The sequence below is a fragment of the Symphalangus syndactylus genome, chromosome 9, assembly GCF_028878055.3.
Source record: "Symphalangus syndactylus isolate Jambi chromosome 9, NHGRI_mSymSyn1-v2.1_pri, whole genome shotgun sequence".
Lineage (NCBI taxonomy): Eukaryota > Metazoa > Chordata > Mammalia > Primates > Hylobatidae > Symphalangus > Symphalangus syndactylus.
Window position 1 is genome coordinate 76,974,544 of NC_072431.2, and position 144,179 is coordinate 77,118,722.

The following is a 144,179-nucleotide window of genomic DNA, read 5'->3' on the forward strand; positions in this document are numbered from 1 at the left end:
TGAATGATGCTGGAGGCAGTGGAGAAGGATGTAATCAGAACTGTCGGTATCATTAAGTGCCTTTGGTACCCTGGGTAAAGTGCGTTCACTGAGTAGCCTATGTCCTCATGTCAGCCTTGGCGCTGAGGTGGCAAACGTGTCCCCAGATCACAGTCTTATCAGACCCTCCTCAGATTCCTCTAGCAGAGGTGTGAGTGAGAGGCAGAGCCTCTAAGAGAACTGAGACCCACCCAGGGACTGGAAAACCTCACATCCTTTTTTCTAACCAGCCAGAATAGTCCCTGACCACTGTCGTTGTATGTGTGAAGAAATATTTTAGTACACTACACATAAAAAGTTGAAAAGGTTCCTGAACGCACTGTACCAATGTTCTTGTTTCTCACCCTGTGCTTTCGGGACAAATGAGAGGAAGGGTCGGTAGGGTTACAAGGAAGCCTCTTCGCTTCTTGCTACGATGCCTGGACACACAAATCTCCCCAGTTTCCAAACCAGCCCCCAAATAATCTAGATTTTAAATCAAAATATTAAGTCTGCTCTGTAGCTGTCTGACCTAGGTAAAATTTCTCCAGGGTGATTGAAGAGCTCCTCTATCATTCCCTGAGCCTCTGCCCTGACAGCGCCTTTTGTGACAATGGCACATCTCTGCCTCAAGTTTTCAGGTGAATCATGTGTGATCTTTATCTGAGCCAGAAGACCTAGTACCTGGGCTGACTCTGGAATGGTTGTAGAGTCGCACACCCAGTGCAGGACTCCCGAGCCTCAGGCCTGTATCAGACTTTCTTTTTTTGTTGTTGTTTTTTTTTTTGTTTTTTTTTTTTTTTTTTACTTTTTTTTTTTTTTATTATACTTTAGGGTTTTAGGGTACATGTGCACAATGTGCAGGTTTGTTACATATGTATCCATGTGCCATGTTGATTTCCTGCACCCATTAACTCGTCATTTAGCATTAGGTGTATCTCCTAATGCTGTCCCTCCCCCCTCCCCCCACCCCACAACAGTCCCCAGAGCGTGATGTTCCCCTTCCTGTGTCCATGAGTTCTCATTGTTCAATTCCCACCTATGAGTGAGAACATGCGGTGTTTGGTTTTTTGTCCTTGCGATAGTTTACTGAGAATGATGTTTTCCAGTTTCATCCATGTCCCTACAAAGGACACGAACTCATCATTTTTTATGGCTGCATAGTATTCCATGTGTATATGTGCCACATTTTCTTAATCCAGTCTATCGTTGTTGGACATTTGGGTTGGTTCCAACTCTTTGCTATTGTGAATAGTGCCGCAATAAATATACGCGTGCATGTGTCTTTATAGCAGCATGATTTATAGACCTTTGGGTATATACCCAGTAATGGGATGGCTGGGTCAAATGGTATTTCTAGTTCTAGATCCCTGAGGAATCGCCACACTGACTTCCACAATGGTTGAACTAGTTTACAGTCCCACCAACAGTGTAAAAGTGTTCCTATTTCTCCACATCCTCTCCAGCACCTGTTGTTTCCTGATTTTTTAATGATGGCCATTCTAACTGGTGTGAGATGGTATCTCACTGTGGTTTTGATTTGCATTTCTCTGATGGCCAATGATGAGGACTTTCATCTCTTGTCCTGGCCCCAGCCCGGCAGGAGTCCATATGCCCTGTACTGCTTGTACTGTAGGGATCATTTTGAGCCTAATTTCTGCAAGCTGCCTTCCTCGCATGAGGATGTGAGGCTTCCTTCCTTTTGCCTCCCTTCCTTCCCCCAATCTAAGACTGGAATCCCTACCCTGAATCCTGGTGACACCCCCAGCTTCTTGAAGGAGAGATGTTATTGATGGAGATTTCATCCGTGGATCATGAAAAGCTGTCCTTTGGACCCTCCTCTCTGGGGGTGGGGACTCTGGCTGCCTCTTACTCACCCTGTTCAGTGTCCTGTATTCTGCCTGCTTAACTGAACTCCCCTGGCTCTCTGAACCTGATCTAGTCCCTTTTCCTGAACACTACCTCCTGTTGAAAATAACAAGAAAATACTAATTATAAGACAAATTCAAGGCATAATTGTTAAATAGTTGGATGAATGTAAATTAATTGTGAAATTTAATCAGTTTCAAAAAAAATAATAACACAGAAAACTAAGACCGTGTTTCTAGAAGTAAAAAGCTCTCAGAGTAGGAATGAATAAAGAAATGAGATTTTTCTAATCAGTTGTTTCATACCAGTAGGAATAAATACTCATATCGGCCCCATCAAAAGCTACCTGGCTTTCTCCAAAACACACTCTGCTGTCCTTGTTATATTTCATAGCCATGTCCCTGGACCAGCAGTCCGAATTCTCTGTCTGGCAGTAATCCTGGCATTCTGCTAGTGGAGGCAGGTGCAATTTAGAACATTGTCATCATGATAAATACTAAACGTACTACTTAAGCAGGAGATTTTTTATAATTCTTTCTTTTTGTGACCTTTTAGTTACAGCAAGAGGCAAGTTACAAGTTATGTCCGGGTGTGGTGGTGTGTGCCTGTAGTCCCAGCTACTCCAGAGGCTGAGGCAGGAGGATCGCTTGAGCAGGGGAGGTCGAGGTTGAAGTAAGCCATGATCACACCACTGCACTCAGCCTGGGTGGCAAGTCCGGAGACCTTGTCTAGGAAACAAAAGAAAAGGAGTCAAATTAGATGAAATGTCTGATGCATTTAATACACCCTAGCTTACTTTTGTAGGTTCTTACTTTTATAGGTCCTTTAACTGCCACTGTGAATTATTGTAAGATGTACATCTATTTTCCTATAGAATAGATGGAATTAGTGCCTACAAAAGAATGATGTAGAGATGACATTTTTGTCTTTCCTAACAAATAATTGTCCAATTGGAACTTAGACTTTGACCAACCAAATAATAAAAGGGACAATTGCCTAATTCACCTGCATAGATATTATGGAATTATTGTGGAACAGACATTGCCTGTCTGTGTGAAGCCTCCCACTCACTAGTTGAAGTACTTCTATAAAAGTGATATGTGGCTGGGCATGGTGGCTCATGCCTGTAATCCCAGGACTTTGGGAGGCTGAGGCAGGCAGATAATGAGTTCAGGAGATTGAGACCATCCTGGCTAACATGATGAAATCCCATCTCTACTAAAAATACAAAAATTAGCCAGGCGTAGTGGCATGTGCCTGTAGTCCCAGCTACTCAGGAGGCTGAGACAGGAGAAGCGCTTGAACCCAGGAGGCAGAGGCTGCAGTGAGTTGAGATCTGGCCACTGCACTCCAGCCTAGGTGACAGAGCGAGACTGTCTCAAAAAACAAACAAACAAACAGACAAAAAAGATATGCTCAGGAAATCTGACAAAGACCAACACTCTTCGTAACAGTCCCTGCTCCTGGATTTCCCTCAGCCTGCTGCTGTCACTGCTTCCTGTTCTCATAACTGGAATTCAGCACTGGGAATGCTAACACCACTTGCAGGAAAAACTGTGTCCTTTTTCCCTCAGCTTCTGCACTGACAAGTTGGTTCACATTAGATAAGGAACTGGAACTTCTCAGTGCTTTGTATCTTTATTTTTCAGATGAAAGTATTCATCTTTGCCATTTGCATTACAAGGTATGACATATAAATGAAATTTTAATATTGGCACTTTAAGATTTTCCCCATGGGACTAAAGTCTCTGCTAGCAATTCTTTGTCACCTTTTCTTACTTCTAAAACTGAATATTAAGTACTTCAAAAATGGCTATAAAATTGTTAGAACTCCTTAAATAATGCAATATATATGTACTACTATATCTTTATAATCCATTTCATGAATAGAATTATTAAATATTCCCAGCACTCTAATAGTCAGATCACAGAAAATATTCAATTTGAGTTTGATATTCCATTGCTACTCCCCTGATATGTGTGTGCTCTGGATTTTTAAGTTCTTTTTTTTTTTTTTTTTTTGAGACAGAGTCTCGCTCTGTCACCCAGGCTGGAGCGGAATGGTGCGATCTCGGCTTGCTGCAACCTCCACCTCCAGGTTCAAGTGATACTCCTGTCTCAGCCTCCTCAGTAGCTGGGATTACAGGTGCCCACCACCATGCCTGGCTAATTTTTTGTATTTTTAGTTGAGACGGGATTTCACTATGTTGGCCAGGCTGGTCTCGAACTCCTGACCTCTTGATCCACTCGCCTCGGCTTCTCAAAGTGCTGGGATTACAGGCATGAGCCACCACACCCGGACTTAAATTCATTTTCACGTTTGTCAAAGGAATCAGTGTTCAGGGCCAGACTATGTGAAAGCACATACAAGCACACAGAGCACACGGAGCGTTCTTTGAGTCCAGGCCCACAGGTTTAGCTTTACCCTTGTTCTCATTCACCGAGTCTGTTTCGCTTGGCCTCGTTTCCAGAATTAAGCCAGTGCATTGCTCTTCCAGTGAGTTGTTGGACTGTGAACAACGTTTGGTGAACTCTAAACAGCCTCCGAGGCTGGTTCATTTCACTGTGAACCAGTGAATACTGAAACGAACACGAAAGTGTTCAGTGAACACTGAAACGAACATGAAACACCAGTGAACACAAAAGAAAGTGAACACTGGCACAATGTTCACTTTCTTTCAGCCAAAATAGGACTCTTGTCTTTCCCATCTCAAGGAACGGAAGCTTCTCTCCACAGCTTTTACAGTCTGAGTAAAAGCCTTGGTTCCCTACTTGAAACTCAAAATCAGCCAATTTCTGAACATGGTAATTGAATTAGTCAAGGATTAGCTTCTAGAGAAACAGAACGAATATAATAATAATTATGTATATAATCGATTCACATAATATAACTAGCTATATACACATGTATAATATATATTCTACAAAATACAGATATGGAGTATGTATATTATTTTAAGGAAATGGCTCATGCATTGACTTGTGCGATTTTGTGGCCTGGCAAGTAAACAAATATATTTATAATTTAATTGTGCTAATTGCTACGGGGAAAAATATCAGACTGTTAGGAGAAAGAGTAATGATGTTAGAGGAAAAAAGATGAATGAGCTTTTCCCTTGGTAGACTAAAATACCTCTTTAAAAATACTTCCTGAGTTTTAAAAATGAGAACAACTCAACTGTGCAGAGAATGGGAAAAAAAATACTTCCAGGGATACTTTTGTACCTGAAAATCCTAAGGTAATAAAGAGCTTGGAGTGTTCAAGGAATGAAAAGAAGGTAATGAGTTCCGATGAAAAAGGAGAGGGAATCCACAGGATGTGGTGACGTGAGGGTGAGAGATAGGAAAGGAATGGCAAGAGGCATCCGGAACTAGCACTAGTTGGATGTCCACGGTGTCTGCTGAAATTAGGAAAAAAAGAATAGGTTTGTAGGGCTTTGGCAGGACAAGATTGGAATATCAGGTCTCATCTTGCTTTAGCTGCTATATATTCAAGTACAATGATCAGGGAGGCAATTAGACACAGGGCTTTGGATCTCAGAAGAGAAGTCTACACTGGAGACACTCTGGCAGTAGCATGGATACCACGATGACAGGAGGAACTCAGTCCCTCAACTGGAGACAGTATGAGCATGGGCTCCGTCTGCGGGGCCTATCAGTACTATGGGGAAATTGCAGCTACTATCAATCACTTCTCGTTAAAGACTTTGAAACATAATTTTAATATCCTAAAATCATTCCAGTTGTAGCTCTATTGATTTCATTTTGAAAATGAGACGATTAGAGGTCGGCAAGGTCTGGGGTCAAATAAATAAATTTGGGAAAATTATATCAAGTCGTGAAGACACTCTATTTATATTTAGAAACCAATAATATTTAAAACTTGAGTGAATTATGGAGTGCTATGTGCCAAAAGAGCTGTAGATCTCCGTTTCACTGAGCCCCATACTTTTCTTCAAAATACATCAAAATTTATCATTTACAAAATAACTTTTAAAGAACACTTTCCAACATTTGTGGATTTTTTAAAACCTTTAAATTGAAGTTTAATGTAAATACAGAAAAGTCACATATCATTATACATCTCAACATACCAGTAGTATTCTTGATGAATTTTTTCAAACTGAATTTATATAACCAGCAGCAAGTCAAGAAACAAGACATGCCTAGCAACCTGGGAGCTTTCTTGTTTATGCCCCCAGTCACCACAGCTCACCAAAAGCACCCATTAACCTGCTATCTGAGAACAGAGATTAGTTTTGTCTCAAACATTTGTTTTTGGTGTATGTATAAAAACAGACTTATTTTAGTAAACATAAGCATTCACAGTTAAACACTAAGAAAATTATTAATAGCCCTAGCAAGTAGAATAAATATTACTCATCCAACCCTATTTGGTTATAATTTTCATCTATGGGAAGCTTGCTAGACTAAGACTAAAAAAAACACAAAAATCTTAATAATTCATTAAAAAACAAAAACAAAAATCTTGTTCCTGTGACAAACCTTGTCATATGAATTACAGTGGTGAATATTAACTGTAAGAACTACTGATGTGAAAATTTTTGGAAATTATTACATTATTTATGTTTATCTTTATAATTGTTTTTAAATGAAAAATAGTACAGTGGTCATTTTTTTCAATAATAGAATATACATTATGAAATTCTCTCTGGGATATACATAATTCATATGAAGCTGGCATTCCTCAAAGAGCTAAAATGAGAACTACCATTCAATCCAGCTATCGCATTACTGGGTATATGCCCAGAGGAATATTAATCATTCTACCATAAAGATACATGGGTGCGAACATTTATTGCAGCACTATTCACAAAAGCAAAGTGTGGAATCAACCTAAATGCCCACCAACGACAGACTAGATAAAGAGAATGTGGTGCATGGAGTGCTATGCAGCCATATAAAAAGGAGATCATGTCTTTTGCAGGAACATGGATGGAGCTGGAGGCTATTAGCAAGCCAACACAGGAACAGAAGACCAAATACCATATACTCTCACTTATAGAGCTAAATAATAAGAACTTATAAACACAAAGAAGGAAACAAGAGACACTGAGGTCTACTTGTGGAGGGTGGGAGGAGGGAGAGGAGCCGGAAAGATAACCATTGGGTACTGGACTTAATACCTGGGTGATGAAATAATCTGTACAACAAACACCTGTGACACATGTTTACTTATGTAACAAATCTCTACACGTACTCCCAAAACTAAAATAAAAGTTAAAAAAAATGAAAGAAAGAAAAAATAAAATTTATTTTTATTTTATTTATTTATTTTTTTGAGAGAGAGTCTTGCTCTGTCACCCAGGCTGGAGTGCAGTGTTGTGCTCATAGCTCACTGCAGCCTCAAACTCCAAGGCTCAAGAAATCCTCCCATCTTAGCCTCCCCAGTAGCTGGGACTATAGGCGCCCCACCTGTAGTAGAAACAGGATCTCAGTATGTTGCCTAGGTTGGTCTCAAACTCTTAGGCTCAAGCCATCCTCAGACCTTGGCCTCCCAAAGTAGTGGGCTTGCAGGCGTGATCTACAGCCCAACCCCATTTTTACTTTTATAAAGATGTTCCTAGAATGCCTTGGCTCTGCTTGGCTTTATCTACATTAAAACAAATTCAATTCTAGTACAAATATTTGTCTCAGAGTTTCTGGAATAGTTATCACCTTCCCTGCTCCTATAATTGTGTGAACTTAGACATGGTATTTCGTCTCTCTAAGCCCTGTTTCTTCCTCTATAAAAGGAGTGATAGCACTTGTCTTCAAAAGGCTCTGACAACACTGAAAAATATATTACAGCATGTAGTGCAATATAGAAGCTTAAAAAAGATTTTACCAAAAATATATTTTTTTATATTTATATAATGTTGTATATATTTTTTACTTAGAGCCAGGATCTAATCAGAGCCAAACTAGGCATGATTATATAATGTACACCAGTGGCAATTGTCTAGTTCATAAATTACCAGAAACACTGTGCTTGTTTTTTTCTACCCTTATATTTTATATGCATATATGTATATATACGTGAGTGTGTTTGTGTGTATGTGTATGTGTGTATGTGTGTGTACCAAAAAACAGCCTCAAGAAAGAAACTAACTTCACAAAGACCAAATGTTGGATTTAGCTATTCAAGTGGCTGTTGGAATTCAATCCATTACTATAATTATAGGTTTGTTCACTTAGTGAACTTAGACAAAGAGATGTTTTTAATGTGATGTAAAGACACAAGGACTACTTAATGATGGATGGAATGGAAGGATTCTAAAGCACTCTTAGTGAAAACTATGCCCATCTTCAGGGAGGCATAGGCAGTGGCCTATAGTCTTAATCAGGTTCCCCTTGCTTTGCTGGCCATGGAACAGTTTATTCCTTAGAAAACATGGAATTCACATTTTTTCAAATTCCCCTTCCTAGTTCCTGGATTTCCTTTACCGTATTATTTCCCATACTTTGAAGGTTTTTTTTTTAACCAAGAATCTCCTTCCCGAAGGACCCCATTTTTCATTGACTTGCTTCTGACCCAGAAAGCCTTGAGGTTAATTCTAGTCATTCTCCATCACTCTTATATAACCTCTGGTAAGTCTTTTAGGATTTCTTAACATCTTTCAGCTTAATGGTCATCTGTATGAAAGGGAAAATAAAACCCCCTAGGCTTTGGTGAGAATTAAAGTGAGTTAATATAAAAGGCGTCTTGCCCTGTTGCTGTGCACAGGAAGAACCTGGTTTAGATTAATTTCCTACTACTCATGTTTCTTCCGCTCTTCTCAAATGAAAACAAGTATCAATTTAGAAACTTCTTCTGGTGTACCTCTTAATTTGTGTTATTTGTATATATAATTTTAAAATGTGGTTTGGGTAAGACATTAATGGGTGATGTACAAGCAATTTCATAGTCAGGGATTAGAAGCTCAGCTGTGTCTTTTATGCTTCGGGGCAGATTCACCATGAAGTCAATAAAGCATGACCTTCATCAGCCTTTCCCTGTGGGCCCGTCAGAGGCGTTGGAACCAAAGCAACTCCATCTTAAATAGAGACTGGGTAAAATAAGCCTGAAATCTAATGGGCTGCATTCCCAGATGGTTAGGCATTCTAAGTCATAGGATGAGATAGGAGGTTGGCACAAGATACAGGTCATAAAGACCCTGCTGATAAAACAGGTAGCAGTAAAGAAGCCAGCAAAAACCCACCAAAACCAAGATGACTATGAGAGTGACCTCTAGTCATCCACACTACTACACTCCCACCAGCGCCATCACAGTTTACAAATGCCATGGCAACGTTCGGAAGTTACCTTATGTGGTCTGAAAGGGGAGGCATAAATAACCCACCTCTTATTTAGCATATAATCAAGAAGTAACCATAGAAATGGGTAACCAGCAGCCCTCTGGGCTGCTCTGCCTATGGAGTAGCCATTCTTTGATTCGTTTACTTTCTTAACAAGCTTGCTTTCACTTTACTGCATGGACTCGCCCTGAATTCTTTCCTCTGCGAGATTCAAGAACCCTGTCTTGGGGTCTGGATCTGGACCCCTTTCTGGTAACAGGCAGGAGCCCCTTTCCCATCTCTGCACACAATTCCATGTTCATAGTTCATCTTCTACTTAAGAGGACCTCCAAAATAGCAGACTTTGTGGGCCTCGCTAGAACTAGGCTCCCCTGTGACTGGCTTGCTTGCCAAGACGCCCTTCACTGCTCTGATTAGGATGCCCACTTCTTCCCTGCTCCAGCCCTGTGGTCTGACTGGGCCATGAATCAGACCCAGACTGGGGCTGACCTTTCTGCCCCAACCCAAAATACGCACTTCTCAAAATGTACATAGAATATACAAGTCCCTCCCTGTCTGACTGGGGTCCCAGTGAGGAAAGGGACAGGTCTCTGGTGGAGCAGTGAAGGCACAATGGAGCCATTGGGTCTGATAAAAGAAAAACTTCCACCGAATTAAATTTAAAGGAGTTTAATTGAGCAATGAACCATTTTTGAATCAGTCAGCCCCCAGAATCACAGCAGATTCACAGACTCCAGGGGTGCCTCGTGACCGGAACAAATTTATAGACAAAAAGGTAAAGTGGCATACAGGAATCGGAAATGAGGTACAGAAACAGTGAGACTGGTTACAGCTCTGCAGTGGCCTTATTTGAAGGCAGTTTGAACATTCAGCAGTCTATGAGTGGGACTGGCCAACACTCAGCCAATTGTTACAGGTGCATATACTACTAAATTAGGTTTTCAACTTTGTCTGACTATTAAGTTAGGTTACAGTTCATCCACAAGAACTCAAATATAGAAGTACGGAGTCCTTCTCAGGCCATATTTAGTTTGCTTTAACAGGTCCTACTGACTGGTTCCATTCAACTTCTAACATTTCGTCATCCCCAAGACCAGCTTTTCTTTGTCCTTTCCATCAATGTTATTGTCCAAGTTCCAATGCCCAGTGGCACCATTTGTCATCATAACAAGGATTGGAATCAGAATCGTATGGCTGATAGGAAGCCATCAGCAGAAACCCTTTAATATTCAACTCCTATTTCTTCTGAATTTAAGATATCGATATGTATAGCAGCATTGTTTTTCCCCTGGCTGAGTGAGGCCAAATTGCCCACATTTCTATTTCTACATTTTCCCCTTAATAAACCTGCAGAACATTTAAAGTTCATTCAAATATTCTAAGTGAACATATGGATACAGAGAGTCCTTCCTTTTCCATGTTTCACTGGCTTAATATTCACAACTGGAGGGAATGAAATCATAGCACATTAATAGAAAACATAAAAACAGTTGTGTACAGTGTTACTCAGAAGATCTTAGTGAGTAGTCAAATCGACACCGAGAGCTTTCTGCAAAACCGCCACCACCTGCAGAGCCTGGCTCCTGGCTGGAAACCTATGCATGGTGTCTGGGCCTGCCCTTGGTCAACGGAAGCCTCACCTGCTGGCCTCACCTGCTGGCCTCATCTGCATGGCCTCACCTGCGTGGCCTCCACTGCCGGCCTCGCCTGAGGCACCTGGGCACCTGGCTCAGAGCAGGCCAGCATCACTGTCTGAAGGAAGCTGCAGTTAAGGCCTCCGGACCAGGCTGGCTGTGCTCTTTGCACATTTACATTCCCAGCCCTTCATTTCTAAGTCTTTTTAGCTGAGGTTTTGGGCAAAAGTCTTCTTCAAGTTCCTCTGCTGAGACCTCCTTTTGCCACAAGGAAGGAGAAAAACTGGAGACGCTTTTCCCACTCTGAGCCCTCACCCAGCATTTTCCGTTCTTAACCCTCCTCCCTCACCCTTCTCCTGTATTCCAGGGCCCAGAAAACTGCAAGAACCTTTTGTTTGGTGCTCCCTCGATGGTGAGAAGACCCCCACATCTGTGCAGAGCTGCCTGACCCTGGACTAGAACTCCACTCCATGAGAAGCGGGGAGCAAGGAGTCACTGCTTCCTCGGCTCCGGCTCTGGCTTCCTGGGCCCATCGATGGAGGAAAGGTGTGCCTATGTTTGTCCTGTTGCTGTAACTGACCACCTGCTCCTGCGGGCTCAGCCCTCTCCAGCTCAGCGAATCCTAACACCGCCAAGCTGTCCTTTCTCTTCTGATAACTTGGCTATTCCAAAGACATCGTTTATCAAAATTATGGACTTGCCCAGGTGTAAATTAGTAGGAAAGCAAGAGTCTAGGTTTACTTCTAATCTATTTGTTTTATAAAACTCGTAGCCTTTTTTTAAGTTCAAAGTACCCTAAATTATTTTTTCCTGGTAAATATAATCTCTTGAACATCTAAATTTCCTCCCAGAAGGGAAACCTAAGTGAAGTCATTAAATGGAAATAAGAAAACAAAAAAGAGAGTTCCAGGGAATATAAATAAATTAATTAAAAATGATTATTCTGGGTTTAAAGGAATGATTCCTCTGACAAAGTTCATTTAAATTAATACTATTGTTATTAATGAGGTCATTTATTCATAAAATAAATATGCTGAAAATAAAAACATAACATTTTATGTAGTCAAATTTGAACAATACAAATAAAACAATGAAATTTGAAGTATTACTTTCATTTGTGGCCAAGGAAAGGATTGACAATTTATTGGGAATATAATGCTTCAGTTAATTTTATGCAAACGGCATAGCCTGGAGATTAAAAGCTCTACAAAACCGAGCAATTTCCTCTGTATCTGTGGCAGCTAGAATTACTCTATTTTCATCCTAAGCTATATTTGCTCTTTAGGAACCCACCAACTCTTTTAGCTACATTCTTCCTACCTGCATGGAGCTGTCATCCTTGCCTTCTTTCTGTGCTCTGCCACAGGTCATCCAGTGTTTGCAGCCCATCTCTGTTATTGCAGGAGGCACCTCTCTTTCCTTCATTTCAAACTATTTAATTGCCCTACAATTCAGCTCTCTGATGGGTTCAGAAAGTCATGACCCTGAATATCACTCGTTTTTAAATGTAATTTTAATAAAGACACATTTTCTAGATGTCTACACCATCAGCAGAAGCTGGAAGTCCTGTCTGTAATTTTTTGACCTTATAACTCAGTATATTTTAAAAGTTAAATATATGACACATCTAGCTCCCTGCATTTGTGGTTTTGACCTTCATTCCTTAGTGTCCTGATGTAGTTTCTCCAACCTCCTCACATAAGATTAAACATTACACTAAAACATGACTCAAATCTGGAGACGACATTTCCCGAGGTAATTGATGTTTTCAGCAGACTTTGCTAGTAAGTGTCTTTGAAACACAGTCTCATTATAGAAATAAGTATATTAATGTACAAATGAAAAAGTAGTTAATATATTTCTTTTTACTATTCCTGGAAAAATTATATTGGGAACACATTTTTTAAAATTATACTTTAAGTTCTAGGGTACATGTGCACAATCTGCAGGTTTGTTACATATGTATACATGTGCCATGTTGGTGTGCTGCACCCATTAACTCGTCATTTACATTAGGTATATCTCCTAATGCTATCCCTCCCCTCTCCCCCTATCCCACGACAGGCCTCAGTGTGTGATGTTCCCCATCCTGTGTCCAAGTGTTCTCATTGTTCAATTCCCACCTATGAGTGAGAACATGCAGTGTTTGGTTTTTTGTCCTTGCAATAGTTTGCTGAGAATAATGGTTTCCAGCTTCATTCATATCCCTAAAAAGGACATGAACTCATCCTTTTTTATGGCTGCATAGTATTCCATGGTGTATATGTGCCACATTTTCTTAATCCAGTCTATCACTGATGGACATTTGGGTTGGCTCCAAGTCTTTGCTATTGTGAATAGTGCCACAATAAACATACATGTGCGTGTGTCTTTATAGCAGTATGATTTATAATCCTTTGGGTATATACCCAGTAATGGGATGGCTGGGTAATGGTATTTCTAGTTCTAGACCCTTGAGGAATCGTCACACTGTCTTCCACAATGGTTGAACTAGTTTACACTCCCACCAACAGTGTAAAAGGGGAATAAATCTTTTAAAATTTCAATTTATGCTTTATTTTATTGAGTGTCTTTTAAAAATTTAGTTTGACCTTATTTCTTGAATATGGCTAAACTGTTAAGTATGTACAGTATATCCTTCCAAGGATGTAGCTGCCTCAGAATCATAGTGATGCAGTAACTGTAAGACTATCTAGCATACCTTAAAACTGAGAGTGATGAGAAAACAGTCTACAAAATATGCAATAACATTTGGTGAAATACCATTTACAAAGAAAAAATCGATGAGAGTAGGATGAATAATAAATGTATGTCAGTTTATTGAACACACTAAGAAAATATGACTTTTGTGAATTGGCAATTTTTGTAACCAGCATGCACTCTTACCTCACTGTCTTGAAAAGGGAATACTATCTTTTAAGTTGTCCCTTGATAAGTATTTAGTAATACGAACAAAATATGAAGAACTTGAAAAAGGTGAAAAGGTGAAAACCTGTTACGTGCTGGAAAAGGTGATCTATATTTCAGTGACTTGGATGCTTGGAAGTGGGTGGAGACAACTGTGCTCCCAAGCTTTTATTTATTTATTTATTTATTCATTTATTTTTATTTTTGTGACAGAATCTCTCTCTGTCGCCCAGGCTAGACTGCAGTGGCATGATCTTTGGTCACTGCAACCTCCACCTCCTGAGTTCAATTGATTCTCGTGCCTCAAGCCTCCCGAGTAGCTGGGACTACAGGCCCACACCACCACACCTGGCTAATTTTTTAAATTTTTTAGTAGAGACGAGGTTTCACCATGTTGGTCAGGCTAATCTCAAACTCCTGACCTCAGGGCATCCAGCCGCCTTGGCCTCCCAATGTGCTGGGATTACAGGCATGAGCCACCGTGCCTGGCCCTCCCCAGCTTTTAGCTCCTGAAGCATCTGGGTGTAAGACTTCCTAGTCATCCACATCACGTTCTCCCATTCTACCACTTGGTTCAGACTAGTAGCTCTGAGAGTTCTTGTTTTCTTTCCTGTTTCTAGTGCACTTCTGGATAAGGATACACTCTATCATTTGGTTCAGTGTCAGGATTGTTGTTGAGGCTTCCTCCTTCCTCTTTATAACCTGCAGCTACTAGCACAAATGAGGGGTGCTGGCATGGGCACAGAGGTGTATACTAATGTACTAGTCCATTTCACACTGCTGATAAAGACATACTGGAGACTGTGTAATTTATAAAGAAAAAGAGGTTTAATGCACTCACAGTTCCACGTGGCTGAGGAGGCCTCACGATCGTGGCAGAAGGCAAAAGGTACATCTTACATGGCAGCAGACAAGAGAGAATAACAGAATTTCTGCTGGGACACTCCCCTTTGAAACCATCAGATTTCCTGAGGCTTAGTCACTATCATGAGAACAGCATAGAAAAGATCCGCCCCCATGATTCAATTACCTTCCACCAAGTCCCTCTCATGAGACGTAGGAATTGTGGAAACTGTGATTCAACATGAGATTTGGGTGTTTGCTACAACAGCTTTCTGTAATTTGGTAGAATTCCAGTAAATATTGTTCATTGCTTAGTATCACTCATCTCATCCATAGGTCGTAGTGTCTTGGTTGTTTCAAACTAAAATAACACTACAACAAGCATTTAGGTCCATTTATAAAACATTGTCTAGGATCATTTAGAAAATCATCTAGGGCCGCTTAGAAGTCTATTTATCCCCAGTGAATATGTCATAGTCACATATTACCCTACATGTCAGACTCCATTGTAGTTCCTATGCATTTTCTAGGCATCTAAGATCTTTCTCCAAATTGGTGGTTACAGGCAAAGGGTCTTCCTGTGACTGTGCATAGGACTTATCCCGTAACTGGAGTTCCACAGTGTCCTATGAAAATTTTATTTAGGTGAAATATCTTAGGTCCTTTATTTATTTGTTAGATCAATAAAAACTTACAAAATAAATGCTCTGCTATATAAGCATTTTAGTTTTGATTGAGAAACACACGAAATATCCATGATTGACAGAATTCATTTAAAAACATACATTCAACCAATATTTAGAAGTCTTCCATTGTAATGTGTAATTTTTTTTTTCTTTTTCTTTTTTTTTTTTTTTGAGACAGAGTCTTGCACTATCGCCCAGGCTGGAGTGAAGTGGTGCGATCTCAGCTCATGGCAAGCTCCGCCTCCTGGGTTCACGCCATTCTCCTGCCTCAGCCTCCCGAGTAGTTGGGACTACAGGCACCCACCACCACACCCAGCTAATTTTTTGTATTTTTAGTAGAGACAGGGTTTCACCATGTTAGCCAGGATGGTTTCCATCTCCTGACCTCATTATCCGTCTGCCTCAGCCTCTCAAAGTGCTGGGATTACAGGCATGAGCCACCGTGCCCCGCCTGTACTGTGTAATTCTTAGAATGCTCTTTATGACATGTACAAAGTTTAAATTTTGCAACAATACTCTGAGCATTGTGCTAGATATGTTGAGATAGTTTGAAAATGGAAGAGAGTTAGACTAAAAATTCATATACATTTAAAGGAAAATACAACTAGGAATATCTTGGATTCAGGAATCCAATAAAGTTTTGGAAGTAATATTCACACTCCCCTCTCTCATTTGTTTTAAATAAAACCTGCTAGAAACTGTTAGTAGAAGAATACTTTTTTTTCAAAAGGAATTGAATTATAATTGGGCAACCCTTTCAAATGTACAAAAATTTACTGATATGAAGCCCAAAACATTCATAAACGATAGTCTTATCTGAGTTTAAGAGCTCCTGTCTCAACTAGATAGACCTGGAATGCATAAGGGATAAACAATATTCACCCATTAGGACCTTGAAGTTCAATGCATTGACTCTACAGGTTGCCAATCCATGTTCATGTATTCTTAAGTGTTCCGTAGAGACTCAGAGGGCAACAATCTAAGTCTGTACGCTTTCCTCAGGGACAAACAAAAACACTAGCAGCAAGAATAAAAGTACTTGGGAAACCATCTTATCTTTCAACCTGAGCCATGGCCTCTATTTTCTTACCTTCTAAGTTAATCTTATCACCAACACTGACATCTTTCAAGGGAGCTTTATTTTTTATTTTTTGAGATAGCAATGGTTTTAATATAGGATTATTTCACTGTTTTATAAATGTGTATCCATTTTGAATATGAGTTTCTGTAAAAATATCATTTTTTAATTTTATCAATGGTTCTTAATTTCAATGTCCTCAATAATCTATCTTCTCAATACTATTATTTTATGAAACTCGTAATGGAAGTATAAGAATGAATAAAATCTGATGTGAATTCCTCATTTAAGAAGATAATTAAGACAATGTTAGTGTATTTCTGGACTGTGTAATAGTAACCTGCTACATATATAGATACAAATTTAAAGGCAATACTGCTGTCTCTGTGAGAGTGCACATGGAGCAAGTCTGCTGCCTTGGAAATTGAAGCAAAGGAAAAGCATTAAATCCATATTCTTACCTGTCGTGGAAAGCATGACAGGTATCAGCAGGTAAGCCTGGTGTGTTCAGATTTGACTTGTAGGAAGGCTCGCCCATAAATGGGTTGACATGAAAAACGGCTACATAAAAATTCCTAAATGAGGAAATTAAATGTATATATTTTTGATCAATAATGATAAGGACACATCAAAGTGATGCTTAGTGGCAATAAATTATGCCCATAAATGTAAACCATTTTGATTTTAGGTAAATTTAGTTTCTCAAAACAAATTTATCTCTGACTTGCTATGTAATATGTACAAATGTGTACTTCATATATGAAAATGAAATAGCTACAGGACAATCTTTTCTACAAAATGAATATTGGGAAAATCTTTTCTGCCTTTATTTTTATATTTACTTTAGTAAGTATTTTGCCATTGGAAGTAACATGATATCTTTTTATTTCAGAGCATAAACATACAAAGAAATGGTTAGAATTTTAGACGAAAATGTATTCTAATGATACTATCCTACCTGCTTACTACTAATGGTTTTCTAAGATTTTAGAGTCCTGAATGGTAGGTAGTTTCCATCACACGTACATGGGTTCTGATGACAGGCTTGGTTTGAATTCTGGCTACCTAGTTTACTGAGGCTTGTCCAACTTTAGAAAGCTACTTATTTCAATAAGCCTGAGATGAGTTGTTGTCAGCTGAACTGTGTCAACCAAATTCTTACGTGGAAGTTCTAATGCCCAGTACCTTATAATATGACCGTATTTGGAGATGGAGTACTTAAAGAAGTGATTACTTTAAAATGAAGTCTTTGGGCAGGCCCTAATTCAATACAACTAGTGTCCATATAAGAAGAGATAAGGACACAGACACACACAGAGGGAAGACCATGTGAGTGAACAGAAAGAAGCTGGCCATCTGCAAGTTCAGAAGAGAGGTCTCCAAGAACCAACCCAGCCAACGCGTTGACCTCAAACTTCCAGCCGCCGGGACTGTGAGAAGGTATAATTCTGTTATCTAAGACACCTAGGTAGTATTTTGTGATGGTAGCCCATGCAGACTAGGGCCTGGGCGTCCTTGGAAAAAATGGGAAAAAAATATATATATATTATATATAGGTGGGCTGTTTTGATGATTAAGTAAGTTCTTGCTAATCAGTGATACTCTATTTGCACATCACTCACATTTCATAGTAAAGGGCTATAACTCTTGCCTCTCTAATTATCATTTATATAATAGTTTGCCTGGGCTTCTGCCCTGTTTCTTACTAAATGAGACAATATGTGGCTCCCAATGGAACACTCTGGGCACAGTTGGTTTAAAGAGACTTGGTCAATTGGTATCATTATTTTCGGCAGAATATAATCAAAATATTATTGTTGAGGAACAAGCCTGTGTGTATAGTATTTCTTGTCACATCATGATCAACACAATTCAGACATATAAAATCTGAATCCCAAAAGCATACAATTTAATAAAATCTTTGAATAAAAAACAATATCAATAAGGCCTTATTTGGCTAGTATAAAACATGATAAAAATTAAAGTTTGAACAATAATAACTTATAAGATTAGAAATGAGAAAGTATTTATTGTATAAGGGATTAAAAAAGAGAAAATTAGGAATTCAATAACTTGTTATGTTAAAAAGGCATGCAAAAATTCTAAAGCAACCCTTCACTGGCCATATATAAGATGGATAGCTTCTAATCTTAAGGAAGAAAAGCATTTTGAGAAATAGAACAATATATTTTAAAGTCACTAATAAATAAAAAGATGTAAAGATAAGAAAAAATGAAGATAAAATAAGAACATTTGAAAATCGCAACATAAGATGAAATAGAGACTTCCAAATACATCACCAATGAGTATCAGCATACATTTACTTTTCCAATATCAAACTTAGATTGATAAATTCCACTCTCATACTGAAAATTCTGGTTCACAACATAATTATCTATCCTATATCTAAGAATATTAAAACAACTATATGAAAAGTGCCACCACCAATATGATCACTGAAAGGAGGTAATTTTAGATTTTCTCGTAGTTCTTTTATTTTCAGCTTGCATATTGTTTGAGTTGTTGTTTCGTGTGTTGCATTTTGTTTTTTTTATTTTTTCTTTTTTTATTTTTTTATTTTTTATTTTATTTATTTATTTTGAGACGGAGTCTCGCTCTGTCGCCCAGGCTGGAGTGCAGTGGCGCAATCTCGGCTCACTGCAAGCTCCGCCTCCCGGGTTCACGCCATTCTCCTGCCTCAGCCTCTCTGAGTAGCTGGGAATACAGGTGCCCGCCACCACGCCTGGCTAATTTTTTTTTGTATTTTTAGTAGAGACGGGGTTTCACCGTGGTCTCGATCTCCTGACCTCGTGATCCGCCCGCCTTGGCCTCCCAAAGTGCTGGGATTACAAGCGTGAGACACCGCGCCCAGCCATGTGTTGCATTTTAAAAGTACTTGGAATAGTTCCACTCTGCAAGGTTTTGTCACCAATAGATATACTTTAGTTCATTTTTAGTTCATTTTTTACTTGTTTTTAATAGCTTGATTTTAAAATATGTTATTTTTTTTATATTTCAATAAGGTATGTTAGAAAAGGATGAACTTCTGTTCCTTACTGCTCAATACTGTTCCCTTCCTCTTTTCATAACTATTCAAAATATTTTGGTTGATTCTTCCATGTTTAAATATGAACGTGTATGTATATGCATATATTCTTTACTTTTTCGATGAAAAGTAACATAACCTATACATTTCTGTCCAATTTGTTTTTATTTGTTGAGTTCAATCCAAAACAGTGTATAGTTTCTTCTTAGCATTTCAGAGCTGTTTAATAGGCCCAGTTGGGGGCTTATTCAACAAATCTGCTGTCTATGAACATTTTAGTTATGTCCGAACCTATATACTATATGTAGTGCTGCACAAATTAGAAAAGAAGCCTACTCATTTTTGTAGATTTAATAAAATTTGAGTAGTTTTAATTTTCATTTTATCTTCTTCAAAACATATTAGCTGAACTCCTTCTTGTTTACTTAGTAATTGATATAGTCCAAATATGTTCCCTAAAATTCATTTGTTGAAATTTAATTGCCATTGTGATTGTATTAAGAAGTAAGGCCTTTGGGAGGTGATTAGATTATGAGGGCAAAGGCTTCATGAATGGGATTAGCAGTCTTATGAAAGGGCTGGAGGGAAGAAGCATTTGCCCTTTCTGCCCATCCCTCCTTTCTGCCATGTTATGACACAGTGCTCCCCTTGTCCGGAGGGTACAACAGTAATGCAGTATCTTAAAACCAGAAGGCAGCCCTCACAGGACACTGAACCAGTAGGCAGCTTGACCATGGACTTCCAAGCTCCAGAACTGTGAGAAATGAATTTCTACCACTTATAAATCACCCACTCTGGAATGTCTTTATAGTGGCACAGATGGCCTAAGACAGTGATTATCTTATGATTTATAATATACAGCTTTAGTCTACAACAATCAACCTTCAAGTAATATTATGACACCTGCCCATGTTCCATTTCTGGGGTTCATTATTCTTTTTGTAGATCTAGGTTTATGTCTATTACATTTTTCCTTCCCCCAAAAGACTTCCTTTAGTTTCTTATAGTGTGGGTTTGCTGTTGATGATGTCTTTCAGCTTCTGTGAAGCTAAAATAGTCCTTATTTTTGCCTGTTTCTGAAAGATATTCAACAAAGTATTATACTTTATTGTATGCAATTCTAGGGTGCTTTTGGTCCTTCTTTCACTTTGTTAAAGATTTTACTTTTCTTAGTTTACCTATAATATACCTAAACCACTATCTATAATCTTTCTGGTTTACGTTTTTTTTTCTGATGAGAAACATGTTTGCTAATACACAATGAATTTGTCTTTTCTTCTCTCAAATATGACTGATTTTTAGTTTTCTTTTTGTCAATAGTTTTAAGAATTTTGAGTACAGTATCACATGGTGTAGTTTCTTTTGCCTGATGTTCATGGAACTTCTGGAATCTGGAATCTGTGGGTTCATAATTTTCAAAAGTTTTTTGTTTGTTTTTTAAGAGACAAGATTTCACTCTGTCACCTGGGCTGTGGTGCGGTGGCATGATAAGAGCTCACTCTTACCTCAAACTCCAGGGCTCAAATAATCCTCCAGCTTCAGCCTCCTGAGTAACTGGTACTACAGGCATGAATGTAGCTAATTTAAAAAAAATTTTTTTTGTAAGTATGGGGTCTCTCTGTGTTGCTCAGGCTGGTCTCAAACTCGACTTCAAGTGATCCTCCCGCCTCAGTCTCCCAAAGCACTGGGATTACAGATGTGAGCCACTGCACCTGACCTCAATTCCTTTTTGAATGGTAATTATTCTTCAAATTTTTTTCTATCTCTGACTCTTCTTTAAGGACTCCAGTGACACATGTATTAGGCCACTTGAAGTTTTCGCACAGCTCACTGATGTGAGGACTTCATATTTATACATATTTTTCTTCTGCAGTTTATTTTTGACCTCGGCTGCTGTATTTGTTTACTTCTAAAATCTCCATATAGGGTCTTTTAAAATATTTTCCATGTCTTTACTTAAGATGCCCAATCTCTATCTTCTTGAAGATATGGATTAAATTATACAAAATATTTAAAGTCATTTTCTATTATTTCTATTATTTGTGTCATTCTGCATCTGCTTCTGTTGATTGACTTTTCTTCTTATTCTGAGTCATATTTTATGCCATTATTGAGTGACTTTATTTTTTAATCAGTTTCCAGATCTTCTGGATTTTAGTTGTTGGGAGCTATTTAGGCAGAACAAGGGATACCTTTCATCTAGGGATAATTTTTCACCAATCTCAAGGCCATACACTTCTGAGTATCTATCTGAGTGTGCTTTATTTACAAAGCTTTTCATGCTGCTGAGGGAGTACCAATAACATTTGTATGAGCTCCCAGATGTGTTCCTTCTGCCTCCTTGTGAGTGGTTCCTTCCCTGGTCTCAGGAAGCCAGCACATGGATTGATCTGTCCCATGGTTAGATGCTTATGGGGCCCCTCCAGAGCTCTGAAGCTTGATCACTGTGCAGTTCACCCCTCTCTGGTATTAACCCTGTGAATTGTAGCTGCCTTGACTTTCCTGGCCTCCTGGCTCCATTCTTTCAATTCTGGGAGACTACCAGCCTCTACGTGAGTGTGTCCTTAATGGTCAGTGACCTGAAACTCTCCCAGAAGTTAGCTGGGAAAATCTTAGCTCAGTCTCTTCCCTTTACCTCAAGGATCACTGTCTAGAGTTGCCGAATGTCCAATATCTGAAAAATATTTTTATTTTTATAATATGTGTTTTTAGTTAGTTCCAGGGGGAGGTGTTTTTACTGGACATTGACTCTAAATTAACAGTTTATTTATCTCCATTAAAGATATTATTCAATGTATTCTTTTTTACAACATTCTATTTTTGAGAAGTGAGCTGTTGATACTATTGTCATTTCACTTAGAATTTTTGTCCTTGTCAAGATTTTTCTCATTTTATATTTTTCAACAGCTTGAATATGTGTTCCTAATGATATTTTCCGCATTGTTATCTTACCTCGGTATCACTTGCTTCCTTAAATTTTTTTTTAACCAGTTTTTGAACTTTCTTAAGAAATCCCTTTTGTTTGTTTTTCTATTTGTGTGATTTTTGAAGTTTATTGACATAAAGTAGTTCATTGTACTTTTATAATTTACAGAATATCTACATGGTCTGTAATTATGTCCCCATTATTATTTTTATTATTGTTTCGCTATTTTTTCTATTTGTTTAGTTATTTGTCTAATTTCACCATAAGTTTTCCCATTTCCCTATTCTTATTCCAAAAGACAAACCCAGGACATAGTGACTTTCTATATTATGCTTGTTTAATCTCACTTTTTGCTCTTACATTTATTATTTGTTTTTAGTTTATTTTTTTACCTTTTGAGATGGATAAGTAGGTAATCAAGATTTTAATAAACTTTATTTTGAGAATAGTTTTAGATTCATAGAATATTTGCAAAGAACGTATAGTTTCCCTATAACTTGCACCCAGTTCCCCCTATTATGAAAAGAGTACATTAGTATTGGACATTCATTTATTTTTTTAATTGATACATTAGTAACTAAAATTCATTCTGTATTGGGATTTCCTTCCTTTTCATCCCTCTTTTTTTCTATTTCGGGATACCACATTCCATTTAGTCATGTGTTTTGGGAGGAAGATAACAGATTAAGTACAATTTTGATCACATGATATCAAAGATACACAAATTATCAATGTGACTTCCATGGTTGATATTGACCTTGATCACATGGCGAAGGTAATGTTTGCCCTATTTTCCACCAAAATCCACTTGCTTTTGCATGGTATACTCCTTGGAAGGAAGTCAGTCTGCACAGCCTGAACTTAAGGAGTGGAGAGTTATGCTTCACCTTCTTGAGATGAAGTATCCAAACAAATTACTTAAAATTATTCTGCATGGGAGATTCTTTGTTTTTTCCCCATATTCAAAATTTAGTCAATGTTCTATTTCTGCCAGTGTGAATTCATGAATATTTATTTCAAACTTTAGTAATAACCCATTAGCACTTTTTTCATGTTATTGCTTGGGTTGCTTCAGCTTTGACCATTAGGACTTTTAGTGGGCTCTTGTGTCCATTTGACATATTCTGTTATTGTGTATGCATGTCTGTGTGCACCCAGCACTTCTTTACTTCCTGCCAGAATAGGCTGCTCCAGGCTTATCTTGTATATTTCTTATTCAGCCCTAGAATCTCCGAGGACACTGATTTCTATTTATTGGAGAATGGTTTTAGATCTGAGACCTAGATGCATAAGCTCATCATTGCTGGGGTTTCATAACTTCTAAGCCCTCTCAGGTGACAGAGCAAAAAAAATGTTTGAGTGTACACTAACCTGCACATTTACATGTACCTATACATATGTTTGTATGTAAATACCTGTATCTATATTTGATTAAGTATAAATTCATACTGATGTCTTCAGTTCTAACTAATTGATTATCATTAGGGTCATTCTAATCTCCATTGTCTTCTTCTCTATGAAATCCCTCTCCAACAATGAGAAACCACACCATTATTTGCCATCTATTAACTTCATTGTGAAATTCCAGGATATATGTATTGGAATAATAAAATTGCTAATCATAGACCTGGAAATAACTTTATCATTGGAAATACAATGCCTATGTAGTGTCTTTTGCCTTACTTTCATATTCCATTTATTTCCAAATTTAATCAATCAGGTTTCCTTTCCTATTTTGTTCAAGGACAGCATACTTGTCATGGTGAACCTAGTTGAACATTGTGATTTGCATTTTTATTATCAAAATAATATATACATACTCTTCTGAATTTTTTCTTTGCAATGTATCATTGTCAAAATCCAATGTATTCTTTATAACTGTTTAAAAAAATTACTTTATTTATTTCTATTTTAGAGATAGGGTCTCACTGTGTTGCTCAGGCTGGAATACAGTAGCTTTTCACTTTGTGATCATAGTGTGCTATAGCTTTAAACTTCTGGGCTCAAGCAATTCTCCTGCCTCAGCCTCTTGAGCACCTGGGGCTACAGGCATGTACCACCATGCCAGACACATAATTCTTTTTAAATGTATGCCTAGAAATCTGTTTTTGATGCACATATACATGTATGTATGTGCATATGTGTGTGCATATATTGAATACGTATATATAATTTCTCTTTGTAATTTTATGTTAAATGGATACAGCAGGATAGGTGAGTACACGTGCACTTTTATCTCAGTCATAAAAATGAGAATGGCCACAAGTGTCAGTAAAATGCATTTAGATAAAAATTGTAGTGATATTTGAGTGATCATACACACATTTTTCAAGACCATTTTTAATTTTACAACTTTTCTATATTGAGTATATATTAGATTTAAATATGAAACAAAAAATTATGAAATAAATAAAGTATATGAAATATAGACATTTCTCTCTATGTATTTCTCTGTGTTTATTTCCCTTGATGTGTTTTTTCAGTTTCCTCAACTTTACTTACTTTTTAGTGTTCCAATATTTACTTATAGTAAATACTATATTATTGTTTTCTAAATGAAAATTTGCTTTGTTGCATAGTGAGTGAGATAACAATACCCATGCACCAGCTGAAAGCTGCGTAAGATCCTGTCTCTAAAACGTTTTGCCAATTTGATAATAATATTATTAATATTAAACTTAGATCTAGGCTGGTTCTGTACTTTTACAATTGCAAATTGTGCTGCTATAAACATGCGTCTGCAAGTGTCTTTTTCATATAATGACTTATTTTTCTCTGGGTAGATGTCCAATAGTGGCATGGCTGGATCAAATGGTAGTTCCACTTTTAATTCTTTAAGGAATTGCCATACTATTTTTCATAGTGGTTGTACTAGCTTACATTCCCACCAGCAGTGTGAAAGTGTTCCCTTTTTACCACATCCATACCAACATCTATTATTTTTTGACTTTTTAATTGTGGGAATTCATGCAGTAATAAGGTAGTATCTCATTGTGGTTTTAATTTGCATTTCCCTGATAATTAGTGATAACTTTTTCATATGTTTGTTGGCCATCCGTATATCTTCTCTTAAGAATTGTCTATTCATGTCCTTTACCCACTTCCTTTTTTTTTTTTTTTTTTTTTTTTGAGACGGAGTCTTGCTCTGTCTCCCGGACTGGAGTGCAGTGGCGCGATCTCGGCTCACTGCAAGCTCCGCCTCCCGGGTTCACGCCATTCTCCTGCCTCAGCCTCTCGAGTAGCTGGGACTACAGGCGCCCGCCACCACGCCCGGCTAATTTTTTGTATTTTTTTTAGTAGAGACGGGGTTTCACCGTGGTCTCGATCTCCTGACCTCGTGATCCGCCCGCCTCGGCCTCCCAAAGTGCTGGGATTACAAGCGTGAGCCACTTTTTTTTTTTTTGAGATGGAGTCTCGCTCTCACCCAGGCTGGAGTGCAGTGGCACAATCTCAGCTCACTGCAAGCTCCACCTCCCAGGTTCAAGCCATTCTTCTGCCTCAGCCTCTCAAATAGCTGGGACTACAGGCACCCGCTACCATGCCCGGCTAATTTCTTGTAGTTTTAATAGAGACGGGGTTTCACCATGCTAGCCGGGATGGTCTCGATCTCTTGACCTTGTGATCTGCCCGCCTTGGCCTCCCAAAGTGCTGGGATTACAGGCATGAGCCACGGCACCCTTGATGGAATTATTTGCTTTTATCATGCTGATTTGTTTGAGTTTCTTGTAGATTCTGGATATTAGTCCTTTGTCAGATGCATAGTTTGTGAATATTTCCTCCCATTCTGTGGTTTGACTATTTACTCTGCTGATTATTTCTTGTGTTGTGCAGAGTTTTTTAGTTTAATTAGGTCCTATCTATTTATTTTTGTTTTTGTTGCATTTGCTTTTGGCTTCGTGGTCATGAACTCTTTGCCAAGGCCAATGTCTAGAAAAATTTTTCTGATGTTATCATATGGAATTTATATGGTTTCAGGTCTTAGATTTAAGCCTTTGATCCATCTTGAGTTGACTTTCGTATAAGGTGAGATATGAAAATCCAGTTTCATTCTCCTACATGTGGCTTGATATACCATGGAATATTACTCAGTCATAAAAATAAATGAAATAACAGCATTCACAGCAACCTGGATGGAGTTGGACACCATTATTCCAAATGAAGTAACTCAGGAATGGAAAACCAAACACTGTATGTTCTCACTTGTAAGTGAGAGCTAAGCTATGAGTATGCAAAGACATAAGAATGATAATAATGGACTATGGGGACTTCAGGGTTGAGGGACAAAAGACTACAAATTGGGTACAGTGTACACTGCTTGTGTGATGGGTGCACCAAAATCTCAGAAATCACACCTAAAGAACTTATGCATATAACCAAACACAACCTGTTCCTACAAAACTGTTGAAAGAATAATAATATTAAAAGGAAATAAATACAAATAGAATAAATTTAAATCTCTTTATTTATAATCGTGTTAATTTTTGGACATTATTGTTTTCTATTTTTCATACCTTTTTTCAATTATATTTCTAAGTTTTTGTTTGACACAACCAACTTTTATAGAATAAAAATCAGTCTTTGTATTATTATTTTTGACATAATAATTATACATAATAAGGTACAGTATTATATTTCTATACACATATGCAATCAATAGTGATCAATTCAGGGCAATTGGCATATCCATCACCTCAAACACTTATCGCTTCTTTCCTTTGACATACATTTTCATAATATTTTCAGATAGGAAACTAGTTTTCTGAATTCTATATTTCCAATATTTTTGTAATCTGTGATAGCTCTGAATTATCATATTTAAGTCGATGTGTTGGTTACTTTTAGCTTTAAATTAGAAATCTTGAAACACACCTCCTATTAAGTAGAACTTGGGTCAAGCTTTTACATCCTTATTGAGTGTTTGGGTCAGGAGTTCTTTCATTCCAGGTGTTTATGTTTTACTGATGAAATAAAATGCATGTAGTATTTGATGCTAATTTGAAGCTGACCTCTAGAAACTTAGTTTGCATTGGCAATAATTCATTTAATGGATTTCTCAACTAATCACACACAATTAATTTACAGTCTTTGGTGCAGAAAGAAATTCCAAGCAACATGAGCAGCCAGTCTCTTTATAATCGTGCACTTTCAGTGCACAGCAGTAACTCACAATCAATAGGTAGTCACATCTGATTAGCATCTCAAATTTAGAGAGTGCACTGTCTCAATCTCAGAGTTCTCAGTAAATGAGAATGCATCTTAGAGTTGGAAATTGTGTGATTTGGGCCTGTATTAACCAACATACCCCATTCTAAATCAAATTGTCAATCCAGCAAATATGTAATTTCTAAGAACTGGATACCTTACTCAAAGTTCCACAGCTTTCAAATGAACATAGAGAAGAGTTTTCCCCTTCTGGCTCACTCTTATTCTCTTTAAAATCATGCCAGTCACAGTTCTCAGCTGATCATCTATGTATCTATACAGATGGATTATTTTGAGGTCTAGCCTACCAGGTTCTTCAGCTCATCTCCAAGGAACTTGTCTTCCTCCCTGCTTTAGCCACCCATTCCAGCAGTTACACCCTGAGACTTTATCATTACCTACTCAAGTCCCCCTCCCCGAATACTATTTCTAAAATTTCACGGTCTTCCTAGTGAATCCTGCCTTTTCATATCACCTTCTCATGTACTGAAAATCTATCAAAAGTTTGGCTCCAAATACATAGTCCTTGATGTACTAATCTTGCCACAATTTACCAACAACAACCCCATTTATTTTGTACATTCCACTTAGTTTATCCAGTTTAAATTAGCTGGTCATTCCTTATACCCTTTCCCTTGCCCGTGATCAAGACTACCTTTACCTCTTCAAAGGGCAGTAAAAACGCTGGTTAAATTCCTACCTTGACAACCTTATTTCCTGTGCCCTGGAAGCTACTGTGACTAAAGAAAAATGTGTAACCATGCTGAAAGGTACTCTTTTCAGTTCCCAGTCCCTGTGTTGAATGGAGTCATTCATTGTCTCCAGCAATTGTTCTACCTTTCTCTACCCCTTTCTCAAAACTTTATATCTTTTCTATTTTTCTCTAACCTACAAGACTGCTTTGCCCATTTACACTCAGTTGAAACCCTTACTTTCTGTTTCACTGGGAAATTGCTGTTTCTTATATTTTCCTAGATGGGTTCCCACATATTCCAGCTTCTCTCTTGTTATTGGTGGTTCAACATTTCTTACTCCAGTTAAGACCGAGCCCTCAGGGGGAGGATTTGTCTATCTGTTCACCTCTTTCAATCTATCCTCAGCACCACAAACAGAGAAATATTGTTAATTAAAAAATCAGATCACGTTTCTGTATTGCCTCGTTGGTGAATGACTATAGAAACAATTGTTTATTCCCCAATAATCAATTTCCCCTGAAACCCTAGCAACCTAATTACCAGCACTTCACCTTAATTGCTCACTACCATGGATACACCCTACATCTCTTACTCACCAGAACCGTTCTGATTCTCAAATAACAATAAAACTCAGATTCTCTAATCTTAGCACAGCATGATATAGATAGATATACATACAGATATATAGTTTCATTTTTTTGGCCCATTCAAATAATCATGGAAATTCCAAACTTCTGATTCATCTTTTTCTTTAACTTAAGACCTTTGATCATTTTCCTGTAGAGTGTTGACAAAACTTCCATTCTGGTGCATATGACTGTATTCCTCAAAGATACTAATTTTTTGGGGAGAATTTCACTTAAAAGCCTACATTTATGCAACTATAAATTTATGATGACAATTTCAGCTGGGTCACTCCATTACTCAATAACCTTTATTTTGGGAGTCAGTTTTCTTCCTTTCTTCTCCCTGTGCTACACACCTTCTATATTCCTCACATTGAAACATTTCCTCTTTATACTTAGCAATGACCTTCATTTCTCTGCAATGAAAACAGAATCTTTAAGCAAAAGCTTTTAAAACTAGGCAAGGCGTGGTGGTTCACACCTATAATTCTAGCACTCTGGGAGCCTGAGGTGGATGGATCACTTGAGCCCAGGAGTTCAAGACCAGCCTGGGCAAAATGGAGAAACCCCATCTTCACAAAAAATACAAAAATTAGCTGGAGGTGGTAGTGCTCGTCTGTGGTCCCAGCTACTTGGAGCCTGAGGCAAGAAAATTGCTTTAGCAGAGGGAAGTCAAGGTTGCAGTGAGCCGGGATTGTGCCACTGCACTCCAGCTTCCAGCCTGGAGACCCTGACTCACACACACACACGCCCACACACACAAGCTTCCAAAACTACATTATCACCTACAAATGCATGTTTAAATGTCTCCTTCTCCTATGTTACTGATAGACATATCTCTTATGCAAGACTAATCCTTTCTGTCTTTAGACTGGATTTAACACCTTCCTAAGTGGACTGGAGCCCCAGCTCTTGTTGCAACACATTTTTGGTGCTCACTTCTTTTCACCACTCTCTTCAACTTGTCCCTTAAATTTTAGCAGTTCCTCCACTCTCTGGCAAATGCCCTTTTCTTTTCTTACTGGTTTTCTCCTTAATCAATGTCTCCAATGTCTTCAGCTTTGATTACCATCCGTAAGTAATTCCCCCCACACCAATACATATTTACAGCCACTGTCTCCCTGGAGCTTCTGGCCTATGTATCCCAGCTGCCTAGAAGACTTTCATATTTGGATGACTCACATCCACCTTAACCTGTTCAAAATTGAACTCACCTTCTCCTTAAACTCTGCTCTTCTGAGATTCCTTATTTTAACAAAAGGCGTCACAATCTACAGATTAGCCCAAATTAGCATCAGGGATATTTACTGTCTTTAATTCTTCCCTTCTATTTTTCACAAGCACCAACATGCCCTGAAATTTATGCATCTTAAAAATGCTCATCTCCCTTCACTTTATTTGCTCCCCTCAGCTCTTCCTTAAGAACAAATCCTGCTATCTCTTACCTACATTCCTTCAAAACTCTAGGCGTTGGTCCCATGGCCTCCAACCCTTTCTCCATCTGCCACAGTTTGCCATGCATCCAGAATGATCTCTCTCGAATCAAACCATGAGCAGGTTAGTTTTAAGACACTTTAATGATTTTCTTTAACCTTCAAGTCAAATTCATACTTGTTGAAATGTTTTATAATGATCTACAAGGTCCAGCTTCATTTTATTTCACAGGTTTTCTCCAATCACTTTATCCTCTGCTTAAATTGCCCAGATAGATCAAAATATCTGTTTAGTTTTTAGGTAAGTCATGTTTTAATTTGCCATTGGAATTGATTTTTAGAGTTATATCTGTCTCCTCCTCTGACCTCTTCTAGGTCAGTCTGGGCCACAGTCAGACATTTTTCCCTGAGTAGCATTTACAGATGCATGGATTTGACACTTCTTCCCACTCTGTTTCTCTAGCTCCTGGTACTCCACCCAGGGTCCATTTATCTTATTTGTTTTGTTTGAAGAATTGTCTGTTTAACTGACAATATTATTAATTTCACTGAAATCGAGATAGGTACCTCTTGTGTATAATTTTTATCTTTACAAATTGATGAAGAGAAGATACCCAATAATTGTTAGTAAAATAAATTGACTGTTTTTTTCTCAGATAGTAAATATAGAGCATGTTAACATCAAGGAGGCATTTTACTCTTCTTAAATACTTCAATAACTTGGGGTTTTGCAGTGTAGCATCGTGATTAGAAAGCAGAAGTTATAAAGAAGAAAAAATCATTTGAGTACCCTGAAGTCATTCTAAAAGTCAGAAATGTCTAGCCATAGAATGTCAGAGCTTAGGAGGATGGAAATCCCGCACACTCAAGGCTGCATGCTGACCATGGAGGAATCGTGTAGAGGCAATTCATTCATGTAGTGAGATTTATTAGGATTCCACAAAAATGTGCTGCATTATGAATACTTTGAAGACACTTGAAAAGGTTTGAGACTCACGTATATTGTTCAAAACCTGAATTCAGTTTTGCCAGGGGTAATGGTGAGCTCTTAATCTGCATGCAGGAGAAATGGTGTCAGCACCTGTTGTTGGTCTACACCAATATTCATACCCCCAATTCTGAGACTGTCTGATGGCATTAGTAGGGATGAGAACAAGCATGTGGTTAAGCTTGCAGTAAGACATCTCAGAGACACCATGATTCGATTATGATCTTCATACTCTGGGGATTGTTTCTGAGGGTATCTTAAAGTTTCTAAGATAAGGAAGCATATAAATTTAGAAGCAGGACCTGCTTCATAGGATGCCACTAATACAGTCACATAGAGCTTTGTGCTAGGGGCTTAATGTTCTGTGGTTGCTGTTCTGAAACTCTTAATAGTTTTATCATTGAATTTGTGCTTCACAAGATATGTATGATAGAACAATAACACACGTATGAGGGGCTTGGTGTTTCAGCCACACTCAGTCCCAGCTCTCACTGCCTCCTTGCCCACTGAGCTCCCTCCCTCTGCCACTGCTCCATAACCACAACTACCCCCCAACTGAAACAGTTAACAAGAAGTCTTAGGGGTGTGGATGTGGATGAGTATATTCTGCTGTCACCCTCTGCTCCTTGGTGAGGACTTGAACTCAGGGGAGGATTGGGGCAGCTCTGTGCTGATCAAATCAGTGACCATCCCATTTTTGGCTTACAAGATCATGGTGCCTTTGCTGGAGAAATCTGCAATGGCATCTCACCCACCCACAATTTAGGTACTGAGCACATCAGGTAGAGAGGTTACAGGGAGGTTGTAATGCCTTGGGTGGCACCTGTTCCCCATGGGTTGGGAAGGTAGGCTCTGGGAAGGGATGCTAATATCCTCTTCCTCAGCTGGTGTCCTGGCTTTTCATTTTGCCGTGGGTCCCACAAATTACATAGAAAGTGTTGTCTAGAAGTCAAACACATATTCATTAAAAAGGAGCTTCTAAGCTCCTTTTTAAAAGGGAGCAAGTTAATGACCGTGAAAGTGTGAATTTTTTCTATAAATGCTACATATATCTATCTGTGTTTACATTTAATGAAAGATTTTCATACAGATAAGCTTGGAAAGATAAAAGGAAATTTTGAAAAATTTAAGGCAAGGATAGATTCTATAAAGAAAGAAATAGTTAAGCATCAGAAATGTGAGGTACCTTCATGCTTGAGTTTAAGCATGTATTTTTAAAGTGTTTTATAGCCAAACATCCTCAAGAAATCTATAGTACTTTTATACTGTGATTCTAGTCCGTTTCTTTCTGTCAACATGCTTATGTTTTCTTAATTTTGTAATCCTATAATAACACAATGCACAGAGTAATTTGATCTATGGCTTTGCTACTTCAAGTCTCTAAAAGGTTATTCAGGTACATAAAGGAAGTTGTTGTCTTCAATTTGACTAGTATGATAAACTCTAGTTTGTTGAGTCTGTTTCAAAAATTAATTTAAAAAAAATAACCTTTAACTCACATTGCTGTATTTTCTTTTTGCTCGATAGGTGGCCCAATAATAGGTTCTTCTCTGTTGTTCCCACCCTCATCTTTGAGGCTTAAAGGTCCTTAGGTGTTTCCTATGAATGCAAATAAACCAGAATTTGTCTGGACAGGATGCATCCCAGTAACTTCCTGTGAAATACTAACTGATTAAATTTCAAGTGCCCAACCATCTTTTTGGTACATTACCTCTTGGGACTAATTCATGGAAATTAAATGATACATTAACTTACAGGCCAAGGTCAAATGTGCTGCCCCAGGCAGGAAGGTTTGTTCAAATTTCCATTTTGCTTGAAATAAAACTCCTCTTACACTTCAGTAGCCCGAATCCGACTTCCAAGCTCTGTGGTGACTGATAAGACATCCGCCAAAGATTTTTTCCTGGACAGAATACTATTCTGACATTCATTTCCCCAGAAAACACTTGCTGCCTTGAGTGCTGCCTGTGACAGCAATCAACAAGTTACAAATATTTTATCCAAATCAGGATCAGGTAACTGGACTTGGGACAGTTTAGTTCATGTAGATATAACTTCTTCTGTCATTTTAATACCACTATCCTTTCTGAAGTTACAGTCTACAGAAGTATGAAAATATGAAATGAGAAGGCAAACATAGGTTAACCAAAACTCTCAATAAAGATAGTACTATACTAAATCATCTTTTAATTTAGAAGTAATTAAGATATATAGCAGATACATTAAAAGATAATAACAAATGTTAAAATAATAAAATTATAGAAAGGGACACTTGAGCACTCATAACAGTAACAAAAAGCCAACATTATGTGGAATCTTGGCATCAACTTCTAAGATGAGAACCCTGTACTCTTCCACACAGATAAGTAAATTATTTTAAATAGTATTTCTTTGCTTTCAATCCTTAGACAAATTTGACTGCTTCACACAAATATGGGGCAGGATTATTGATATGGTTTGGCCATGGCCCCACCCAAATCTCATCTTGAACTGTAGTTCTCATAATCCTTACATTTTGTGAGAGGGACCTGGTGGGAGGTAATTTTATCATGGGGGTGGTTACCCTCATGCTCTTCTTGTGATAGTGAGTTCTTGTGAGATCTGATGTTTTTATAAGGGTCTTTCTCATCTTTTACTCAGCACTTCTCCTTGCTGCTGCCATGTGAAGAAGGACATGTTTGCTTCTTATTCTGCCATGATTGTAAGTTTCCTGAGGCTTCCCCAGCACCTTGGAACTGTGCATCAATTAAACCTCTTTTCTTTATAAATTACCCAGTCTTGGATATTTCTTCAGAGCAGCATGAGAATGGACTAATATAGTTCTCACAAACATCCTTCAGATAAGTTGGACAATTTCATTTTTCAGTAACTCCCATTCTTTCCAATTTCAGACTTTTCCAGGGCTTCTCCTACAGATTGGTGGGATTCACACTTCCTTCTTGACATTCAGGTGTCCACCTTATTCTATACTGGTTAAATTCCCTAGTATATCTCCACTCATGTCTTTCTTCTTAAAACTGACCCAAATCCTTAATGTTCTGATGTCCCACACTCCAAGTGTCGCCCATTCACATGAATCTATCAAGGCACTGTAATTTTAACAGATTTTCCAGGAGTAATAAATGGTAAATTATGTCACATGCTTTTGAATCCCTGAGTCAAATCTCCTCAGCTGAGTTCAGCTGCAGCTAGGGGGAACAGTTTCCTAGAACTCAGACTCAGACTGAAAGTATCCCACGTCACTGTCATTCTTTCCTAATAATCATCTCCAACCTTCTTGGAAACATGCTCAGCTGACATAAAAACATAGTCTGAAAATTTGAGGAGGGAACACTCTTGAGTACAATGCTGCTTCATTCTTTTCTTCATATGAATAATTCTTAGAGGCATTATTTCTAGCCACCATTAAGTTATGTGGATATGTGACCCACAGTCCAATGTCACCTACCTCTGTTGCACCACGGAGGCACACCAAGGTCACACCTTTGGCATCAGGTATTTGGAGGCACACTGAGAACTAAACCCAGATCTGGCTCAGAGATGGTTCAGCTCAATATAAGTTGAATGATCTGATTATGGGCTGATGTACTAATCCCCAGTCAAAGAAGAGGAGGTTTAAAGGTGAGAAATAATAATCCCAGAGGGTAAAATGGTGAATGGTATGTAGTGATTGTCTACTTTGCAGGGGGCAACAAAAGTATTATGATAAATATACACATGGACTTCTGAGCTGTGGCCAAGAGTTGGTCCTGGAATGAACTAGACCAAAAGATCTGAGATAAAGGCAAGAGCCCTGATGACAGACCTAAAAAGTAGGTCCATAGTGTGTAGTTATGAGGTCACAAGGCAAGGCCTCTAGGAGAACACTGCAGAACAGGAATTTAACCATTAAGTAATCATCCCGTACAGAGGATGTCAGCCAGACTCCATCCTTGGTCTGCCGGCACTTGGATATGTGGCCTTAAAGAGAGCAGCTATGGGGGTGACAGAGATAACACTTGGATCCTATAGCAAAAGTTCACTCTTACCAAGGCTGGCCTTGGCCGCCTGTTCTTCACTACTACTGTCTCTTGAGGACACTAGATATTCACTAAGTGGCAGATTGGAGCTCTTCAACTCTGGATTTGCACAGAATGAAATTCACAACTAGCCCACATATGTGGTTGTTGTTCTGTTTGAGTTTTGTCTGGTTTTACCACTATCTGAAGGCCTACAGGATACCTAATATACTGATGGGGTATCCCACATAATATTGCCTGTGTCCATGAGATGGGTTTTATGCTGAAGGAAGTGGAGTGTTTTATACATAATCATGACACCCACTGGCCCTATTATACTGCATTCACAGGAAGCAGCTGACTTCGCAGAGCATTGGAAAGGCCTATGGAAAGCTCTGTTAAGGTGACAGGACACCTTACAGGTTGAAACAGTGCTTCCAGGATGTGGCGCATGCATTCAGCCAGCCCCCATATCTTAATGTGGGTCTCCATGGTAAAAATACATGGCGCCAGAAATGAAGAAGTGGAAGTCCGAGTGACCCCTCTCAACTCTGCGTCATCCCAGTGACTGACTTAAAGACATATTTTTTGCTTTCCTTCTCCACAACTCTAATCTCTGCTGGATTAGTCTCCAGAGGAGGAAATGTGCATAAAGGTAATTAGAAAATTTTCCACTATCTGATTAATTTGGTAGTAGCATGATGGTAGACCAGCAGGCAAAAAAAAAAACAATTAATTTAATTAAATAAAGACTTAGTATTGATGGCAATGAGAAACAGATGGATTCCCGGGCAGACAAGGATGTGTCCCTAGTGGGGCTCAATCTTCAAGCCAAGGATAGTCTGAAGCCTAAAAACGGAGAGGCCAGTTCTGGGCACAGTCCATGACTGGAGTGAGAACTTCCATCCCTGTCTTATCCACTCTCTCTATTGGTTCCTTCTGAATGATGCCTTTTAACCAATCGAATGGTGCCTTTTCCAAGCCTACCTATGGACCAATCAGCACACATTCCCCCAGTCTAAGCCCATTAAAACCCTGGAATCAGCCTCACTGAGAGCAACCCACTTTTGGGTCCTCTCTCAATACTGAGAGTTTTCTGTCACTCAGGAAAATTCTACTCTTCCTTACTCACTCTCCAGTGTTCGCATACCCTATTCCTCTTGGTCGTGGGCCAAGAACCCGGAACTCACTGAACCGCAGAAGCAAAAGAGCTGTAAAGCTCCTGCTTGCTGAGCTACGGGTGGTGGGAGTCAAAGAGTTCTAACACTTGCTCCTGCTAGCGGAGCTATGGGAGAGAAAAAGCCACAACAGTGTGATAGGAGGGGCAATAAACCTTGATTATCACGAGGAACCAGTGTTGCTGCTATGTAATGGTATCTGAGAGAAATATCCAGTCAATCATGGAAATCCACGGGTTCCACATCTGTGAATTTAAGCAAATACAGACCTAAACATTTGAAAAAAAAAAACAATACAACAATAAAAATAACACAAATAAAACACAGTGTAACAACTCTTTATGTAATACTTACATTTTATGCATATATATATATATATAGTTTATTTTCCTCCTTCTTACACAAGATTAAGCATACTATGCACACTGAGTTTCACTTAACTATGTAACTTGGAAATCACTCTGTATTAGGTACAGGTAGCTTCCTTGTTTGTTTTTATGACTAAATATATGTAACATAAATATACTTTTTCCCCCAATCTTTAACTATCATAGACAATGCCACAATTAATCATACTGTACATGTACCAAAGTTGTATTTCTTCAAGTTCATGTTTAGAATATAATTTTAGGAAAAGGATTGTCAGGACAAATACATACATGTTATGCCAGATATTTGCACAATGTTTCTTTAATGAGAAATGTGCTATTTTGCATTTCTAATGTCAATGTATTAAAATTGATTTTCTACTATATCCTCTACTCATCAGCTCATTCTTGTGCCTGTAATCCCAGCACTTTGGGAGGCCAAGGCGGGCGGATCATGAGGTCAGGAGATCGAGACCATTCTGGCTAACCTGGTGAAACCCCGTCTCTACTAAGTATACAAAAAATTAGCCGGGTGTGGTGGCACATGCCTGTAATCCCAGCTACTTGGGAGGCTGAGGCAGAAGAATCACTTGAATCTGGAAGGTGGAGGTTGCAGTGAGCCGAGATCACATCACTGCACGCCAGCCTGGGTGACAGAACAAGACTACATCTCAAAATAAAGAAAGAAAGAAAGAAAGAAAGAAGAAAGAAAGAAAGAAAGAAGAAAGAAAGAAGACAGAAGAAAGAAAGAAAAAGAAAGAAAGAAGAAAGAAAGAAAGAAAGAAAGAAAGAAAGAAAGAAAGAAAGAAAGAAAGAAAGGAAGAAAGAAAAAGAAAGAAAGAAAGAAAGAAAGAAAAATTCTGTTTAATCCAGTAGCATATCTACATATTTGTGATCTGACATAGGTAATATTTACACCTTTCTACTTCGTTTAACAAAATTATTTTAAGTAATCTTGAAATGCATAATACAAATGGACAGAAAAACTGCAAATGGTGAATCTTTCGTTTCATAGAAATTTATATATATAATAAAACCATTTAAAATAAATAATATAAAAACAATAAAACATAATACAAAAGTGAATAATCTAAATTGATAATTTAAATTGTATTAGTGCATTTTAAACAAAGTAACCAAGTGTACCTACCTTTTTGGTTTGTCACAATAGTGAAAAATACATTTACCACTTCTGTTAAATTTTAACTTCTGGAAATGTGTTACTGGCTTAGCAAAATTGAGGATTTCTTTTTTTTTTTTTTTGCGTTTTCTTGTTCTATACACAGTATAGTCAGAATTAGCAATATTGTTTATTTCTTAGCTGATTAACACTTTTACGTTGATTCATTTTTATTTTTAATATTTTCTTTCCATAAAACGACAGATATGCAAATATTAGAAAAAGTATTAAGCATAAGGATGCACTTGTAAAGGGCTCACACAGTACAATTTCACAACAAATTCCAGAAATGGAGATACTGCCCATTACTTTTTTTACTGGGAAGATTATTGCAGGTGTCATATACCTCCATAGTCGGGACATTTTAAACACAAATTAAAATGCCAAGTCATTTTGTATACTATGACGCATTTGGTGTAATTTGAGTTATTTTGGATTGTATTTGTAACTAGTCTGCTATCATTATTAATTGTACCTATATATGTACATACACACACACACAAATACACACACACACACACACGTATCCACAGGGTCTGAAGGCAAAGCTGGATATTTCAGTTTCCTCTTACTACCTTGAACAAAATTTGCTGCTCAGTCTGCATTTATAGGGAGCTAGCAGAATAACTGGGAGGTCCCCATGTTAATTTCCACACAATGTTTATTAAAGGATAAGTAATAAAAATGTGGCATTTTAAAGCTTTAATGAATATTAATAAAACTCAACAATAATCATAGTAATTGTTCAAAACTTAGCTCAATACAGAATTTTTGGGGAAAAGAATAATCACTGACATCATTTAGAAAGGCCAGCACTCAGTTATCAGGAAAAGCAGATTGCTTTCTCATTGGTTTTATGGCGGTTTTTATAGGAACTACTGACAATGAGCTTCCTCAATAACTTATGCACAAGGGTAGACTTTACCTGTGACCTGGGGTACAAAGCTAATCCCATGACTCAGAGCCTTCAAATTCAAATGTTTAAAGCCCCAACTTTATTATTTATATATGTTAACAACTTACTATTTGTTAAATTATCTCTCTGGATCAAAAGGTTACTATTCTTGCCCTCATGTAAATGTCCTTAGGTCTCCTACCTTTGTTAATCCTACATACATAATTGGTTCCTATGTAACACACATTGTATTTGAAGCTTCAATTATTCTTGTGCAAAATAAAGGCCAGGTCAAATTGGCTCTCCCAGCTTCCTCAGCACCCTAACTGTGTGTGTGTATGTGTGCTTCATGAAGAGAGATGATGAAGATAATCACATTTACTGCTCCTTCCTCAAACACCAAATTATATCAAAGTCGTATCATACTGGAAAAAGGCCAGACCCTACATCTGACTGGTTTGTGATTGCTTAGCTAGGTCTTGGGTTGAAATTTATTTTACTGGATAGGGGATATATTTGTGCACCCAAAAGTATGTGAGACAGATTTCCATCGATTTAGAAAGTTTATTTTGCCAAGGTTAAAGACACTCCTCTGACATAGTCTCAGGAGGTCCTGATGACATGTGTCCAACGTAGTCGGGTCAATGCTTGGTTTTATACATTTTAGGGAGACATGAGACATCAATCAATATGTGTAAGATGTACATTAGTTTGGTCTGGAAAGGAAAGCCCCCGCAACTCCAAGTGAGGGCTTTCAGGTTGAGGGAGATTAGAGACAAAAGGTTGCATTGTTTTGTCTTTGATCAGCCTTTCACTGAATACATGGTTTACGTATGAGAGGAGGGTAGAGGTATAATCACATGTCTTAGTTTGGGTTAGTGAAACAGTAGGGCAGAAGAAGCAATCAGATGTGCATTTGTCTCATACAGGCAGAGTTCTGTCCGTCTTTTGTCCACAAGAAATTTTCTTGTGGCAAATTGCAAGGGAGGTATGTAGTTTTTGTTTTGTTTGTTTGTTTTTAATCTTTGTAGCTATCTTATTTAGGAATAAAATGGAGGGCAGATTTGCTTGAGGGAGTTCCCAGCCTTACTTCCCTTTGGCTCAGTGATTTGGGGGGGTCCCAAGATTTCTTCATCTTTCACACATTAATTTTCAGAGAACCAGAGAACGTTACTCCATTGTAAGAGAATGAGACAGTCCCTTCAATCTAGGTGGGAAGCATGTCCAATCTGCAGTGACTGAAAGGAGGGCTCAGTTGGTGGAGTTGGGTTGCCCATGGCTGCCTGTGAGGCAGGAGAATAGGGTCTGGAGGCAGGGAAACTAAGGCTGATTCATGCTGACTTCCTAGAACTAAATCAAAAGGAAAACTCCGACTTTCCACACCTAAGTAACAAAAGGACTTGAGGCTACTACGGAAAATTCAAAGTATCTCTGACTGGTTGCTTTTCACAACCAAAAGACTGATTGCCAGCCACTATATCATTTACATAGGGTGTACACTGAGTAACCAGTGGGAAACCTCTGGAGGGTATTTAAAACCCAGAAAATTCTGTGACGGGGCTCTTGAGCCCCTGTGCTCAGACCTGCTCCCACCCTGTGGAGTGTACTTTCATTTTCAGTAAATGTCTGCCTTTATTGTTTCATTTTTTCCTTGCTTGTTTGTGTATTTTGTCTAATTCTTTGTTTAAGAGCTAAGACCCTGGACACCCTCCATCGGTAACACTAGGGGGCTGATCAGGATTCAACCAACCTCTGTAGCATAAAATAGGGCAAGCAAACCAGCATTTAGAGGCACTAGCAGTGACTAATTTCAAGATCAAGAAAGGGGAGTGTGGAGGAGTTGGCCATATTTTCAGTTCTACTAGAGAACTACAAGGACAACTGATGCAAGGAGAAGAATGGCCCCCTCTCTAGGCCACCACATGCTTCGGCTGTTTAATAGCACATTCCCGTGGTCAGGAGAATGAGAATATCGTGAGCAGCCTGAACATTAGAGGAGGCAGGCAGTAAGAAGAAAGAAATGGCAAAGGCTTCTATGAAGTTCACAAATGACTAAAAAGTCTGAGAAACTCTCAGAAATAGCTGGGAGACACTCAGATGAGCTAAATCTTACAGACTATGAACCAATTTTTGATTTGTACCCAATTACTATCTTACATTTGCATCTAAAATAAAATGCATTTTGTGTTAAATTAACAGGAGGATAACCCGGCTGCAAATTAAGTAGTTAAATGTGTCGTTTCTTCACACCATCTATAAAGAGGCTAGGATAATCACTGCTTCACTTTTAGTCTATTTTCAAAGTATTTTGCTTTTAAACTACATAATATCCCCCACTTTGCTTATTCTTTTAGTGCCACCAATTCCAGTCCCCAATTGTAGCACATCAGGAAAACTATAAAATCTGCCTCTCTGTATACTCCACCTAAACAACCAATTCAAATTAAATTGTACATAGCTGGGAGTAGAGTAGAGATTCTCCTTTCCTTTTTTTTGTTTTGTTTTTGATACAAGGTCTCTCTCTGTTGCTCAGGCTGGAGTGCAGTGGGAGGATCATGGCTCACTGCAGCCTCAAACTCCTGGGCTCAAGTGATCCTACTGCCTCAGCTTCTTGAATAGCTGGGCTACAGCTGCATGCCACCACATCCAGCTAATATTTGTATTTTTTGTAGAGATAGGGTTTCCCCATGTTGCCAAGGATGGTCTCAAACTCCTGGGCTCAAACGATTTGTCTGCTTCCACTTTCCATAGTGCTAGGATTACAGGGGTGAGCCACTGCACCTGGCAGAGATTCTTTTCTGAAGTACATTTGCACAATGTCACACAATGTCAAACACAAAGTAATGAGTTTTATAGTTTAGTTTTTTTTTTAATTTTTATTACATATCTCCAGTCCCATCTCATGTCATCGATTACAGTCTTTCTGTGCTGGAAATGGAAAGGGTTAAAGTAACAATAATTGGAAAATACTAGATACATCAAATACTTTAAGTTTCAAAACCACATAGATTCAAGAGCACAGAGTTAAGACAAATAAGTAAAGAAAAAATTACGTTGCACTTTGGTAATGCAATGTGTTGCAATTTGTGTGCTCTGAGAAGCTGATTCTAAGATGAAAATTAGCATTAGGAAGCTTAATAGAGGATGTTCCTAGAATTAACACCTGCAGAAGGGAATTAAGGATAAAACTGATCTGTGATGCTGCCATAAAGAGTCCTTAACAAACTGCATACAGAGTTGTAAAGAGAAGCCCTGAGTTGAATCAAAGGAGATAGAACTTTATACTCCCACATGGTTTAGTCAGGCCATGAATGTCATTCTGTAAGAAGGCATGACTCTGGGTGAGGCACGACTCCTGAACTCAGGCAGTCTCTGTAGGGGTGACAGCTACAGGCTTTCTGCTGGAAGTATCACATACCTGGGGAAGGGAGTTGTTCATTCCTGCGAGAATATGTGGTGGGCTCATCTCAGCATCTGCCACACTGTGATTAGCTGGTCAAGTGAAAAATAAGGAGGAAAAAATTCCTGTCTGCTTGTGGAAAGGCCCAAGACTAAAATGAGAATTTAATATATTTGGAAATTTCCAGTACTTTCGATGACTACAATAGTAAGAGACAGTAGATGAGATTGGAGAGATATGGAACATGATATGTATGTCCCATAAGAAATTTGATTTTTATCTCATTGGGTGAAGAATGAGAAACCACAGAATGATGGTGAAACTGGAATTAGAATAATGCAATTTACATTTTATAGGTAGCTCTTGATTTATTTATGAAGTTCTAATGCTTTTGAGCTTTTTCATTATAGACTATGAAAGCAATAAAACGCATGTCTTCTTAACCATTTTTCTATATCACACAACCTTGCAGATTCTAGTTGTTCAATAGATTTGTAAAAATGAATAAATAAATGGAACTATTTGCATGATTGGATGGTGATGGGTTTGATTTGCACATGTTGAGCACCATGAGGACAGTATCAAAGATCAACAGTATACAACTTGAATTTTGTCCTTATTAGAGGAGGTTCTTTGAATTAACACCTGTGGAAAGGAGTTAAGGATAAAACTATGCTCAGAATAAACATAAAACATATTAGTACTCAAAATAAACATTAAAAATTTAACAGTTGTTTTAAAATAGAAAGGGCATTAAGTAAAATTCGGCATTTAAAAAATGCTCCCAAGGGCTCAATGCTTCATGCCCATTGCAATAGTTTGTGATCCTTATGTCATTGCTAATTGGAAAATATCTCTTATGTATATTACCTAACATGGTTATTATATTAGAACACGTGTTCTTTGCACTTTTAATCCAATATCTTACTGGAGACAACAAGGTCAAGAAACAGGCAAAAATAATTTCAAATAACAAATGCCACAACCACAAAGGTGAGCCAAAAAAGTAAATACTCAAAGACATTCTTAATTATTAAGCAGCACTTATCTTTGTTGAATATGACTACTGTAAAACAAATATATCTATTTATAGTAAGAACATATTTTAATACTAATTCAGACAATCAAATCTACTCTACCCATATAACCCTTTTCTTAGAATCGTCTGCATTCTAAATTTATGCAGGTATTCACAAAGGTTTCCATGCCTGTAATTTTAGTCTCAGAGTACAGAGAGTGAGAAAATAAAACAGGAAAGAAAATACGTGGAGAAGTAATGGCTAAGTATTTCTTGGTGAAATATACCAACCTAAAAACTCAAGAAACTCAGTGAACTCTAAATAGGAAAAAGGAGAGTCCACGAGTTATACCACAGTCAAATTTCTGTAAAACAATCATGCAGAAAAATTGAAAAGTCAATAGAGAAGAAAAGTATACATTACATTAAAAGAAACAATTGTGTGAATATAATTCAAGAAAATTCATCTGATAAGTGAATTCAAGTATAATTAGAATGACACATGATAAGACTTGGATCTAAAGAAATGAAGAAAACATGAAATGACAAATATATTAGTAACTATAACAGTTTCTTTAAATTCTCTTAAAAGTTTAAAGAGACACAGTGGACAGGTTAAAGAAATAATTGTAACGTTGTGGGACCCGTAACATATGTATATATAAAATATATTTCAACAATAAGGCAAGAGATAAGAAGAATTACACTGTAGTAAATTTCTCATATTTTATATGAGGTGGTACAATATGAACTCCAAGTAGACTATGATATTTTAAATAAAACTACTGTAATTTTTAGAGCAACACTAAAAATAATTTTTAAAAATTATAACTAAAATACTTGAATTAATTGAATTAAAATACTAAAATAAAGATAAGTCCGTTAGTTTCCTAGCACTGCAATAACAAATTACCACAAACTCAGTGGCTTCAAGAGCACAACAGACTTATCTTACAGTTCTGGAGGTCAGAAGTCTAAAATAAGTCTCAAAAAGCTTTCAAAATTGAAGTATCTGGCTGTTTTTCCTGGAGATTCCAGGAATCTGTTACTTGACTTCCAACTTCTAGAGGCTGCAGCATTCCTTGGCTTATGGGTGCATCACTCCAATATCTGCTTCTGTCATCACAAGTTTTGCCGTCTGACTCTGACTCTTCCCACGTCCATCTCATACTGACAATTGTCATCACAATAGGTCCACATAGTTAAACCAGAATAATATCTTCATAACAGTATCTTTAACTTATTCACATCTCCAAAATTAACTTTGCCACATTCACATCTCCAAAATTACCTTTGCCATTCATAGGTTCTGAGCATTATTAAAGTAGACGTATCAGGATGGAGGAACATTATTTAGTTACCACTGTAAGAAAGTTGAAACTGAAAGAAAAGAAATGGGATACATAGAAAATAAATAATAAAGTGGTATACTTAAATTCAATTATACATAGTTGTCTTAAGATAATCGCACAGTAATATATGATTACATTAAATGTAAGTGAACTAAACACTCTAAACACAAGATGGATTGTCAGAAAGGATTTTAAAAAACCTCATATTTAAAAAGATCTAAATATGAGCAGAGGGAATGCACATCAAAAGATGTAGAATCAACCTAAGTGCCCATCAGCCAATGAGTGTTGTAGATAAAGTGTTGTACATATATGCATGAAATATTACTCAGCCATAAAAATGAATGATAATATGTCTTTCGCAGCAACTTGAATGGAACTGGAGGCCATATTCAAAGCAAAGTAACTCAGGAATGGAAAAGCAAATACCACATGTTCTCACATAAAAGTGGGAGTAAGCTCCGGATCCACAAAGGTATACATAGTGGTATACAGACATTGGAGACTCAGACTGGGGGAAGGCATGAGGGGAGTGAAGAATGAAAAATTACCTAGTGAGTACCATGTACACTATTTGGGTAATAAGAGCCACTAAATGCCCAAACATCACCACTATGCAATTCATTTATATAACCAAAAAGTACTTGTACCCTAAAGCTATTGAAATGAAAAAACAAACAAACAAACAAAAAGAAATTCACTTCAAATGTAAAGAAACAGATATAATTAAAAGTAAAAGGTTAGAAATAAAAGGCATATCATACAAATTGTAAGAATAAGAAAGCTGGTAGGGGACTATTTTAACGCAAGACAGAGACTTTAAGACAAAATCAGTAATAGTGTTAAATAGGAATATTTTATGATGAAAGGTTCAATTCATCAGGATGATGAGCTATGTAACTAATATAAATAGTTTCAGAATGAAGCAAAATATGATAGAAGAAATGAAGAATATACAAATCTTTAAACATAGTCAAAACTTTTAATGCTCCTCTCTTAATAGTTGATAGGGCAAATAAACAAAATTTCATAAAGATATGAAACATCTGAATAACATAATTAGTGAATCAAAAGAAACTGACATTTATAGAACAAAGTACCCTTATAACTATAGAATACACATATTTATCAATTGCTCATGAAATATTCACTAAAATAACAATAGTCTGAGTCATAAAGAAAATCTCAGTAACTTTCAAAGGGTTAAAATAATATGGTGTGTACTCTGTGCAAATGAAATTAAAGTAGAAATCAATAAGAATACCTGGAAAGTATCTAAATATCTGAAAATTATAATGTGTTTTAAATATAACTCATGGATCATAGTATAATTTTCAGTGAAAATTAAAAAATATTAGTTACATTTTAAAGCACCATGGAGGAGAAATATACATATTTAAGTGCAAGTATTATGAAAGAAGGAAGGTTTAAAATCAATAATTAAGTTTTAAATTAAATTATAATTGTTTTCACTCTAGTAAGTGAAGAAATAGCAAATTAAACTTAAAGAATTTAAAAGCAAAAAATAAAAATGCATCTCAAAATTATTGTTTTGAATAAAGGAAGCCTGGCTCAAAAGAAAATAGGTGTTGTGTTTGTTTAATTTTATCATTTTCTTGAAGCTCAAGAACAGGTGAAGCTAACCTATGGTACTAGAAATAAAGCAGTAGAAAATGACAGCATCCATGACCTAGTCATTCAAACAAAAAGCCTTGTAGTTTCTCTCCTCTCACTTTCAAAACCAAGAGTGAATGACTCACCGAGTCTCATTGCTTCAATATTTTTGACCTCTTTTATTTTAGTTATTTCATCTTTTGCACAGGTATTGTAGCAGTCTAAACCATGATTCTCTCTCTTTGTGGTGATTACATCAATATAACACCAGGTTTTATTTTTCATTTGTGAAATATTAAGAAAAGACAACTATATGCCAGGTAGGCCCTGTGGCACTTACAAGAGGAAAAAAAAGAGTTATCAAATATATATGATCCCTCTCTCAGGAGGTTTATTGTCAAATTGAAAAATGAACATTATTCAAATAGTCAGATGAAGGAATACCAAATAAATAACTGCATTCCTGCTATGAGTAAAGAGTATAGAGTGGCAGCTAAGTATGTCACAAGCGTATGCACAATGCTGCAGGAAGGTAAAGACATGCTGAGAAAAAAGTCACACTACAGAGATCTTGAAATGTGGATAGAATTTATTTAGTTAAAATGAGGTGACACATTTCACACAGAGGAAAAAGCATGACCCCATTTCCCTGATGTGAGACGAAGCATGGCACTTTTAAGGAATTGAGAAATGGCTAGAGTGAAGGAGTACAGACGGTGGAGAGAGAGTGGAGGTAGACAAGACAGAGGTAGGAATGAGAATATGCAGGCCCTTGTAGACCATGGTAAGGAATGTCTTCTTTAAACCAGTGTAATATAATCAGAAAAGAGATGTTATTATATTTTTAGTGATTCTTGTGTTTTCAGAATGCGTGTGAGGAGCACAATGGAATGCTTTGCGTTAGTCCTGCTAGGAACAATTTGTGCTTTGGATGGGGTTTATGGAGCAAAGAGGACCACTTCATGTATAGATGAGAGGTAATATACAAACAGCAGGGTGATAGTTTGGATATGGGAGACACAGAAGACAGGCAGATATTAGTGATATCTGCCTGACTTCTGTGGGGTAGATTTGGAAGGACACACAAATATCCTTCTATAAAGAAATAGGAGCAGAAAAAAATAATAGCAATTCTACATACATGATTCAAGAACATAGAAATAGTTTCTAGCTCAATATATAAGGCAAGAATTATGCTCATCCTAAAGTCAGAAGAAGAAAATGCAAAATAAGAAAACTATAGAGCAATATTCCTCATGAACATATTTTCAAAACATCTCTTAAAATTTAGGAAATAGAATACTGCGAAATACAAAATGATAGAACATTACAACCAATTGGTTCCATAGCAGGAGTTCAAGGGAGATTTAGCATTGAAAATAAATCCTTATAGTGTGCTTCATCCTCATCAAGGGCATCTATGAAAAATCTACAGCTGGGCAGAAAAGAGTACATAGTGTATAACTTCATGTATGTGAGACTAGAACAGAAAGCAGTGAATACAGAGTGAGAGAATGAAGAACTGTGGCTGCTTACAGCAGAAGGCTGAGGGATAGGTTGACTGCAAAGGAGCATGAGGGTGCTATTTGTGGTGATGGACAGCTTCTAGATATTGAATGGAATGGTAATTATATCATTATTTACATTCATCAAAACACATCCAACAAATTGTGTTCATTACACTCAAAATGATTGCTCAATAAAGCTTATTTTGAAAGTGAGAAAAAAAGGGTCAGGAAAAGCTAAAAATAATAAAATGTAGTAACTGCAGAGTCAGAGATTGGGGGAAAATAGAGTAATCTGGAATTTTGAAACATTATTCTCATTAAAAGTAATTATCATTATATGAAGTTAGTTAATACACAAAAATGCTCTCTGTGCAGTTCAGTATTTTCAAGAAAACGGAGAAAACTTACCACAAATTATTTAATTGTATTATTATTTAGTTTTCATTCACATAGAATGATCCGAATCAAAAGGAAAAAATATTAGTACAACAATAACAATTCTAAAAAAATGTGTAGATTAGGTTTTACCTATTTATTATTTTCCTATTTCAACAAAATGAAAACTGTCTATAATATCAGTTATGCAGCAAAAAGTTAAATCTGTAGTGCTGAAGACAAACTTAAAGAAAACTTGAAGTGGAAGATACACTTGTAAAACATTGACTAAGTGGACAAAGAATAACCCATGGACAGAATGAGAGTGAGACATTTAGAGACGTTACGGGGAGAGTAACAGTATTCAACTTACAAGTGTTTAGAGTAACTAGAAAATAGACTATCCAAAAGACAACTAGTGTGACTACCGCATGCGTTCTAAATGCTAAAACTGCATTTTGGTATTAAAAGCAGGGTAATCATAACATGAAACTGGGCTTTCTCTCGCAAGACCCCTAGTTCTATCACCACATTCCCCAATTCTGAAAATTCTGAGACATTCCTTGAACTCTCTCTTCACTGCTGCATTGCATCAGCCGCTTTGCTTCCTCTCCTGATTCCGTTAGTGGTTTGCTGCTTCTTAGTACCAACACTGAAAGGGGCAATGAGGCTTCGCGAGTCCCGTGACGGCACTGACTGGGATGTTGGCGAGAGCTGGTGCTCTGCTGCTGGGAGCTAGTGCCCCACTGCTCCTGCTGTACCCTGAGGTCCACATCACAAGACTGAACGATCCTGGAAGGTGCCTTCATCTTATCCAAATACTAAAAGTAATCACTCATTAACGAATTAATTCAACTAGTTATCAATGTATTCAACACATAATTATTTAGCATTCACTAGCCCTGTCATAGGCTCTAGGCAAGGGGTCAACTAAGCAGATAAGGTCTTTGAAAACAAATTCTTGTGGCAACAAAGGCTGTGAAAATTAGAGTCCAACGTTCTTTTAATTTTCACCTGGTTTGTATTTCAAACACCTCACTCTGATGTAGGCATAAATAAATGTGATTATGCCACAAGGGAATCTCAAACATTTAATACAGTGTTCAGAAATGTCTTGTTCTGCTTCTCTTTGACTTTAAATACATGGGTTCATCTACATCCTACCCTTTGCCATTGGTATTAACTTTTCCCCATAAGCTTTGGTCACTAGTGGAGGCTGAACACTTCAATCCATATTTCCAACTCTCCCAGACCAAGATGTGTCTGAAATATTCCAGGGAACACAGTTTAGTTTTAATTAAGATGGGGTTCTTATTACAAGTGGTATAGTGGAACAATTTCAATAATTAGATGGAAAAATACTAAATACAAAATCTGATATTTTACATTGAGAGTAATCCATATGTTCTAGGCAAAGATTCAGAAATCACCACCTGGAAATTCCTTAAAAAAAAAATCAAACATTTTTTTGAATATTCTCATCAAAATCAAGCTAATTGCAGAGCAGTAAAAAGAAGATCAACTTCCGATGTTCATTTTGCAACAGTAAATATCATTAAATATAGAAACAGTCAACCAAAATGAATGTGGTCCAAGAAGCCCATACATATTCCAAACGATTAGCATATGAAAGCCGCAAAAGGACATCTAAATTATGTAATTCATTTGATATAATACCCAAATTTCTATGCTGCAAAAGGTGCCAAAACATAATATTTATTATGATAAGGATGTAGTGAATTATTGCAATTAGTGACTGTTAAGCTTAATTTGAATGACCATATTTGGGAGATTTTAGGAAAGGGTAATGAATCTTCAGTCATGTAGAGTTTAGGTTATTTTCCAAATCTCATGTTCCACTAAAATGAATTATACCTTAAGAAATGACTGTGAAAGTAAATTTTATTAACAGATAGTTTTAAAAGATATTAATTTATATGTTTAGAATAAATCACACATTTATAATAGAATGATGACTACCAGTATGAAAAGGCATAATATGTTCATCATGTACGGTGAACAAAGAAAAGGTTAAAATTGTTATTAGGAATTTCTTTTTTGGCAAGGGCTTTATGCTTTCACTGACAACATATACTTTTAGAATGCTATGGGGAACTCGTCAATTTATTCCTAACATTTTAGAATAAAATATTTTAGTAGTACTAAAATTAATATGGCACTGGAAAATAAATGCACTTTGCATTCATTATTAGGTAGAAGGTAATGAATAGCCATTAATCAGAATTTATATCTCATATCTCCTAACATTGATAAAAAATATTAGGACATATTCTAAATGGATGAACAAATTACATTTTCTTTTATAAAATATAGCCTGCAGTTTTGGAAAAATAAAATGTTAAAGTTTTACCGTAGAGACTATTGCCATTTCTTGAAAATGTCATCAATTTAAAAATTCAGATAATCACTGTGGTCAAATCGGCCTCAACTGTTATGCTTTTTATTTCAACTTCCACTCTCTTAGTTAGGTGATTTCCTAAAATAATTTTACAGAGGCAAGAATATGAGTCCTATGTGGTTTTGACTAATCTGAATTATGTAATTGATATGACTGATAATGACTGAAGAAAACAATTGTCAGGCGAGCAACTGCAACTCCAGGAGAAATTTTGCTGTCCCAGCCCATAATTTCACTAAATTAGCTCTTTAGTCCTTCTTGACTCCGAGGCCGTAGTTCCTCTTCCTCCTCTTCACTTCCCCTCTTCTATATTATAATATGTGTATGGGGATAGTGTCCACCTAGAGATCTTGCCATTGACCCTTTTCACAATCATATCTTGAAATCTCCTACTTCAAAATTTGCTTCTTAAAAAATTTAGAGATCTTCCCATGAATCCCTCAGTTTAATTGTAAAATGTTAGCTTTTCTTATCCTAGTAGCCCCCAGTATATCCCCTGTTGAGTCATCTTAACTAGACACCAATAAGATTGTAAATACATTAAAATAATTTCTATGTACTATTTGATTTTATATCTCATTGAAGTGTTCAGGAGGTACTGAGTGCTAAATGTAATTAATATGATTGAATGAATGAATGAGACATGGCTTGCAGCTGCTTTGGTCTTTCTAGTCCTTTGCTTTTTCAGAATCTCTTGAAGCTGCCCTCCAATGCTCATCCTTGTTCTTTTGGGAGAGCTCTTTCTCTTCCTCTATTTTAAATGTTCATATTTCCAAGATTCCTATTTTAACCAAGTTCTTTTATTCAGCTGTTTGCACTGTCTTTTTATCTCACTCATTCTCATCCCTTCATTTTCTACCTAAGATGAACCAAATTTTACAGGCACAATTTCCTTTCTATCTCCAGGCTATTATTCTTACCTTCCCAGTAGACATCTCCAAAACCAAAATAACTTCCTCTTTCTGTGAATCATAACCCTTGCCACAGGTTGGCTATTCTGGAAAGCACACTCTAAGGCAGAGGTTAAGAAGCAAGAAATTTGAATGACAGTGTCTTTGGGATCTTTCCCTGCAGAAGGGATGAAAAGAGCAGGTGTAGCCAGAGAGGGAAACTAACCTGTGATTCGGTCCTGACAGCAGCACTGGCCAATGACAATGAGGAGTTTGGAGCTTAAGTGAGCAGTTAGTTTTCCTGAATGAAGTCAGGATGGTCAGAGCTTCGTAACTCCTCTCAGTCATTGCGGGTGAGTCATCTGAGGAAGACCTTGAGTCTCTGATGAGGCAATCCCTGAAAGGATGACAGCTGCAGTCTGTCTTCAGAGCACATTCCCAGCAGTTGGATTAATTTATCCTCAAAGAGAAAACTGGAGAGTGCCTCCAATGTCCATCACACCACTCATAATTTGTTTCCAGGCAATAAAACACATTATGATTCCCTAGAGCATCCCGTTTCCTAATTCTGGCTTCACATACATCTAACTCACTGTTGAGTCTACATAGTAAGGATTATATGTTTGTGTTCCTAAATAAGTGTTTATTTCAGTACAGTTTCAGACTTACAGAAAAATTGGAAAGTTAGTACAGATAAGTTTTGTGTAGGGAATGTGCCCTAGAAACATAGACTATAGGAGTGGATCATCAATATGAGAAAGGCCGGAGTCATCAATGTTGCTCAACACCAGTTTTCTCTATGAGTACCATTTTATATTAATATGGCACATTTGATACAATTAATAAAAAATCAAACCATTACTGTTAAATAAAGTTCATACTTTATTCAGATATTCAGATAAAATCCTTAGATTTTACCTTAATTTTTTGGTTCCAGTATCTCATTCGATATACTGCATCACAGTTAGTAGTGACCTCTCCCTAATTCTTGGATGTGACAGATTCTCAGATGACTTTTCTTTGATGAACTTGACAAGTTTAAAGATTATTTATCAGATATCTTGTAGAATATTCCTCAATAGGAATTTTTCTCTGTTTACCTTATGATTAGACTGGGGTTGTTGGCTTTTTGGTGGGAAGACCACAGAGGTAAAGTGCCTTTTTCTCTCATCGTAGGAAAGGTGCATACTACCACATGACTCATCACTGTTGGCATTAACCACTTTCACCTGATTGAAAGAGTGTTTGTGAGGCTTCCATGGGGGAAGGTTGACCCTTTTCTCCTCTTTCTGTATTAAACTCTTCGGAGGGTATTCAGTCAGTACTCATAGCACACTCTTAAAGAGTGAGAAATTATTCTCTACCTTGAAAGTGGAGTATCCACACATATTGCTTACTTATATAGTCTATGTAAGTAAATAATGAGATAAATAAAAATGAGGGAAAATGTAGAACTCCTTCACAGAAGAATTCCAAGTAATACATGTGGATATTTCCCTTTCATATGATAGATTATAATTCATCACTGCTTTATATGTCTTGTTGCTCAAATAGCTCCAGCCTCGGTCATGACAGCTCTTTCAGTAGGCTCCTGAGTGCCTCTGACATACAACACTTGCCGTAAGATTTTTAATCACTTTAGTACTTTCTTGCACCACAACGTGATACAGACTCATTTTATGTATTTCCTGCACAAGTCTTACGATCAGGTATATCTTTCAGGAGCCCAGGTTACTTTTTATGGAGAATGGTTTTAGATACCAACATCTGGGCACGAGGTGTTCTCATTGTTGCTAGGGCTTTGTTGCTTGTAAGCAGTCTCTGCTAACAGAGCAAGGAGATGTATGTGAGTATTCTAACCCATACACTTAAACATAAATATTTCCACACGTAGCTATGTGTATGTATACTAAGCTACAGAAAAGTTTATACTGCTGTCTCCAACACTATTTCATTGCCATAGAGATCGTTCTAGCTGCATCTCCTTGCTAATCTATGACCTCCCTCTACAACTTTAGGAAGTCTGGCCCCCACCATCTGCCATTTACTTATTTACATGTTCAATATCAGTGTACATATATAGTGTTTTTAGAATTGTTACCCTATACTCCTACGGAGTCTGGTGAACTTTGTCAACCTGACTGCAGTGATCATATGCACTTTTGACCTTATAGACTACACTCATTTGAAAAGTTTCTAGAACAGCACCCTTTTTACCCATGTTTTTCATTGAGGATGTTACAAACGATTACATTGTTGTCACATTTTGCATTCCATTCTGGATCCCCCAACCTCCTAAATGATTTTTTTTTAGTTTGTATATATTAAAATTCACTCTTTGTTCTATAAACTTCTATGGTTTTTGAAACATGCATACTGTCATGCATCTATCATTAAAGTACCACGTGGACTAGTTTCACAATAATAAAAAGTCTCCTGTACTTCACCTCTTCAACCCTTCTGTCCTCTTCCTGAACCGCTAGCAGACTGGCTTTTTTGACTTAACAATATGCATTTAAGATTCATCCCTTATGGCTTGATAGCTCATTTATTTTTATTGTTGAATAAAATTCCATTGTATTATTGTGTTAAAGTTCAATGTATTCATATTTAGAAAGACATCTTAGTTTTCAGTTTTTGGTGACTAAGAATAAAGTTGTCATAAACGTTCACTGGCAGGTTTTTGTGCAAACACAAATTTTTATATCAATTGAGTATATAGGAATACAATTGATAGATCACACAGTAAGTTTATGTTTAGCTTTGTAAGAAACTGTTAAATTGGCTTCCAAAGTGGATGTACCATGTTGCATTCTAAAAATAATGAGAGTTCCTATTACTCTGAATATTTGCAAGAAATTACTATTTTCTTAATTTTAGCCATTCTACTGTCTGGAGATGTCTCATTGTTTAATTTTGCAGTACTTTAATGACGAATGAGGCTGAGAGTCATTTCATAGGTTTCTTTGACATATGTATATTTCTTTTGGTGAGGTGTCTGCTTAGAATGTGTTCCTATTTTTTAAATTTCTTTGCCTTATTATTATTAACTTTGAAAAGCTCTTTAAATAGTTTAGATTCAAGTCCTTTACCAGATACGTATTTTGAAAATATCTTTTTTCAGTCTGCAACTTATCTTTACCTTCTCTTAACAGTGTATTGTGTTGTAGAAATATTTAATCACAATAAAGGCCAACTTAAAATTTCTTATTCCATGAGTAATGCTTTTAGTGTTTTATGTGAAATTCATTACCTAACCCAAAGTCTCATATATATTTTCCTGTTTTCTCTAGAAGTTTTATGTTTTTGCATTTTATTTTTACTTCAATGATCCATTTTCGGTTAATTTTTGTGATGGGCATAAGCTCTGTGTCTAGGTTCATTTACATATTTTTTTGCATGTGGATGTCCAATTATCCCAGTACTATTTGTCGTAAATACTATACTTCCGTTAATTAACTGACTTTGAACATTTGTCACAGATAAGTGGTTTGTGTGGCTTTAATCCCAAGCTCCCTATTTTGTTTATAGATTTACGTGTTTATTCTTTACACCATTGTGTTCAATACTGTAGCTTTACAGCAGGTCTTAACACAAGGTAGAAAGCCAGCTTTGTACTTCTTCAGCATTGTGTTGGTTAATTTAGGACATTTGACATTCCATATAGACTATATGGACATTCCATATAGACTTTATAATTAATTTGTCAATATCTATAAAATAACTTGCTGGAATTTTAAGATTGCATTGATTTTATAAAGTTGACAATAATCGACATCTTAACATTTTACCTTCTAATTCATGATCATGCAATATCTTTCCATTTACTTAGATATTCTTTGATTTTTCATCAGAATTTTGTAATTTTCTTCAACTTGGTCATGTATATAGTTTTTCAGAATTTATATCAATCATTTACTAATTTGGTGCTAGTGTAAATGCTATTGAGTTTTATTCAAAATTCCAATTGTTCACTGTGATTATATGTGAAAGCAATGACATTTGTGTATCAGCCTTGTATTTTGCATCCTTGCTATAATTATTGGTTTCAGAAACTTATTTATTGATTCATTGTGATTTTCTTCAACAACAATTGTGATCTATGAAAACAGACAGTTTCATTTTACCTTCTTATCTATATCGCTTTCATTTCCTTGTTTTGTCTCAATGCACTAGCTACTATAAATATTACTCTAAGCACTCCTTTTGTTGCATCTCATATATTTTTATGTGTTATGTTTTTTATTTTAATCATATAAAAATATTTTCAGTATTTCCTTGTAATTTTTTATTTGACTCAATGGTGATTTAGAAGTGTATTTGTTAATTCATACATATTTGTTAGTTTTTCAAATTTTAACATTTATTAATATTTCTATCTCATTGTCCTGTACTGGGAATACATACTTTATATGATTTCAATCTTCTCCAATTCATGAAAACATGTTACATGGCCTAACGTATTGGTCTAATCAGAGAATGTTTCATATGTGTTTGTAAAAAATGTGCGTTCTGCTGTTCTAGAACAAGAATTTTCTAAACATCTCTTAGGTCAAGTTGGCATATTGTGATTTATTGTTTAAATTTTCTGTTTCCTTGTTAACATTTTGCCTAGTTTTTCTATATACATTACTGAAGTTTAGCTATTGTCATCCCCAACTATTAATATTTTCTTGTCTACTTTTCCTTTAATTTTTGTTTTATGTATTTTAAGTCTCTCTTGTTAGGTGCATATATATTTATATTTTTATGTCTCCTTGATAGACACTTTTTATCATTATGAAATCTTCATTTCCTTGCTAGTAAAAGTTTTTTAAGTTTATTTTGTCTGATATTAGTGTAGCAACTTCTTAGATTATTGTTTGCATGCTGTATTTTGTCTCATTCTTTTGATTTCAACACATTGTATCTTTTTAATGTACATTTCCTTTAGACAGTATATAGTTGTATCATGTTTAATTTATTCTGAGAATCTCTGCCTTTTGGTTAGAGTTTTTAATTTATTGACATATGTATATATATGTAGTATTATATGTGTATGTAATAAAGCTTACCATTTTAAACACTTGAAGTGTATATTTCAGTGGCATTTAGTGTATTCACAATGTTGTTAAATTATTACAGCTCTTTAGTTCTAGAACATTTTCAGCACCAAAAAACAAACTCCAAACCCATGAAGTAGTCACTCATTTCTCCTTCTGCTACCCCTTGGACACCACTAATTTGTTTTCTGTCTCTCTAGATTTGCCTGTTCTGAATTTTTTTGTATAAATAACATCTTATGTGGCATTTTTCTTGAGGTGGTGAGTACCTGGCTTATTCTCTTGGCTTAATGATTTAAGGCTCATCCATGCTGTTTCACTTATCAGTACATCATTTCTTTTTTTGACTGGATAATATTTCAATTTATGGATATGCCACATTTTGCTTATCCATACATGAGGTGACAGATATTAAGTTGTTTTCTCTTTTCAGTTATTGTGAATATTGTTGCTATGAACATTCATGTACAAAGTTTATGTTTGAACACATTTTTGTTCTTTTGGGTATAATTATGTGTGTAATTGCAGGATCACGTGTAATTCTGTTTAACTTTTGAGGAATATTTAAATTGTTTTCTGCAGTGGAGGTACTATTTAATATTACCCCCAGTAATGTATGCAGGTTCTAACATCTCCACATCCTCACCAACACATATTATTTTCCATTTCTTTTCTAACTATAGAAATAGTAGAGAATATTAACTGTTCTCTTGTTGTGGGTTTTTGGTACACTTGCTGATACTAGTGGACTTATAGCTACCATTTTACTACTTATTTTTGATACATCTTTTGTCTTTTTTTATCCCTCTACTATTTCCTTCTTCTGTGTTTAATAGATATTTTCTTTGTGCTATTTTAATTCTCATTTTATTTCTTTCTCTACAAACTTTTACTCAATTTCTTAGTGGTTTTCTTGGGGATTACAACTGATATACTAAGCTAAACCAGTCAAATTTAGATTAATAACAATCTTCAAAGGCATATGAAAATGCAAATATATATAAAACTTAATAACTTTTATTATTATTATACTTTAAGTTCTGGGGTACATGTGCAGAACATGCAGCTTTGTACATAGGTACACATGTGCCATGGTGGTTTTCTGCACCCATCAACCCATCATCTACATTAAGTATTTCTCCTAATGCTATCCCTCACCACCCCTCCACCCACCAACAGGCCCCGGTATGTGATGTTCCTCTCCCTGCATCCATGTGTTCTCATTGTTCAACTCCCACTTATGAGTGAAAACGTGCAGTGTTTGGTTTGTTGTTCTTGTGTTTATAGGTAAATAAATAAATAGATATCTTGGGAAAAATAAATCAGTTTGAAAGTAAAAAATAATAATAATACTTAATTTTAAAGGTATACAGGACATTGTTCTATATAATTCTTTTTCTTCTCCCTCCTTTATGTATTGTAAAGTCACCAATACATCATTATTATTGCATTATACAACTATTTTAAAATTAGGTAAGTTTAGGAAAGCATTACAAATAAATACACACTTACACTGTCTCTTACATTTAGCTATGTAGTTACACACACCAGTGATCTCTATTTTTCTGACTGAATTTGAATTACTGTCTCATGTTCTTTCATTTAAAACTGAAGGACCCCAGTATTTTTTGTAAGGCACATCTGCTAGCAATTATTTATTTCAGTTAATGTTTATCTGAGAATGGCTTAACTAATCTTCATTTCTGAAAGATAGTTTTGTAGTTCATAAAATTCTTTGTTGAGGATCTTCAATTTCAGCAGTTTGAGTATATTTTCCCACTAACTTCTGCACTGCATAGTTATTGATGACAATTCAGCAGTTAGTCTTATTGACTATTTCTTGTGTATGACTAGTTGTTGTTTCTCTTTCTGCTTAAAGATTGTATCTTTATCTTTGGCTTCAAAGATTTGGATTATGATATTTCTAAGCACAAATCTCTGAGTTTGTCCTATTTGGAATATGTTGAATTTCTGAGATGAGTAGATTACTGATTTTTATCAATTTTGAATAATTTGGTCATTACTTCTTTCCGTTTTCTCTCTGAACCTTTCTCTTTACTCCTCCAGGATTCCCATTTTGTGTAACTTAATATGCTTGATGGTTCTCCATGTGTGACTGGCTCTGCTAATATTTCTTTATCTCTTTCTCTTTTTCAGACTAGATAATCTCAAAACTATCTGCAAGTTTGTTGATTATTTATTCTGCCAACTTAAATCTGCTATTTATCTCCTGTGGATAATTTTTTAAAAATTTCATGCATTGTACTTTTCAATTAAAAAATGCTCTTTGGTAATTTGTATAATTTACAAATTATTATTCATACTCTATTGGGTGAGATTTAATTTTCATACTTTTCTTCAGTTTTTAGACATGGTTTTCTTTAGTTTTCAACATCTTTATTGTAATAGATGAATAACAGCCTGTGTTTAGTAAGCAATGTCTGGGCTTCCTTAAGAACAGTCATTGGCCAAACTTCTCTGATTACGTGAAAGTCCAATAATTTTGTTGTTTATATGTTGAAAACTGGACTTTAAAAATAACAAAATATGGCAGTTTTGGAAGTCAGATTGTTCCCTCTTTCCTGATGTTTGTTATTTACTCCCTCGTTTCAGATGTATGTTGTTGCCGCACTTTGCTATTGCTGTTGTTGTGCTGATGTTCTTGTTGTTTAGTACCTGAATGACATCTGTAAATTCTGTATTCTTTGTTACATATCGCCACTGCAATCTCTGCTTAGCTAGATTATTGGGACAGAGATTTTCTAAATACCTACAACCTATGTCCCTCAGTCTTTGCCAAATGGCTGCATGTGTGTTTTGGGCACGTCTCCAGTGATTTTGCAGGCATTTAAAACTCGAATGAATCATTTTCTGTTGGTGCTAGGCCGCAAGGTCAGTAAGCTGTGAGAATGTAGACCCTTCTCTGATCTTTCCTTGTCATCCACACAGCCCTGTATATTTGTGAGGCTTTCTAGAGCCTCAGGAGTATTTTGGAGATTTTCAAAATCTCCTATGGTCTTTGAATTATCTCCTCTACTTTTCCTTTTAATTCTACTCACAAACTTCTGGTCTACCCCAGTTGTCATTGTCACCTGAGGAAACTGCAGTTGACTCGTGTTTTTTGTTTGTTGGTTTGTTTGGTTTTTGTTTTGTTTTAAGCAAAAACCCAAGATAAATCCATTTACGTTGATCAGGTCAAATAAAACCAATCCCTGTGACAGGTGGTTCTAGGCATCTCACAACCAGATGAAATGCTGAAAATTATCTGAGAATTGTCTCTCAAGGACTCCAAACCCATTCAACCCCTACAGAGTTTGTTAGCTGGCTGGTTCTCTTGGGTGTCATGACGGGGAGGCTACTGGTTTTCAAGTCTACCACACAATTAAGGAAAGACGGACAGGAATACGCCAAGTTTATAATGCTATAACCCTCACTTTTCTTACCAAGATCCTGCCATTTTTCTTGAATATACTTTTGGGAGATTGATGCAAGCCTTTAGTTAATTTTGAGAGTTTGAAATTTTTATTTTGTCAATTTTTACCAGCGTTTTCATAGCTCTTTTGGAAGAAGGAGATTTTTGAATGTCCTTATTCTGCTAATCCAGAATGCTTATTCTGCTAGCCTTCTTTACTCCGTATCTAACTTTGCCTAAAAATGTTTTGTTGTACTCATTCAAATGATATGTCACTTGAATGAATAGAAGATTCTTGACTATGTTTAATTAATTATTGGAATGCAGCTCGTAATTAATAATGTAATATATAGTTTTACCTATATCACTGGTAATTTAAAATATGTTGAAAGCAATAAAAATAATGGTAGCTGCCATTTAGTGAGTTCTTACTATACACCAGAACTTATGTTAATTCATTTGCTTATATACTTTAGTCCTTAACATGCTCATTGTAACATTAACATACAAGGCTCATTCCAGAGGAGATAAAAAATGGTGGCTGATAGACTATAAACTTTTGTGATTCAGCATAGATAGAAAGTGTGGACATTAAGATGAGCTTCTGATCCTGTCTTACTTCAAAGCCTATGCTTTAATAAGTGCCCTTTACTGTCCCTCCACTGATTAATGACTTGAGCTTTCCAAAGGGAAAGGTTTGTGACATAAAAACTATTGATTTTTTCTCTTTTGATTAAGTTTAGTTAAATCCATACTTAAGTGGTAGCATGGCACAGTATAAAGAGATATGAAGAGGAATAAGGAAACTTCTAGTTCAAATCTCCTGTCAACATCTAACCATAGGATTGAGGCTGTGAGCAACAGAATAACGGAAACAAAATGCCATTTTAGTTAGTTCAGAAAAGTAAGTTCCTTCTTGAATATACATCAGTGGAAGCCAGTGCATTCTTTGTTCAAATTATCTAGAATTGCCACATTTTCAAGAAGTTTAAAAGTGCATTTATTTCATTTCTTTATATTCAAAGAACCATATTACTGGGTAATATTTATAAAGGAATCAGCAGGCATCAGCTGGGATTTTGCTGATTAATTTTGGATAAGCTGCAATAACATTACTGGCTACTTAAGGGTTAGATTCTACATGAAGCATTATCAAGATTTCTTAACTCTGCTGGAGTCCTACAACTCCCAGTAGTGTTTATATGCATCCATCTTTGTCTTTTTCTCTATCTGTATGTAATAGTATTATAAAATTCAGTTATTGCAGCATTCAGAAATTTTCACTGAATCCAAATATAAATATACCATTTTATACACAAAATCAGTAAATGTTTTTCATATGAAAATAATCTTAACATTGAAAGAATGGGTTTTAAAAACCTCCATTTAGCCTTTAAAAATGGCCAATGTTATCTATTCTAAACCTTTATAGCACATATTGTTTGAATCATAAACATAAGTCATATTGCTATGCTTCCTACAAACATATACTGTCAAGGAAGGGAGAAAAGCTGGTTAAATTATGAACTAGCTGTATAATCTGCCGAGTGCTTTTCAACCTCACCAGTCTCATTTATGGTATTGACTTAGTAATATTCTGATATTTTATTATGTTATCTGCATTTGAATTAAAATTTAAACTTTGAAAACACATTCTCAATAATAACCTCTCAAGCTCAGAGAAAAATGTAAGGCAGCTGCAGTTACACCCATCTCAAAGACTAAGAAACTAAAGAGCTAAAGCCCAGATACTAAGAAATACAAATGGACATCAATCTTAGCACTGAAATCTAGGGCATACACTTTATTCTATACCATTTTTATACAAGAAAATAATATAAATACACACATGTGTGCATATACACACATAATTATTTTTAAAAAGTACATATAATAACAATATATACTGACCTATTCAATTTAAACACATGACCATTTCTATTTTATATTGTAATTATTAATAGGTAATATATCTCAATTAATATTGCTTTTTATAATAGACAGGATTAGGATACAGGAATAGAGGAGGATACATTGAATGCTAGGACAGATGAAGGTTTATTTGCAATGAATTAGATATAGTGTCTTAAAAAGCTGTAGCATTTTAAATTGATGCTTTGTAATCAGCTGCTTTAAATCTATATTGGAAAGAATGGCATTTGATACAATCAGAGATTGAAAGGAACCAAGTTAGAATCTTTAAGTAGGTTTTGATATTTTAACAGCAAGTTGTCATAGCAATAACTGACCTAGATAACCCTATGATTTAAAAATTATTTCACTCCTAATTACTTCCACAGGCCTGGCTATAGCAACACCTATAAACAAATCATTATATCTCTCATGTTCCAGTTGCAAGAACTTTTGTTGTGTTTTCTTTGTTTAAACATGTAAATAATGAAAATCACTAATGGAACAGCATCCACTGGGCTGTTATGTTGTGTATCTTATTAAAAATAGTATGTGTCCCCATGAACTGTCTTAACAATATGCCATAATTATTATTTTTTCTTCTTCTTCTTCCTCTTCTTCTTCTTCTTTTCTTTCTTCTTCCTCTTCCTCTTCCTCTTCTGCTTCCGCTTCTGCTTCTGCTTCATCTTTTATTCTTCTTCTTACTCCTCTTCTTCTTCTTCTTCCTCTTCTTCTTCTTCCTCTTCTTCTTCTTCTTGAGACAGAGTCTCCGTCTGTCACCCAGGCTAGAGTGCAGTGGTGTAATCATAGCTCTGCAGCCTCCACCTCCTTGGCTTAGGAGATTGCCCCACCTCAGCCTCCCAAATATCTGGGGACTACAGGCATGCACCACTATGCCTAACTGATTTTTGTAGAGATAGTGTCTCATTATGTTGCCCGGGCTGGTTTTGAACTCCTGGACTCAAGCAATTCTTCCACTTCAGCCTCCCAAGCTGCTGGGATTACAAGTATGAGCCACCACGCCTTACCGTACTTTATTATTTTTTGACTGTTATTAAAATAAAATTATATAATATTAGAAAATTAGTAATAAAATTAGTACTCCTTTTGAAAGGACTCATAATGAGTTTAAGTCAACCTATAACACACACACACACACACACACACACACACATTCATACAAACATACAATGACTTTTAGACTCCAGTCCCAGTGCAAATTCTTCCTGTAGAGGAAAAGCAAATGTTTGAGGCTATCTCTACTGTGAAATGGTAGAGTGAAAGTCATTAAATAATTGGGGCATCTACCTATCCTTGTTTTGAAACTATTTGCAAAACTTTCAAATTTTGGGCTGTGTATGGTTTATAACCAAATCTCCCTAAAGAAAAGAATTCAAACATAGCACTGGCTTCACATATTCAGGTTCCTAAGGCAATTTCTGATTGTTTTAAATCAACATGTCTGTCATACTGATGTCAGCCTCAGCCTCAGGTACACTTTGATGAGTAAGAATGGTAGCATTGAGGATTTTAATAAACTCTTATCATGAACAAAGAACATACTTGCACTTTCAAATCCAATAGACACAATCTTCTGAACTACCCTTAGAGGACATCACCTCCATTTCTCCTTAGACTGATTTCCAAGGTGTTTTTTTTCTCTGTTTATTAAAGAAGTAACAGCAGACAGATCATACATGTGATACAACACATAATTTGTTATTTAAAGCAGATGAAATAGAAAAGGTGAAAATAAAAGTTAACATTCTAAAGCTTCAGCATAAAGTATGGTTTTTGTCAAAATACCAAATTTGGACCTTATTTTTGTTAAAGAGGATGGATCAGAAATTTAATATTTATTTATTACTTTTAAGATAATAAAAGAGTATTGTGAAGCTTCTTTTTGGAACAAGGTTATAGAAAAACAAAAATAAGTAATACCAGAAATAAACTAGCCCATACATCAGATGAAATAGCAAAAGTGGGAAAGGAAAATATTTCACAAAATCTACATAAAAGAAAAATAAAACTCTGGGAATATTATTCAAAAATAATGTCAGAAATGTTGTTGCTATTAGCATCATTAAGGACTGCTAGACATTCTTTTGGAGAAAATATTACAAATAAGAGCCTTACAGTCTTAAATGTCATAACTTAAACCTTGACTCTGGCTCATTGCTTTCTAAATTTTCATTTCAGGGGTAAAAATAAAATTATGAACAGAAAAAGAAAATCAGTAGTGAAAATAAAGAACAGTCTTCCTGGCCTACAAAATAAAGTCTAGCCCAGGATCTAAGGAGTAGAAAGTTCTAGAGGCCCCACTGACCTTGGTGATTTGGATTACAAAGCTCGAGGTATAAGGCTGATTTAGGAGACGGGATCAGGGGCGGCCCGTGGACTGGGCTGTCTTGTGCTTTACATCTGCAGCATCTGGAGCCCCCCACGGTAAGAGGCTTTGAAGTATCTTCATGGTGGAAGTTCTAGCCTGGGCAGCAAATAATTCCTACTTATGAAGAGGTCTTCAAGATGAACCCCCTTGCAAGAGAGAACATTTCTGTGTCTATTCAGTGATTCACATTACTAAAATATGTAAATAGTGGCTTTGTCCTCGCAGTGATTATTATGAAGTCATTCGATTACTATGAATACAATCACCGTGCTTACTAGAATTGTTAAACTCTTATTTACATCTTGGTATGATAATATGGGATTAACAACAAACAAATCATTATTTAAAAGGTAGTATGAGATACACCTTTAAAAGAACATATAACAATTATATGACTTTGTTAATTATCATTCCTATATACAAGAGAGGTTGCTTAAACCACAGAAATACATTTTCTCACTGTTCCTGTGGCTGGAAATCCCAGATTTAGATGTCAGTGCGGTTGGTTTCTTCTGAGACCTCTCCTGGTTTGCAGATGGTCACCTCCTTGCTGTGTCCTTGTATGGTCTTGTGTCTGTGTGCTGGTCTATCTGGCCTCTCTGCGTGTCCACATTTCCTGTTCTCATAAAGGCACCAGTGACACTGGATTAACGCACACCTAAGAGCCTCATTATAACTTTACCACCTCTTTAAAAACCCAATCTCAAATGCAGTCACATCTCAAGTGCTGGGGTTAGGGCTTCAACACATGAATCTTAAGCGGACACGATTCCCCCATATCAATGACATTAGAAACATGTCAATGACCAAAAGTCATGAGAGAGTTTTTTAAAGTTTCTAAACACAACCTTGTTGTAATTTCATTTTTAAAGACACAGGTAATTTCTATGGTTTCATAATAATTCAGTAAATAGAAAATGAAGTGTTGAAATTAATTCAAATAAAAAATAAGGTATTGAAATTAATTCAATAAAGCAAGATTACTCTGATTTTTTAAAAACTTTATATTTTTAAATCTGTTTTAGGTTCACAGAAAAATTGCAAAGAAGGTATAGAGATCATCTATATCCAGACAATGATGTTTTAAACTATCTGATTCACTCTATTTTTTTCAAAATTACTCAACAACCCAGAAAAAGAAAAAGTTCCCTGAGTGGAGCAAGGTTCAGACATAAAAAGAGCACATAATTATTTGTCAATTTGCCTAGTACTGTCTTCTTATATCCCCTAAATAAGTGTTTTTTAATGTAATAAAACATATAAAACCTTCTGTGATTAAGGTTAAATGAAAAGTTAATATATGAAAGCCAATAGTTTTTCTATGACCAGAAAGATTAGGCAGTAATTTAAAAAGAAAAAAAATACTGCTGGTCACAGGTGGAAAAAAGTGTCAGAAAGAAGTTTAATAAGAAATATAAAGGTCCTCTAGAGATAAATTCTTGAGAGGCATAAAAAGTATAATTAGAACTTATACTAATTAAATTAAAGTAATTTATTTTTAATTAATTTATTAATGTAAACACTTTAAATCTAAAATAAAAAAAACTCCCAATAATTAATGTAAATTATTTCTTTAAAAAATTAAGTGATTAAAGCTACCACATTGTTAGAGAGAGAGAATCTTAGAACCATGATAGGTCCTCAGACTAACAGCTATACTTATCACTTCTGTGTGTCTATAAAATTATACTTGGGAATTTTATTTATAGAAAGAATCTCTTAAGATGCAGCTATTGTTGCTATTACCTGCACAATTATCTTGACTGTCTAAAAAGTCTTTAATTTTAACTGGCTGTTTTGCTTGATAATGCTATTCTGATAATACAAGATCTTGACATCTCCTTATCTTTAAAATTATATGTAATTGTACAATTGCTTTCCATTTCTTCCCTGTTTTCCCTACATGTATGAAGGCATAAAAACCACTCCTTTGTTGGAGTCTTAATCCAAACAAAAAATTTGAAGTTCTTCGTTTTATGTAATTTTCAGCCCTTTGCCTTTTTTATATTGACAGCCAAATTTCTTTTCTCCCTTCCTTTTTGACATTGCTCCTCCTTATCAGGAGGAGCAGCAAATAGTTTCCTTTGCAGGGAATAGTTTCCTGATGGAGGAGGACATCTCTTCCTTTTCTTAATAATGATAATAATACTTGCTTTAATCCTTATGACAACAATGTAAAACAGGTCCTGTGGGTGTCTTCATTTTAAAGCTGTCATTGTTAATCATATTGTGTGAATGCAATTGTCTACCCTAGAGAGGAGAAATGAAGCAGTGACCCTCATGAATGTGCCCAGTGTAACATGTTATGTATTTACTTTTTATTTAAAAGGTATTTATTGAATGTCTGGTGTATACCTTCATGGAGTTAAAATTCAAGATCACATGCTTTGAACTACTTTCCTGACAAAGACTGACCCCTTCTTTCTGCGGGTAGAGGGAAGTGGGGTTATTATTGCCTCCCTTTCTTTGTGTGATTTCAGCTTAGTAGCAACACTTTTGGGTGGATTTCTAACTGGTAGCAATGAAAGTAAATTAAAGATTGGCATAGTTGAAATGTTACAGTTAGGAGAACAGGAATGAAAAGGACCAAAGGGATTTTTTAAATGAATGGTAGATGAAGCGTGAAATGTTCTGTTAGTATACTACTATAGTTCAGAGGCTACAGTGGAGCATTGTCTCTAGTTTCTCTCTCTCTCACTCTTTCAGGGTTCCTGTAAGAATTGTTTTCCTTCCTGGTGATCTGAGTACCGGTGGGTATGCAGTATGAGTTTGGTGGTGAATGGTGGATAGAATGTTGACCCGACTACATTTGTAAGATACAAATTTTATGTCGCCTTATGGTGCAGGCAAAAGAGGTGCAACTGAGAGTCCAAAGGGGACTCTTCGTTTTGTAAGCGAAAGCCTCTAACTAGTGAGGAGTATTTCTAGGGCCTTGCCTTCTCTGTATATACATTATATATATATAAATATATATAATGTAATATAAAATAAATATATGTATCATATATAATATATAAATATATATATATATATATATATATATATATAATCTCTCTCTCTCTCTTAAGAAAGATAGGGGAGTAATAATTCAGAATTAGTTGATGATTCAGAGATATGTAATTTGGGCCGGGCGTGGTGGCTCACACCTTTAAGCCCAGCACTTTGGGAAGCCCAGGCAGGTGGATCACTTGAGGTCAGGATTTCGAGACCAGCCTGGACACCATGGTGAAACCCTATCTCTGCTAAAAATACAAAAATTAGGTGAGTGTTGTGGTGCGCACCTGTAATCCCAGCTACAGGGGAGGCTGAGGCACTAGAATCACTTGAAAACGGGAGGCAGAGGTTGCAGCAAACTGAGATCGCACCACTGCACACCAGCCTGGGCGACAGAGTGAGACTCAGTCTTAAAGTAAACACATAAATAATTTTTTTTTAAATAAAGAGATATGTAAATAGGATCCTCTGAAAGAATCCCACATAACAGTTTTCTCTATATCTAGAAAGGAATCTATACATGTCTGTACCTTTATAAGTCATTTGTTAAAGAAGACTCATATTGGCTGTAGCTTTTCCTTGTTAACTTTAAGTATTTTATATTTTCATAAATAATATTAGTTCAATTTTTTCATTTTTCTTCATAATCTCTATTCAGTTAGTTTCTTATTTATCAATGTATTTGCATCAATAGGTCACATCCAGAGATCTATAATTAATTCTAATACTTTTTCGGTTGGTTATTTTGGATTTTACAAATAACAATTTTAACATAAGCAAATAGTGATAATGTTGCTTCCTAACACCTGATGTTTATACTTAACCTTTTCTCAAACTATTACATTAGTAGAGTATTAAAATAAATTCTATCAGTATGGTGATAGAGGCCACTTATGCCTGGATTTTAATGAGAATTTAACAACATTCTATAAATTAATTCATTGCTTATTCAAACAATTGGCAATTTGTCAAATGCCTGTTATGTGCCAGACTTTGTATCAGCCATTAAGAATCCTTATTTTGAATTTTTCTTTGACATTGATATTATTTATTAAATTGATAAAGTGTTCTTCGACTTCATGTCTATCATGGACTTTTTATTAGAAATATTGTAGATGGTGAATATTATGTTTGAGTATTGATCAAGATGACTCATGTTTAGATTAATTTTTTCCTCTTGTCTAACTATGAAATCAATTATAACAGTAAATTTAAATGGCAAAATATATTTTTATTATAATTAAATTTATCATAATATAATTAATAACATTGCTGAAGTCTTTCTGCTTGATTTAAAATTTAAATGATACATGAATATTTGACATTGTTTAGTTGTCTTATATTTTTAAATAAAATTCAGTTCTATGAAATACGTGATATGATATAAATATTTTAAATTGGCATATAGATGTATGTAGACAGATACCAACATATTAAAGTGGTTAATTTGAGCAGTAAAATTATAGTTTTTATATGTTCTCCTTAAAAGTGTCTGTATTTATTAAAATTCTTAAATAGGATGTATACTAGCTTTCAAGATTATTTTTAGCAATTCATAAAATGCCTAATGCCTGCTGTTAAAAAATGGAGAGATAAATGAAAAGGCAATTCACAAAAACACATAATCTAAAATGCAATTATAAATATATGGATATGCCTAACTTCACTGGTAACTCAGAAAATGCGAATGGATTAAAAAATGCTTGTGCCTGAAACTAGGGATTTCTAAAAAAACTAGTATCAAATGTAAACAAGAATTTTGAGAAATTAAAACCCTTTCACTCAGAAACAAAGCAAGATGTCCCCTCTCACCACTCCTTTTCAATATCAACCTGAAAGTCCTAGCTAATGAATAAGACCCCCCAAAAAGGAAACAAAAGTTAACCAAATTGGGAGGAAAGAAATAAAACTGTATTTCTTCACAGATGAAATGATTTTCTATACAAAAATCTGAAGAAATCAACAAATTAATACTCTTGGAACTTCTGAGTGATTTATAGCATGGATGCAGGATAGATTACTGAGAAAAATTCATCACTTTCCTATACTACAGCAATAAAAAAGTGGAATTTGAAATTAAAAACTAAATATCATTTACATTAGTATCCCCCAAAATAAATCTAACAAAATATGTACAAGGTCTATTTGAGAGAAATTATGAAATTCAGATGAATGAATTCAGAGAACTAGAGAGATATTTCATATTGATTATTTGAAGACTAAATATTGTCAAGATGTCAGTTTTTCCTAAATTAACCTTTATATTCATATAATTGGGATTTCAATTGAAATTGAAATTTTTTTGTGGCTATTGACAAACTGAAGAAAAAAGACCCAGATAGTCAAAACAGTATTGAAGAAGAATAAATACAGAGGACTGACACTACCTGACTTCAAGACTTACTCTAAAGCTATGCGAATCAAGACAGTGTGGTGTTAGTGAAAAAAGAACAATTAGATCAACAGAACTAAATATGGAGCCCAGAAATAAACCCACACCAAATATAATAATCTGATATTTGACAATGAAACAAATGCAATGTAATGGATAATGTAGAGTCTTTTCAACAAATGGTGCTAAAATAACTGGAAATACACATGCAAATAAATGAATCTAGATATAGATCTTACACTATAACAAAAATTAACCCAAAATGAATTATAGACCTAAAAGTAATAGTAAAAACAATAAAACACCTAGAAGAAACATATGAGAAAATGTAGATGACCCTAGGTTTGGTGATGACCCTTGAGATACAACACTAAAAATACAGTTCGGGATGGAAATAATTGATAAGCTGGACATCACTAAAGTTAAAACCTCTGGCGTGTGAAAGACCTTGTCAAAAGAATAAAAATACAAGCCACAGGGAAAACACTTGCAAAGTTTATATCTAGTCCACACTAAGTAAACAACCAGATTAAAGAATCAGCAAATGATTTTAACAGACACTTCACCAAAGATGTTTAAATGGCAAGCATATTAAAAGATGTTCAACATCATATGTCATTATGATGAAGTTGAAAATTAAAACAACAGTGAAATATCATGACACATATACCAGAATTGCCAAAATCCAAAACACAAACATCAAGTGTTGACAAGGTCTGATAGCTTTTGTGGAGCAACAGGAATTCTCTTCTCTTATTCAGCGCTGCTAGGAATGGAAAACGGCACAGTCACTTTGGAAGACAGAGTGACAAGTCCTTACAAAACTAAACATACTCTTGCCATACAACCCAGAAATTGTGATTCTTAGTATTTACCCAGATGAATTGAAAACTTGTGCCCACACAAAGGCTTGTATACAGATGTTTATAGCAGCTGTATTTATAATTGCCAAAACTTGGGGGCAGCCAAGATATCCTTCAGTAAGTGAGTGGACAAATAAATTGTGGTACCTTCAGACAATGAAATATTGTTAAAGAAATGAGATATCAAGCCATGAAAAGACATGGAGGAAATTTCAATGCATATTACCAGTGAAAGAAGCCCGTCTGCAAAGGTTACATAGTGTATGATTTCAACTCTATGACATTCTGGAAAAGGCAAATCTATGGAGATGGTAAAAAGATCAGTGAATGCCAGGATATAGAGAAGGATGCATAGGCAGAGCACAGAGGATTCAGGGGACATTTTTGAAACTATTCCGTATGATACTATAATGGTGAACACATCATTATACGTTTGTTCTAACCCATAGAATGACCAACATCAAGAGTGAACCCTAATTAAATTATGAACTTTGGGTGGTAATAATGGGTTAATGTTGGTTCAATGATTGTTACAAATGTATCACTATAGTGTGTGAAATTGATAATAGGAGAGGGTGGTGGGGTGAGCAGAAATATATGGGAACACTGTACTTTCTGCTTAATTTTGCTGAGAACCTGAAACTGCTCTTAAAAAGTGTATAATAAACTCATTTAAAATTCATTTTTATCCTCCTTATGTCAAAATTACTAGAAACATAATATTTGAACAGTTATATTTATATAAATGCAGCTGTAAGGAGCTTTATTTTGATAGAAAAACTAAATAGTGTGTGAGTGCCAAAATTAAGAGACACATTATTTCAATTACAGATATTCACTTATGGGAAAATAATATTAACATCATTATTTAAAATATTTAGTCACATCAGAAAATATTTGTTTTGTATATATATATACATATATATATACACATATATATATACATATATATATACATATATATATGTATATATATTTTTTTAGTACAGATGGGGTTTCACCGTGTTAGCCAGGATGGTCTCGATCTCCTAACCTCGTGACCCACCCACCTTGGACTCCCAAAGTGCTGGGATTACAGGCGTGAGCCACCGTGCCTGGCCTATTTGTTTTATAATTTTAAGTAAAAAGGAAACATATGATATGTCATCATAATTTATAAATTTACAGTTCTGACATATAGATTACTTTTACTTAATACCCATGGGCAGTGGGTTTAGGAATATTATTTTTCCCATTTATCTTTCTATATTTCCTGAATTAAGTTATAATTAATACATGCAATTTTTCTCATTAGAAAACTGTTTTTCTAACTTGCATTCTCTGAGCCTTAGATCAATCCAGAATCCCACCTTCTGCGTTCCTCACTGATGGGTTTGCCCACACGCTAAGTCCTTTTGGACTTACTGCTCCTCATTCTGCTTTTGTACATGATCAAATGGGATGATGAGAGAATGTATGTCTGTAAACTAAAGGGCCGAAAAATTTGAGAGAATGACCTTTCAGTTCTGAAATTACCAGCGCTCTCCATATGAAGTTAAATTGATTTTGTTTGACATCTGCTTTCTTTCTGCCCTGGGGTTATTCGCTATTGATGCCAGGACTCCATTTCTAGCGTTATGACTAATAATTAAATAATCCTGTGTGGATTTTCTGGGGCGTCTGGTCATGGAATCATATTCTGAAGTCATAGAATTCTGCAGGTGAATGGACATCACTGAATATCTTAATGCGTAAACTGCTGAATCTGAAGAAATATTACTTATTAGGCTAGCACAAACTAAGGATTGCAATCTGACATACATAGTTATTTTAACACCAGTTATTTAATATTTTGATATCACATTATTCCAAGAGAAAAAATATGAAGATTTATACATCTGTAATTATAAGTTCCTTCTGCACAATAACCACTGCTGTTAATTGTTTATAATTTATCTTTCTAGAAACATATTACACATGTTCAAGGAAATTCAAAGAGATAGTATGTGTTTTCTTTTTCTACAAAAAGTGATAGCATACCATATGCAATATTCTGTACTTTACTTTTTTTCCTAAAGAGTAATAGCTTGCCTATATTTTCTTATTATGTGTAATGAGATTCCTAATTCTGATTTAGGCATAAAATACCTTTTTATTGACGTATCTTAGAGCTGGACCCCTGCCAAACGGCATTTAAGCTGTGCCTACACTTTTGGTGCTATCAGCAATGTTGTAATGAATTACTTTTAAGGTAGATTACTTTTAACATAATTTTGCAAATGTGTATATGTGTCTGGAAGATACATTTTAGAAATTTAATTATTGGGTTTGACTTTTTACACCTTTTCACAAGTAACTATGCACACAAATTGTACGAAGTGTATTCTCATCATCTACATACGCTGTTCACAACTTTTTTCCCTCATATCCAAACATAGGGTATTGTCAGGCTTTCTGGTCTCTGTCAATGATTGGGGAAAAATGATAGCAACATAACTTTCTTTCTTGTTTATATATTTATCAATTTTTATTGTTTGCTTGTTTTCTCAAATTAAGGAGAAGAAGTAATTATGTACTAAAGGAAAACACCAGCCTGGGCAACATGGTGAAATCTTGTCTCTACCAAAAATAAATTAGTTGGGCAAGGTGGTGTGTGCCTTTGGTCCCAGCTACTTGGGAGGCTGAGGTGGGAGGGTCATTTGAGCCCAGGTGGTCGAGGATGCAGTGAGCCTGGATCACACCACTACACTCCAGTTTGGGAGACAGGGTGAGATTCTGTCTCAAAACAGCACAAAACAAAAACACAACCCCATTAAAAAGTGGGCAAAGGATACGAACAGACACTTTTCAAAAGAAGATATTCATGCAGACAAAAATGCATATTTACAAAAAAGCTCCACATCACTGATCATTAGAGAAACAGAAATCAAAAACACAATGAGATACCATCTCACACCAGTCAGAATGGCTATTAAAAAAGAACAGTTGCTGGCAAGGTTGTGGAAAAAAACGAATGCTTATACACTGTTAGTGGGAGTGTAAACTAGTTCGACTATTGTGGAAGACAGTGTGGAGATGCCCCAAATAACTGAAAACAGAGCTACCATTCAACCCAGCAATCCCATTACTGGGTGTAATACTCAAAGGGATGTAAATCGTTCTCTTATCAAGACGTGTGCATGCTTATGTTCATTGCAGCACTATTCACAATAGCAAAGTCATGGAATCAGCCTAAAAAATGCCCATCATGGTAGACTGGATAACAAAAATACGGTACATATACACCCCAGAAAAAGAATGAGATTATGTTCCTTGCAGGAACATGGGTGGAGCTGGAGGCCATTATCTTTAGCAAATTAATGCAGGAACAGAAAACCAAATACTGCATGTTCTCACTTATAAGTGGAAGCTAAATGATGAGAACACAAGGACACATAGAGAGAAACAACCCAGACTGTGGCCTATTGAAGGGTGGAGGGTGGGAGGAGGGAGAGGATCAGGAAAAATAATGAATGGGTACTATGCTTAAAACCTGGGTGATGACATAATCTGTACAATGAACCCTCATGACACAAGTTTATCTATATAGCAAACCCACACATGTACCCCTGAACTTAAAAGTTAAATAAAAATGAAAAAGGTAGCTGGGCACGGTGGCTCACGCTTGTAATCCCAGCACTTTGGGAGGCCGAGGCGGGCGGATCACGAGGTCAGGAGATCGAGACCACGGTGAAACCCTGTCTCTACTAAAAATACAAAAAAATTATCCGGGCGTGGTGGCGGGCGCCTGTAGTCCCAGCTACTCGGAGAGGCTGAGGCAGGAGAATGGTGTGACCCCAGGAGGCGGATCTTGCAGTGAGCCGAGATCGCGCCACTGCATTCCAGCCTGGGTGCCTGGGTGACAGAGTGAGACTCCGTCTCAAAAAAAAAAAAAAAAAGAAAAGAAAAAGGTAAAAGGAAATATCTATTTATCTATAATAACATTGTCTATGTTTTTTTTGTTTAGTCTGCTTTTTCCACTTGCTTTATGATACTTTTTAAATGCAGATTTATTATGGTAATAGAAATTAATCAATCTTTTATTTATAAATTTTTGATTTAGGTTGTAACTATAAACCTCTTTCTCAACAGTTTTAAAATAACTAGCATTTTTATGATTGTATTTTTTTAAATAATTGATTTATTTGCTTTATTTGACTTTTTTTCAATAAATTGGGAGGCTTGCATCAAAGTTTCTTGTCTCCCAAATACTTCTTAATTATGTAAACTTATATGCAAGAGTGTAATTGTTTGCATTGATTCAGACGTCACCTATATTGTACTCTAAACTCATAAATTTATTTGTGTCTATTCACAGTCTATGGTTTTTTTATTGGTCTGTGTTCATGTACAAATACTACAATGGTCTCTGTTAGAGTGTTCCTGAGAGTTTTAAACTCATTAGCTCATTAAGTTTATACACTGGCATTTTATAATTATTTTGGTGTCCTACAGAGTCTTTGGTTTACTAAATATTTCTATTAATTTCTATTAATTTTGCAAATTGCTTATTAATTCAGTTATTATGTGAAATACCTTTTTAAGTTTTTTCTCTTAAATATTTTTGATAAACCAACATAATATTTGTATAGTCATAAATTTACTTTCTTATTTCCAATTTGTATATGTTAATCTTATTATTTTGCCTAGTTGTTTGAGTAATATCTCCAGAAAAATGTTTGATTATAGTGATAATAAGAGTCGTTTGTTTAGTATCTTTAACCATAGTGTAAAAACATTAATAATTATCCCATTAAGCTTAATGGTGGAATTTGGGCTGCATATAATATTTTATTATGTTAAGATAATGAATATTATATTTTATTTGTTTAATGCTGGGAAAGATTCCTTAAGTACAAACACACGAATGTTATGGTGAAAAAAAACCAAAGAAGTATAAATCAAAATTAAGCTATTAAAAATATCATTTAGAGGAAAAAAGGGTAAGTTACAGAATTGAAGGAGACAAAGGGCTTGCATGTAAAATATATAACAAACATTCAAGTCAATAAGAACCAGACAATGTAATAGAAATAAATTCATGAAAGACCTGAGCTAAAACGTCAGAAAACAGCATGCCCAAATGACTAAAGACATATAAAAAGGCACTTGCCTACTCTCAGTCAGGAAAATACGAGTGTAAATAACAATAAAATGTATAACAATGGCTAAAATATAAAAAGAAATCATACTAAATATTGACAAAATTTTGTCAATATCAAGTATGATATAGTTGATGATATAACATATTGAATCAATTGTGGAGTAAATAGACCTCTCATAATATTTTGGAGGAAGTAAAAACCACTTTGGAAAACTATTCGTATGTACCTAAAGAATTGGATGTCTCTTTGAACACACCCATGTTCACATGACTTGGCAACTCTGTTTCTATTTAAATCACCAAAAAAACCTGGTGCACCAGTGTATTCTTGTAGATGAATTTATGTACAAGAATTTTCACAGCTGCAATAGTTATAATAGCATAACTGAAAATTATCCATGTGGCTGTCACCAATAAGAATGGATAAATAAATTATAATAGAGTTATTGATAGAATTAATATACATCAACAACAATGAATAAATTAGAGCACTTTTTAACAATAACCATGACTCTCATGGCCACTATTAAGACAAGATGCAAGACACAAAATAATACATATTACTTGACCGTATACATAAACCCAAACTTAGGCAAAACTAAGTTCAAGTTCAGTTGATTTTAAAGTAACCACTTAAAGTAAGTGGTTTCCTTTACAGAGCCAAAAAGGATGAATGATTGAGAAGGAACTTGTGCTGGCTGTTTCACCTCACAGTCTAAGGGTTATTCCCACAAGTGTTCATTATGTTCACTGAGCTGCACATTCATGTTGTGCGTAATTTTTGTTGTTATATTTAAATTGTCAGAAAAAAGTCAATGGTGAATAATCTTGGAATGTTTCTCTCACTATAGGATATACCTTTCATTATGGAGATTTATATGTCTTTAAGTTTAAAAAATATGTGGCATAATTTAATATTTATTCCATTCTTTAAAATGTGGGCTTTTTCTTCACAGAATCCAAATGTTTATACTGGCTCTAATTTACTTGACTTTCATTTTATCTATACTCTTTAAATTTCTTTTTCCTTTTAATACATTTCTCATATCCATACTTACTGCCTTTATTAAGTATTTCATAATGATTATTTTCCTATATTTTTCCCATTTGCCATAATATAGGCGATCAACTTTCCCTTTCTTTTCTCTGTTCTACCAGTTCCACTGCATAAATACAGATGTTTTGTAATAACTCCCTGATTATTTTTGTATCTGTTTAGTTGTTGTATTCACAGATGTGAATGATTGACTTACGATAATTAAATTGGAGACTCAATGGTTGGATTAAATTTTCATCTGCTTCAGTAATTGTTTTTGAATATGTTCTGTTGATAGATTAGCCTGTACTTTTTCTTCCCTCTCCGTGCTTTTGTTTGACATTATTACATGGATTCTCTTTCAGCTTTTTTTGAAGATTGTACTTATTTTTAAAGCAGTGGATTTTTCCTGGTCCAGCTTTGGAGGAGTTTTCTGGAAGGTGAGGAAAACCCATGAATAGCATCGCAGATTGTCCGGTGTTCACAAAGCAAAACTTCTCTCATTCCTTCTTTTACTTCCTACAAATATAACTTAGTTCTCCTTGGCACAGAAAATGAGTGCTGGTGCTAGTTTGCTATTAGGCCATAGAATTTTGTTTATTATTATTATTTTTGGCCATGCACTTTAGAGCCTCCTGTTGCAAACAATAGATGCAGATCTTTGTCCCGAACTAGACCTCTCTCCATTAGGAAGTGTGGCTGCTGGTTCATTCTCTGCACACTACTCTTACTATTAGTCCTCTCTGTGACATATCTACCTGCTCATCTCCTCCCTGCATGGTCCGTCTCACCTGAGCCCATCTACAGCTTTATTTTATGTGTAAGAAGTTTCTATTATTCCCATTTGCTAAAACTAGAGCTGCATTTTCCTTTCTCCTTTGTTCTTAGTTTTCAGGATTTGAACAGGTAAATATTGAATTTCAATTACTGTGTTCAAACCATACATCCAATACACTTGTTTTATATGAGATATGGGATGCTTGTGAATTCCATATTATCAGTAAATAATAAGTGTCAAAAATGCTTACTTTAACTATCTCCTGTAAATGATGTTACAGATTGTACAATACTTGTGTATTAGTTCCTTCACATGCTGCTATGAAGAAATACCCAAAACTGGGTAATTTATAAAGAAGAGCGATTTAATTGACTCACAGTTCCGCATGCCTGGGGAGGCCTCAGGAAACTTACCATCATGGTGGAAGGGGACGCAAACATGTTCTTCTTCGCATGGTGGCAGGAAGGAGAAGAATGAGTGCCCAATGAAGGGGGAGCCACTTATAAAATAATTAGATCTCGTGAGAACTCACTCACTATCATGAGAACAGGATGGGGGACACCATCCCCTGATCTAATTACCTCCCATCAGGTCCCTCCTATGGCATTTGGGGATTATGGGAACTACAATTCAAGGTGAGATTTCGGTGGGGACACAGCTAAACCATATCAACTTGTATGTGTGTCTGGTTATGATATGGAATTTGTAAAATATATCCCAACAGCCATCCATTCAGGTACTTATGTGTTTGAAGGAAAATTGTATTTCTCTCAAGAGGAGAACTAAATAGGCCATATATATCTTTAGTTGACATTATTCTGTGACAATTTACATCACATAATTATTCTGGGAATATCCAGTTGATGTAACGTGTCTTTAACCAATGCAATAGAGGATAGGTGTCACCTAATTCCTTAGGGGATCAGCCAGAAAACTGCTCTCCATATTAATGATATGTACTGATTCTTATGAATAAGCAAATGCCATATAAAATTTTATCTGTAATTTTTTATTTCTTAGGAATACGGTTTGAAATCCACAAATTTTTTAGAAATCAAGGGTTGAAATATGAAAAACATTGGATTTAGATTGTTAAGATAATACCTCAGTGAAAAGGAGAGAAGCTTCATCAGTCTCAAGTGTATATTTGCCAACCTCTGCAGAGGCTTTTCTCTGTGCCATTTTTGTGCATTTATCCTACTTAATTAAAAGTGCTGTGTGTGTATGTGTGTGTGTGTGTGTTTTGTGTTCTGAACTGCATATCTGAACATAGCCTTCACTTCTTCCCACTTGTAATTTTACTCCTGTTGGATTTAAGTATCATGTTAGATGCTACTCGTTATACTGATGTTTTTTTAGAATACTTGCTTGATACTGAGATTTTAAAAACAAAAATATATTCCCCTTTTGATTATTACATATGTATCCATTATAACAGATAAATGACTTAGTCTGTGTTTTGGGTTGAATGGTGTCAGCTCAAAGTCCATATGTTGAAGTCCCTACCCCTAGTACCTCAGAATGTGACAGTATTTGGAGATAAGACCTTAAAGAAGTATTTAAGTTAAAGTGAGGTTACTAGAGTGGATCCTACTCTGATATGACTGATGGCCTCATAAGAAGAGATTAAGACAAAAACATTGAGAAAGAAGACCACGTGTAGACACTCGGAGAAGACATACATCTGTAAGCCAATGAGAGAGACCCCGGAGGAAACCTACCTTGCTAACACCTTGACCTCAGACTCCTAGCCTCCAAAACTGTGAGAAAATAGATTTCTGTTTTTGAAGCCACCCAGTCTGCAGTAATTTTTAGTGATAGCCCTAGCAGACAAATACTGTTTATAAGTTACATGGAGATACTGCTGCAAAATAAGGAAATAAGAGAATAAATATATAGTCAATGTAAATGAAGGATAAAGAAAATCAAGTGTCTTCAGGGATGTTAGTAGTAGGAGTAAAGGTGCCTTCTCTCTAAATTGCTGCTATTAATCTTCCATAATCCTAAACCTACTGTGACGCCCATTTCTCACCCTCCGCCAGTCTCTAACTCTCCCTAAACCAGTTTCAGCCATCTGGGAGAGACATCTGAAGTCTCAGTTTTGAGTGAGGGTCTCACTGTGTTGCTAATTACTAATGTGGGTGTGTGCATTTAAATGTGGTTTTGGGTCACTTGGCACAGTTAAGGTCTTGGAGGATAAATTACAGGCCTAACTCCCCATATTTCATTTACTCTGATAAAGTTTATAAACACTTAGATTTTTAAATAGAAAAAAATCGATTTAGATTTTTAAATTAAAACAATGGACTCATTGTCCCAATGTAATTATTAAGATGCATTTTTTTCTACTCATTCTTTTATGCTCTCCTATTTGTTGTGGTTTTTAGTTATGTTTATACAACTCTACTTTTTGTTTGGCATAACAAAACATGTATTTTCCACAGTCCTCAATTATTTATTGTTTATTCAGTTTAAAAACAGAATAATATCTCACCTAAAACAAAGGCTACTATACTAAACATCCCCACCATTGTTGGGCATTCAGGAATTTTAGAGAATTTGCTCTTTCAGTTACTGCTGTAGTGAACAGATGGAGGATCTTTTTATTGTTTCCAGTATGTGCCTGTAAATAATCCATAAGGCTTGCCACCCAGTGAGGCTGAGTGCATTTCTCCTGTCTGTTTAACCATGATGCTACCAGTGTGACCTCACTACAGGAGATGGATCTTGATAAACCCTTCACCATCTGTCCAGTAGAAGGTAATCTCGAATTCCACTGAATAAATATAAAATGCTTAATGCTGTATAACATAGAGCTCCATGCTTCTCAGGAGAATAAGCTTTAAAAAGTAATCTCTGCTCCATAAAAATAAAACAAATAAATATAATAAATAGATGTAATATAATATATATCATATCATATATATTTTGTATTTATCAACAGAATAAAAACAGAAATATAATCTTAGATCCATAAAGTATAACAACATAAACTGATAAATTGGTAGATACTTAGATCACAAAATAAAAGATATAATGGATACAATAAGAACAAAATATCTTATTTTTAAAATGAGAGTAAGAAATATTTTTACAGTTACATGGAAGTCAAGTGGATATAAACTCCAGTTTTCTCGCTTCCAATCCTAAACAAATTTATCATAACTGCATTTGTATTTTGACCAATCCAAATCTACTTTTCACCTGTATTACTAGATGTCAGATATCATAACTTCTTGCTCAGTTAGGAGAAGACTACCTATATTATAATTAGGTCAAATGCTTATTTTTATTTTCTTTACAGCATCAACATTTATGACTTATTCAGAAAAAATCAACTTTTAAAATTTTTTTTAAAGCAGGGCAATGCAAATAAGACGCATAATGTAACACTCTTTTGCAGTCATAAAGAATGGCAAAAATGAACATGTCTATTAAAATTATGTATTAGAATGAGGACTAATAAAATCCTTTATGCATGACTTTTTGAAATTATTTGGCATTATCTTCTAAAGTTGAAATATGCACACTCTATAAAACAGCAATGTCATTTTTAAGTGGATATCCAAAACAAATTATTGCACATGTGCAGCAGATATAAGACAATGCATACATCAAAACACTCAAAATAGCAAAAAACTGGGAACATTCCAAATGCTCATTAACAGTACAAAAGTTTATTAAATTATATTTTACAGAATCAATACAACAGAATAACACATTCCATCTCAAATGAATGATCTTCATCTTCATACAACAACATTGACAAATAACTTTTCACAATATGGTATTAACTGAAAAAAAAAGTCCAGAAGAAAAGAAACAAACAAAAATTCCCACGATATTCTTTTAATAAAAATTAAATGCAATTAAAACAAAATTACATATTATTTTAACACATAGTTGTGCTTAATAGATATTAATATATATACATATGGTGTGTATGCACATATATATGTGAATATGTGTGTATTTTATATATCAAATAATTAAAAATAGAAAATTGAGAATATTAATTATTGAGGTGAAAACTGATAAGGAAATCAGTCTCTTGGTAATCAATTAAAAATGGATGTTGGCCGGGCGCGGTGGCTCACGCTTGTAATCCCAGCACTTTGGGGGGCCGAGGCGGGCGGATCACGAGGTCAGGAGATCGAGACCAAAGTGAAACCCCATCTCTACTAAAAATACAAAAAATTAGCCGGGCGTGGTGGCAGGCGCCTGTAGTCCCAGCTACTCGGAGAGGCTGAGGTAGGAGAATGGCGTGAACCCTGGAGGCGGAGCTTGCAGTGAGCCGAGATTGCGCCACTGCACTCCAGCCTGGGCGACAGAGCGAGACTCCGTCTCAAAAAAAAAAAAAAAAAAAAAAATGGATGTTGCATAACCTAAAAAAAATGAACTATCTAAACTAGTGAAGGGATTCTTAACATTTTACTCCCTTTCACACTCACTACACTCCTTTTACAGTTATTCCAATGTTTTAAATTCCTAGGACAATTTCGTAACCCTTTTATAGATCTGATATGGTTTGGGTCTGTGTTCCCACCCAAATCTCACCTTGAATTGTCATAATGCCCACATGTCCTGGTAAGGACCCAGTAGGAAGTAACTAAGTCATGGGGGCGGGCTTTTCCCATGCTATTCTCGTGATAGTGAATAAGTCTCATGAGATCTGATGGTTTTATAAAGAGTGGTTCCCCTGCACACGGCCTCTTGCCTGCGGCCACGTAAGATGCGAGTTTGCTCCTCCTTAGCTTTTCACCATGATTGTGAGCCCTCCCCAAACCTGTGGAACTGTGAGTCAGTTAAATCCCTTTCCTTAATAAACTGCCCAGTCCTGGGTCTGTCTTTATTAGCAGCATGAGAACAGACTAATACAAGATCCTAAATGTTTTATTGGACAAATGTTGGAATCTCCTTTAAATATGTATCTTCCTGATTTCTTCTAAATGGCCTTTTGGAAGTTTTCTAGCCAATGATAAGTGGCTTTCCCCTCCCTTGCTGCTGAGTCACCAGGTCTCGCCACCTCCTCGTAGTTTCACAAGAGATCACCTTCCTGTTTACCCTGAGACAAACTGTGGAGGTCTGCTTGACCCACAGCTAAAAGAAACTCATCACTTTGATGTGTCGTGGATATGCGGTGTGGTGGGCCTCAGTGTCTGGCTGGTAAGCCTTCTCCTCCCCACAATTTCTGCAATGCAATTTGTAAATTTGTAGGTGTGTGTATAATACTGTGTGTGTGTGTGTGTGTGTATACATATATGTATGTATACACACATAAAATTATGATTATCGTTCTCTTCTTCCTCATAAGAAAAAGAAGTGGAATGAGAATGCATAGAAATATGCAAGTTGATATAATTTTTTTTCAAAGTACTGCTTATAAGTTGGGCATAGATACAAAGTGTCATTATCTTTAATAAAGACAATTAAAAAAAGCAGAACAAATAGAAAAATCAATACATACAGAAGCACAAATAAACTAAAGATAGCAGATTTTCTTGAACTAATGATTAGCATTAATCTAAATTATGTACCTGAGTTCTATAATGAATAATCATTTCACAAATATTCTTTGAGTTCTGATTTTATGGCAGGTAACAACTAGGTTTAAAAATATAGTAACATATTCAATATTGTCTAGCTGGTGAAAACACAGTCAACCACAAATAATTAGAAAAATTATTATATTCATATGTAATTGTAATGATTGAGTTACGTCCAAGAAGACATTTGTCAGCAAACAGTCACATTTAAAGATGAAAATATTCTTAGAAATTATTTAGCTACAGAAACTTACCCAGTCTCTGGAAAATTGTTCTTCTTCAAGGGGTATTTTTGTTTTGACATTATTTACTTTATTGTCTTACATGGTGAAGTAAAAATTTATTATACATGTCAAAAATTCCTACTATACATTTTCTTCTATTCTGTGATGACCAAAATTGAAGTACACTTTTTTCAGAATGTATAGTATTTTTATGGAATGTGTGATACAAAATTTCAAAAAAAGATGACCTGAATAATAAACTACAGGCTAGAAATAAGTAAGTAACAAAGTCATATAAGGTAAATTTTAGTCAATGAAAATGTGAATTAGGAAAAATTCCACCACCCCCATATAGGGTAGTATATACTATTGTCTTAGTTTCCCTTTAGCAAAGTAGAGAAAATGTAGGTAATAGATTATGTTTAAAATTTTTCAATATCATTGCTATATTTTATTTGGAATACTGTGGTATTGCATCCTCATTTACTTTCCAAATGGTGTTATCTGCACTTCTCAAATAAACTACGGCAATTGCATCCTTGTTTCAAGACTTTGGGCTGGAATACCCAAAACAGATAAAGATTACATGTTAAAGCAAGAGTACTGTCCTTAACCCAAAAAATTGTAGCCTACGCTCTGTGAGATGACTGCACCTCAAAGCAGCCTTAGAGAAATGACATCTGAATATGAAGAGGATGGTCTATGGGGCAGATTCTTGATTGTACTAAATATCATATAGTCATGCTTTCTATGGAAACAAGAAGCAAATTTTGAGATAGGCATTCTTTTGAAATTATAACACTAATATTGTCATATCAGTTTGTTTGAGCTCATTATGTCATAGAACACATATGTTTTGTATTTCTAAAACTCTTTATCTTCCTCAAACTTCTATTACGAGACTATTTTTTTAAAACTCCCAGTCTCAATTGATGATTCTGTATTTAATTTTCTAAAGACAAACTAGAAACTCTTTTCTTTTCTCTCTAATCTAAATATTTTTTCTCAAAAAAGGAAATGACACTGGCTACAAATCTGCTATCATGCTTTGATGACTAATTCTCCTTATTCATCTCATTGTATTTTAAAATAATATCTATTACAATTTGCATAGCCTTTGTGCCTCGACTCAAACGCCTTTGGAGTTGAATAACTTGCCAATTCATTTTGCTGGTGGTCATTGGTAATGCTGAGCTGGTTTCCCTTTAAAATAACAGTATGTCTGACCAAGCTAAAGTAATTCCTTACTTACATGGTTTGAAACATGCTCCACAGCCTTTCAATTCCTACCTCTGTCAATGCTTCCAATTGGCCGGAGTTAAATGTAGATGTTTTCCAAATGTTAGCTATAAGCTGTTAAGTAGCTTCAAATATCATGAAAATAAAATAACATAATTAGGGCATTATGCACAGATGGTCAAAACAGTGTCCAAGGAAATGCCTCTGATGAATACAAACCAGTGGTGTTACTAAGATGCTTGCCATGTAAACAGCTGCTTATGAAAATACTAAGTCATTTAACATCTCTGATCAGATAAGTGACATAAATAAGAAGAATGAGAATTGTCTAGAATAAATAGGAAGTTACATATACAGCATATTCCTTAAATTCTCCAGTTTTTATATCAGTTCATATAGAACTAAAATTTGGATCTTGAGGTAGATAAATTTATAATTTTATGCATAATATGGCAAAATGCCAATGACACTAGCTTATTTGTTATGTCCCTCAAAGCATCTCTCTGACAGTTTTAGGACATCCAAGCTATAAATCTTATCCCATGGAGAGAAAAGAACCTCGGCATCTTCCTAGCTGCCTTTAAGATAATAGGCACTCTGGTGAATCATTTATAAATGGCACATAGACATATTACATCAATGACTTTTTTTAGACAAAATAATGTATATGTATTTTCACATACAAGAGAGATTTTTTTAAATTAATATATTTTAAAGCAAAGATATTGAGCAAAAATAAGATCTCATATATATATAAAATAGCATGTGTTGATTTTTTTTTCTTAATTTATGAGGCCAATCTCCACGTTGATGACAATTGATGGCACATTCAACTTCAATTCCTAGTCTATTATAATTTGTCAGTTTGTGCTTTTTCATTAAAATAAATAGGAAGCAGTAGGAATGAGAATCCTGCTGTATTATGACACCCAATACAAAGTTTATGATTGAGGTTAAAATCCACAGGCATATTTATAATATGAGCACAAAATGACTTGAAAAATAATTTTTACAATTCTCTTAAAAAATAAAACATGGCAAGTAAAAGGGTTATGGGTTTGTGGCATTCGGTGTGGGTTCGTGTATCCATCCACTGGTTTTCTCCAAGTGATGACTGTGGTACTGGAAGCTACACTTTCCAATATAATATTTTTTTCCTTGAGGCAAACTAGCATGCTAGGCATGAACAGAGTGTAAGCTGTGATATCACACAGAAATAATGTAGTACCTCCAATTCTCTTTATGTTAGTTAAAACACTAATAGTCCCATTTTGATGCAATATTAATTACGTGTACATAGTCATTTAAAATTCCAAGTGGGACACAAAGAATAGTTCACAGACACTTAACAAACAAGACAGGAATTACTTTTCAGGTTGAGAAGTTACTAAACCTCTGTTACTATCAATTTCCTTTTCTGTCCAAAGAGGTTCATAATCCCTTTGTTTCGGAGTTGCTGTGAGCTTAAAAACGACGTTTCCCACTTGAATTTTTATTCCCTCTCCCTAAATTTCTCCTGCAGTACTCCTCTTTGCCTCCTAGCGCTCAGGTCAGAAAAGTGGAGTCACATTTATTTGCCTTTTCCTTCTACAACTATAATTCTACTCAAAATGGCCAGATGTGAATTGTGTTTCTTATCTACCTTTCAGATATAGTCGCCTCTTTTCATCCGTGCTGCCCGTCCTGTAGAGAGCACAGCCCACACCCTTTCTCACCAGGGCTGAAGCATCCCAATATGCCTCAGGTGAAACATTATTCAAAATCCTTCAGTTACTTCCCACTTTCTGGGTTAAATTCTTATTTCCTTAAATGTCTTACAGAGTGCTTCACGGCCTTTTGCCCTCCAGCCTATCCAGGCTACATCTAACTGTCAGAGGTGTTTGAACCAGAGCAACACCATCTTGAATAGGAGCTAGATAAAATAAGGCTGAAACCTACTGGGCTGCATTCCTAGACAGTGAAGGCATTCTAAGTTATAGGATGAGATAGGAGGTCAGCATAAAATACAGGTCATAAAGACCTTGCTGGTTACAGATTGCAGTAAAGAAGCTGGCTAAATCCCACCAAAACCAAGAAGGCGACTAGAGTGACCTCTGGTCATCGTCACTGCTACAGTCCCACCAGCACTATAACAGTTTGCAAATCCCATGGCTATGCCAGGAAGTTACCCTATATGATTTAAAAAGTAGAAGCATAGATAATCCACCTCTTGTTTAGCATATCATCAATAAATAACCATAAAAATAGGTAACGAGCTCTGACTATGGAGTAACCATTCTTTCATTCTTTTACTTTTCTAATAAACTTGCTTCCACTTTACTCTATGGACTCGCCCTGAATTCTTTCTTGTGCAAGATCCAAGAACCCTCTTTTGGGGTCTGGATCGGGACCCCTTTCCTGTGATATAACCACTCTAACTTTCAAACTATATTTTTAACAGACACTGATGTTTCATTTTTCCTTTATGTTTCATGCTTTATTTTATATGGAAAATTTACACAGGGTGTTTTCTTTGCTGGAATATTCTCCTTTTATATATTCTCTTTTACTACCCATTTATTTTTAACCTTAGCTTATATATCACTTCTCAAGGGAGACTTTTCTCTCCTCTTGGAGAGTTCCACTCTCCCTAATGTATGTTTTCACAGTTTCCTTTTTTTCCTTATATTCTATCTATCTCATTTCTTTGTAAAACAATTTGTTAACATTCTTGTGATTCTTTTCTTAGGTCTTAGCCTCATGAGGACAAAAGCTGTCTCTGCCGTGCTCGCCAGAGGCACAGAAGAGGTGGTTTTATAACAAGAATATTTTTCTGATCTTTGTTCTGGGTGTCTGAGAGGAGGCTTCTAAACCCCTGGGATTTCCAGGTGATTGGCATGACTTTGTTATTCCTGCTGAAATCTTGGACCACACCTGACTTTATGCTAAAAGCAGGACTCAGCAGGGAAGCTGGTCACAGGACTAATGACTAATGATAGGAGTGTAAATTGAGGAATTGAGCCATGGGATAGTGGCCTAACTTCAAAAAAGAAGGAAGCTGGAGATTGAGTCCAACCACATCACATGGGCAAGGATTCCATCAGTCATTCCTTGGTAATGGAACCCAAATACAAATCCATACTGGGGGAGCTCCCTGGTTGATGAGCACATTTATGTTCTGGAAGGGTGACAGTGGAAAGGACTTGAAGCTCTGTAAGTGGGATCTTTTCAGACTTTCCCCTGTGTGTTTCCTCATGTTTCTGATTCTTATATGTATCCTTTAAAATAAAACTGTAATTATAATTCCAGCACTTTCCAAACTTCTATCAGCCATTCTAGGAAATTATCAAACATGACGGCATTGTGGAAATGCCCAGATTTGTAGCCAGCCAGTTGATCAGCAGTGTGGGTGTTCCAGAGACCCCAGAACTTATGGCTGGTGTCTGAGTGGTGGCAGTGATCTCGGGGACTGTGCATTTAACCCGTGGAGTCTGTATTAACTCCAGCTACTTAGCATTGGCAGTGCATTGCAGTCTTGCAAAGGCACTTTCAAATCTTTACTGAAGGAATGAATAAATATATGAATACATTAAAAATAGAGTCTCTACACTTTCAGAAGGAATTGGAGTCTCCAAGCAAACTATATATATTTTCTTGTAAGTGGGCAGATTTCTAACATGACCACTGAGATTCTAGTCACTGGTGTATACATCCTTCCCTTGGAATGTGGGCAAGACCTTGAATATGAAGAGCTAGTCACTTACGTTATAAGACAAAAGTGATGAGAGGGTCACTCTTGTAATATAAAACTCCATTTCAGAAGACTGAAAGGAGATTCATCCTAGTTTTCAAGAAATAAGCTCCCATATTGCGAGGATGCCAAGTATCTAGAACCTAAGATAGCCTCTGGGGTTTGAGAGAGATCCCTAGCCAGCAACCAGCAAGAAAACCATGATCTTATCACCACGACTTCAAGGAGCTGGGCTTTTCAGTAACCTGAATAGGGCTGGAAGTAGACTCCAAGCTCCAGATGAGAACAAGGTAGACATCTTGGTTTCGAGTTTTTGAAACACTGAGGGGAAAATCCCAACACACTGTGCCTGGATTTCTGACCCACAGAAACTCTCAGATATTACATGGGCATTTTGCCTCACTGACTTTGCACTAACTTGTTATAAAACACTAGAAAATGAACGCACTTTTACATTTGCCCACAAAACTGCTAGCAACCTCAATGTTTTATTTTTTATAATCAAAACTTACAAAGTATTTATTTTATGTTGCTGATTAAAGGAAATTTCATATGTTTTGATATTCATCCAAACATTTGGAAATTTGATAGAAAAATCAAGATGGAAATTTCATTTTCTCTGTGACATCTTAAAATAGGTGTCTCAGAACCGAACTGGACTCAATCTGCAGCTTCCCTCTTTTTTGAAGTTAGGCCAATATCCTGTGGCTCAATTCACGTATTGAGTGCCTTACACATGAAGAGATACATGCAGGTAAAGAAACCATTCTATACATGAGCCGTTATTTCAAAGGCCTAATGTTCCCAGTTAGAAATTTTATTTACAAAACTACCACAGGTTAACAACAACACAAATGTAACTTATTTAAAGGTCATGCTCCCAGGGCACTAATCTAGAAGACAAATCTTGGCAATAGCATAAAGCAAACACAAACACAAGTAAAGCATTTTATAAGAATAAAGAAGAGTTTGAACAAGAAGAAGAACTAACCAGAAGGTTTTAATAATGATTGAGCTCATGTCCATTTGTGTACAGTATTGGATATATGCTTAAACAGCACTGATTGTCTTCTTCAACTTTTTCATCTAGGAGCCTTGTAATAAATAGATCGCTATCACTCTTTTCTTATATCTAGAGTACAGTGAATGCAGTGTAAGTCAAGGAGTTATCTGGACAAATAGCAAATAATTACCTACTTGGTTTCAGTTGCACTTTTAGTCCTTTGCACACAGCTCCCTATTTTCTGCCTTAAAAAATGTGGATGATATTGAATGCTGTGTGGTACTTGTTTTTTTTGTGTGTTTTTTTTTCTTTTTTTTTTTGCAAGGGGATTCTGTTTAAGAATCAAAGCTTGCTTGTTGTGAACACCATTATACACCATTTACATATTTTAAGCTTTGTATTCCAGTTGAGACTCCTATAATTGGATAAGCATGTCATCTATGCCATCTGTGATTTGATAAAAATATTGAACAGATTAAGGCAAAGGATGTTAATATAAGTCATTTCACAGATAATCCAATTCAGTGGGCCTTTGCTTCTCACTCCTCTCTCTTTGACTATGATTGCTCAACCCGTTTTTATTTCTATCACTAAAAGTATAAGCACAGATAAGTCCTAAGGGATCATGAAAATGATATTGTTAAAATTCAAATAAACTAGATATCTTTGTAGTTTTTGAAATTGTGGACTTATGTAATTTCTTGGAATTAGAAATGTAAAATAATAGCCAGAAAGTTCTGGCTTTAGCTTCCTTTTGCAAGATTTAGATACAGCCTATGAGTTGGCCAATTCCACTGGCTTGTATATGTGGCTATTTCATATCCACTTTATGCTAAGGCATTTTTAAACGGTCCAGCAATGTGTCCAATTCCAAATGTTCTCACTCTGTGTTTTTTTCTCCTCCCAGGCCCTGGACATCAAGACAAAAAAACAGAACAAAAGCTTTACTAAGTCAACATCTAATTTACAAAATTTGTCTACATTCTGCCTAGTTTCATTCTGTTGCATTATTATTTAAAAATGTTAAAGTGTATTTCCTGTATTTTCTAATCACTCTCAATATAATTTTAAAATCTGATGCTATAGTTAAATTTGCACTGACTTATTTCCTTTCTCCTGAGAAAATTTGGTAAGCATCTATTATGCATAGCCCTGAGTTTCACACATTTGAAACTGGGGAATGAGGTTGCTAAGACAATGGTGTTATTTATTATGGTGCATTACCAATTGCACTGCACCTGTCTGGATCATAGGTTTGCAATAATGCAATGAAAATGATTTGAATGGGTCATAGGTCTAATGTGTTAAGCACATAAACAAAGACTGCCCAGGGAGAGTGTTAATCCATGCTCATTAATTTTTAAATTCACATTCTGCAAGTTCATCCAAAAATTTATGAAGCACGTCAGAGTTTGGCTTCAACAGCAATAGAGACATACTGAAACATATGGCTGGGGGGCAAAATAGAGTCCTTGGCAGTGCTCCTGCAGAGAGCCAGGTGAAGTGAAACCCATTAGAACTTCCACCGTGGCCATGAGAGTTACAGCCCACAGAAGAGGGACGCTTCCCACTGTCTCTGAAACCGTGAAAGGCAAGAGGAGACTCATTTCAATTTCTTCCACAGAGAATATCACTGCCATAATCTAGTGGGTTCTGTTTATTAGAGGATGTCTTTGTGCATGATTATTTAAAGCAGGCAATATCCATCCCCCTTATTTTTTCCTGTTTCACGTATATACATAAATACATGTGTCTATACATGTATACATAATAAATATATACATATGAACCACTGTCCTAACATATTAACTGTAAGAACATACTAAATATATTTCTAACTATAAGAGTATATTTTACAAATTATTAATGGTAAACATTCATTTGCTGCTAACTTACTTTAATAATCTTATTTTTAAGATCTTATTTTTTTGAAGTCTCCTTTTGTGTTTGTTAGTTTTCATTATAGTTGTACAATTCTACTTCATCTTGTGAACGCCTGGGTTTCCTTTTTAAAATTAAATCATCTCTATCTGAAAAGATTTTCTTTGGTTTGGATTGTCTCATTATTACCTTGGTCAACCAAGTTAAGGTGAATGAATATAATTATTATTGCTTAAATCTTGGTTTAACCTTCAGTGATATATACTAGTCTGGCTATTTTAAGTTGCCTCTATCCCACAATGGCTGTGATACTTGGAATGATAATTCACAAAGGTATGAGGATGCAAATGGAAGATTCAATCATGATGTTCATGTTTCCATGACATACACTGTTATAATACCTAAAAGTAAATATCCCTCTTCACTGGTGTCAATTTTTCTTGGAAAACATGAAAAGAATTACTTTAAAAGATAATAAGTGTACATAAAAATTCCTTATTTCATGTTTTATATGTATTTCATATATTCATAGATTAGAAAAGTAAAGAAGGTTATATTTATTTAACTGTTCAAATACAAATCTTTCCAGAGATGACAAAACTACATAACCTTTGTCCACTGACATCCAACGTCCTGCCTCAGTGGTAGGATGTTCCAGCTCAGAACTGTGCACTCCACATGGGAAATCCTCTCTGCTACAGTTACTCCAGGCTGGGTTCGGCTCCCCAGGTATCCTTGCTGTTTCTTTCTAACTGCATCTACAGAACGCATTTGGTATCCTTAAGTATTCTTTTATTTTGCCACCTTGCTACTCACATCTACAGGTGGGCCCTCCTGGATCACCTGGCCAGGCCAGATCCTTCTAACTCCCTCCCTACATCCACGGCAATTACTCTATTTTGCATATTTCTGCTCTTAATCTGTGAGTGCAATGAGGACAGAGGCTGCTGTGTGTCCTTTACACCAACAGTCCCACCTCTCAATTCAATTACTTTTACCTTGACTCTCAGCAAATGTAGGGTTGACCAAGTTAATAATGAGACAATCCAAACCAAAGAAAATCTTTGTAGATAGAGATGATTTAATTTAAAAAAAGAAACCCAGGCATTCACAAGATGAAGTAGAATTGTGCAACTATAATGAAAACTAACAAACGAACACAAAAGGAAACTTCAATCCAGAGTGAAATAGAGGTAATAGTATGTGATCCTGACTGAATTATTTTCATTCAATATGTGAAGGAAAAAGAATGAGTTCTTCAGGTTTTCCTGAGATTATCCAACACCCTAGGAGGACTGTTAACACTCTCAGTGATAAAAACTTAACAGCATAGAGATTCTTCAAGTTACAGCTGAGCTGACAGTATATTAAGAAAATGTTGTCGAAACCAGAAGTCCATTCAGAGCATGCATTCCTAGAGAGAAGTTTGTGGCAAAGCATTTATTTGTGTTAGGAGCTCTCTTTTGAGACCAGAGTTGTAGAGTTTGGCAATTAACTAGTCTGGAAGGTGAGGGGAGACAAATTCTAAGTTCTGAGGAAGGAGAAAGTCTAATCAGAAATTCCCTCATAAAATCAGAAACTGTGAAAGACACCCAAGGTAACTGCCTCAGTAGACAAAATCAACAAAAAGCCCTAGCACATCACTGCCCTACTCAAAACCCCCTTTGCATTCAGACGAATGTGCAAATTCCTTCAGAGGGAGCCCACCCGTGTGATCCACTACAAAGCCTGAGTCTCAACTCATCCCACACATACTCCCCTCACCCACTGCACTCGGCCACGTTGACCATCTTGCTTCCACAGAAAATTTCAAGTTTATTTCCACTTTAGGGCTTATACACTTCTATCTTTTCTTCCTGGAATGCCCTTCCTTTGAATCATCTCCTGAGTCTTTCCACCAGCTCATCCCAGTATCTGTTCAAATGTCTTCCCCTAGAGATAATGTTCCTAAACACCCTATTTAATAACAAACCCAACTGCTTTTTAGCACTTAAGCCTGATCTATTTTTCTTCACAATATGTGTCTGTTAGCTTTTCCTATCCTATCCATTATATTACATTGTACTGTGATATATTCCTATATTTATTACTCTTTCTAACTCTGTAGAATATCATAGGAACTCTGTCTTGTATCTCCAATTACAATGAAGTGTCTGGCATACAAGCGGTAGTCAATAAATGTCTACTGCATGACTAAGTGGATTTGACCCATCTGGGTTTTATTTTGCTATAAAGTGTATGGGAAATGTTTAGTTAGTTTGTTTGTTTGTTTTCACAGAGCACAAAGCTGTTGCCACAGACCATCACTAAATAATCATTTCTTAAAATGATTTCAAATTTTACTTATCAAGATAAAATTCCACATAGATATATATATATATATATATATACATAACACTTTTGTAAAATCTAAAGATATGAACAGTATCTCTGCTCTTTATAAATGAGACAGCAAACACAACCTGATTTGTCCTTTCTCCTAACTCCCTCATTTTGATATTGAGTAAATTTTTGTGGCTGTTGATTTTTTGTTTTGTTGTTTTGTTTTTGAGACAGGGTCTTGCTTTGTCACCCAAGCTGAAGTGCAGTAGCAAAATTATAGCTCACTGCAGCCTCATACTCTTGGCCTCAAGCAATCCTCTTGCCTCAGCCTCTCAAGTAGCTGAGAGTAGAGGCATGTGCCACCATGCCCAGCTAATTTTTATATTTTTGTAGAGACAAGGTCTTGCTATGTCGCCCAGGCTGGTCTTGAACTCCTGGCCTTCAGCCATCTCCTTGCCTTGGCCTCCCAAAGTACAAAGTGCTGCCATTACAGGTGTGACACGCTGCACCTTACCAATATAGAGTAAATTTTAATTCATCTTCATTTTAAATCTTTTTAAAAATTTATTTATTATGCTTTAAGTTCTGGGATACATGTGCAGAACATGCTGGTTTGTTACATAGGTATACATGTGCCATGGTGGTTTTCTGCACCCATCAACCCACCCATCATCTAGGTTTTAAGCCACACATACATTAGGCATTTGTTTTAATGCTCTCGCTCCCCTTGTCCCCCACCCCCCAACAGGCCCCAGTGTGTGATGTTCCCCTCCCTGTGTCCATGTGTTCTCATTGTTCAACTCCCACTTATGAGGGAGAACATGTTGTGTTTGGTTTTTTGTTACTGTATTAGTTTGCTGAGAATGATAGTTTCCAGCTTCGTCCATGTCACTGCAAAGGACATGAACTCATTTTTTATGGCTGCATAATATTCCATGGTGTTTATGTGCCACATTTTCTTTATCCAGTCTATCATTGATGGGCATTTGTGTTGGTTCCAAGTCTTTGCTATTGTGAATAGTGTTGCAATAAACATACTTGTGGATGTGTCTTCATAGTAGAATGATTTATAATCCTTTGGGTATATACCCAGTAATGAAATTGCTGGGTCAAATGGTATTTCTGGTTCTAAATCTTTGAGGAATTGCCACACTGTCTTCCACAATGGTTTAACTAATACACTCCCGCCAACAGTGTAAATGTGTTCCTATTTCTCCACATCCTCTCCAGCATCTGTTGTTTCCCGACTTTTTATAAATCGCCATTCTAACTGGCATGAGATGGTATCTCATTGTGGTTTTGATTTGCATTTCTCTAATGACCAGTGAGGATGGGCTTTTTTTCATATCTTTGGTGGCCACATAAATGTGTTCTTTTGAGAAGAGTCTGTTCATATCCTTTGCCCACTTTTCAATGGGGTTGTTTGTTTTTGTCTTGTAAATTTGTTTAATTTCCTCACAGATTCTGGATATTAGACCTTCGTCAGATGGATAGATTGCAAAAATGTTCTCTCATTCTGTAGGTTGCTTGTTCACTCTGATGATAAACCCTAGGAGAAAACCTAGGCAATACTATTCAGGACATAGGCATGAGCAAAGACTTCATGACTAAAACACAAAAAGCAGTTGCAACGAAAGCCAAAATTGACAAATGGGATCTAATTAAACTAAGGAGCTTCTGCACAGTATTTCACATTTATTTTAATATAATTTAGTCATTTTATATTTTGTTATTTCTTCTCACAGTAATTAGGGTTATGAAAGTATTTTATCAGTCTCCAACAAGGACTGTTTTTGCATCTCATTTCTTCATTTGAGTTCACTTCCTGCCAAATTATTTCCTTTAGCAAATTTTCATCAATGAACAGGAGTTATGACATTATGTTGTCGTATTTTAAATCAAAATTTGGCCAAATATGGAGTTCTAGATTGATTATAATTTTATCCAGTGTATTTAAATATATATGGGTGTATATACACAGACACGTACATATATATACTATATATGTACGAATGTATGCAATTTCCCTGCAATGTTTCTTCTTGTTATTGGGGAATCCTCTGCTGGCCTAGGTGCAGTGCATACACAGATACTTGTGTATTGTTCCTAGCCTCATAAGGTGTTCTCTTCATCCTTATTGCTTCATAGTTTCACTTTGTTATAACCCGGTGCTGATTTATTTTTGGGGCAGGGGGGGTTTCTTATTGTGTCTGGTTCTTTGGTACTTTCAATTTCTTACCCATTATATTGTCTGTTACTCCCTCCATTTCCCCCTACTACCGCTGTCATGAAATGTGGTAGACTTGTCAAATTCTTCTGCATCTCTTAAGTTCTGTTTCACAGTTTTCATCTCTTCATTATTTTGAGTTGCATTCTGGGTGCTTATCTCAGTACCATTTTCCACTCAATATTATCCATGCCTGTGTCCAGATTATCACTGAGCTGATTGCTTCAAAAACATTCAGCCATTTTCCTATTGCTGCTATAACAATTACCACCTATTCAGTTGCTTAAAACAACACACATTTATCATTTTAAAGTTCCGGGGGCCAGAAGTCAAAAAAGAGTTTAATGGGATAAGGTCAAGGTGTCCATAGGGTTGATTTCTTCCAGAGATTCTAGGAGAGGATCCATCCCCTTCCCTTTTCCAGTCTCTAGAGTCTGGCTGGAGATTCCTCTAGACTCTGGCTCCTTAAGAGACCAGAAAATGATACCCCTTCCCCCCGACCTTTATTTCTATAGGTCTGTAAAGGAAAGATTCAAAATTTCAAAAGTCACTTATCAGTTGGATACATTTTTAATAGTTTATTTTCTATTTAAGATCATATTAAGATATAATCAGATAAATCCACACTACTTCCATACTTTTGGCTAGAGAGGTAAGTTTTCAAAGTTCAAGCAGAACTGGGGGAGCCCATCCACCAAAAGAAGAAAAGCCAAGAAAAAAGACTTTGTCAATAGTCAAACTCTGTGTATATGAGATTACTGCTTCTCTCCTTGGGACATACTATTAACTTGTGACCCAGGTGAGCCACATTTACCTCATGTTCATGCCCTTGAATAGTACGTACCTGCTTTGACCCTGGCCTTCGCCATGTGACTTACTGTGGCAAAGGATATATTAGTAACAGTGGTATAGCAGAGGATTGAGAGGTGCCTGTGAATTGAAGCTTGTCCTCTTGGAATGTTCTATCTTGGGGCCAGTTGCCATGTTTTAAAGAAATATGGGCTAAAATACTGAATAATGGAAACTATATAGAGATAGATCTTGGATTCAAAATGTCTTCTTGGAAGTCCCACCCTGGCCTGAGCTCCTAGCTAAATGCAGACGCAGGTATGATATTGCGGATACCAAGTGGAGCAGAAGTGTCAGCCGATCATAGTCAACTCCACTGGCTTACAAGAAGTGATAAATCATTGATTATTATGACCCTAAGTTCTGAAGTGGATTTTTATGCAAACAGGTAACTGAAAGACCCATGGATGGTATTATATTCAGTAACAACTTTTTCTTTCTCATTCAGAGCACAATGAGTCAGGTCTGAATGAGGTCTTAGAACAGGACAAGCATGTTCTCTTCATGTCAGTTAACCTAAGTTAAACAGACTAGAGAAAGTTTCATGTTTTAATTTCTTCCTTTTGTCAAATTTACATAATTATCTCATGGGATTATGATTTGCTTAAATTTTTGTGTGTCATGGGTGCCCAGTGTCTGTTTACTGTGTTGGTATCTTCCCATTTCACATGTCAAATAGACACATTTGTTCATCTTTGCAGAGTTTTTCGTTGGAAATTTCCACAGCTTGATTTTTCTCCTCCATTGGGAACAGATGCGTGCAATACTCCACATTATAGAAACCCTTCTATTTGTCCATTATGAAAGGTAAAATTAAAGCAGAGAATATATCCTTCAGGCTTAGCGAACATATGAGGCAGAAAAACAACAACACTGACTTAGATTTTAAAGGGCTAAGTTCCCAGGAATGAGTATTGTTCTGCCTAAGCTCAGAGACCGTCATTCACCAGTATGAAATTTGTCACTAATTTGTATTTTTATCACTGATAGGTTCATGTAATATCTAACCCTATAAATTATCTTTCCTGGATTAACATACCATAAAGTGCAAGGTAAGAGGTTTCCTGTAAGGTAGTTCCAGATTAACATGACCTAGAAACTAAGATAGTACAGTGCTCAAGTTGGCTTAAAGGCCGATACTCCAATCCCTATGTAGCACCATTTTATTAAGCCATTAGAGTACTACTATTGTAAGATTTTTATAACCTTGCAGGCCATAGCCTTTTCAGGGGCACTGATAGTAAGTATAGTTGCTTTAATTAAATTGGCCAAAAACACTTGACCCAGTGTTAGAATTGTTCATTATTTACCCACATCAGTCTTGTGAGCCTTTATGGCACTCATTGTCTCTCAGAGCAAAGCCAGAATTTTACAGGACCTGCAGTGTACAGGAATCTAAGGGTCTTGGGTTAAGCAGTGAAAATGAACCTTCTCTATCTCATGTACTGACACACAGGGAAGCTTAATTACAGAGTACAATTTAATGGGAGGAAGCCTTGGCTCTGGACTTATAGCACCTGGAATAGTTGTCAAGTCCACTACTTTTCCCATTGGTAATTTTGGGCAAGTTATCTAAGTCCTCTGTGCCTCAGTTTCTGCAATTCTAAAGTGACAATAACAGAACTTGCTTTATATTAATAATACTATAATGAGTTGTAAATCTGTTATACATTTAAAGCACTCAAAAACTATCTGCTAGTTAGGCATTCACTATATGTTATTTGTCATTATCCCTTTAATATCATTTTTACTGATAGAATTTAATGATGGGGAGGAATAAAAATAAAGTATTCTATGGACTGTCTCCCTCTGAAGTTTCCCCTGTCATGGTAACTCTTCTTGGTCTGCACAATTGAATAAAGCACTAGATGATGCTTGTTCAACTGTGTTATTTCTCACCATAACTATGAATTCTAAATTTTAAGTCACACAAATTCACTGTTTGGTCCATCAGGAAATATGAAGTTTAAAGCTAACTGCTATGATCTAAATATTTGTGTCTCTCCAAAATTCACATTTTGAAACCCTAATTCCTAAGATGATGGCATTAGAAGAGAGGGCCTTTAGGAGGTAATTAGGATACAAGGACTCAACCCTCATGAATGCCATTAGTGCACTTATAGAGAGGCTTAAGGGTGCCTGTTTGTCCCTTCCTCCATGGCAGGGCACAGCAAGAAGGTGCTGCCTTCCAGGCAGAGAATGAGCCCTCACCAGACACCAGATGTGTTGTGGACTTCCTAGGCTTTGGAACTCTGGGGGATAATGTCTGCTGTTTATGAGCCACTCAGTTTGTGGTATTTTATTATCGCAGCCCTAAAGGACCAAGACACCAACAAAAACATGGGTAGTCATCATCAGAATTAATAGGATTGAGGGCTATACTGGAAAGAACTTTAAGTAAAGCTTTCTTAATTCACATCTTGAATGGTCTTATTTCTGTCATAATTTAGTTTGCAGTATGGTTTTTTGTGGGCCTATCTGGCTTCTAAAATATTAGGGTCCTTTATAAATGCTGATGGAGTTGAAACACCATATTCTGAAAAAGGTTAACATCCCTTTCATAAGTTTCCCAGGGCTGCCATAACAAAGTGCCACAACCTGAGTGGCTTAAATGGTAGACATTAAATGTCCACAGTTCTAGAAACTAGAAGGAAAAAGTTAAGGTATCGGCTACTTCATGCTGTCTCAGAGGCTGCAGGAGGAAACTCGATCCGTGCCCTTTTCTTAGCTTCTGGTGTCACCAGCACTGTCTCCTGGGCTTACGGTAACTTGATGCCCATCTTTGCTTCCACCAGCACATGGCCCTCTCCCCGTGTCTCTGTGTTTGCACCTGGCCTTTGTATGACCTCATCTTAACTTAATTACATCTGCGACGACAGTCTTGTCAATGCCACATTCTGAGGTACAGGGGTTAGGACTTCAACGTATCTTTTAGGGGGTGGGGGGACGCAATTTAATCCATAATACCTTTTCAGTGAGACAATGAAGGGGAATTTGTGGTCCCAGCAACAACCAAAAAAAACAGATATGGAAACTAGCAGGTGGTTATGCCGGTTGTGATTAGCACAACTGGTACAATCTGATTGCATCTTTTATAATTCAAAAGTAAATTACAGGTTCTAGCTGCCTTAAGGGACTGTCCAATCTGACCAGTAAAAGGTATAAAGCAGGAAACAGACTATCCCTAGTTTCTTCAACTTAGCATGATTTTGGGACCTTGTGCAATTCTCCTGGATTACAACCCTGTTTCACACTCTCACGTGGCAGTGTGGAGAGCGATCCTGCAGTTTGCCATTTGTTAGGTACACTTTTAAGTGCCTTGCTGTGTATGACTTGACTCACAAAATAGTATAACTATGTTGGGCATTGGCTGCACAGGGAGAGTGTTGCACTGGCTTTTAACTTTTCCCCTTATTAACCATTAAAATAACATTGCTTTTTAGAGAATAAGTTGTCAGTTTGAGGGAACAGAAACAAGAAGTAACTTCTTTTCCTTTCAATGCAAAGTTGGAAGGGAGTGTAGACAGATGCCTGGAAATCGGCCATTCTAACTTCCCTAATCCTGTTTCTGGAATTTTACATGGTAAATTTTCTCCCTTACACTCAGTTGGGATCAATTTCTGTGCTATTAATTCATCGATATAAAGTTTATTAAGTTTTCTTACCACTTGAGTATAATTTGTCTTCCCTCTAATCTTTCAGTCATGTCTTGTTGCACAGTCATGACTTTTATCATCATATTTGATTGTACACTGAAGCCAAAATGGACATTTCTCAGTGAAGTTCACATTTGTTTTCAATTATTTTTTAGTGAGTCTTGATTTCTTTTGAAATTTCTCATTCATCATGATATACATTTTGGGGAAGTATGATGTGATTTTTTAAATTTTTAATTTTAATATTAATTTTAATTTTTTATTTTTTTATTTAAACAGATTTTGGGATACAGGGTTTTTGGCTACATGGATGAGTTCTTTGGTGGTAAATTCTGAAATTTTAGTGCACCCATCACCTGAGAAGTGTACACTGTACACAATATGTAGTATTTTGATTCTTACTCCCTCCTAACCACCCCCCACCAAGTCCCCAAAGTCCATTGTATAACTCTGCATGCTTTTGCATCCTCCTAGCTTAGCTTAGCTTAGCTTGCACTTATAAGAGGAAACATACTGTATTTGGTTTTTTCATTCTTGAGTTACTTAGAATAATGGCCTCCAGCTTCATCTAAGTTTCTGCAAAAGACATTATTTTGTCCCTTTTATAGCTGAGTAGTATTCCATGTTGTATATATACCACATTTTTTCAACCACTCGTTGGTCAATGGACGCTAAGTTTGGTTCCATATATTTATGATTACAAATTGTGCTGCTATAAACATACCTATGCATGAGTCTTTTTCATATAATGACTCCTTTTCCTTTGGTTAGAGACCCAGTACTGTGATTGCTGGGTCAAATAGTAGATCTACTTTTAATTCTTTAAGGAATCTCCATACTGTTTTCCATAGTAGTTGTACTAATTTACATTCCAGCCAGCAGTGTAAAAGTATTCTTTTCCCCATATCCATGTCAACATGTATAGTTTTTTGACTTTTTAATTATGACCATTCTTGCAGGGGTAAGGTGATGTCTCTTTGTGGTTTTAATTGGCATTTCCCTGATGATTAGTGATGTTGATCATTTTTTCATATGCTTGTAGGCTGTTTGTATATCTTCTTTTGAGAATTGTCTATTCGTGTCCTTTGCCTACTTTTTGAGGAGACTATTTGTTTCCTGCTGATTTGTTTGAGTTCCTTGTAGATTCTGGAAACTTGTTTTTTGTTGGATGCATAATTTGTGAATATATTCTCCCACTCACTTGATTGCCTGTTTACTCTTTCTTTCCCTCCCTCCCTCCCTCCCTCACTTCCTCCCTTCCTTCCTGCCTCCCTTTCCTTCCTTCCTTCCTTTCTCTTTTTCTTTCCCTTCTTCCCTCCCTCTCTCCTTCCCTCCCTCCCTCCCCTCCCTCCCTCCCCTCCCTCCCTCCTTCTTACCTTAGCTTACCTTATCTTTCCTTGCTTCCTGTCTTCCTTTATCTTTTTTCCTTTTCTTTTTTTTTTTTTTTTTTTTTTTTTTTTTTTTTTTTTTTTTTTTTTTTGCTGTGCAGAAGCTTTTTTAGTTTAATTAGGTCCCATTTATCTATTCTTGTTTTTGTTGTATTTGCTCATGGGGTCTTAGTCATAAATTCTCTGCCTAAGCCAATGTACAGAAGAGTTTTTCTAATGTTGTCTTCTAGAATTTTTACAGTTTCATCTTGAGTGGATTTTTGTATAAGCTGAGAGATGGGGATTCAGTTTTATTCTTCTACATGTGGCTTGACAGTTTTCCCAGCACCATTTATTGAATAGGGTGTCTTTTTCCCAGTTTATGTTTTTGTATGCTTTGTCAAAGATCTGTTGGCTGTAAGGGTATTTGGATTTATTTTTGGGTTCTCCATTCTGTTCCACTGGTCTAAGTGCCTATTTTTATACTAGTATTATGCTGTTTTGGTAACCATAGCCTTGTAGCATAATTTGAAGTCTGGTATTGTTATGTCTCCAGATTTGTTCTTTTTGCTTAGTAGTGCTTTGGCTATGTGGGCTCTTTTTTGGTTTCACATAAATTTTAGATTGTTTTTTCTAGTTCTTTGAAAAATGATGATAGTATTTTGATGGGAATTGCATTGAATCTGTAGATTGCTTTAGGCAGTATGTTCATTTTCACAATATTGATTCTTCCCATCTATGAGCATGGAATTTGTTTCCATTTGTTTGTGTCATCTATGAATTATTTCAACAGTGTTTTGCAGTTTTCCTTTTAAGAGCTTTCACCTCTTTGGTTAAGTATATTTCTAGGTTTTTTGTTGTTGTTGCTGTTGTTGTCTTTTTTTTTTTCAGCTATTGTAAAAGGGATTGAGTTCTTGATTTGATTCTCTCTTGGTCATTGTTGCTTTATAGTAGTTCTACTTATTTATGTGCATTGATTTTGGAAGCCAGGACTTTGCTGAATTTGTTTTTCAGATGTAGGAGAGTTTTTGATGAGTCTTTAGGATTTCTAGGTATACAATCATATCATCAGCAAATAGCGACAGTTTAATTTCCTCTTTTCCAATTCGGATGCCGTTTATTTCTTTCTCTTGACTGATTCTTCCAGCTAGGGCTTCTAGTAACATGTTGAATAGAAGAGGTGAAAGTGGACATCCTTGTCCTATTCCATTTCTCAGGGGGAATACTTTCAACTTTTTCCTAGTCAGTCTGATGTTAGTTGTATGTTTGTCATAGATGGCTTTTATTACTTTGAAGCAGGTCCTTTCTGTGCCTATTTTGTTGAGGATTTATATCATAAAATGATGCTGGATTTTATCAAGTGCTTTTTTGTGTCTATTGAGATAATCATATGATTTTATTTTTAATTCAGTTAATGTGATGTATCACATTAATTGACTTGCATAGGTTAAATCATCCCTGCATCCCTGGAATGAAACCCACTTGATCATAACGTATTCTCTTTTTGATATGCTGTGGGATTCAGTTAGTTAGTATTTTGTTGAGGATTTTTGCATCTATGTTCATCAGAGATATTGGTCTGCAGTGTTTTTTGTTTGTTTGTTTGTTTCTTCTGTGTTTTTCCTGGTTTGGGTATTAGGATGATATTGTTTTCATGGAATGATACAGGGAGGATTCCCACTTTCTCTATCTTTTGGAATATTTTCAGTAGAATTGGTATTACTTCTTCTTTGAATGTCTGGTAGAATTCAGCTGTAAATCCATCTGGTTCTAAACTGTTTTGTTTGACTTTTTTTTATATTACCGATTCAGTCATGCTCCTTGTTATTAGTCTGTTCAGGGCTTCTTTTTATTTCTGATTTAATCTAGCAGGGTGTATTTTTCAAGGAAAATTTTCATTTCCTCTAGATTTTCTAGTCTGCACATGTAAAGGTGTTCATAGTAGCCTATGATCTTTTGTATTTCTGTGGTATTTGTTGTAATATCTCCAGTTTCATTTCTAATTGAGTTTATTTGGATCTTCTCTCTTCTTATGATGTGATTCTTAGAGAAAGAAGAAATAAATTTGACCAAAGGCCTAGAAAGGAAACAAAGGAAAGCTTGATCACTCTGTCTTAGCAGTGACCAGTTATAATTCCGGAGGCTGAAAGATCTCTGAATCGCTGTCCCAGTTTCAAATACAACATCCCATATCAGCATTTACTCTCATGATAGAAGGCTATTCTGTCTTTCCTAACTACCTACTAGTTAAACTGTATCTTACATACTCAACTCTCTTTTTAAATTTTAATATGGCTAGTTCTTATTTTCATAGTTAGAACAGTGAAACATGTCTCCTCATCCTTTATTAAAGATAATGCAAGATATAACACGTGGTATTTGCCCGATGCAGTGCTGAGTACAAACACTCTCCAGTATCTTACACATTCATCTGTTTCACTTTCTAGGCATTATATGAAGTGTCTTCAACTTGTTTGGAGGAATTGCCAGAGGAGGTGCAGCTACTCATATATCCTTGACTGAAGAACAATCTTCCTCTATCAGGGAAGGTGTCCTCTCTTCCACCAAGTGCTGGGCTTTGGGAAGAGTGAGGGCGGGGAAGGGGACAGCCTGCCTAGCCAGTCAGATCAGCCAAATCAACCCTGGCGACCAATGGGGTGACAGCTGTTGAAGCCAGATTGACCGCACACCTTATACCAAGTATCTGTGAGAACAAGAACACCCAATTCTTTGCTGCCCCATTCCCCTGTATGCTTTGCCTAGTGGCCACAGCCTTTACCTCAGATACAGCTTGACTAAGAATCCTCTGACCTCTCAGTCTAATGAGTTTTTAAATTTATATGAAACATTTTCAATTTCCTATGTTTACTATCTTTTGCTGTTTAAACTTCTATTACTATTAACTCACATTCTCTTGTATCTGTTTTTTTTAAAATTCCTTGTCTCAGCTTTATCTTTTCAAAGACACTTTTCATCTCATGAAATTTTTTCTGAGATTGCAGAGTCATTCCTGAGGCTACTTCTTGGTATGCATATAAATCAGGATGCTTATTTATTTGCATAAATAAAGGCCCCTATTTCATGCTGTTGGGGCACAGAATGTTAGTTTGACCACAAATACTTTTTGTGTAGCATCTGGGGAGGGTATGAGTGAAGGGGTGTGTGACATTTGCTGCAGGTCATCCTACCACCAACATGTTTCTAGGCAAGAAGGAAAGCTTCTTCATAAAGTCCCTGCAACGAACCCCAAATTCAGGGTGGCCTCTTTCTGGAAGCTATGGATTGATAGAGTCTTGTCAAACTCCAACTGTTGGCCAGCAAAACATCAGATGCCCTGTTCAGCAGGACAGCCTTCCCTGCCTAGGATTAGTTCTTTGACAATATGGACAGTGTCATGTGGTTAAGTTGACTGCTGGGTCTTGATAAAGACCTGTGTGGCTGACTCTGCAGCTCTGCCTGGCCATGGAATGGAGGAGAAGAAATATGGACAGGCACATGTGAACATTTCTAACATTCATGTTAGAAATTGGTGCCAGAACCAACAGCAGGCATCGGAATCAGTGCATACTCAAGTCCTGCACCCAGTCCTGTGGAACACAGCCCTGTATAAAAAGTAGGCCTTTTGTATGCCTGGTTTTCCCATCCCATGATTTCTGAAGAACCTTCAGAATGAAATATATTCTTTGTTAAATTTGCAGGCATTTGTACATCATAATTTTCCTGACATTTTGAAATTTTAGCTAATAATTCATCTTGATTAGGATCTTCCTGCGTGTGTGTCTGTGCTTTTTACACTTTCTATAGGCTCAGACTCTCCTACCTAATATTTCCAATTCCACAGCAGATTTCTGCTGACTCTGCTGATGCAGGACTACGCTAGTGGAGATACAAGGAATCTGGTTTTTAAGTCACTGGGCGACTTGGCATAGATTGCTGTTGCTTGGCTGTTTCCTTTTCCTCTTTCTACCTTAGGTGGTAGCTGGATAAGTGTGGTTCATGGCTCTTGCTGCAGAAAGTGACTGCAACTTTATTTTCCCTGTGTTTAAATATGGGCAAACTGGGAGGTGAGTAGAAGTTTTCGCCTAGGAGTTTTCTTGTTATCCACTGATACCTGAAGTTTCCAGGTATGAATGTTTCGGTATTTATACTACTTGGGTAACAGTCAGCTTCTTAGACTCATAAAGTTTTTCATTGAATTTGAATAGGTTTTGGCCTTTATTCTTCTAAAAATTGTGCCCCTTTCTCTGACTTCTGTTACAAATTGTCCCACAGATGTCTGAGGCTCTGTTGTTTTTTTTTTTATTTCATTATTTCTTCATTCTGTATTTTTAGGTTAGATTATTTTTCTTGATCTATCTAAAATTTTATGATTCATTTCCTTACCATCTTAAATCTTTTATTGACACTTCTAGAATTTCTTTATTTCAATTACTCGTTAACACCAGAATTTCCATTTGATTCTTTTTTCTCAATACATTTATAATTTCTGTAACTTTTCTCACAATTTCTGTTTGTTAATTCACTTTGTCATACCTTCTTTTAATCCTTTAAATGTTGTTTCCTTTAGTTTTTGAACATATTTTTAGTAGCTGCTTTGAAGCCTTTGCTAAATACAATGTATAGGGATACTCAGACAATTTCTATTTATTATTATTTTTATTAACAGCTTTATTGGGATACAGCTCATGTACCATAAAATTTGCTGATTTAAAGTGCACATTTATTTTCAATATATATGCAGTAATATAGTTTGAGTTGTGTACCCTAAAATTCATATGATAAAGTGTTCACCTCCAGTATTGCAGAATATTACCTTATTTGGAGACAGGATCTTGATGGAAGCAATCTTCAAAGAAGGTTATTAGGATGGACCCTAATTTAATAAGATCAGTGTCCTTTAAAAGATGGAAAGTTGAAGACACATTGTAAGAAGGACGTTGTGTGCAGAGGAAGGCAGAGATTGGGGAATGCTTCTGCAAGCCAAGGAAAGCAAAGATTGGCAGCAAAGCAACAGAAGCCAGGTGAGAGGCATAAAACCTCTTCTCCCACAGCCCTCAGGAGGAAGCAAATCTGCCAACACCTTGATCTCAGACATCCAGCTGAGGGACAAATAGCTATTGTTTAAGTCACTTCGTCCATGATATTTTGTATAGCAGCCCTTGTAAACTCTAAGGTACAGATATAGATACGCATAAGAATCACCACGGTTTCAGACCATTTTTGTCATCTAAATGGAATCCCTGAACCCTTTTGTATTGCCCCTTATTCCCCCTCCAGCCCTGTGAAACCACTAACCTACTTCCTGTCTCTACATTTTGCCTGTTTTGACCATTTCATGTGCAGTCACCCCTCAGTATATGCAGGGTATTGGTTCCAGGATCAACAGCAGACATCAGAAGCAGCCCATACTCAAGTCCCACAGTCAGCCCTATGGAACCCAGCCGAGTATGAAAAGCAGCCTTTTGTACACCTGTTTCTCCCATTCCATGATCTGTATTTGGTTGTGAATGTGCAACCTGTGAATACTTAGCACCATCTGTATTTATTGAAAACATCAGCATATAGGTGGACCTGCCAAGTTTAAACCTATGTTGTTCAAGGGTCAACTGTAAATGGAATCATAAAAGGCATTGTTTTTGTGACTGGCTCCTCTCACTTGGCAGGCCTTTTTCGTGGCTCATTCACATTATAAAATGTGTCAGAACTTCATTCCGTTTTAGGGATGAGAATTACACATACTACATTTTGTTCTTCCATTAGTCAGTGGGTGGACATTGGGGTTGTTTACTCTTTCGGCTACTGAGACTAATGCTGCTGTAAACATTTAAATATACATTTTTGTGTGGACATACATTTTCATTTCTCATGGGTATATGCCTGAGAGGAGAATTGTAAGTTCATATGTCAAAAAGTGTTTAACCATCTGAAGATTTTTCAGAGTGTTTTCCACAGTGGCTGCATCATTTTACATTCTCATCACTAGTATCTGAGGGCTATGATTACATCTACTCACCAACACTTATTATTATGTGATTTTTTGATTTTAGCTATCCTAGTGGGTTTGAAATAGTTTTCTTATGTGGTTTCAATTTGCATTTCCCTAATGACTAATGATTTTGAACATCTTTTCATGTGCTTATTGCTCTTTTGTATGTCTTGTTTGAAGAAATGCTTATTCATATTCTTTGTCCATTTTCAACTGTGATATTTGTTTATGTTATTAACTTATATTAGTTCTATTTAAATTCTATGTACAAGTATTATATCAGGTATATTATTAACAATTATTTTCTCCTGTTCCGTGGGCCTCTTTTTCACTTCCTTTTTTCCTTATTTAAAAGTATTTCATTCTCAAATAATGATTGAATATATTTAAGGTGCATAACATGATGGTTTGATATATGTATATATTGTATGATGCTTACCACAATTAAATTGTATCACCACCCATGCTGTACAGAGCCTCCCAGAACTTGCTGGTCTTATAACTGAAAGTTTGTACACTTTGACTAATATCTTCCCATTTCTTCTACTCCCTGAACCCTGACAATCACTAGTCTACTCTGCTTCCAAGAGGTCAACTTTTTAAGATTCTACATATAAGTGACATCATATCGCATTTGTCTTTTTTTGTCTGGGTTATTTTACTTAGCTTAATGTCCTTTAGGTTCATACATATTGTTGCAAATGGCAGCATTTCCTTTTTTGTAGATGAATAATATTTCTTTGCCTATATGTACCACAATTTCTTTATCTATTCATCAAATTATGGACACATAGATTGTTTCCATACATTGGTTATTGTGAATAATGCTATAATGAACATGGGGGTTACAACTATCTCTTCAAGATACTGATTTCATTTCCTTTAGATATATACCCTAAAGTAGAATTGATAGATCATATGGTAGTTCTATTTTTAGTTTTATGAGGAGTTCTGTACTGTTTTCCATAATGACTGCACCAATTAACATTCCCACCAATAGGAAGTACAAAGGACATCCTTTGTCCACATGCTCACCAACACATTACCTCTTCTCTTTTTGATACTAGCCATCCTAACAGGTGTAAGGTAAATAGCTCACATGGTTGTGATTTGCATTTTTCTAATAATTGGTAATGTTTAACAATTTTTCATATACATGTTGGTTACTTTTATGTTTTCTTAGAAAAAATGTCTATTCAGGTTATTTGATCATTTTTAATTGGGCTATTATTATTATTATTTGCTTTTGAGTTGTTCGAGTTGCTTATATATTTTGGCTATTGCTTATTATTAGATGCATGATCTGCAAATATTTTCTCCCGTTCTATTGGTTGTCTTTTCATTTTGTTGACTATTTCCTTTGCTATGCGGAAAATTTCAGTTTGGTGCAGTCCCACTTGTTTATTTTTGTTTTTGTTGCTTGTGCTTTGGTTCATATCTAAAAAGTTATTGCAAAGAGTAATGTCAAGAAGATTTTTCCCTAATTTTTCTTCTAAGAGTTTTATAATTTCAGATCTTACATCTTTTTAGTTTAGTAGTGCCCTATTAAAAACACATTTTTAAAAATTTTGATGAAGTCTGATTTATCTATTTTTTTCCTGTTGCTCTTGAATTTGTGCCATACCTAAAAATCAGTTGCCAAATACAAAGTTATAAAACGTACTATACGTTTAATTCTAAGAGTTATTGTTTTAGCTCTCACATGTAAGGTGTTGATACATTTTTAGTTAATTTTTGTATATGGTGTGAGAAAAGAATTGACTTCGTCCTTTCCAATATGGCTATCCAGTTGTCCCAGCACCAGTTGTTGAAAAGACTTATTCTTTCCTCATTGATAGGTGTTAGCACCCTTCTCAAAAATCATTTGACCATCCACGTATGCATTTATCTCTAGACTCTCAATTCTGTTCAATATGTATGTGTGCACATGCGTGTGTGTATGTGCGTGTGTGTGTGTGTGGTTGTGTGTACATGTTAAGTTTGAGCCGCCTACTTGTTCTTCTTTTTCAAGATTGTTTTGGCTATTCTGGGTTCCTTCCAAATTCACATGAATTTTTATATTCTATTTGTCAATTTCTACAAAACATAAGCTGGAATTCTAATATGAATTGAGTTGTAACTGTAGATCAATGTGGAGAGTATTACCATCTTAATAATATTAAGCTTTCTGAAACATGGGATATTTTTACATTTACTTAGATCCTCTTCAATTATGCTCAACAAGGCTTTTATAGTTTTTAAAGTACATTTTATACCTTTTGTTACATTTATTTCTAAGTATTTTATTATCTTTTGAAGCTATTGTAAATGAGATTTGTTTCTTCTTAGTTTCATTTTCATGTTATTCGCTGCTGCTGTATACAAACATAACTGATTTTTAATATTGATCTTCTATTTCACAACCTTCATGATCATGTCTGTTAGTTCTAGTAGCTTGTTTTAGTGTGTTCCTTAGGATATTTTACATGCAATATCATGTCATCTATGAATAGAAATAGTTGCACTTCTTCCTTTCCAATTGGAACATTTATTTTATGTTACTTGCTTAATGCCTTGACTAGAACATCTAGTACAAGGCTGAGTAGAAGTGGCAAGAGCAGGCATTCTTGTTTTGTTCTTCGTTATAAGGAAAAAGCATTCAGTCTTTTTACCTTTAAGTACAATGTTAAATGGGGTGTTTCATGATACCCTATAAAGTTGAGGAAATTTCCTTCTGTTCCTAGTTTGTTGCACATTTTATCATGAAATGGTGTTGCAATTTGTCAAATGCCCTTTTTGCAGTGATAGAGATAATAAGTTTGGTATTTATTCTATTGATATGCTATAATATATTAATTAATTTTTGGCTGTTAAACAAAATTTGCCTCCTGGGATGAATCCCACTTGGCCAAGATGTATAATTATTTCAACATGCTGATCAATTAGGTTTGCAAGTAATTTGTGAAGCATTTATTTGCATTCAAATTCATAAGCGATATTTGTCGGTAGTATTGTTTTTGTGAGAAATTTGTCTTGTTTAGTATATGAGTAATATTGGCATCATATAATGAATTGGCATGTTTTCTCTTATCTCCGTTTTTTGGTAATGTTTCGTAAAGCATGGGTATTAATTCTTTTTTAAATGATTGGTAGAATTCAGTCGTTAAGCAATCTAAGTCGGGTTTTTTGTGGGTAATTTTTGGATCACTAATTTAATCTCGTCTTGTAATGAGTCTATTCACAGTGTATATTTCTTCTTGAGTCATTAGTTTTTGCTTTTCTGGACATTTATCCATTTCAACTAAGTGACTTAATTTGCTGGCGTGCAATTGTTCATAGTATTGTTATAACCCTTTCTGGTTTTGTAAGGTCCCACGCAATATCTTTCTTTCATTTCTTTGATTCCAGTAATTTGAATCTTCTCTATGTTTATTTTCTTGGTTGGCCTATGTAAATGGTTTGCCAATTTTGTTAATAATCTCAATAACTTCCTTAAGCATTTCATGTAAGGTGGGTCTGAAGACCACAAATTCTGTAGTTTTCATTTATTTGGAAATCTCTATATTTTACTTTAATTTTAAAAACAAATATCCTATTGATATGCTAAAATATATTAACTGATAACTTTGCTGGGTGTAGGATTTTTGGTTGACATTATTTTATTTGAGCACTTTGAATATATTATACTACTACATTCTAGTTCTACAATTTCTGATGACCAATGAGTTGTTAACTTAATTGGGATTCTTTTTTAAATAAGTTATGTTTTTCTTCCCGATATAAATATTTTCTCTTTGTCTTTAACTTTCAACATTTTTAAAATGTGTCTGTTTGAAGATCTATTTGTATTTCCTACTTGGAGTTTGTTTGGTTTCCTGGATGTGTGGGTTAATAACTTTTAATAAAATTGGGAAGTTTTTAGCATTTAATTTTTTAAAAATAATTTTTTATCTCCCTTTTTTTCTGATATTCCCTTTATGTGTGTATTGGTATGCTTAATGGTATTCTATATTTCTTTGAGGCTTTGTTTATTTCTCTTTAGTATTTTTCTTCTGTGATCCAGATTGCATTCTCTATTACTCTTCAAGTTTGCAGGGCTCCCTGGCACGACCTTCTTTGTTTCCTTTGCTGACCACACCTAAATTTTAAGCTCCACCAGCTTTTGGTGGATTACTCTATTGCTTTTAACAACGCCCAGTGGCATATATTGCTCTCCAGGTTAATAAAATTGAAATTGATATCCTTTGAATGAACAGTTCTGAGATATGTTTGACATTTGTTCTGACTTCGAGAGAGCTTCTTTTAACTCTCTTTCCCTGATTCCCTTTAGAAAACTACACAGTGTGTAGTTTAACCTCTATCTTCATTGAATCTACCAATTTCTTCTATTGGTATTCCACTATAATCTCCACTAACTTTGAGAATGCTCTTAGACTTGGCCGGGTGCAGTGGCTCATGCCCATAATTCCAGCACTTTGGGAGGCAGAATCGGGTGAATCACCTGAGGTCAGGAGTTCGAGACCAGCCTGGCCAACATGACGAAACCCCCATCTCCACAAAAAATACAAAAATTAGCCGGGCATGGTGGCATGCACCTGTAATCCTAGCTACTTGGGAGGCTGAGGCAGGAGAATCACTTGAACCTGAGAGGTGGAGGTTGCAGTGAGCCGAGATCATGCCACTGCACTCCAACCTGGGCAACAGAGTGAGACTCTGTCAAAAAAAAAAAAAAAAAAAGAATTCTCTTAGACTTGAACTTCTCCATATTCAGTGGCAAATAAAGTTCCTTTCTTGGGAAAGGATTGAGAACTATCTGTTTTACAGTTTATTTCTCTTCCCAGGCAAATTCTCTGAACCAGAGCTCTGGAAATGAGAGTGGGGACAATGGCAAACTTCTCTTAGTGTCATGCCCACATTAGGACCTGAGTTTTTTGGTGGTGTGGGGAGTAGTAGCCTGAGGTCTTCTCAGCTTGCCTCTCCAGATATTAACACCTCTGCCTCACCAGTCAGTGTTAGGACAAATGGGGCCCAAGTGTTCTCAGTGGTACTCATGTAAGATAGAGCCTCCATCTCACAAGTACGGGCTTGCCAGAAGAAGAGTCCTGTCACCTCTTGGGTGTACTTGTTCAAACAGGCAGCTGGGGGAAGGATGAGAAATGCAAATGCTCTGCTCCTCTGAACAAGTCAACCCTGGAAGAGGAGCTGACTGTTGGCTGCACCAGTCTGGAATGAAGTTTTCATTTCACTGAGCTTGGAGGGCAGAGAGAGGGTACATACATTCTTGCATCCAATATTGTAGATCTTGCTCTTATATGAAACTTTAAAAGATTTCTTGAATAGATGTTTCTTCATTTGCTGTATCACCTACGACCATTTCCAGAGGCTTAACATTAAAAAAAATAATAATTTTCACTAGCTTCACTGGGGATCAGGTAAACAAAAATCTTCAAGCCATCATACTGAAAATCAAAATAATAATGATTTTTGTTTTTCCTTACATATATGTCACATGGATAACATTTTTCTATTTCTTTGCATGTATCGCTATTTTTGGTTGAGAATTAATCATTTTACATATTGTGAGTAGATATCAGCAATTTGGTTTTTATGATTATCAAGTAGATTTTTATTTTCCTTTTTTTGTATTGAATAGTTTTGGGGGAACAGATGTTTGGTTACATCAGTAAGTTATTTAGTGGTGATTTCTGAGATTTTTTTGATGCACCCATCACTCGAGCAGTGTACACTGTACCCACCGTATTGTCTTTTATCCTTCTCCTCCTCCCAGTCTTCCCCCTGAGTCCCCAAAGTCCATTATGTCATTCTTATGCCTTTGCATCCTCATAGCTTAGCTCTCACTTATCAGTGAGAACATACAATATTTGTTTTTCTATTCCTGAGTTAGCAGCTTTGGACTGTTTAGTAACTTGTTTAGGCTCTGTCTGAAATTTGTCTGTCTTACAAGTGCAGCCATCAATATATCTCTTCAGTTTTTCTTTTTCTACTTCTTTTTATTTTTAGCCTGGCTTTCTAGAGGTTTCTATTTTCTCAGCCCAGCTTAGTGCTCAGCCAGTGATTGGCAGAGTTTTCCTCAGACTCCTCGGGTCCAGCCTCCATCCTGACCCGTGATGCTTCTGCTGATTCTGATGATCCTCCGTGTTGCTGGATTTGTGTGAGGGTGGGTGAGTGTGTGAGAAGTGCAGGCCTTTCAAGTGTGCCCTGGCTTTTCTTTTTGGTGGGGCCTTTCTTCTCTATGTTTGCAGCTTCAGTGTTGCCTGGGATACGTGGACACCGTGAACCCTCTCTGGTCTCTGGAGTAAGACTAGTAAAATCATTGCTGCCTCCATTCAGAAGACACCCATATTTGATTTCCAGGCTGCTAAGTGATTGCGTTTGTCAATGCTATATTCAGCTTTATTATTCTTCTTGGCAACTTTCTTCACTATAGGCAGAAATCCTGATCTTGATTCTATTTTGACTTGACTTTTGTATTTCTTTTTAAAATTCTATAAAAGACTATTCATTTCTGTAAAAGTTTTATTAATCCATGCATATAAATGTGCATGACTTTCTGATATAAAGTCATTATTTGAATGTTATTATATAAAACTTACACTTAATAGATTTTAAAATCTTTTTCTCAGTATTGGTTATATTTTGCAGTCTTGAGATTTGTTATCAGTATTTAAAAATTATAATGATAATAATAACAAATATCATAACAATGGACGTATATGAATCATGTGCACCTAAGGTCAATTAAAAAATATGTAATGAGAAGTGATATTACATACAGACAACATTTGCATAAGAGATGATACGGTATCAATTTCACAAACTTTATTTTAATAAAGACAAATTATTTGATATTGCCTTAGTTTTCTACTGTTGTTGCAAAGAATTACCACAAACTTAAGCTGTCTGAAATGATGCAAATTTATTTTATTGTACTTCTGTATGCCAGAAATCTGGATAGGTGCAGCTGATTTCTCTGCTCATGATCTCCCAAGGCTGGAGTCTGGGTGCCAGCAGGGCATTTCTTGAGAGACTCTGGATAAAATCTGCTTCCCTGTGAATGAGGCTATTGGCAGAACTTGGGTTCTTGTCTTCGTAGGATAAGGGATTTTGGCCCCCTCCATTCTCAGGCCAACAGGCTGCGTCAAGTCATTGGGTTTCAAATTTTTGATTTCTTGTTCTGCCATGTCTATTCCATCTCTAGCTGGAGAAAGTTCTCTTTTAAGGGTTGATGTGATTGGGTCCGCCTGGATACTTTTGGCTGCTCTGTCTTAAAATAGCCTTAATCCTGCCTGCAAAGTTCTTTTTTCTGTGTAATGCACATGCTCAGATTCCAGGAATTAGGGCATTAACTCCACTGAGGAAGGCTGAGATCATGTGTGATCAAGGACACATAGCTGATCACCTCCAAATCAAGAACTCAAGCCCAGGGCTTTCTGTTTCCAAGCCAATTGTGTTGCATTGTTATTGTCAGTTTTACATGCATTTGTGTTACTATTTTCTTATATTTATCTTTAAATATCTTTTTGCTTGCAGAACCTTAAATATTCCATTTTTATCTTTTTTGTTACAAATACAAACCCCTTGCACTAGTGAAAATTTAAAAACCATAGAAATTTTTATTAAAATATGGAAATGATAGGTAATCCTACAATGAGATTACCAGAGTGAAGACTTGTGTGTATGGGTGTGTGTGTGTGTTTGTGCATGTGTTTGTGTGTATAAATATATATCTATGTGTATATATATATTTCCATTGCTTCTATATGTGTAAATACAAATATACTTGCATTAAATTTTAGGTTAATGTAACCTTAGTTATAAATAATTTTTTTTTTTTTTTTTGAGACAAGACCTTGCTCTGTTGCCCAGGCTGGAGTGCAGTGGCACAAACTTGGCTCACTGCAACCTGCACCTCCTGGGTTCAAGTGATTGTCATGCCTCAGCCTCCAGAGTAGGTGGGATTACAGGCGTGCACCACCATGCCCAGCTAATTTTTGTATTTTTAGTAGTGATGAAATTTCGCCATGTTGGCCAGGCTGGTCTCGAACTCCTGGCCTCCAGTGACCTGCCCGCCTCAGCCTCCCAAAGTGTTGGGATTATAGCCCTGGGCCGCCGTGCCTGGCCAATATTATTACATTAATTTCTGTTATCCTTAAATGTACTTCAAAAATACTGATTGTTTAGTAAACTTCACCAGAAAACCCACAGCATTTTTGTCAACCATTTTCTTAGTTTGATTATTTGGGCTATTTCAAAATGTTTTCTATTTTATAAAAATTACAATAAATACTGTTGTAAAGAAAAAACACTTTCTTTTCCTATGAAGAACAATTGTCTGGATTATTTAATAATGAAAACAAGAATGAATAACTTAAAATTCTGCCAAAGTTGGCAAAGTATGGTAAACTGGATTGTTCCAGCATGTCGGACTATTTTCTTTGGGTGGAGTAGGAGTTGTGAAAGCATTTAAACAGTTTCAAAGTGTTTCCCAGGTACTCCCAATTCACCACCCATACAAGTCATAACCAGGTTAATCCTTACCAGCTGGAATATATGGTACTTATTTCTAGTTGTTTTGAGGAAAGAATATTTTTTATAAATTCTAGGAATTAAATCTATTACATTGTTAGTTTTTTCCTTCTTGTTTTTCGTTTTGTTTTTTGTTTTTGTGGGGTTTCTTTCTTTTCCCTTGCCCAGGCTAGAGTGCAGTAGCACAATCTCGGCTCACTGCAACCTCCACCTCTTGGGTTCCAGTGATTCTCCTGCTTCAGCCTCCTGAGTAGCTGGTACTACAGGCGCCCACCACCACACGCAGCTAATTTTTGTATTTTTTAGTAGAGACAGGGTTTCACCATACTGGCCAGGCTGGTCTGGAACTCCTGACCTCATGATCTGCCCGCCTCGGCCTCCCAAGGTGCTGGGATTACAGGCATGAGCCACTGCGCCCGGCCAGTTTTTTTTCTTTTTAGCTTCAAATCCACGTGCAATTTTAATACCTGCACTGCATTCCTGAGCTTCTTCATCTCTAAAACTCCTGTGCTTGGCCAGACTCTAGCAAGGCAGAGATCCACAGGGCAGACTAGAAGGTCTGAAGTCCTCATATGAGTTTATGTTGCAGTCATGAGTTCAGATTCCACAGGGCAGGCCAGACAGGCTGGAAACTCAAGCAGGGTTTCTATGTTACAGTCTTGAGGCTGAAATTGTTGTTCTTTGGGAAACCTCAGGCTTTTCTCTTAAGGCCTTCCACTGACTGGATGAGGCCCACCCACATTACGGAGAGTAAATGGCTTTACGTAAAGTCCACTGATGTAAGTGCTAAACATATCTAAAAAATACCTCCACAGCAACAATTAGACCAGTATTGACCAAAAACTGAGCACCATAATATAGCCAAATTGACATAAAATCCACCATCACAGTGATTTTTATTTTTTCTGAACGCATTTAGGTCTCCAATTTTCTTTCATTCGGTAATTGTCAATTCCATTGATTCCTAGTTACGGGTCTCTTGCATAATTAGACTATTTCAGGAATCGGCTCCTGCATGACAGCTAGATGACAGGACATGAGTCACATATGTCTGTACTCCTGACGGTAAGGGTCAGTGACTACACACTTCCCCAATGTGTACCACGGCACTTAATCAGAAACCATCAGATGGTCCCTGTTGCTTAATAATTATTGATGTCCTTTATTAGTTCTGTTCAACAAACTGTGGCCTACAAGCCAAATCTCATCTCTTTTCATAAATAAAGTTCCATTAGAACATATCGCAGCAATTCATTTCATAGTGTCTATGGCAACGTTATGCTATAACTTTAGTGTTGATTCGTGGCAAAAGATACCATAAGGTCTACAAAGCCAAAAATATTTACTATCTGTGCCTTTGCAAGACAAGTTTGCCAACTCTGTTGTACACTATAGCACTAATCCCTTATGTCAGAACTCTGCTTCATAAACACACTCCGACCTTTACCTTCCCGCATTTGCCCTTTCCCTCAGTTTCCACTGCAGGGATGTCTTTTCCCTCCTCATGTGTCGGAGAATAAAAGGCTACTTTTTATCAGTTTCCATGTCAAGTAATATCTCAATCCCAAATGCCTTTCCTAATGTCTCTAGATATAAACCGATCTTTTTAAATAATCATTTTACCAATGGCTCATTACATGTATCTGTTTTTGTCATATAGATCATGACTTTATGATTATTATGGTTCCATTTGTCCCATTTTCCCCTTCTTAATGGTATACTTTGCAAATGCAGTATTCTTACCTTACTATTTAATATAGTTTCCAGGCTTTCTGAGTACCTTGCAAATTGTAAGTAACCAAAACCAACTTATTGCATTGAATTAAACTATGTTGAACTGTACTGAGTTAAATTTTGTATGTGTTAGTAATTTTCATGCCCCCTTTTCTAAAAAAAAAACTTTTACATAGACAATGGGAAAGCATTGTCCTCATTTAAAGTACAAATTAAGAAACGTTTTTCTGTAAACAGAAAGTAAATATTTTGGACTTTGCATACTGTAAAGTCTTAATGTCTCTGTCACATATTCTATTTTTATTTATTTTTAACTTTAAAATGTTTCCAAAAATTCTCAAGTCTTGAAGAGTACAAAAAAAATTATAGGATTCTGTTCAGGATTTGGCCTGTTGGAAGCAAAACTTTATGTCCTTCCTTCCCATGGGCATCCAGTGTTGAGAACCACTACTGCAGAGGAGTGGCCCCAAGACCAAAGAACAAAATTTAGTAGTTGAAAAGTGGTGTGTCTACAACAGAATTAAAATATTGCTTTGTACCTGGTGTCTTTTATTAAGAATTTACTCCCCCCATTTCTCACAGAGAATAACAGTCAGGAGTCATTGTCACAATATAATAGAAATATTAGCAACCAGATTCATGTAAGGACTAAGTGGTCCTCATGAATTGCATGAAGACTCTGTATTGCTCATATTACACTCCATCCTCTCTGTAGTTTGCTGGGTAGTGGAGGGGGTAAGCTAAATCATAGTTTCTGACCATAACTGGGAAGGCTTTTTCTTAAGTAACAATGGAATTGGTTTAATTGGGATTGAAAATTAAAACTTGGAACTAAGATAGAGAAGATGGAGTGTATGTAGAAGGGCTGTTAAAAATGTAAAACTTGGTTGCATTATTTGTGGAGGCTCAAACTTGTGAAGGTTAAATACCATAATTTTTCCATTTGTTCTGCATTTTGGTTCTGAAGAGAAAGCTGGCTTTGCCTATTTCTTATTAAAAAAACTTGTTGTAAATCCAAAAAAAAAAAAAAAAAGTTGTGTGTCTATAGAACTGTTCTTTACATTCTTACAGTTCTTTCAAGTATTCTAAATAGACTGCTAGGGCTTAAACCTGCCTCTCTTCCTTTACAATACCATACACAAAAATATTTCTAACACATAGTGTTTGACATACATACACACACTTATTTATAAACCTATGAAGTGGACTTGCACCTTTTAAGGACTATTTTCTTTCTGGGCATTTCCACTGAGAGTGTAAGTAATAAACATTTATACTGCCTTTTGGAAATAGAGCAAGATTTGATTGTGAGAAGTGTACTTCTGTGGATACTTGGTTCATGCAAAGGGGAATATTGTTCCTCAAATACCACCGTAGACTGATCTCTATGTAAAGGCAACACATTTGTCCCTACAATGTTAAGTCTATTCTTTATAATTTGTAGCCACAACCCTTTGATTTGCTGACTGTTTTTATGAAAAGGATAATTGATGCATTTTACTGGAGACTTTCTGAGGATCACTCAGAAAGAAATGACAAAGTCTCTAGTATTTTCTCTCTCGAGTTAATTGAGGTAATTACATTACTTGTAAATATTTGTTTGGCATTCAGACAGGTTGTTTTTTTTTTGCTAGTCATTAAGCATTAATTATCAGTTTACATTATCAGTACATAAATAAACTCTTAGAAAAATTACTACACCAAAAATTTAAACAGTAAAGATATGAAAGTGACAGAAATAACTATCATATGCACGAACAATACTGAGAAATTACATTGCTTAGATGTCCTACTGTTACAAAGATTCTGCATATTTTTATTCTTTCTTCATCATTCTCACTGTACCTTAATCATAGCATATTATTTGGCTAAGATATGACTTCATTCTTTAGAAAACGTTGAATTTTGAATTGTGCAAGGTACTCATGATTTTAGGAGTTTTGCATTTTCCATGGCCAGTAATTTTGAGAAAAATACACTGAAAAGATGTTGTACTATAAATTGGTAGAAGCAGTTGTGAGACTATAAAATATTCTGAGTTACACAATGAGTCAGATAAACATAGAAAAGTATGATCAACAGCATTCAAAGTAAACTTATTTTATAAGAAAGTATTGATACGACCAGAACAATAGAATAAATATTTTATCCACGCTACACACTGTATACATTTGAGTCATATTCATAAGCCAATTGTGTGTTGAGTTGAACAGCCTAATTAAAGTTTCATTACATCTATTAGAAAAACAATGAGAGAAAACATTTAACAAAGAATGAAATAAATGAAATAATATCAGAAAAATTCAAATTCTCATATGGCCAAAACAAACGAAAAGTAATGATAAAGTAGAAGGGATAACAAATTAATAGCATTCACAAACTTACTCACACATTATCAAAGTCTTCATCATCAGCCTAAATTATTATTAAAATATTATACTAATTGTAGGCCAATTTTAGAGGGCTTTCTATGATCATGCAAATCTCACCCTTCCTTAAAGACCGTGTAATAAACAGCTTATTTACAGTAATATAAGTTCTGTTAAGGAATGGAGGTTTTTCTTTGGTCTTATTAACTTTTATATCACCAGTATCTACAAAGATGCTTATCAACAAAAGGTGCTCAAGCTCAATTAATTCTGAGTACATGCTACTCATTTCCTATATTTAAAACACCTTTAACATTTGTTCAGGTCAATTAGTACACACACACAAACAGATATTTATGTACACGTGTGTGTATATTTATATAAAATACATATATTTATATATATATGCACATATACATACATGCATATTATAACACAAATGTATAGTCTTTGGTATATGGATTTTACCTTTGGAAAATATTTTGTACTACTGTTGTGGCAGGGACATTTAGTGCTCACTAAGTAGCCATTTAATGTCCTCTATTTCCTGGCTTCCCTTGCAGAGCTTTGAGCAAACGTGTAATGTATACTTTTCAGGCCAAGGCTGTTGAGACACTGTATATCTCATTGGTTCTTCTTGTCTAATAATGTGGAATCCTTGAAGGAACCCTATTCTTAATTACAGTAACAGAGAGGGACAGTGCAAGCATTATTTGTCTTTAATACTAAACCCTTGAGATCCTGAATTTACATGTTATATCAACAGAGGCTATCCTCCTATGATTAATGCAGTTATTTGGTATTACCAGCTAACTAATTTTTATTATTTCACCTTTCCAGATGGCATTCCTTTTAGATGATAAATACTGATAAAACAATGGTCTATGGGAAGCATGCGTTTCTTTTTTTTTTTTTTTTTTTTTTTTTTTGACACGGAGTCTCGCTCTGTCGCCCAGGCTGGAGTGCAGTGGCGCGATCTCGGCTCACTGCAAGCTCCGCCTCCAGGGTTCACGCCATTCTCCTGCCTCAGCCTCTCCGAGTAGCTGGGACTACAGGCGCCCGCCACCGCGCCCGGCTAATTTTTTGTATTTTTAGTAGAGACGGGGTTTCACCGTGGTCTCGATCTCCTGACCTCGTGATCCACCCGCCTCGGCCTCCCAAAGTGCTAGGATTACAAGCGTGAGCCACCGCGCACGGCCGGAAGCATGCGTTTCTAAAACTCAATGTTCGTTGATAAGATCTACACACAGAGTAGACATTCAGGGAATATGAGTTGAATGGCTTAACATTGATTTCTTTCCCTTCCTTATGTTCTCTGTTCTCTTCTTTCCATTTGATGATCTATCTAGACGTAGAACCTCCAGCCTGTAATCTCAATCCTAATCTTTCTTACTTTCACTTTTTTGGGGATTCATCTTCATAATCCAGCAAAATCTCATCTTTGCTGATGTTGGTTTTCTTAATTTTAAAGAATACAGAGGTGTATATTATTAGAATTCTGGATGAAGTGACTTTCTGGGCAACATACAGATATATAGACAAGAAAGGTGCTCTTGTGGCCCTTTAAAGTTTACGTATTCCATATATCTGGGTGCCTTTTTTGTATCTCTTTTCCACTTAGTTGAATATTTCTGTGACAAATGAAGTTATTGCTGAATCCTGTGCTGTTTGGTTACAAACACCCTGATCAAGACTAAGCCCTTGTCCACTTCACGTCTGAATGGCCCACTCACCATCTCATCTGTTCTATGTTAGCAATGCTTTTTTCCATAGTGCAGTAATTCACTTTTCACCTTTTACATAATTTTTTATTAACTCTTAGGCTGTTTCAGAGATGAAGTTAGGCAATACTGCTCCTTCAAAATGAGGTTTGCCATTTTCCCGCCTTTGCTTTTCATTTCTTTGCTGGACTCCCTGACTTAGTCATTCTATTCAATCCTTCATCTAATTATGCCCTACAAGAAAATGACTCTTACATCAATCTGCCCAACACTGAAGTCTCTCTAGGAAAAGAGCTTTATGTTTTAGGTATTCTTGATGCTCCAGGCATTTTATTTATGAGACTTGCATTAAACTATAGCCTCTTACACAGCACACACCCGCTTCACTTACACAGCGGTATGCGGTTGCTAATGGAGACAGTTTGTAGGCTTCCTAACTAGATTTCCTATGAGTTCTGCTGATTCATTAGGAATAGACATTTCTGTGTAATATATGGCCTTTGTTATAGTTTATGAGAATAACATTTTAAGTTTCAGAGAAAGGCTGATGATCTAAAATGACTTCAAGAAGCCACCACAACTTAGTAGAAAACACAAAAAGTAGGTGTCTTACTTATTGAATTTAATGTTATTTGGGATAGTTTCTGTTAGAGTTAGACTTTTGTTCTCATGTGCATGTAAGTGGGAGGTTTCATTATGGAGAGTGACATTAAAATAAAGGAGTGCAATCTCTGTATAATCTTGATGTGTTAACCCATGTTTTATGAACTCAAACTTATAAATTGCATTTGTTCAATCTTGTATAGGCACAAGGGTGCATTTAATATCTCTTCCACAACTAATTAATTCTCTTGGAAGTTTTTTATGTAAAGATAGACATATGACCAAGGCATGAATTTAATATTTGGCTGGAACATAGCATTGCAAATTCCATACCAGAATCTGGCTGTCATCATTTATTCTCAGTTATTATACACCCAGTAATGCTCTGGCGCTTTCATTTAGCAGATATTCGTATGAAGTTTTCCATGTGCCAGGTACTGCTTTAGCACTGGGGAATTCATAAACAGGAGAAATATTTTTTATAATATGTATTCTGAATGATATCTTACATCTTAAACCAAGGGCATCTCCGGCAGAGAGCATATCAATTGCAAAGTTTCTTAGATGAGAGATAGCTTAATTTAGGAGAGAAAGGAAAGGAAACCATTGTGGCTGGAGCTTCCTTACCAAGTGGTGGGGGCTCAGTGTCAAAACAGGAAGAGCAGGACCAGGAAGGGTCCTATGAAAAGTAGAAAACACTAAGGGGTTTTCAAAGGGAATTTTATAATAGGTAGGAATTGGAGTTTAATAGGGATTACTATGGCTTATAATGGAAAACAGATTACATGAAGTAGGAATTGAAGCAGAGTGGCCAGTTAATGTAACAGTTGAGAAATATGCATAATTCTTAGGATAACTCAGCTGTGGTTCCCACTACCCTGTGGATCTTTCATTGAGATAAGGCTCCAAAGACTCTTTTCTCCTATATCCTTTATTAATAATAAAAATAGCCTGACTGATCCCCTCCACTCTAATGATGAAGTGAAGCAAAGAGATAAACAAGAAAAGCATTTTTTTTTAAAAGTCTATTACCAATCTTATTTCTGTTCCTCCCATTAAGGTTTTGTCTTTAGCAATGTGATATACTTTTGTTCTCTTTCTTGAAATGCTAAATTCTGGCATCTCCAGTGCGATTGGGACACTTTCGCAGAAAATTGCCTGGGTTCCCCCAGGAGATCAACTATCGGCTTCAGAAAAGTGGTTTCCAAACGTTTACATGTATGAGGTTCTTACATGTGAGAGGGCTCCATGCATCTGTCTTGCTGGACCTTACATGTAGAATTTCTAATCCACGAGGCATGCAAAGGGGCCCATGAATCTGCATTTCTTTTCTCGGTTTTTTTTTTTTTGGAGACGGAGTCTCGCTTTGTCATCCAGGTTGGAGTGCAGTGGCACAATCTCGGCTCACTGCAACCTCTGCCTCCCGGGTTCAAGCGATTCTCCTGCCTCAGCCTCCCGAGTAGCTGGGACTACAGGTGCATGCCACCACGCCCTGCTACATTTTTGTATTTTAATAGAGACGGGGTTTCACCATTGTTGCCCAGGCTGGTGTCGAACTCCTGAGCTCAGGCAATCCACCTGCCTCGGCCTCCCAACATGCTGGGATTACAGGCATGAGCCACCGTGCCCGGCCATGAATCTGCATTTCTAAGAAGTTCCCAGATGAGGCTGATGCTCCTGCTCAGGAGACCACGTGTCAGAGCCACAGTTTGAAAGTCTTGTGAATCCATCTGAAGCTTTAGTCTGGGAAGGACTGCCTAATGAGGGTCTTTATGTCTTGTTATTAATATACAAACAAATAATCAAAGACATGGTATTTTGGACCCAAAAATTATATTTGGCCTTCATTCTAGCTTTATCACTTCTAGGTTCCTTCTAATAATATAATATTATATTATAATATTATAATATATTACAACAATAATGTAATACAATATACAAATAACACAATAATCTAAATACAGTTTAATATGTTATTAATATAATATAGCTAATAGTTAATTTTTAATATATGGTATTAAAGATATATGTGTTTGGACACTTTCTGAAGTCCAGACAGAAAAAATAAAGGAAGGAGGAAAATGAAGGAAGAGGAGAAGAAAACGAAAAGGAGGAGAACGGAGAAGCAGAGGAGGAGGGAGGGAGGAGGAGAAAGAAAAAGAGAGAGGAAGTGGTTTTACTAATTCTTTGGAGGCAGATGAATATCGCATTCTGTTCTATTCCACAAGGTATGCTTTTTTCCCCACTGAGAACTTGTCTCCATGACATTTTCCATTGATAATTTCATACATTTTTAAACTATGTTAAATTCAATATGTTGATATTGATGTTTAGTATATTGATAATTTAATATATTTTGGCCAAAATCGACCATGTATTATAGAAACGAGAGTTGTAATTTAGTATTTCCTTGTTATTTTTTAAAATGTCTTGCTCCTAAATCACAGTAAGATCATTAGCTTCAATTTTTCAACTATAAAATGGAAAAAATTACCTACCTCATTGAGTTTCTGTGAGGGCAAAACTAGATAAGGTATGCAAAGTGTTTAACCCACTATGCAACCCTCAGCACTTTTTAATCTTTCTTATATGTAGGTACTTTTGAATAAACAAAACAAACATATACTCTAATGGGTTGACTACTGTCTCCCCAAAATCCACATCCATGTGAAATCTCAGATTATGGCCCTATTTGGAAATAGGATCTTTGAGAATGTAATAAATGAATGATCCTGAAGATGATATTATTCATTCACTTGACCCTTCTTATATAGGGCAGCCCCTTATGAGAAGAGGAGAGGATGTGGTGTTACATAGAGAAGGGGGTGTTGTGAAGATGGACACTGAGATTGGAATGATTTCTCTATAAGCCAAAGAAATCTGTGGACACAAGAAGCTGGAAGAGGCAAGGAAGGATTTTTTCCTAAATCCTTCAGTGGAAGCACTGCCCTGCTGGCACTTTGATTTCAGATTTCTAACCTTTGGAACTACAAGAGAATAAATTTCTGTTGTTTTGAGACACTAAATTTGTGGTAATTTATTAGGGCTGCCCTAAGAAACTGATGCACACACCATTCACTTCTGCTATTGTCAGTTTTACATTTTTAGTTTGTGTCATATTCCTTTCTTGCCTTCATTTCCTGACCTGATGTGGATGGTATTAGATTCCCATGGCTATTACAATAAATCACTATATGCTTGGTGGATTAAAACAATGTTCATTTATTCTTACAGGTTTTGGGGCCAAAAGTCTGAAATCAAATTTACTGGGCCAAAATCCAGGTGTTTCCAGGACTGTATTTCTTCTGGAGGCTGTAGGGGAAAATCTCTTCCCTTTTCTTTCTCAACTTCTAGAGGTCACCTACTTTCCTTAGCTCATGGCCCCTTCCTTCCTTCACTCCAGTCTCTCACTTCTGTCATCACATCTCCTACTTTCGTATCAAATTTTCCTCTGTGTCTGTCTTACAAGAATGCTTGTGATTTGGGTTCAAGCAAATAATCAGGATAATTTCTCCATCTCAAAATCCTTAACTTGGTCACACTACAAGGTCCACAGGTTCTAGGTCTTAGGACATGGATGTCTTTGGGGGCCACTATTCAGTCTACCACAGAAGACCCAAACTTTAATTTGGGTTCTGTTTCAGATTCTTATCTACATTCATTCTATTCTCTTAGTTATATGAAATCCCGATACCCTGACCTGTTGACTTGAAAAAACTGATAGAGAAACCGAATCAACGAAATAGATAATAAACAGTATTTAAATACATATACAAGGCACTGTGCTTACTAAGCTCCACTTACTTCAAGCCCAGGTTAAACACAGAGTCCATGGGACATGAGCCCATTTGACTCCCCAGGGCCTTAAGACAAAGAGACAAAGATAAATATTCTTACCAAAAGCGTCCCACGGTAATGGTATAGGTGTTCCCTATGGGCTAATCCAAAAACTGTTTTGGAAAATGATGAGTGCTAACATCAAGGTATTCAATTAAATTAATTTAGGAATAAAATTTAAAGGGTGAAATAGGAATGTATTTGGAATTAAGAAGCAAAAATGTAATCCACTATGTCAGACTGTGTGAGGAAGTGTAGGTAAAGAGAAGAAGGAAGATAAGCTTAGAGTTTTGAAATGCAAACCCAAAGATCTTGGGGAAAGGGACCTTTTCAGGGTTATGACTTCCAATTTTTTGCTTATTGATAGTAACCCACTAGAGTATTTTTTTTGAAGAAGAACACATGAGATTTTCAAAGCCTAATGCTATTAAGTATACAAACTACATAATAAACCACTACGCATGTTTAACTACTACCATAATAAACTACTACCCTAATAAACTAGTTTATTATGATAAACTACTACCCATGTTGTTGGTTTTTTTTGTCGGAGTCTCGCTCAGTCTCCAGGCTGGAGTGCAGTGGCACAATCTCGGCTCACTGCAACCTCCGCCTCCCAGGTTCAAGTGATTCTCCTGCCTCAGCCTCCCGAGCAGCTGGGACTACAAGCACATGCCACTACGCCCACTTAATTTTTTTTTTTTTTTTTTAAGTAGAGACGGAGTTTCACAGTGTTAGCCAGAATGGTCTCAATCTCCTGACCTCGTGATCCACCTTCCTCGGCATCCTAAGTATTGGGATTATAGGCATGAGCCACCACCCCCGGCAGGTTTGAGTTTTATACCAGCAAGTTAGTCTTTAACAGTGTGGGGTCCCTTTCTTGACCTTGTATATCAGAGATAAAATACTGACCAGTCTGACAGAGTTCAGCCCTTGCACCACCTATAGAAATTAAATGAGCTGCAAACATGTCTGTGTGAATCCAAAGTGATGGCTTGAGAGTTTAGGTTTTGTTTGTTTTCAAACTTTATTGTATGGATAAGTTAAAATTAGCATGCATTATTTCCGTAAATAGTTATAAACCATTACATATTTTATGTAGAATAAAAGGCAGGAAACTTGCAAAGAGGCCTGGGCGACGGCTGGCATGTGCTTCTTAATAATGGCCTTGGCCTTTCCACAAGACAGTTTTTTATTTTGCTTTCTTGTTTGCTTTTCCTTGGGTTGCTTCCCTTTCTCTGTTTTCAAAGTTTTCTCTGCATGTACTAAAGTATTTCATATTAGTTTGCGTATCTGGAGAAAGAGATTAAACACACTATGTTCAACTCAAAGTTATTGTAAAGTTACTGAGATGAACATCCTCTATGCACTATCTATTCTCGTGGTTTCAGTGAATTTTTCTTCTATTGTTGCTCCTTGAAGTGCAAAGTGATTATGGTGTTGTCAATATTTTAGCGATAGGATTTCACAAGACCATATCCATGAATGATAACTGAGTGATAATGAGCCATCCAAGTGACCACTTAGAAGAGTGGCTTCTTGGCCTAAATGAGGAGAATGGAGTGTTCCAGGCAGGTGGGGCCATCTTACTCATGTTCAGGGGGCCTAGTAGACTCCCATTAAGGATGAGAGCACTTCTCTGTCACTACTCTGCTGAACAGGAGCACATTTACATAAAACGGAGGTGTAAAGCTTATGCCAACCTGGACACTTTTTGCCAGTGTTGAAGCTAAGAGCCTATATAAATCATGAAGGAAGCAGAAGAAAACAGTGCTTCATTTCTTCTGCTATCAATAGGTCTCTAGTGAACACTTCATAGGATTGTTTTTAGACAACTTGGTAAGAAACATGGTTAGAATGCCAAGTTAGAGGGGATGTCTGGTGATAATCACCTATGAAACACAGATTTCTGTTGTGTTGATCCACAGTTTGTAGAATTGCATACACTGTATCATGCTTGTCATACAAAAATAAGAAAATATTGAAGAATATATATCAAAATTACATAAATTATGTCTTTTACTGGTATGAATAAGAGATTTTCTTTTGCTCTCTGTTTCCGTGTTTTCCAAAGTTTCAATTAAATAAGAAAATTGGTGGAATAAATTATTTTTAATGAGTAAAAATAGCAGATAAATGGAAAATCCTAGAGAGCTTTAACATTGATAGTGCTTGCCAAATAAAGATGATATTGACCTGATGAGTATTAATCTTGACTTTAAAGATTTCCAAACATCTGACTTGCCACTTGACACATTTGTATTTTTCAGGTATTTGTGAGCCATTAGAAGAAGGTTGATGGATCTATTTGACTAGAAAGCTCAAACATCACTTCCTGGGCTAAACTTCAACTCTTGACCCACAAAGATATGCCCCTTCTCTGCTCCCTGTCACCCCATCTCATTAAATGGCACCACTGCTACCAGAATTTGCCAGCCATGCTGAATACTTCATCCCTCTATTATTCCTTTTCTCTGTTACTTTCCTCTTGAAGCAATTTTATCTATAAAATATCCCTCATCTATCATTTTATCTCCATCTCTATTGCCATCTTGTTAGTATAGACACAATCATCTTTCTTCTGGACTGCTGATCTTCTGGTTCCCACTAATTTTCTCCTCTCTGTGCAGAAGCAAGAGTGATCTTTAAAATTAGATGGGTCATGCCACATTTATTTAAGATATTTCAACGACTTCTTTTTCTGTGCACTTGAATTAAATTTTGGCACTTTAGGAATACATAGCAAACCCTGCATACGATTGTCCTCCTGCATTTTCAATCTCAGCTTATATCATTATGCCCTTTGCTCATATCACTTCAACCATGAGAAATGTTAAGGAGAAATAATGCAAGATACGTTAAAAAGAGGAGCTTCTATCATGAAGAAGACAAGCTGGAGTTGATTGTGTAGAGGTATATACAGAGATCTGTTTTTTTTTTTTTTTTTTTTCCAGGCAGCTAACAGTTCTTGGGAATAGTCGCCATGCAAAATATCCAAAGAGTGGACATCTATTTACACACTTTCATGCCAATAAATGGGCTGTCCCAACTTGCCCAAACTCAGTTGACTGTTGAGATAACAGTGATCAGGGTTTGTCATCTCAGGTCACAACTAGCAAGAGACAGAAATGTCTTAGAAGCATAGGTGCCCATGGATGGGCTTTGCTTGCAGTAGGTTGCTGGCAATTGGAGGCAGACCAGCTGGGAATGTCAGTTACAGCTTGCCTCTGCCTCCCATCCTTAGTCAGATGTATGGAAACAGTGGCCTATACTTACACCACGGAACTGGAAACTCATTAGCATTTCCTAGTGCAAGAGAAGCCTGGAACTTGGAGAGGAAATTGGAAAAAACTCATATAACACCTTCATTGAATATCATAGAATGAAGTAAACTATTTTTGGAATTACTTTAATACATCTTTCAATTTATGCTTAACATTTATTTCTGTCATTAAGTATCTTTGATTGTTTATTGCTGTTTGCTGCTAATTCAAAACACAATGTACACTTTGGGAGGCCGAGGCGGGCGGATCACGAGGTCAGGAGATCGAGACCACGGTGAAACCCCGTCTCTACTAAAAATACAAAAAATGAGCCAGGCGTGGTGGCGGGCACCTGTAGTCCCAGCTACTCGGAGAGGCTGAGGCAGGAGAATGGCGTGAACCCGGGAGGCGGAGCTTGCAGTGAGCCAAGATCGCGCCACTGCACTCCAGCCTGGGCGACAGAGCGAGACTCCGTCTCAAAAAAAAAAAAAAAAAAAAAAAAAAAACACAATGTAAACCTAATTGAAGGAACTCCAGGAGAAAATAAGTAACCTTCAGCAGCTACGGAAAAAAACTGCAGGAGATTGATTATGATTGATTTAGAATAAGTTAGAAGAAAAATATTTTAAATGATATATAAGAAGGAAGAAATCTGGGAAAAATAACAAATAAGCCTGGAGAATTAATGTCACAGATAAAACTGTTTCTGTGGTGCCAATCTTAATCTATGCATTTGTTAGCAAAGCACCATTCTTTTTTCTTGCTGGGGCATGTGGAGAGAATGAGTCAATTGTATCATCCTTATTTTATTAATAACAATTGGAATGTTAGGTCATTATCAACACAAAAGTTCTTAGAAGCCTACACTGCACATGTGGAATATTTTTATTTGTAAAACAGTTACTTAATGAAAGCAGATTTTGCAAAACAGAAATAAAATATATATAAGGTAAACTGCAATTTTCCAATTTTCCCATAGACCAACAGAAATAAAATATATATAAGGTAAACTACAATTTTCCAAATTTCCCATAGACCAAAGGTACATAACTACTTGCTTACTGCAAATATGTTCATTACTTTTCATTTGCAACACAGTAGCACAGATAAGAATGGAACCTATGAATAAGCAGGTTTGATTTACAATCTTTTGGATATACATACTCCCAACTGGATTAACCCATGTCCCCCAGTACAACCAAGAAGCCATCAGGGGAGATGACATGAATTTAAAGTATGCTAATTTCTCTAGAGTCTTCAGTTCCCTTCTATTTAATGAGCTTAACTTTAACTGGATGTTCCTAATCTTACATTACGTTTTAATCTTTAACAGCAAATTAGCAAACTCTTAAGTTTTTTCTTGTCTTCATTTTATTTTGTTTGCTTGAGATGCATGCATAGGTTTTAAGTGCAATAGCAAGTGTTGGGTCCCTTTACAGGGTTTTAAATTGTATTATGTGATGACAACCATCTGCTCAGAGTCTCATTTATCTTTTCCATGGAAACAACTTGAAATTAAAATTGACAGTAATGCTGTTCTGCAGGCACTTACACAGAAAGCAAAGTGGTGTACATCTCTGCTGATGGAAAACAGAGTATTTTAATACTTAATAGTTTTGTATTTAATTAGAATGTTATATAGTATACTCTGTAAAAGTAAAGTGATGCTGCAAAGCACAGATCTAATGAAGGAAATGGTATGGGTAGTTCAGCAAACCTCTCCATCATACAATAGAAAATAGAAAATGTGTGTTTCTGGAGTTCTTGGACGAATAGAGAAGCCACTTAGGATTGCAATGGTGGAATAACAAATTAACTAATTTAATTAATTACTTTTATTAGTAAGGGAATTCAAATAAATGACTTCTTTCAACATCACTAAAAGCTGTGTGATAACAACAACACTGTATTTGAATTTAGAATGACGGGCTTTCAACTCCTACCCTGTGGCCTCTTAGCCTATATAATTGAGAAAATATATTTAACCTCCTTGTATCCATCTGGTGCTCTGTCAAATGGGGATTGTTTAGAAAATCAGATAATTCAGTGTGTTAAAGTTTGTTTAGCAAAAAATAACAAATTAGACAACATTTTAAGAACATTTTCTGGGGTGGGAATGCACAACATCTCCCACTTGGTCCTGCAGTACTCCCTTGGTAGTGACCTTGGAGTCACCTTTTTTTTTTTTGGAGACAGAGTCTTGCTCTGTCGCCCAAGCTGGGGTGCAGTGGCGCAATCTTGGCTCACTGCAAGCTCCGTCTCCCAGGTTCACGCCATTCTCCTGCCTCAGCCTCTCGAGTAGCTGGGACTACAGGCGCCCGCCACCATGCCCGGCTAATTTTTTTGTATTTTTTTTTTAGTAGAGGCGGGGTTTCACCGTGTTAACCAGGATGGTCTCTATCTCCTGACCTTGTGATCCGCCCTCCTCAGCCTCCCAAAGTGCTAGGATTACAGGTGTGAGCCACTGTGCCCGGCCCCGGAGTCACCTTTAAGGAAGCTCAAAGCTGGGTAGAAGTTGACCAAAAAAAAAAAAAAAAAATCTGAAATGTGATATGGAAAAGGGCTTTGAAAAAATATGAATCATCATGCAATTACTATATGTTGTTAAAATTAAGTGCTGTTACTTATTAATGTCTGTTTGTAAAGTTCACTTTTAGAAGAAGAGCAAATGCCTCTGGTGTGGATTAGTAGACGGATGCTGTGCTTGGCCACACAGGCGCCCTCTGAATGATCAACGTTCTTTGACCTACTGCTGCCAGACAGATAAACTCCAAGGTTACAGCTGCCTTCCTCTCTGGGAACTTGCCTAATAATTTGACTTGCTTGTAAGTCACTTCTTCTCCAGTGACTAGTCAATGTGGGGTATGACGTCTGGTCCTTGCACCTCAGTCCTGGACATATTTAAAGTGTGATTCCTGCCACAGAATTTTCCATATAATCAGCTGTTTCCTCCTTTGCAGCATAATCCCACTTTTATTTATCCCTCTGCTCAGTGCTGCTTTCCTCAACCCACATAAGTTTGTTTCCCGGAGATCTCTCCCAGTGAACCTCCTGTATGCCACCCTCTGTCTCAGAGTCTAGTTCCAGGTGATGATTCTAAAACATTTTGTTCCAAGAGCAGCCATAGGAATAAAACTCCAAAATAAGATTTGAGAGTTGTATCACCCACTTTCTAACTGGTCCTCCTTGCTGGTAATACACAAAGTACTGATAGCCCTTGAGATGTTGCAATAGCACAATTGATGAGATGGTCACTGGTGTTGGACCATGTGATAAGATGCCTGTGGCTGGTATAATATCACAGACATTTGAGAAACTCGGGGAAGTAGTTATTGTAAATATGGAATCAGATATCTGTTGTTGTGTGCTATTGACATGGGAGAAATGAATAAGGCTGAGGGTAATTAGTCACAATTTAAGTCCTCCTTGGAATCTTAAAAAGGCATTTTTATCTTCAGCAAGAATAAAAAATAAGCAGAATGTCAAATGCAGGACTTAATTAAAAGGGTAGGTGAGCTCAAAAGAAGGTTGAACTCTCACCCCAGCAAATTCCCTACGTGGAATTGAAGGCGGTGAGTTGAAAGGAATATGACCCAACAATTGTGAGTGTGGTATCCAGATTGATATACTTGAAGACTTTCAAATTCTCAATATGCTCTGAAATTGTAGGTCCTGCAGAAATAGCCCACTCCTCTACATTAAATGCTGGTGCTTCTGTTTCCTTGCAGACAATGAGACTTCTGCCTTACAAGACATCAAGTATCCCATGCAGCATCTACTGCCAACTCAGCTTCTGCCCATTAGATCAATAACTAATTCAGCCAGGGAAGTGTTGTGTTTGCTAAGGGAATAAAAAGCGTTTATACACTATAGGAGACAGGATCCAGCTAATATGTACCATCAATAGTCGCACAATTATGCAACTCGATCTTGATGATGGTGTAATGAAAGCAGACAATACACATTTAGATGAAGGAGAATTTATTGAAAGAGGAGGACAAATATGATTCGTTAACATCTTTACCAAGAATCCTAGGTATTCGTATGTGCTAGGGTGGCTCTTGGAATCTTGTACAAATAAGAACTCTACTTAAATGAAGTGGAAATGTTAAGAACTTCCAAGAAAAAATGCAGAGGAAAAGAATCAAAAGACTTAGGGAGATTTCCCTGCTAGATAATCTTTATTACGTAAGTTTGAAAATCCTCCCAGTTGACTATGCTCCATGGGAGATTCTAGAGAACATACTGTTTGTAAGAAATGCTGTGCTGAGAACAGTACAATTCATTTTGAGAGGTTTCATTGTTACTGATCTCCTTAGGCTGGTATAATGGAGGGAGATAGTATTACAGGACTGAGCTCTCTATAAAGTTAGGCACAACACCACCTTGAAATAATAGGGGCCAGGGTGCAGAGCTTAACTGTAGGTAGCAAGGTGGAAGCAATTACCATAGTGAATGACAAGGTCTGAGTGACAGCCAGGGGTTGCTGACCTAAAGAAAATTACAGAGATATTTAATAAAACATGGTGCAGTTAAGGGTAAGATGGATGGGCAGTCAAGTGGAGTAACGCTTAATTCATACAATAAAAATTAAATCAAAGAATGGCATTTTCAGCCTAAACATTTAGAGTTTGGAAGTTGTCTCTCTTATCTTCCCAACATCAACAACAACAACAACAAACAGAAAAAAGTCAACAGCTTCCCTTAGTTCCATTAGATAATTAAAGTCACTGGGCAAGTTGCCACTTGCAAAATTCAAGACACAGTTAAATGCAAAGAATCACAGCTGTAATCTCAGCTTGCCAGGAGCAGAAGCTGCTGGAGCTACTGACTGACTGCTAAGAATACTTAAGTGACAATTTTGATAAATTCTGGAGGCTGAGTGTGGGCTAGTTTGATAATTACTATTTCTTGAGAGTTCAGTGTTGGAGAGGGACACACTTTCATGGGTTTTACCTCCAAGGGTTCCATTAGATTCTCATGGTAAAAATCAGAAAAAAATCCCCTGCTCTTCTAGGAAGCAGTAGGAGGAAGATAACCATTAGAATTATTCCCAGGGCTTTCTTCATAACACAGCACCATCCTCTAGAGAAAACCATTCTCTGCCAGAACATTTTCTGCTGTGAATACAAATAGTAATAAATTCGATAAATTCAATCCTTCTAGTCTTTTAGTCTCATATAAGAAGAGAAAAAAATGGCTAAGAAATGTTTTTAAAAGTCACAGCCCCAGGGACTGAGGCCCACTTTAAAAATGTGATTTAATCCGTGGGTGACAGAGTGAGACTCCATCTCAAAAAATAATAGTAATAATAATAATAATGATGATCTTATAAAACACTTCCTCTTGCAGCACCTTACCACCACATCGAATTGGCTATTGCACAATAACAGTGTTGTCTTTGCGTTTCCCTATGAACTACTTCTTAAATAGAGTAGGCTGGAGGGCAGTGGTGGGCAGGCTGGAGGGCAGTGGTGCAATCTTGGCTCACTGCAAGCTCCGCCTCCTGGGTTCACGCCATTCTCCTGCCTCAGCCTCCCCAGCAGCTGGGACTACAGGCACATGCCGCCATGCCTGGCTAATTTTTGTATTTTTAGTAGAGACGGGATTTCACCGTGTTAGCCAGGATGGTCTCTATCTCCTGACCTCATGATCCACCCACCTCAGCCTCCCAAAGTGCTGGGATTACAGGCATGAGCCACCGTGCCTGTCCAGTGTCTGCTACTTCTTAAATAGAGTCCCTTAGCTGTAGCTAAGAGAACTGCAAGACACAGACTCTATTTAAGATGTAGTTCATAGAAAAATTCAAAGACAACACTGGAGAAAAAAACAAATTAAACCAGGAAACTGGGATAACCTAAAGCCTCTGGTATCTGGAATTACAGCAAATGTTAAACAATGAAACTCCCAGCCAGATTAACATAAAACCTTTCACTATAATTCTACATACCTAAGACCAAATTTCCTGATACATCATAGGTACTTTCAAAAAAGAATTACAAAGAATGCAACAGCCAGGAAAAAAAAAAAAACAGTCTGAAGTAACAAAGGATATATCATAAATGGATTCAAACATGATCAGATAGGGAAATTAAAATTACTATGATTAATATATTAAATGCTCTAATGCAAAAAATAGACAACACACAAGAACAGATAGGCAATTTAACCACGGATCCAGGACGCTCAGAGAAAATCAAACAGGATAAACACCAAAAAATAATTCTACGTAGTCATATGTTTAAACATAGAAGACCAAAGTGTACTTTGGCTACTTGGGGTCTTTTGTAATTCCATATAGATTTTAGAATTTTTTTAAATTTCTGTGAAAAATATAATTGTAATTTTGGTAGAGATTGTATTGAATTTAGACAACTTTTTGAGTAGTATGGATATTTTGACATTAATTCTTCCAATCTATAAAACATGGGACATGTTTCTATTTATTCTTCTTTAATTTTTTCATCAATGCTTCACAATTTTCAGTGTATGGATCTTTCATGTCCTTGGTTAAATTTATTCCTAAATATTTATTCTTTTTGAAGTTACTGTAAATGGGGTTGCTTTCCTGATTTCTTTTTTAATAGACTGTTATTGGTGCAAAGAAATGCAACTGATTTTTGTATGTTTATTTGGTATCTTGTAACTAAGTGTACTGAATTCACTAATTAGTTCTAACAGGTATTTTTATTTACGTGTGTGTGTGCGCGCGCGTGTGTGTGTGTGTGTGTGTGTGTAGTCTTTAAGATCATGTCTGCCAACCAGGGTCATTTTACATCTTCCTTTCTGATTTAGATGTCTTTTATTTGCTTTTCTCATCTAATTTCTCTTGCTAGTACTTCCAGTGCTATCTTTTAACAGAAGTGTCAAGAGTGGATATGTTTGCTTTGTACCAGATATTAGAAGAAAAACTTTGTTTTTCTTCGTTGATTATGAGGTTAGCTGTGTGCTTTTTAATAAATTATGTTGAGAAAATTTATTTCTGTACCAATTTTTGAGAGATTTTACTATAAAAGAATGTTGAACTTTGATCAAATGCCTTTTCTCTAGCTAATAAAATATTCATATAATTTTTGTTTTTATTCTGTTAATATGGTATATCACATTAATCAATTTGTATATGCTAAACAAACCTTGCATCCCAGGTATAAATTTTACTTGGTCATGGTGTGTAATATTTTTGATGAATAAAGTTTACTAGTATTTTATTGAAGGTTTTTGCTCTTACCTCTATCAGAGATGTTGGCCTTAAGTTTTCTCTTTTTGTGGTGTCTTTGTCTTGCTTTGGTATCAGGGTAATGCTGGCCTCATAAAATGAGTTTGAAAGTATTCCTTCTAATTTTATTTTTTGGAGGAGATTAAGAAAGGTTGGTGTCAGTTTCTCTTTGAATATTTAGTATAATTCACCAATGAAGCAATCTGGTCCTGGGCTTTTCTTCCTTGAAAGGTTTTGTTTGTTTGTCTGTTTGTTTGTTTGTTTGTTTGAGATGGAGTCTCACTCTGCCGCCCAGGCTGGAGTGCAGTGGCACGATCTTGGCTCACTGCAACTTCTGCCAACCGGGTTCAAGCTATTCTCCTGCCTCAGACTCCTGAGTAGCTAGGACTACAGGCGCCCACCACTATACCTGGCTAATTTTTTGTGTTTGTAGTAGAGACGGGTTTTCACCATGTTAGACAGGATGGTCTTCATCCCCTGACCTCGTGATCCACCTGCCTTGGCCTCCCAAAGTGCTGGGATTACAGGCAAAAGGTTTTCAAATTACTACTTCAATCATCTTATTTGTTATTGCTCTGTTCAGGCTTTCTGTTTTATCTTTATTCAATTTTGGTAGGTTGTGTTTTTCTAAAAATTTATTCATTTTCTGTAGTTTATCTAATTTACTGTCATATAATTGTTTATGATAGTCTCATATATTCCACTTTATTTCTGAGGCATCCATTGTAAAGTGTTCTATTTCATTTTTGATTTGAGTCTTCTTTCTTTTCTTCTTAATATAGCTAAATATTTGTCAATTTTTCTTATTTTTAAGAAACTCAATTGTATTCATTTTTAATATATTTTATATTCTCTTTTTTCACTTTTTCTGCTCTGATTTTTCTTATGGCCGTCCTTTTGCTAACTTTGGGGTTAGTTCATTCTTTTCATTTTAGTTTCCTGAGATATAAAGTTATGTTGTTTATATGAGACCTTCTTTTTGATGTAGGTATTTATTGCTAAAAACTTCATTCTTAGAACAGCTTTTGCTGCATCTCATACGTTTTGCAAGTTGTGAGGAAAATTCTGCAAAAAGCCAAAACAGAAAACCTTACCTCTAGAGGAACAAGGAAAAGAATGACATTGGTCTGTATGTTGGACTTCAAAAACCCATGGTAAATGGCTGAGTGGAGTCAGACTTTTAAAGTTTAACAACAACAACAACAACAAACTCACTGCTCTGCCTCCAGTGAAATTATCTTTCAAAGGCATAAAATATATAAACACTTTCTCAGATGAACAAAATCTGGGGGAATTTGTTGCCTTAGAAATATGTTAATAGAATTTCTTTAGAGAGAAAGAAAATGACATAGATTATAAACTTGGCTATACAGTAAGAAAAAACAATCAGAGAAGAAATAAAAAATGAAAGATTTAATTAATTAATCTAATAGCTGGGAAAAATAGTAGCAGCAATATATTGGGTGATTATAGCACGTAGATAAGTTAAATGAATGACAGCAGTGTCATAAGTGATAGGAGGAAAGACTGAGAGATATTCCGTTATGTGGTACCTACATTACGTAGTGTAGAACGGTTCTCCCAGTTGCCTTAGATTAACTCAGGTATTCCCCGTTTCTCACTTGTAGTTCTCAAGAATAACTGTAGAATGTGCGGGGAATGCAAAATCCTGAGTTGAGGGACTGGTCAGAACAGCTTAGGCTCTGCTCTTGGCTCCTCTAGAAAAAGGAGGTTTTTCAACACTTTAGTTAGTGCAGTGTATCCTGTGTCCTCTGGGGTATAAAAGTCAAGGAAGGCTGCTTCCTGAGGCCGCTCAGCATCAGCGCAAGTGGGGCATGCATAGAAAAGATACCATCTGCCCCGAGCAGCTTTACTGAGCCTTAGGGGACAGGTTGACACTGAACTGTAGGCTTCTACTGTCCTTTGTTACCTATCTGTAAGTACCAAACCCACTTCATGTTGTGTGTGTGAGTGCTCTGTTTCACAGGACTTAGGTGAGTAGTAGACATCACAACCCAGGATGCAGAGGACTCAAGTGGTAACTCAGGCATGGTTGACCGGCTTTGTACACATGAAGGGTATAGAAAGTAAATTTAGATTTTTTTTTTTTTTTTTCCTAGACGGAGTCTTGCTCTGTCGCCCAGGCTGGAGTGCAGTGGCGCGACCTCGGCTCACTAAAAGCTCCGCCTCCCAGTTTCACGCCATTCTCCTGCCCCAGCCTCCTGAGTAGCCGGGACTACAGAAGCCCGCCACCACGCCTGGCTAATTTTTTTGTATTTTTAGTAGAGACGAGGTTTCACTGTGTTAGCCAGGATGGTCTCGATCTCCTGACCTCGTGATCTGCCCATCTCGGCCTCCCAAAGTGCTGGGATTACAGTCGTGAGCCACCGCGCCCAGCCAATTTAGATTCATTCTAAGTGCACATTGCAACATCTAAACAGACACTTTAAAAAAAAGAAATATATTTGATATTAAAGAAAAAATGAATAGAAACAAAATGCTCCCTTAAAGCCAGGTAATGCATATATACATACAATGGAATATTCGACCTTAAAAAAGGAAGGGAATTCTGACACGTGCTACACCATGGATGAACTTTGAGGAATTTATGCTAAGTAAAATAATATAGCACAATCAGACAAATATTTTATGATTTCATCTCTTTGAGGTACTTATATTTGTCACATTCATGGGGACAGAAAGTAGAATGGTGATTGCCAGGGACTGGGGCAAGTAATGCAAGGAAGATTATTGTATGGTAGGTTAGAAGTTTCAGTATTTCAAAGTGAAAAGAATCCTGGTGATGCATGGAGGTGATGGCTGTCAACAGTGGGAATGTACTTAACACCACGGAACTGTGCACTTAAAAATGGCTAAAATGGTAAATTTTATGTAATGTGTATTTTTTAAACAACCAAAAAGAAAAGCATATAAGAGTGAAAAAGAGAGGAGTAAAAAATATTTAAATCTATATCTAAATAGATTATAGAGATATGGCTGAAAATATATAATATAAATATATTATATTTTATATATGGCTGAAAAAAAGAGAAGAAAAAAGTAAAAAATTGCATCAAATACACCACATTTATAAACATCAGAAAAACCAATCCATTTTTAATCACTTTATGTGTGAATGGCCCAAATAAACAAAATAAGACACAGACTGTCAGAGCTGACAAAAAATCAAGACCTAACTCTATGTTGTCTACAAAAGACCCACTTTCGATATAAACACCCAAGTATATCAAAAGTAAAGGGATGGTGAAAGATATGCCTTGTTAATCTTAAAATAAAGATGGAGTTACAGAAGTTATATAATTTGGGGGGATTGAGTTGTTTAAAATAGTCCTGTAGTATCCTCTTGATTACCACAATATCACTCATGATGACCCTCATGTATCGTGAGTTAATTCTTTCTATTTCTGACTGGTGCTCTGTTTTATGGACGGATAGCAAATTCTGCAACAATGCAATAGACCTTTTCATATAGTTTACAATTACATTCAAAACTGTTCAATGAAATCCACATAGCTTATAAAATAAATGGTGCCAAATTCCCAAAACTCAAAAATGTCAATCTTAGATATATTAAAACAATGGTAATCTAATAAAAATTTTAATTTTTATGCATGTTAACTATAATTTTATACACTTTAAGAAGTACATAAATGCTACAACAACTATGGTCATTATTGTGATAAAAACCTGATATTTACTCATGGAAGTGATCATCAGAATGTTTGCAGCTTATGAGTTACTGTGAAGTGGTTGAACAAGGGTAATCTGAAATCATATGGAGAATTGTAACACCAGACCAGGAAGGGTACAGTTCATAAAATATGTGGTGAACTGAGGCAGCAGTTCTTATTTTTTATGCTGTTCTGAATTTTTCTTAATTTCTTCTATTTATTTTGGTTTTAATTTATTCTTTTTCTAAATTAATTTCTTAAGGTAGAATCTGAGTTAGTTGAATTAATATATCTTCCTTTCTAATTACACAAGTAATGCTACAAAGTTCTCCAAATGCTGCTTTGGCCATATTCTACAGATTATGGTAATTTTTGTTTTCATTTTAGTTCAGTTAGAAATACTTTCTAATTACCTTTGATGTCTTCTTTTATCCAGAGTTATTTAAGAATGTCCTATTTAGTTTCAAATATTTGAAGATTTGCCAAAATTTTTTAATTATAAATTTCTCATTTAATTCAACTGTGATCAAAGAATGCATTTCTATTACTTAAATGTATTTAAATTTAAAGATATATATTATTCATAAATAATACTTGTGCCTAGTTATGGGATACATGTGATATTTTGGTATGCATGCATACAATGTGTAATAATTAAATAAGGATATTTATCCACTATCTCAAACATTTATCATTTCTTTGTGTTGGGAACATTTCAAATCTTCTTTTCTAGCTATTTTGAAATATATAATAAATTATTGTTAGCGATACGTGCCCCACTGTGCTATTAAACACTAGAATTTTTTCCTGTTAGCTAACTGTATTTTTGTGCACATTAACCATTTGCTCTTCATTCCCTCCTCCTCGCTAACCTTCCCAGCCTCTAGTAACCACCAATCTAATCTCTACCTCCATGAAATCCACTTTTTTTAGCTCCCACATATCAGTGAGAACATGTGATACCTGTTTATCTGTGCCAGGTTTATTTCATGTAACCTAACTTCTAGCTCCATCCATGTTGCTGCAGATGACAGGATTTTATTCCATTTTATGTCAGAATAGTATTTTATTATATATATAGATATATGATATTTATATTATAAATATATAACTATATATTATAAATATTAAATATAATATAAATGTATATACTATTTTCCTTATCCATTCGTCCGTTGATGGGCACTAAGGCTGATTCCATATGTTGGCTATTATGAATAGTACTGCAATAAACATGGGAGTGCAGATATCTCTTCAATATAGTGATTTATTTTCTCTTGGGTATATCTTCAACAGTGGGATTGCTGCCCCATATGGTAGTTCTATTTTCCATTTTTTGAGGAACTTCCATACCATTTTCAGTAGTAGCTGTACTAATTTACTGTCGCACTGACAGTGCACAAGTGTTCCGCCTTTCCACATCCTCTCTGGCATTTTTTATTTTCTGTCTTTTTGCTAATAGCCATTTTAACTAGGGTGGGTGAGTTGATTATTGTGGTTTTGATTTGCATTTCCCTGATGATTAGTGATGTGGAGCATTTTTTAATATGCCGGTTGGACATTTTTATGTCTTCCTTTGATAAAGGTCTATTCAGATCATTTGCCCATTTTTAAAATCAGATATTTGTTTTTGGAATTGAGTTGTTTGAGTTCCTTATATATTCTGGTTATTAATTTTGTGTCAGATGAATAGATTTCAAATATTTTCTCCCATTTTATAGGTTACCTCTTCACATTGTTGATTGTTTCCTTTGCTTGCTAATGATATCTATTTTATGGCATAGAATTTGTTCTGTCTTTGTAAATATTTCATGTTCATAATATTTAAAAAGTATTTTGGTCTGATTTGAATCAAATGTTTTAGTTATGTCTATTGGACCAAAATAATTGTATTTTATTTCCATGTTCATTTTTTTAAATCTATTATACATACCCCTTTAACTACTGAGAGAGTGGTATTAAAATTGCCAGTTGCAATTGTAGGTTTCTCTAATTCTATTTTTAATTCTGTCAGTTTTTATCACATATATTTTGAAAATGTTATTAGGCACACAAACAGTGTCTTCTTGATGAAAAGCCCCCTTGTCATAATGAGATGCCCTTTCTTATTCCTGATGGTTGCTGTTTTCCTAAAAGTATTTTGGTAGATATTAATATAGCAACTGCTGATTTCTTTTTTATTGTTGTGGTAAAATACTCATAACATAGAATTCACAATTTTAAGCATTTATAAATGTGCAATTCTGTGGCATGAATCACATTCACATTGTGTGACCATCACTTCCCTCCATTCCCAGAAACCTCCATCTCCCCCAGCTGAGATTCTTTATCCATTAAAAATAACTTTCTACTTCACTCTGACATCAACACTGGGCAACCACCATAATTTCTGTCTTCATGAATTTGACTACTGTATTATTGTGTATTGCACTATTTAATATCATATAAGTGAAATCATACAATATTTTTCCTTGTCTTACTGGTTTATTTCATTTAGCATATCTTCAGGGTTTATCCATGTTGTTACATATATTACAGTTTTCTTCATTTTCAAGGCTAATATTCCGTGGAATGTACATAACAAATTTAGTTGATTTATCCATCAATGGACATTGTGTTGCTTCCCCCTTTTGACTATTATAAATAATGGTGCTGAAGGTAGTCAAATATGCTATCCCCAAATTCCCTTTAGCATAAAGATTATTTTAAGCTGAAGGCAATTGAAGAAGCAGATACAAAATAAGCTCTCCAGCCTTTCTCCAACCTTTGCCTAAAAGCAAGACGTAAATTTACAAGGCTGTCCCTCCTTCCCTCTTTACTGGGAAGGACAAACTTTCAGGGGAGATTGTTATGCATTGATATCAGCCTGGAGGCAGCACCAGGGGAATCTATGTAACAAACTTTACTATCTTTCAAGTACTATTGGATTCTCATATATTTACCTCCCCCTAAAATTTGCTGCTTCTAGAGACTCAAAGTCTTTTTCCTTTGTCTTGTCCCTTATCGAAAATGTATTCTTCTTTGTTAAAAATGCCATATATACCGGAGTTCTAAGCCACTTATTTGAGAACTACTCATTTCTTTGGTATCTCCTGTATAGCCTGTATATGAGATTCATATGTTAATTAACTTGTTTGTTTTTCGCTTGTAAATCTGTTTTTGTTACAGGAAGCTCAACTAAAAATTCAGAAGGTAGAGGAAAAATTATTCTTCCTCCCCTACACTATTACGAACATGGGTGTACGAATATCTGTTCAAGTCCTTGCTTATATTTATTTGGGTATATAGTCAGAAATAAAATTGCTGGATGATATAGTAATGCTTTGTTTAATTTTTTGAGGAATTGCCCTACTGTTTCTCACAGTGGCTCCATCATTTTACATTTTCACCAGCAATGCTCAAAGACTTCAATATTTTTCTCTCCCCAAAAACACTTGCTATTTTTTCTTTTTTTTTTTTTTTTTTTGGATGATAGCCATCCTAATAGATATGACCTGCTCTCTTTTTATGAGTGTTAACATGGTATATATTATTGTAACCTTTTATTTTAACCCATTTGTGTCTTTACATTAAATGTAAAGACATTACGTCTCATAAGCTTACGTTTCATAAGCAGGACAATTTGGGCTTCGCTTTTTATCCAATCTGACTATCTTGTAATTCTGGCAATTCTGTGATTTATATTTTATGTCATTAATTGAACGATCAGGTTTTTCTATTATCTTTTTATTAGCTTTATATTTTCTCTATGTGTTTTTCATACCAAATGTTCTCTTTTCTGTTTTGTTTTGGATTAATTTAAAT

At 36.1% G+C, this 144,179-nt stretch overlaps 1 long non-coding RNA gene across 1 annotated transcript; it reads right to left on the reverse strand.

Annotated features, from left to right (window-relative positions):
* Window positions 1-2,470: 2,470 nt before the first annotated feature.
* Window positions 2,471-64,340, reverse strand: LOC129490559 (uncharacterized). The gene is made up of 5 exons (XR_008660287.2): window positions 64,137-64,340; window positions 63,374-63,471; window positions 32,750-32,849; window positions 30,275-30,365; window positions 2,471-2,615 (listed from the first exon to the last, which is right to left on the reverse strand). It is a non-coding gene; the product is annotated as an uncharacterized lncRNA (long non-coding RNA).
* Between the last annotated feature and the right edge of the window lie 79,839 nt (window positions 64,341-144,179).